This window comes from Eleutherodactylus coqui, chromosome 5 (assembly GCF_035609145.1).
Source record: "Eleutherodactylus coqui strain aEleCoq1 chromosome 5, aEleCoq1.hap1, whole genome shotgun sequence".
NCBI lineage: Eukaryota > Metazoa > Chordata > Amphibia > Anura > Eleutherodactylidae > Eleutherodactylus > Eleutherodactylus coqui.
The window spans coordinates 216,067,926-216,212,104 of record NC_089841.1 but is presented as its reverse complement, the minus strand read 5'-3'; the positions used below and the strand labels follow the sequence as shown (position 1 = coordinate 216,212,104).

Genomic DNA, 144,179 nt, shown 5'->3' with positions numbered 1-144,179 from the left:
GAATGTGACCCCAGAGTACCTTGACATGATGTCACTACTGCAACCACTCTAGTCCCTATCTATATATCCATCTATACACCTATCTATCTATCTATCTATCTATCTATCTATCTATCTATCTATCTATCTATCTATCTATCTATCTATCTATCTATCTATCTATCTATCTATCTATCTATCTATCTATCTATCTATCCACATCTATCTATCCACATCTATCTATCTAATCTATCCATCTATCTAATCTATCTATCTATCTTGCTTGGCACCATACAACATCTATCTATCTATCTATCTATCTATCTATCTATCTATCTATCTATCTATCTATCTATCTATCTATCTATCTATCTATCTATCTATCTATCTATCTATCTATCTATCTATCCTGGCACCATACTAGATCGATCTATCTAATCTATCCATCTTTCTAATCTATCTATCTATCTAATCTTATCTATCCATCTTTCTAATCTATCCATATATCTTGCTTGGCACCATACTAAACTATGGAATGTACCTTGACATGATGTCACTGCTGCAACCACTCCAGTCCCTATAGTTGTAGCACTATTGCGCACCGCTGCTCCACTCATTCAATATGGGGGTTACAGAAACTTCAGTGCTATGTTTCTAGACTAGAATGCAATACCCTAGGAACTCCATTTGCCACATAATAGGCTTTGTACACATGAGCCATAAGAAAAAGGGAAAAAAACCTCTAAAGGCAGTATCAACATATTTTGTGATGGAAGTCATGAAAAGAGGGGTGCCACCAACAACAAACCTCTTTGCATAGGCATTTACTGTGTTTTCAGGCTAAGGACAGCATATAGTCCCGTATGAACCACATGTTCTCCGCTTTGAGAGGGGGAAAGTATAAGTTTACTTATGACCTCCAGCAGCAAACAGGTTAGAGTCACAGTTGACTTATAAACACTATAAGTCACTATGGAGGAGATTAACTTAGACCAGAAATAAATATATTATGACAAAGTGGCGCAGGGACATCTAGAAGATGCACCAATCTGAAATCTATGCCAGCTATGAGCTTAAGCCACCTTCTGATGTAAATTATGGTAAATCAGAAGGGGTGCAGGAGGCTACATCCCCTTACCACTAAGGCCACCTGCACACGACCGGATCTGCAATCACAGCCAGCGCTTTCAATCCCCGGCTAGAGGAGATGAGGAAGACCAGTGTCAGGGACCAGGAAGAAGATGCAGTGGAGCCCCGGACAGCGCTTCTTGGTGAAGAATGCTTTTTTTAAAAAAAATTCTGCAGTTAGGACTTATTTTCAGGTTGGCACTTATATTTGAAGCCCCCCACTGAAAATCCTTGCGTGTGGTGGTACAAACTCGCGCGACTTTGTACTGCCACATGCAACTTTGTAGCGCTACAAAATTGCGGTATTGCTGCAAGAAGACGCAGCGATATCACACGGACCAGCAATGCAATATCGCTGCAATTTTCTCGTGACAATGCCGTGTCGCCCGTGTAAAGGACGCCGAAAGAACCCATTGGAATCCATGGGTTGGTGTGAAAGAGGCACCTTGGCCTCTTTCACACAAGTGAGAGCGATATCGCTGATACAAAATCGCTGCTATGTACATACGTTTTTGTAGCGTCAGTGATACTTCTTTCTTGGGAAAAATGTAGCATTGCGTCGCTGCTACCTGCACTTTTCTCGCACGATTTTATAGCGAGAAAGTTAATAGGACTTTCTAATGTTATAATCGCATCACACGAAAATCGCAGGTTCATGCTATGTGATGCGATAAACAAGGAGGTTCCATAGGGAAGCATTGGCTACAAAACATAGCAAATAGCGGCTACATAGAGCATGCCACGATTTTGAAGTCTCACAATGTAACAGCTATATAATATTGCTCATGTGAAAGAACCCATTGGAAAACATGGGCCTCACATACATGCGTTTTGTAGTGATGTTACAGCGCTACAAAATCATGTGATTTTGTAGCCCGTGTGAAATCAGCCTTAGGCCTCGTTCACACGGGCGACAAATTCGCATTGTGACAATGCTACAAATCACATGCATGTGAAGCCCATGCTTTCGTATAGCTTAAAGGAGATGTCTCGAGGAAGCAGTGAATTTTTTTTTTTGCCCAGTCCCCCCCATTAAGTACACATTACTAAGCCCCCCTGTAAATGACATTTCTAGCTGGTTCGTACTTACCGTTCCAGCGTTTCAGCAACTTATAAAAGTTTCCCCAAGATGGCCGCCGGCTCTTTTCCCGTCGCTCGCTGCAGCCCGACGTGCGCGCTCCCGAGACGCTGCCAGCTGTGTCTCCATGGCAACCAGACACCCCGCAGCCGCCGACCAGACCCACCGCAGCCGCCGACCAGTCACCCACCGCCAGGCAGCAGGTAACCGGCGCAGCCCCCCCCCCCCCATCACAGCGGCAGCCCCCCCGGCGCAGCGACAGCCCCCCCCCGGCCCAGTGCTAGTTCCCCCGGCCTAGCGACAGCCCCCCCCGACCCAGCGACAGCCCCCCCCGGCCCAGCGCTAGTTCCCCCGGCCTAGCGACAGCCCCCCCCGGCCCAGCGACAGCCCCCCCCGGCCCAGCGCTAGTTCCCCCGGCGCAGCGACAGCCCCCCCCCGGCCCAGCGCTAGTTCCCCCGGCGCAGCGACAGCCCCCCCCATCGCAGCGGCAGCCCCCCCCGGCGCAGCCCGGGGCAGCGGCAGCCCCCCCCGGCCCATCACTTACCAGGACAGCTGGACGGCGGGACAGCTGGGCGGCTTCTCCGGACAGCTCGGCAGCTCTGCACCTTCCTCTAACAGAGGAAGGTACAGAATGGCCGCTCCAGCGCGCTCCCGAGCAGTGACAGCTCGTCTGCGCATGCGCAGAAGAGCTGTAGCGGGGAGCACACTGAAGCGGCTCGTGCTGAATGGAGAACACCAGACTGCGCAAGCGCGTCTAAAAAAGCAAGCTGCCGGCGAATTTAGACGGAACCATGGAGACGAGGACGCTAGCAACGGAGCAGGTAAGTGAATAACTTCTGTATGGTTCATATTTAATGCACGATGTATATTACAAAGTGCATTAATATGGCCATACGGAAGTGTATAACCCCACTTTGTTTCGCGAGACCACCCCTTTAACTCACACGTGCAATCTTTTAGAGTGTGCAACATCCCTACACAAAAACCTTGCGGGTTTCGCGATATGCATGCAATTCATGAGGTTTAGTAGCCCATGTTTCCCTATGGAGCCTTCATCTCTTTGTTGCATCGCGTTGCACGAAAATGCGATGTTTGTGAGGTGCGATGCAACTTTGACAGTAGGAAATCCTACTGTCAAAGCCATAACCTAAGCCCTAGCTGAAGGGAGAAAAAAAAAGTATACATCACCTTAGAAGCGCTGTCAGCCCAGCTGCATCATCTCCCGGGGGTCCCGGCACTATTCTTCTTCATTTCTTTTAGCCGGGGATTGAAAAATTCCCGGCTCCTGGAAGCACTGCCTCTGATTGGCTGACGTATAGCCAATCACAGCCAGCGCTTGATGAACCACTCACAGCCATTCATCATGCGCTGATTCTGATTGCCTAAGCATCAGCCAATCACAGCAAGCGCTTCCAGGAGGCGAGGATTTTTCAATCCTGACCAGAAGAGATGAAAAACAGTGCCGGGGACAGTGGAGAAGCTGCAGTGGAGCCCCGGACAGCGCTTCTAAGGTGAGGTATACTTAAAAAAAAAAAATCTGCAGCTAGGGCTTATTTTCAGAGTAGGGCTTATATTTTAAACACCCCCCACCCCCCGAAAAACCTTGCATATGGTGCTACAAAGTCACTTGACTTTGTAGCGCTTTCGAAGTATAGGGGAGATCAATCAGCTCCTTTTAAAAGGGGCTGAAAATCGTTCAGATTCTAGCTGCATCAAAGGAATCTATATCATTCAGTGTAAATGCATGCAGCGACTGAGCAACAAAAAATAACTGAACGATGGTCGGCCCCTGCAAACAGGCCATTGTTGATCTATCAACGACAGCCTGTTTACTGTGAATGGAGGTGGGCAGTTGGAATGGTCTCTGTCCCACTCCACCCCCATTCACTGAGTGATAATTGCTCCTGCATAAAAGCACAGGAGCCAATATCGCTTGGATGCCCCTCAGGCACATATGTGCCTGACTATTGTCCTGTGTAAAAGGGCCCTAAGTAAAGTCAGCACTTGCATAAGTGTGACAAATATATTATGTTACATCAGGCAGCATCTCTGTGCGACAGACTGAAATCTCTATGCTGCCATAATTTTGAGCTATAATTTACATTGGTTTCTGGCATAAACTTGAGAAAACCCTGAATTCTTTTAGAAAAGTGGCGAAGGTCGTAAAAAGGCAAGTTTCGTACATCATATATCTGACGTATCAGACATAATAAATATGCCCAAATTACTTCATAAACCACCACAGCTACCTGAAAGAGATTTTATAGAAAAAGGGGAAATTTATTAACTCACATGTACTGGCATCAAAAAGTCACAACTTCAGCTCATGTAGGTTTTTGCACAAAAATTGTGAGGGGTAGCAGAGTGTTATGAGCATTTGATAGTTATTCGCACCTTATTAATTCCACAGGAATTATCATGCAGTAATGAAACAGAAAGGAGTAATATAATGAATGCATGGTTTATATGAATGTGATCTTTTGGTGGCACCTAGTGGTCATTAGGGGACTAGACAGAAAAAAATGTTGTTTTGCATGATTAGATTGCTGATTAACAGGACAGATCATGTGTCCCTGTGAGAGGAAACAAGAACAGAAGAGTTTGCACCACAGAGCGCGAGTCAGCGTGGAGAGCTGTGACCTGGGACACAGTGGCAGAGGGAAGCCACTGACAGAGAGTGTCTTTAGAGTGGCCAGGCGAGCAGCAAAGGACACTGTGCAGCCACATGAGACAGGGGACAGCTCAGCAACTGTGGGTCCTATTTATTGCTGCCCCTGATTCTAGGAAGCTAACGCTGCTAAACTCAGTATGGACCTCAAAGTTCTGCAGTGAAGATATGACAGGAGCATCAAGAGTGTGCTGTGACAGTGTTAAACCAGAACCAGGAATGTTTGTTAGAAATCTTTTGCCTCAGAGACGTAAGTGAGGATGATCCTCGATAAAAACCTAGTGTGTACATGAGTAAACTGTCTGGGCCAAGTAAGCAGGCCTGCTAGATAGAGACTGAGACATATCAAGCCATACAGTGGGATATGAGCATGTTTGTTGGCTATTGTACCTTGCTGGAGATAACTTTGGACAGCAAGAAAATGATTCAGCAAATATAAAATCAAGGTTTTATTGAGGAATACTAAAATCCCAACAGGAAGGACATAAAGTGGAGCATCAAGCTGACGTGTGTCAAGCTATCACAGCAGCTCATAGTCCTAGCATAAGAACATGGCGCACCTGCTCAGTTTAAAAACGAACATACAACCAATAAACAAAAAAAAAGTCATCATGAAAAAAAAAGGGATCAGGACTCCAACCCAGGACTTCTTGTGCTCCTGTCAGCAGCTCTCACCCTGGGCTATCCAGGATTTGGACAGTTCCCTGCTTAAACCCAGCCTTGTTCTGTTTCCTTGCTTCTGCTTCAAGTCCTTTTCCTGTCTCACTCTCCTGGCTCTGCCCTGCTAATTAGGACTTAGCCTGACCATGCCTCAGATCCAGTGCATGATTATTGTGCTCCACCACCTTGCTCAAGCTCCTCTTTCTCTTGCTCATCTGCAATTGAACCAATACCTCCTGCTGCTGACCCCTGGCTTCCATTTGACTATGCTTCTGTCTCATCCCATTGTGCTGCATACTGTGACTTCCTAATAATGACTCCTGGCTATCTTGACTACTCTCCAGTGACCGGCACAACTACTACACCTGTGGCTCCAATCCAGCATTGGTAAGACATAACTAAAGGAGAGAAAAAGGAGATAGAACAGATGTCAATTAACCCCTAGTAGTGCAAAATCAGTTTAGCTCTCTTGTTTAAACCAAAGGGGGTGCTGATTTTCAAACAAAAAATCCAGTATATTTCTCTATTAAGTAATTTTAATGGTGGTCACCACCCCTAATGTGACGACTGACCTGTTCAATGCCTGCATAAATTAAAAATTACCAGCCTGTATGTTGAAAAAATGCACAGAAACTGCAGAAACATTTCTGGATGTCCCATTTGGTATATCAGAGATATGACGTCTGCTACGTGCTTTTAAACTGCAAGTTGTGCAGCCAACATACTGAAGCTGACATGAGACACAAGTGAGGAAATACAATACATAAGGAGTGTTACAATTAATATATTCTTTACAATCGAATGAATTGTAATTGTGAAATAAATGTTTTTGAGATATGAATAACTAAATACTCACATCTGGAATGTCCACACATAAATACCCCGGGATAAGTGAGCCAGGCGGCAGATGGACCAATATGGTCAAAAAACAGACTGGGCGATAATAATTCACCCAAAGTTGGGGCTTTCTTTGCTACATTCCTATGATCATTGTGGAGAATAGATGTGAAAATAGGATCAATATGCAAAACAGGTATATAGTTATTAACTATCTGGCATATTTCCTGAAACTCGCAACTAAATGCAGTGGAAAATACCGCAGGATGACTGGGTTATTTTTTACAGATGGAAGCGTATGTAAAGACCCTTTTATACGCAACGATTATCGCTCAAAATTCGTTCAAACGGTCGAAAGTGAGCGATATTGTTACATGTAAATGCAGGCAGTCGTGCGCTATTTGGTTAATTGTCGTTTAGCACTGGTTTTTAGCCCGCATAAAAACCAATGCTTGGCAGTTCAAAAGCCATTCTTAACGGTGTACTCATAGTGTTCTTTTCACATGTAAGTTCTGCCCTTCTCGCAATTGGACAGCAAATAGTTCGTGTGAGTAGATCCTAAATGTATAAAATATTCTGTGGATTATACAAGCTCCCAAAAATGCAAAAAAAAGCAGTAGTAAGAGGTCTTGTGTCACGTACTATCTTCAAACACGCTATATCAGTTTTGATTAACACATTCTCCAGTATACAAAGGTTACACGTGCCTCATAGTGACCAAAGGTGATTTTTAATCCACTGATGTAATCATTTGGACTCTTGAAATATAGTTACCCAGAACACTACTAATCCCTGGGTTGATGGCCGCAGAACAGTTCTTTCACCTCTTATTGTGCAATCAAGAATATTCTAATGTCAAAAAAACAATACTTATCGAGTGAGGTCGAGACCATTCCCTATGAAAAATTACCCCCTCTTTAGAGCCATACGTGCTAATGCTTACACAGCGGGGGTAAGAATCAGGTCTTATGAATATAAGATGGCCATTTATGCAGATGACTTTTTATTATACCCTAAAGGGATTGAATGTGCACTCAAAGCTGGACACAGAATGGGGAAGTCAGACCCCACATCACACCAAGTGGCCAAATACTTACCAATAAATACAAAGGAATTGGTTAATTTTTTGGCCAAAATAAACAAACTCACCACCCCACAGTAAGGACCCTCATCCTCTTGGAAGTGCTTACATTAACATTGATTAAAAACCATTGAAAAAGGAATCCTGCCTAAAAGTGGGACGAACGTCCTGATAAGGACGGCCCCACACAGGAACCTGGGGAACTTCAATTGTTTTACATGGAAATAGGGAAAGAGGTAGGAAGCACCAAACAGGGACAGAGCAAATACAGACACAAACTCCAAACTGGACACCATTCAGACCAGGTGTTTGCACACCTACAGATGGAGGGAAATTCAGAAATAGAATATAGTTTAGACACAAGCGTCAGCACACCTACGGACGCATGGGAATTCAGACAGAGCATAGTTCACACCAGTGGCCTGCGCACCTGCAAACGGAAACAGCAAGCGAGCCATCACCAGCGTTCTGCAAGGTGATGAAGAGACAGGTATAATGCAGCACCTTCTAGCAAGAGGGGCTGGTATTTATGTGCACAGACCGGTAGTGATTGGCTGGCTGGAGCAATCCACACCATCAGCCAACCAAATCCCCTACACCTGCAGTGATGTGCTTCTTAAAGTACATAGTACTACAAGCCCCAGGAGCACAACCTGACAACATCCTGGTGTTCCATTATTTGTCTCCACCATTAATCATTAATCCAAGGTTGTAATTGCAGAGGAGTGAAGGGGAGTAGGGGGATAGTGTCCTATTAGAAGTGTATTTAAATATGCCAAATAATATGTACAGCCAAAATCTAGTGATTTCCGCAAATATTGTATTTTATATAAGCATCTGATGAAAAATGATCTTTGACACTAATCATACAATGTTCTACATAAAAAGACACTATAAAAATAAACAGTGAGCGGCTGCACTCTCCAGAGCCTGCAGATGCAGACAGTGACCTCTATTACACTTTTCCGTCCGTATGACAAGAATTGACGATCTGCCTGAGGGTTTATCTGCTAAAAGTCCTTTTACACGGGACAAGTATAGCTGGATCGCTCACAGAGTTGCCAGCAGGGAGGGTGGGGGGGCTGGTGGAGATTTCTCTGCCCGCTCTCCCCCTCCCCTCTCCATTAACTATGAGCAGCGGCCGCTCAGTACTGAACGGCTGCTATTTACACTGAACGATTGTCGTTCCGGATTTTAAGCTGCTTAAAACTGAAAAACCGGATGAAGGACCCTGGATTATTATAGAGATAACAATTCCATATTCAATCCGCCAGCCGGACAGACCCCTTTAAGCTTGATCTTACCATCTTTCCACGGCCCTTGGCCCCAATGTTTGACAATCTGACTCTTCCCTTGGGATGGCAAAGACCAAATATCCTGGGCCTTACACAGGTAGAGGCTCCTCACGTTTACCACTAAATGTATAACAGAGTGATCCTTCCACTTGAATCCCTCCTGCAAGACGGTTCTGGTAATGTGTCACTAGACCCCCCCCCCCACCCCCCCCCACCCTCTCTCGGGAACCTTACTCCCTTTGAATCTCTATATGTGTCATCTTCCTTTCCCTTCCTAGGAAAATAATGCTCCAAGGGAAGGTTGTTACCGCAAATCTCACAGACCTTCTTTATTCGGGTGCAACGCGTTTCATCGTTTAACACGACTTTATCAAGCACATAGGTTTCACATTTGGTGGCAGTGTTCATAAATTCGACCCTTTTGGGATTCTGGTAATATACAATAAATTGTTTCTCTTCCCGCTGGACATTAGAAATAGCGGTGTTCTCCATGCTTTCAGGAAAAATCTCACAACTAAAAAACAGATATTTTTGGTATAACTTACCGTAAAATCTCTTTCTCGTCGCGTTCATTGGGGGCCACAGCCTAGACCATGGGATATAGCCACTGCCCTAGGAGGCGACACTAAGCAAAAAAGTGTTAGCTCCTCCCTACCTGGCTATATCCCCCCTGCAGGCACTCAGCTAATTAGTCTGTCTGCAAGCAGTAGGAAGCCAGTGGGAGTAAGATTATACATATTATGTTTTATACATACCAAAAACTCTTGGCACAATTTTCTGCCGAACCATGACCGAAGAACAGAAAGTTCCAGCAACCGCCTAAATAAACAAGGGGTGGGTGCTGTGGCCCCCAATGAACGCGACGAGAAAGAGATTTTACGGTAAGTTATACCAAAAATATCTGTTTCTCGTCCGTATCATTGGGGGCCACAGCCTAGACCATGGGACGTCCACAAGCAGTCCCGAAAACAATATATTGGGTGGGCATTCAAAGTTCGGCTGTGCGGTCAACGACCGCCGCCTGCAAGATCTTCCGGCCAAGAGCGGCGTCAGATGATGCAGCTGTGTGGACCTTATAAGATTTTGAGAACATATGTAAGGAAGTCCAGGTGGCTGCCTTACCCTCCTGAAGGGCTGAGGCTCCGTGACGGACTGCCCGGTAAGCCCCTACCGCCCGTGTGGAGTGGGCCGTAACCCGAAATGGCGGCGAGCGCCCTGAGGTGCGATACGTCTCTGTTATCAGGGACCTTATCCATTTGGATAGGGTGACTTGAGGCTGCCAAGCCCCTTCGGGTCCCCTCCGGAATAACGAAGAGGGTGTCGGTCCTACGAAGCGCCTTTGTACTTTTCACATAGATCCTCAGCGCCCTTACTATGTCCAGGTGGTGCAGCATTTTTTCCTCTTTGTGTACTGGATCTGGACAAAAAGAAGGCAAGACAATTTTCTTCATTAGTATGAAACTGTGATACCACCCTTGGTAGAAACTCGGGTGATGGCCTCAGCACCACTTTGTCCTGGTGGACGGTCATATATGGCGCCTGCATAGCCAAAGCCGCCAGCTCCGAGACCCTACGGATTGCCGTAATGGCGACGAGGACTACCACCTTCCAGGTCAGTAGTCGCATAGAAATCTCCTTCAGCGGCTCGAACGGCTGGCCCGTCATAGTGTCTAACACGAAATTAAGGTCCCAAGTTTGGACCGGGGGTTTAAACGGGGGTGTCGTATGGGCGACTCCTTGCAGGAATGTACGTACTGCCATCCTCTTTGCGATTGGTTTTTGGAACAGTACCGTTAATGCCGACACCTGTCCCCTTAACGAGCCTACCCTCAATCCTACCTCGAGGCCTGATTGTAAGGATGCAAGAATTCTGGCCACCGACAATTGCATCGGTTGTACCCGCCCCTCCTCACACAGGTGAAGAAGCGCTTCTCAGACTCTATAATAAACTGCCGATGAGGCTGGTTTTCTGGCCCGTATCATAGTCTGGATAACCTTCTCCGAATAACCTTTCCTCCTCCACACCTCGGTCTCAACGGCCAAGCCGTCAAATGTAGAGACTTGGAATTTAGGTGTAGAAAAAAAGGCCCCTGGGATAGCAGGTCTCTTTGCTCTGGAGGATGCCACGGTGTGTCGAACAGTATTTCTATGATGGTCGCGTACCAGCTTCTTCTTGGCCAGTCTGGTGCTATTAATACTGCTGATCATCCTTCCTGCTTGATTTTCCCTAGGATCCTCGGTATGAGAGGAATGGGTGGAAATACGTATAGGAGCTTGTACTCCTCCCACGAAATGGTTAGCGCATTCGTTGCCGCTGCTTGTGGATCCCGTGCTCGGGACATAAACGGGCGTAGCCTGTAATTTAGTCGGGACGCCCTGAGGTGCACGTCTGGCGTGCCCCACTTCCGGCATATCGTCCGAAATACTTCTGGGTGCAGCCCCCAATCGCCGGGATCCACTGTTTCTCGGCTTAGGTAATTCGCCACCCAGTTTTCTCTATTCCGGGAATGTAGACTGCGGAAATCGAGCTCAGATGCTTCTCCGCCCACGTTAGTATGCCTGCTACCTCGCTCATTACCGACACGCTCCGTGTTCCTCCTTGTCGGTTGACATAGGCCACCGCTATGGTGTTGTCCATCTGAATGCGTACATTTTTTCTCTTGAGATTGGGCCCGCAGTGTCGGAGAGTCAAGTAGATGGCCCGCAACTCTAGGATGTTTATATGTAGCCTTGTCTCTTTTTGAGACCACACTCCTTGAACAGACTGATCCCCTAGTGTTCCGCCCCAACCTGAAAGGCTGGCGTCCGTCGTCACTACTGTCCAGCGACTCGGGCCCAAAGGCCATCCCGCCTGAAGCCTCCCAGGTTCCAGCCACCACTTCAGTGACCTTTGGACTTGAGGGTTATCTGGATCCGCTGTTCCAGGGTCATCCGGAACCCATTCCGGCGTGACAATATCAAGTGTTGTAGTTTCCTTGACTGGAAACTGGGCGAACGGAACCGCCTCGAATGCTGCCACCATCTGGCCCAGGATAGCCATGCAGTGTCTGAGGGTTAACGGTTTCCCCTGTATTAGGGACCGGACCCCCTGCCGGAGCTTGTCTACCTTTGCTTGAGGTAGCCGGACCTGGTGCTGGCTGGTATCGAATATCATGCCCAAAACTCCAAGTGTTGTGTCGGTATTAGGCATGATTTTTCGCGGTTCACTATCCAGCCGAATTCTTCTAGAATCTTCATCGTGACGTGTACGCTTTTGATGTTGCCGTCCCACGACGGTGCCTTTATTAGTATATCGTCCAGGTATGGAATGGCTGATATACCTTCCGCATGGAGTGGCGCCATCACTGCTGCTAGTACCTTCGTAAAGACCCTTGGAGAGGTAGACAGGCCGAATGGCAGCGCCGTAAACTGAAAATACCTTCCCTGTGTTTCGAAACGAAGGAATTTTTGATGCGTTTCCCGAATCGGGATATGGAGATAAGCGTCCTTGATATCTATTGAGGACAGAAATTCGCCCGGTTGCATGGAGGTTATCACGGACTTGATTGACTCTGTCCGGAAATGTTTTGTTCTGATGAATTGGTTCAACCTCCTTAAATCCAGCACCGGCCTCACTCTGCCGTCCTTTTTGGGTACAAGAAAAAGATTCAAATAGAACCCTTGCCTCTCTTGTGCCTCCGGTATCGGTTTCACAACCCCCTGTGCCAGAAGGTTCCGCACTGCCTGCTGTAGGTTGGCTACTCCTTCCGGGGTGGTAGGCACTCTGGACCTGCAGAATGAATTCCGTGGGGGAGTCGTGAATTCGATTGCGTAACCGGATGTCACAATTTCCTGCACCCACTTGTTACTCATGCGCCTCCCCCATGTCTCTCGCAATTGGGAGAGCCTGCCCCCCCCACCCTGGTGACACTGGGTGGGGGCAGCATCTCATGCCGCGCTCTTTTGATCCCGCTGTTTTAGATATTCCGGGTCGGGATCGCCATGTTTGCCTTGTTTTGAAAGAGGGGCCCCTCTTTGCGTCTGTCGGGGTTCTTGTAGACTGGGACCACTGCCCTGACCCTGGGCGGGATGAAAAAAAAAAAAAACGCCGAAAGGATCTAAAAGAAAGAACGGTTTCCTTTTTAGTGGAACCTTCTCCTTTCTTGCCGGCATTTGTGGTAACGACGTGCTCTTGCCGCCTGTAGCGCCCTTTACCATGTCATCCAGTTTAGGTCCAAACAGCCTGTTTCCTTCGAATGGCCATTTTGTTAGGGCCATCTTGGATGCTGTATCTGCTGACCAGCTTTTTTCAGCCAGAGAGTTCTCCTTGCCGTCACCGATGCAGCGGATGGCCGGGCACCGAACTTGGCTGCGTCTAGTTCTGCTGTGCATACAAATTTGTTTGCCTGTATGACGTTGTCTGTCAGTTCGAGCAACTCATTTGGTGGAGCGCCTGTTACACTGTCTCTCCGTAGCTGCTTGGCCCAGGCTATGGATGCCTTGCTGACCCATGCGGTCGCAAAAATCGGCTGTAAGGCGGTGCCTGTGGCTTAAAACACGGTTTTGCCCACGCATCCAGCTTCCTGTCTTGAGGATTAGCCAGCATTGCTACCTTGGCTGTTGGCAGTGCTGTGCTTCTAGACAGTCACGACACTGGCGGGTCAACTACCGGAGGTACCGCCCAACCCCTTTTTCAGGCCCCCTGGGAATGGGTATGTACTTTCCCAAGTCTTCCCGGGTTGCCTAAATTTCTTATCCGGGTTCTGCCATCCCTTATTAAGAACCTCCGAAAAATCCGGATGGTCTGGGAAGACCTGTCGTGATCTCCTTCTGCCGTCTAAATGACACCGCGGAAGGAGGCGTCTGCACTGTTTCCTCCATTACTTGGAGGGTTTCTCTTATGGATATTACCAGGCCGTACATTAGGCTGGCTAGGCGCGACACCTGTTCCTCGTCTAGTTCCAAAACTGACGAGCCTGCAGAGTGGTCGTAGTCTTCAGACCCACTGCCCTTGCCTGCCGTTTGGGCCGTGTCCTGGGGCGCCCATGAGCAAGATGCTCGAGGGGACTCATCGCGAGCCCGGGCTGGTCTCACAGAATACCGGGACCGTGAAAAAATGCCTTGATCTATGATAAGTATGCACGGACTCCCTGGACCATGAGAGCCATGAGAGTCCCTGGATCGTCTGGACTTTGAGGGTCCAGACGACCTCCCGGTGTGGCGCGATCTATGGGGAGTGTCCTCGCTGCTAAGGGACCTCCTCCTTTTGTGTGCCCTCTCTCGTGCATATTCCGAGGAGGACGCGTCTGAGCTGGGCTCTAACCGGCGTAAAATCGCCGCAGAGGATATGGCCAAGCCAGAAACGGCAGCGGCCAGGGACCTCGCCCGTTGGGGTTCGGGCCCTAGCTCCACAGGGGCGGCGGGGGGCACCGGGGACCCTGGGGCTGCGCGCACCGCGGCACATCTAGTGCAGCGGGGGTCGACTTGACCGCAAGCGAACTTACCGCTGCAGGTAGTGCAAGCGTAATGCTTCACCCTCCCCTTGGCCGGGCTGGAACCCTCTGATCTAGGGTCAGACATGGCAACAGAAAACAATTCCCAGGTAGCGGGAAAGCTAAGTACCGTTACAGGAATGCCTGCAGGGGGGATGGGGAGGGCGAGGGGAGAACACCGCAAAGTGCTGCCTTGGGCAGGGCTTACCCGGTCTAGCAGCTGTTTTTGCGGTTCCCCCGGTCCAGCTGGAGCCTCTGGTCCTGACGCTTGGGTGCTGTCGGAAGTCGACGCTGGTGTACCATACGATCTCGCGGCGTTGGTGACCCGGCAGGTGCTGTGGCAGGGACTGCTGCGGAGTTGCTACTGCTGCTGGTGCCCGAGACAGGAGGTGCTGCTGCTGTCCGGGTGCTTTCTCCGTTGCAGAAGGAAACTGCAGAGGGAAACTGCAGGACTGCAGGGCTGAACGGCTGGAAGGCTGTGTGTGCTTCAGGCGAGCTGCAGGTGCTGGGCTCAGAGGTGTAGACCAATGAAGTGTCCCAGAGCGCGGCCATTCCTCTGTCCGGCGGTCTTTTTACACTCACCCCGGTCGGAGGGGGCGTGGCCTGCCCCGGAAGCGTCCCCGCGACCCGGAAGTGACGCTTTCCGGCCGTGACGACGGCGCTCCGCCCCCCGGAGCGCCGTGCCCGGAAGTGGCCTGCCGGCCGGCGTCCCGGCGTCCTGCGACACGCAAGCTTCTATCCCTGGCCGGGAGAGCTGCCGCTGCCGCCGCCTTCGCTGCTGCTATCGCCGCTGCCATCGCCGCTGCCGCTGCCCCCGCCGTTGCCACCGCCGACGTCCTGATGCTCCTTAAGGTATGCGTTCAAAGTTCGGCTGTGCGGTCTGTCCGTGTGGCGCCGGAATGCTCCATAGTCCCAAGCGGGGGTGTCTTTGTCCTGGGAGCCACAGCCTGCCCTTGCGTCGACTACTCCAGCAGTGCTGCCCCCTACGCGTCACCGTCAGACAGTGCGCTACTCCAGGGAGGGGGAGCCCTATGGCTGGCGGGTAACCGACTCAGATGCGCATTGCATGGTCGGGCCCCTTTTTCTTCTCTGGGTGAGACGCCGCAGTAGTGGTGGAGACACCCCCTGCCTGCGTCTCCCCCGGGAGGCCAGTAGAGCCAGGGAAAAGCCCCGACTCCCCGGATTCCCGCGAATAGCTCTTTCCATGTCTGCCTCCTAGCAGACACTAAGCTAAAGACTAATTAGCTGAGTGCCTGCAGGGGGGATATAGCCAGGTAGGGAGGAGCTAACACTTTTTTGCTTAGTGTCGCCTCCTAGGGCAGTGGCTATATCCCATGGTCTAGGCTGTGGCCCCCAATGATACGGACGAGAAAGGATTTCCTACGTTTTCTGCTTCAGGATCCATGCCTAGTTATACCCCAAAATTGGAAATTGCCCAACCGTTTATCAAAAAGACAGCGGTTTACAACATTTGAAGAGTTGCATCGTATGGAAGAGTTCATTGTGGAGGATTCCAATGCTGGCGACAGGTACTATGGTGTGTGGCAGGTTTGGCTCACATTTAAGGATTCCCCTTCCTTTGTGGAATGGTTTAGCTTTTAGAATCATACAGTTGGAATGGACCTCCAGGGCCATCGGGGCTCTTATGATTAGCAGTCCTGTCTTTGTTTGTTGGGTAGCTGTGGTTTTCTACTTATTTTCATCATTCACAAGTCTTCAGGTTGTTCTTATTCTTGTATCCTATTGGTTTTATGGGAGCCTATTATATAATATCTAATGGATTTGTACACCTTTCTTTAATAGGCTCTTCTAATTTTCAATAAAAGTTCTTGAACCTAAAAAGTATCACATGACAATTGTGTATGTGTTATGTTTCACTTTTGTTTATTAAATGATTTTGGTAATGGATAATGTTAAAAGACTGTCCTGATGTGAGCACTGAATCGCCAAACTAAGTACATATGTGCCATTCTTTTAACTGTAGCAAAAAGGATGTGAAAAGAACTGGTATGGAGGCGCAACACTCTAAGCTACTAGAAGATGTAGATCAAAGTCCAATGTGTGATGGTGAAAGCACTTCTTTTTTATTTTTTCAGAAATTAAAAACCAGCAATGGAATACGCGTTTCGGGGAAGAACCCCTTCGTCAGTTCGGCTGGATAGGACAACAGGATGCCTAGGGGTGACACGATTCCAAAGATATATAGGATGTGTCGGAGGTCCTGTGTGCACTTTTTTCTCCCCTGTCCTCCTGCACACAGGACCTCCGACACATCCTATATATCTTTGGAATCGTGTCACCCCTAGGCATCCTGTTGTCCTATCCAGCCGAACTGACGAAGGGGTTCTTCCCCGAAACGCGTATTCCATTGCTGGTTTTTAATTTCTGAAAAAATAAAAAAGAAGTGCTTTCACCATTACACATTGGACTTTGATCTACATCTTCTAGTAGCTTAGAGTGTTGCGCCTCCATACCAGTTCTTTTCACATCCTTTTTGCTACACTTACGCCCACACTGGTGGAGCGTCATCTGGTTGGCAGCACCTCCACCATTCAAAATACTCAATCATTGAAAACTCTGTGTACTCCATAAATATTCCGCTACCCTCACTGGGTCTTGCTCCACCCTCCTTTTTCATTTCTTTTACTCACATTCTTTTAACTGTATCTGTTTGTAAATGCCTGAATGCAAGTGCATGGCCAATTTAAGGCCCGATATACCCATGAGTGGTAATAGCCCACATTATTTTAATGGTCATGGTTTTCAACCATAGACATTTATGGCATAGCCATAGGAAATGCCATAAATGTCTAGTAATTTGGTATCCCACCTCTGGAACACCTACCTATCATGAGTATATGTATATATTTCCTGAAATTGAATGCAGAGGTCTTTCTATTCACGGATATTTCAGTTAACGAATTAGCTGAGCAGGATAGGCAACTGTCCATACATTTTTCAACAGTCCATAAAATAGTGGACTTTTTTCTACTGTCCATAAAAAAATGGATGTCTCTATGATTTTGTTTAAAGCTGGAGGAGCTTGCACTGATTAGGCTAAGTACACACAGGATTAAGTTTGGCACTTCTGATTCCGGGCGCAACTCCCATTGATTTCAATGAGAGATGCAGTTGCAGTTACAAGGCTGGCTACTACACAGTGGTTGGAGCAGCAGTTTCCACTATGACCCCTGTGTATGCTAGTGCTGTCAGTGGGCACTTGATCAGCTGATTGTACGGGATCCTGGGGGCCATTTAACTACTGGTGACCTTTCCTGAGGATACGTTATCAATAGTATTTTCATGAAAAATGCTCTTTAACCCCCCCTCTCCCACTCCAGGACGTACATTTACATCCTGGAGTGTCGGGGTATGTATGAAGAGAAGTCGATGGGCGACCTCTCTTCATACAGCGCGGGCGTCAGCTGCTTAATACAGCTGACACCCGAGGGCAATAGCTGAAATCGGCCACGTGGCGGATTGCGACTATTAACCCTTAAAATGCCACTGTCAATCCTGACAGCGGCATTTAAAGCCCCCGAACGATGTTCGGGGGTCCCGTACAGCCACCCCCCGCGTTGAGATCGGGGTGCAGGTGTCATGGCTGCCGGGGTCCTTCGGCCCCAGGGCTGCCTTAGGAGACTGCCTATCAAGCCATCCCCATGGGGTGGCTTGATAGGCTGCCTGTCAAATCTCAGTATGACGTAATGCTATAGCATTACGTCATACTGCAGGAACAATCAAAGCACCGCATGTTGTAGTCCCCCAGGGGGGCTTAAAAGAAATATGAAAGTGAGATCAATAAAGTTTTATTAATTGTAAAAAAAAAATGTAGTAAAAGTTTAAATCACCCTCCTTTTGCCATATCTATAATTAAAAAATCTAAATCATAAAAGAAAAATACATATTTGGCATCGCTGCGTCCATAAAAGTCCGATCTATTAAAGTAGTGCATTATTTACCCTGCACAGTAAACGTCGTCCAAAAAATAAATAAATAAAGAACGCCAGAAATGCACTTTTTCAGTTACCCTGTCTTCCAGAAAAAATGCAATAAAAAGCGATCAAAAAGTCATATGCATTCCGAATCAGTACTAAAGTAAACTAAACGACATCCCACAAAAAATGAGCCTTTGCACAACTACGACGGAAAAATAGAAAAGTTATTGCGTGTAGAAAATAACTTAAAAAAATTAAATGTTTATGAAAGAAAAAGAGCAGTACAGTAAAAAAAAAAAAACTATACAAGTTTGGTATCGTAGCAACCATACTGACCCATAGAATAAAGTTATCATATCATTTTTGTTGCATATTGTGCACCGTAGAAACAAGACGCACTGAAAGATGGCGGGATGTTGTTTATTTTTTCATTTTACTCCACTTAAAATTTTTTAAAAGTTTTTCAGTACATTATATGGAACCTTAAATAGCACCATTGAAAAATACAACTTCTCCCACAAAAAACAAGCCCTCATACAGCGACGGCGATGGATAAATAAAGGAGTTACGAGTTTTTTTAAAGGGGGCGGAAAAAACGAAAAAAAATTTTAAAAGGGGGGCCGCGTTTTTAAGGGGTTAATGTATACACTAGCAAAAGCTCCCAGTAGTCATATCCATAGGCCAACATCCACCTAACGGAGGCCAAAAGTATAATGATCTATCAGCTCAGCTACAGAGGTGCGTTCAGCAATGCTTCTATGCTCCACTGCTCCCCTGTATCACATTGCTCTGGTCTCTGGTCAATGACATGCCAATAAGCACCAAATGTCCCTGACTCCAACCAATGCCAGTTTGACTCAGGCTTTAAGGACTCTTCCCACGGTCCTCTGTGCTTGAGCACTAAGGACCTTTTGCTTCCTGAAGTCTTCAAATGTGTGTTTGTTCCTGTTTCATTTGGCCTTGACTCGGCTTGTATACTTGACCACGGCTTCTTGTCTGCTGCCTCTCCTGACTAGGGTTGCCGCCTGGCCAGTAAACCACCAGCCTGGCCGGTATTTTTTCTGTCAGGCCGGTGGCAGTATTTTTTTTTTTTACCGACCCTATTACAGGCCGGTATTTTTAGAGCCTGCACTGCCCCCTAGCGCCGGTTAACTCTCCTCCGGCAGGGGAAACACAGACCTGCAGAGCCGACAGCATATTAGCCTTTTACTCCCCACTTCTACAGCCAACCTAAACAACCAATCACCGTGAATCAGTCAAACCAAATAACCAATCACGTGAATCAGCCAACTCAAATAACCAATCACCGTGAATCAGCCAACCCAAATAACTAATCACCGGCAATGAGTAAATCTAAACAACCAATCAGGTTGCGAATAGTGTGGATTTCGGGAGTAATATAGATATATGCGAGCCGACAGCTTCCAGGGCCTCTGATGATATCATGTCATGTGGGAGGAGTCAGGGATCACATGACCATGGGGCTAAGTAAATGTAGGACTCTGCGGCGGTGGTAGGACTCTGCAGCTGTGTGTGTGTGTGTGTGTGTGTGTGTGTTTGTCAGTGTCAGGGTCAGGGTCAGGATGGATGATTGTAGTGAAGCTGTGTGTGTTGGAGCTGTGGGGTTCTGGATGGATTGAGTGAGTGTGTGATGTGTGTGGGGGTCAGAATGGATGAGGTGGAGTTGTGTGCTTGCAATGTCTGGGGGTCAGAATGGATGTAGTGGAGCTATGTGTGTGATGTGTGTGTGGGTCAGGATGGATGTAGTGGAGCTGTGTGTGTGATGTGTGTGGGGGTCAGGATAGATGTAGTGGAGCTGTGTGTGTGATGTGTGTGGGGGGTCAGCATGGATGTAGTGGAGCTGTGTGTGTGATGTGTGTGGGGATCAGGATGGATGTAGCGGAGCTGTGTGTGATGTCTGGGGATCAGGATGGATGTAGCGGAGCTGTGTGTGTGATGTCTGGGGATCAGGATGGATGTAGTGGAGTTGTGTGTGTGCGATGTGTGGGGGTCAGAATTGATGTCCGGCCTGCCCTGCAGTGACAGTGTTGGGACCCAAGGAGGAGAGCAGAGGAGCAGTACATGCGGTACGGGGTATGCACCATGTACTGCATGTAATCCTGTATGCTTAGTTGGTATACGTTATTCCAGCTGTACATATAATTATGTACAGGCCATATCTATCTTACATAAGAATCACTATATACAGGGAAGGTATATCTCCTGTATACAGTAATATGGACCATGCTGGGGTAACCTGGGTATCTCATGTATATAATTATATATGTGTAGATTGTATGTGATGCAAGCGTCTGCAGCATGTTTTTGCGAGTAGATGACGTGTGAATCACACTAAACATCATCTACTCGCGAGAACACGCTGGACGGGATCCAGGAGTTAAAGGAGGGAAAAAAGGCTGTGATAAGCCACGCCCCCAACATGACTCTTTTTTTACCATGGCCAGTATTTTTTCGTGACAAAGGTGGCAACCCTACTCCTTAGCTTATCTACTGCTTACTATTGCCCCATGCTATGACTTGTCTATAATTCCTGTTCACTGCTGTGGTACTACGACTTGGTGTCCTCCTAATTGCCAGCTGATGCTAAAGGTGACTACTCAGGTGGTAACGATCTGGGTATTCCCTACGAGAAAGTCCATACCTCTTTAGGTGAAGAGTGGATGGAGGCGCGCGGGGGGGGGGGGGGGGGGGGGGGGAAGGGGTTATGAGCGCAGAGTATACAGAGACGTTTTCTGATTGTAATTAGCATCATTGTACAGTTCCCAGTGAGTGGTGCCAGTGTATTCCTATCAGTATTATGGGCTGTAGACAGGTATCATGTATAATCTTTATGATTTATTATGGTTTTCCAATTGGCTTGTAAAAAATATTAGTTGTCTGTAATTTTTTGATACGTTGCCCATAAAAAGAGATAATCAGGTTGGCACCCTTACAGGAAGGGGAGAGATAAAGCAGAGTTGGCTGTGCATGTGTGTGTGTGCCTCTCACTGGAGTATCTGGGAGTTATGCCGGCTGCAGAGCATGCTTGCCCAAGTGGGGTTAAGGAACCCCAGTTCTTCAATGTGTACATACTCTACAGTCACAGACAGCTGGGGGCAGGAAGATATCATTTTCATAAAGATCATTTCCCTACTTGTTTGTTTCACATTCAGTAAAATGACCGCTGATTGCAAAAAATAAAATCATGGTCAACCCCTTTACAAACTTCCCCAGCCTGTTTAGTGGACATCACAGGTGCTGCAGCCAATAACAGAAAATAGAAGCCATTGATTTCAATGCGTTCGTTGACATTTTTGTACTTTGCAGCATGAAAAAAAAACGCAGCATGCGCTACTTTTCTGCGCATTTGCGCAGCTAGGGTCCCCATAGAATTCAATGGGGGGGTGCACGAATGCATGCACAATACGCATGGAGATGTGTGATACACTATGTAATTCTGCTGGAAAAAGAACACACATTTGGAACTCACTAGACTAATTATCCATTTCAATCAGTGCGTCTTTGTTTGCTGCCTCCACATAAACATGCCCCGCAGGTGGGAAAAGTACAGCAAAATATACCAATATGCACACAAAAAAGCCTCAATCAGTGCGCAAAAAAAGCTGCACTGAGGCACGTTTAATTGCGCATATACAAGGTTAAGGCTCTGTTCAAACTTACGCTGTTGCCTTTTCTCCAGGGGTATCGTCATAAATGCTGGAAAAAATAATGTAGCAGAATGCACTATTTTTTCCAGTAAATGCCGGAAACCATGGCGGAACTGTATGAAACCCATTCAGGGGCCTAACTAAAGGTTCATTAGCCCGGGTGCAAAAGTTTATCTTGGGGCACCCCAACTTCTCTTAACCCCTTAATGCAGAGGCGTAATTTGAAGCTCCTGGGCCCTAGTGCAAAACCTGTAACAGGGCTCACAACTGTAATATGGTATTAGTGTACCTTGACGCCACCAGGAAGCTAGGAGTTTGACAGGAGAAACGCCCATGGCACACCCCTAGCTCCTGATTGGGTGGCTTGTCACAGGTCCTAGCAGCAGGCTGTGTATAGATTGTTGGCTGTTGTGGACGGTTAGGGTTAGGGATGTTTGACCTGTAAGGCTTACATTGTTAGTTCTAAATGCTTCCATGTTACATCTGTAACATGGAAGCATTTGCAGTTAATAATGTAAGGCTAACAGGTCAAACATCCCTAAGCCTCCACGCATAGACAATAAGCAGCAAGACCTGTAGGACTGGCGTAGATCTGCAGCCACCGGCGGCCAGGACACAGGGCAGACTGTCAGCAGGGATTACATTGAGCAGCGGCAAGGGCCGTGAAAGAGACTGCAGCAGCATCATCCGGGGAAGGGAGATGGGACAGTGCCTGCCACTGGAGATGAGGAGCTGCAGCGGACGTCAGCTGAGTTAAAGGGGTTGTCCCGCGGCAGCAAGTGGGTCTATACACTTCTGTATGGCCATATTAATGCACTTTGTAATGTACATTGTGCATTAATTATGAGCCATACAGAAGTTATAAAAAGTTTTATACTTACCTGCTCCGTTGCTAGCGTCCTCGTCTCCATGGTGCCGACTAATTTTCGCCCTCCGATGGCCAAATTAGCCGCGCTTGCGCAGTCCAGGTCTTCTCCTGTTCTCTATGGGGCTCCGTGTAGCTCCGTGTAGCTCCGCCCCGTCACGTGCCGATTCCAGCCAATCAGGAGGCTGGAATCGGCAATGGACCGCACAGAAGAGCTGCGGTCCACGGAGGCAGAGGATCCCGGCGGCCATCTTCAGCGGTAAGTATTGAAGTCACCGGAGCGCGGGGATTAAGGTAAGCGCTCCGGTGAGCTTTCTGTACGTCCCTGCATCGGGGTTGTCTCGCGCCGAACGGGGGGGGGGGTTGAAAAAAAAAAAAAACCCGTTTCGGCGCGGGACAACCCCTTTAAGTGCAGGAGCAGTGCAGCGGGGAGCACAGTGGAGGGAACTTTGTAACAGCATGTTGGAGCAGAGGAGCGGGGTGCCTACTGCAGAAGCGGGGAGCTCAGCGCCACGAAGAAACGAAAGCAGAAGGGAGCAGGGGGCTGGCACACGACAGCACTGGCGGGGAATACACCAGTGGGAAGCAAAGTACAGCAGCTGGCAGCAGGGGGCTGCGGAGCACAGTTAACATCCTGGGAGCCGGGACAGCAGCGTTCTAGTGGGCTGCCAGGACCTGAAGTGAAGCCATGCTTTCCAGCCAATCAGGCGCAGGGGGCGTCAACCCCCTAATAATCTTGACTCCACCAGGACTTCCTGGTGGTGTCAAAATACACTAATACCCTATAATACAGTACTGAGCCCCTAAGGCTCCTGGGCCCGGGTGCAACCGCATCCCCTATAGTTATGCCAGTGAACCCATTATAGTCTATCTAATCTGGCACTGCTCATATCTGATCTGGCACATTCAGTTTCAACATTGTAACCAGCTGAACAATAGATTGTGAGGACGCTAATAAGCCCTCAGATAACAATCAATACACATTTTATCAGTAATCAATGCAGAATCTAAACTGTTCATTTATAATTTCTTGCAACTTGTATTTTTTTAATTGCAGACATTAAAGTCTTCTCAGTTGCAGCTATAATTTCACTCAGCATGCACCTAGGTGTGTACATGCTGGATATGAAGTGCAAAAGACTACGTGACTCCTGAAACTTCAGCTTGGAGAAGACGTTAAAGGATGGCAAATATTGCATGATTGTAAAGTTACAATAACAAAATTCTTAAGTATCATTACCTTCATTTCAAAAAGGTCTGCACCAAAACTAACAATATTTAACATCATTTTCATAAACGGCCAGTAGGTGGCACTGCTTTGATAGTTTTAGAAGACAGAGAAGCCCTTTTGAATTGATTCAAAATAACACCTTTACTTTTGTGCTTGGAGATCTTTAGAATGAGACAACATGGGGGCATTTTTAGTTTTGTGGAGTGACATATATTAATTTTCCATCTTCAAAAACGTTGTTTGTACAACACCTTTATTTTAACAATAATGATCCTAAATCTATGAACCTATATCAAGATGAAGTGACGGCAGCACAAATCCAGGTGCACTAAAACAGGTTTTCTTTATTCCATCAGTAAAACACGTGATGTTTCGGTCATTGCAATGGCCATTCTCAAGCATCACATCTTTATTTTAACCACAATGATCCTAAATCTATGAACCTAAATTAGTCACAGAAAGTAAACTTTGTTCAACACTGAAATCTAAAACATAACTTTTATTGGGTGTAATCAAAAGTCAATTAAAAGAAAAAATAAATATTGGTATGATGATACCCTAATAAGCACTGGCATCACCACTGTCAATGGCAGAGCACTCACCCTACGAAGAGCGACCCCAGGCAAGAACCTGACCATAGAAAGCCTTATTTGACCCTAGTGAGGAATCAAACAAAATAGCCAAATAAGGGATCTCAGGGGAGATTAAGCAAAATCGGACAAAAATTAATCAAATTGTGTCATATGTTGGTCAGACAGTAGACCAACAAACAATATGACACCTAAGGAAATAAACAATGCAAATTGTCACAAAATCCTACATTTTTCACCCAACAATAATTTGGGCTCATCAGGGTATATATATACGAGGGGCTGCTGATAAGTCTGTGGCTTTGTGTTCTCTTTTTGTTTCTATGGTAACGAATGTTACATCACATGAAAGCCTAATGCGCCTAATATATGTTTTCAAAATGTTGTGTTTGTAGCTTATGGCAACAGTGATCAAGGCACGGAGGAAAACAAAACGGCGGAGTCTAAGGCGATAGTCACAGAAAATGAGGGCAGAGGAGTGATAAAATTCTTGTTTCTGCAAGGAAAGTCCGCGAAGGACATTCATGGTGATATGTCGCAGACATTGGGGATCAATGCCCTTCATAATCTACAGTTAAGAACTGGGCTGCCAAATTTAAAACGGGCCACTTCAGCACCAGTGTTGTTTCGGAGATCGTCAATGCTGTGCATAACCTCATACTGGAGAATCGGCGAATATCAGCTAAAGGAATGGCAGCTATCTATAAGCTATCTGCAAAGTGGGTCCCCAAATGTTTGACAACAGATCAGAAAAGCATGCGAGTGAAGACTTCCCGGTCCATTTGTCAGCGTTTCCAGACTGATAACTTCCTGGATTGACTGGTCACTATGGATGAGACCTGGATTTATTTGTATGACCCTGAAACCAAGGTGCAATCCAAAGAGTGGAGGCACAGTGGTTCTCCTCGCCCAAAGAAGTTCAGGGTGCAAAAATCAGCCACTAAGGTGATGGCGTCTGTGTTCTGGGATAAGGAGGGCGTGCTGCTAGTGGACTACATTCACAATGGTTCCACCATCAAAGCAAGGTATTACATTGAACCTTTGGACAAATTGAAGGCAGCTCTGAAGGCCAAAAGGCGCGGCAAGCTGTCCAAAGGAATCTTGTTCCTGCAAGATAACGCCTCCGCTCACACTGCACAAGCAACCACGGCAAAACTGGTGGAGCTAGGCTTTCAGCTGGTTGACCACCCACCTTATTCACCAGATCTAGCTCCCTCCAACTATCATCTGTTTCCAAACCTGAAGAAACACCTCAAGGGTACCAAATTTCACACCATTTCTGATGCCATGGCTGCTATGGATGACTGGTTTGAGGCACAACCGAAATCCTTGTTTTTGCAAGGCTTACAGAACTTGGAATACCGATGTAAGAAGTGTGTTGGCATCAGTGGAGAGGATGTGGAAGAAATGTCAAGTTTCACCTTCCTATCTCGTTTTTTTCTGAGTAAAGCCAAAGACTTATCAGCACCCCCTTATTTATATATATATATATATATATATATATATATATATATATATATATATATATAGTATTATACAAATCTCATAGCAGCAGAAAATATGTTCAAGAGACCAAATAGCTCATTAATATACTTATGAGAAACCACTGACCTTTCTAATAGCTAATATTGATAGTATCCGCCTGTTGTGGAAGCACAAAAACAACACACATCATTACTCACATAATATGTAATATATTCTCAATAGCAGATACAAGAAAGTGAGACCAATGGAGCAGAGCACAATAGTGCATAGGCACATACACTCATATCCCTTAGGGCTTATTCACATTAGTGTATATCGGCCCCCATTTTCACGGCCGGCTGATATACGCTACCATCTGATGCATTAGTTTCCAATGTATCAGATCACACAAGCGTATTCCTGCGACGTAAAAGCACCCGGACAGAAAATATAGCGCTGGGTGCTTACCTCCACCCCCGTCCCACCCACTCCCGTTACAAACAGCCGGAGGGGAAGAGAGCGAAGGAGATAAGGGGGAGGGAGTTTAGCAGTCACACTGCTAAAGTCCCTCCCACCTCCCTTCTCCGGCCACTGGAATCCAATGCATCAGATGGTAGTGTATGTCGGCCGGCCGTGAAAACGGCAGCCGACATACGCTCGTGTGAATAAGCTCTTAGATGGAGGGTCCGGCCATACGCAGAGCGGATAAAGATGACACTACTTTCCAGCACAAAAAGAATTAACACCTAATTACATGTTTCGCTTGCCTAAGCGTCATCAGGAGGCATTCGATGAAGATTAGTCAAGTGAAACACACTTTGAGGCTTTTCTTTTAGTGCCAGACGCCAATTAGGATCACCATTATGTCTCAGGGTGAGCTCGATTATATTTGTATGCATTGTCTGTGGGACTGAATATGGATATAATATAATATATTACACATGTGCATTCTGAATTTATTTATGTGGCAGCTAGTATGGTTTCTGGTTTTAGTATTATTTTCATGTACCCCGATGTGTTTTTTCCTGTTTATATGATTCTATTTGTGAATATTGTCATTCCTAATGATTGGCCAGGCTAAAAAAAATTGTGCTGATTTTCGCAAAAAACTGGAATGGTTCAGCTTGAACAAATTTTTGGCAAAAAAACTGAAAAGGAAGCTTTTCAATGTATGTGGCTCAGTGGTTATCACCGTAGCCTTGCAGTACTGGGGACCTAGGTGCAAATATCACCAGGTGCAACATCTGCATGGACTTTGAAAAACTTCATACAGATGTTGCCCCAGTCAGATTTGAACTGAGAACTCCAGCAGTTAGGAGAACAAAGGAGAAAAAAGAGGAAGAAGGTGGAGAAAGAAGAACAAAGAACAAGCATGGTGGTTTAGTCATCTGCATGGACTTTGAGTATTCTCTTTGTGTTTCTCATTCTTCTTCTCCTCCTCCACAGAAGGAAGAGGAAGCATGGTGGCTGGCAGCACTGGAGGTCTAGGTTTAAATCTCACCAAAAGCAACATCGGTATGGACTTTTTCAACAGTGCTAACCACTGAGCCACATTCATCGACGAGCCACCTCCTTCATCATTGTCATGCAATTTATGGACATTTGCTGTATTAGAGACATTCTGGAGGCCAAATAACCGCAGTTGATTTTCACTCCCATTGTCTTTAATGGGAATCATTCAATTTTAATGGGAATTCCTAATTATTTTTGGAAAATCAGGCCAATCACTCCTGACGCAGTTATTCCAATAATCGTTCATTACTACTTGTGAATAATAAAGATTCATATGTACTTTTTGATAAACCGTTGAGTTGCTGTTTTGACTGACTATCCCTTTATGGGGTTATGGAGTTATAACACATTTGTGCTGGAGGCTCAGTTTGGAGCATGAAATCCCAGACAAAATAGTGCTGCATTATTTCATCCAGCCCACAGGCTGGAAGCTGTATGGACCACATTATAGTGAAAGGGGTATGTATGTTCAGTGCTTATGCCAGATCTGACACTTCTGTTTTTTCTGTTGTTTGATGTTAAGGACAGAGGCAAACAACAGAAAATAGAAATACTGATGTGAACTTAGTCTTAGTGCATGACTGTGTCAGCAAGCATTGAAGTAGCTCAATAAGCAGGAGCAGGACCTATCCTGTTAACCAATGGTGCTCTGTTATTCTGGGGAAGCACATCTTGTTATTCAGTTGAGAGACAACACAATGTTTTGTGAACAACTGTATAATGCTGGAGCAACAGAGAATGAAGACATCACTCTACCAACGACCACTTGTCAGTTAGTATGTGAGTGCTTCTCATGTTCTGCCCCTGGTGAGGTCATCACTCTGCCCCCCTGGTGACGTCATCGCAGGTCCTACAACATATATAAAACACAGAGCCTGACCGACAGAAGAACAACACAGTTATGGCTCTTGAAAAGGGGAGGACAAGAATAACAAAATGAGAATACAACTAAGTCGTTATTATCTCAGACACAACTCAGTGGTCATGACAGGAGACACCGACCTACCGCCACCACAGAGATTCGGTGGGCTGAAGGACCTGCGGTGACGTTACTACTGTGGGAGGAGCCATTGTGTACTGTATACTAGATAAACCAACAGCAGCCAGCAGGACCGGTGATGACATCACCGCCATGTGATCACCTGTGTGGGTGGAGTTGGGAATCATATGACCAGGGGTGATCACTGTATCCAGGAGTCTGGTGATGTATGGAATAGCAGAGCTGTGTGTGATGCGTGTGAAACAGGATTTAGCAGAGCTGTGTATGTTATGTGCTGTGTGTGTCATGTGCTGGGTCAGGATGGATGTTAATAGATGTACAATGTAGCAGAGCTGTGTGTGTGATGTGTGGGAATCATAATGAATGTACAATGTATCAGAGCTGTGTGTGTAATGTGTGGGAATCAAGATGGATGTAGTAGAGGTGTGTGTGATGTGTGGGGATCATAATGGATGTACAATCTAGCAGAGCTGTGTGTGTAATGCGTGGGAATCAAGATGGATATACTACAGCTGTGTGTGGGCATGTAGTAGAGCTGTGTGTGTAACGTGTTGTGTATGTAATGTGTGGGGTCAGAATGGATGTAGCAGAGCTGTGTGATGTGTGGGGTTAGGATGGATGTAATAGAGCTGTGTGTGTGTGATGTGTTGGGACCATAATGCATGTACCATGTAGCACAGCTGTGTGCCACATTGCACCACCAGAAACACTGGTATTATAATTTCCTAATAATTACTAGTTTGTGTTAATAAACGACACTTGGTGTATAGAAAAAGTTAAGAAATAAAATACAAATATGACAAAATTAGAGGATAAACATCTTTAGAATCTTACAAAGCAATCTCTATCTGTACTGGGCTTTGTGACTGGAAAATGCCTGTAGACTACAGCCATAATGGTAAGCCTATAAGTGGTTATGTGGAGGTTTACTGGCTGCTTTATACTTGTAGTACTGTACATGTACTAGGATTCAGCTAAAAAGAAGATACAGCTTGCCCTACAATAGTGCCTAAATAATGCCACAGTGTTCTGAACAACAAACAAGACCCATTAAATCAGGAGTGTCAAACTCATTTTCACAGAGAGCCACATCAGACTTTTGGTTGCCTTCAAAGGGCTGATTGCATTTCTAAGACTGTATAGTAATAGTGACCCCTATATTGGCTGCAGTAGTAATAGTGTCCCACAGAGTGACCACAGTGGTAATAGTGACCCCATAGTGGCCTCAGTAGAAATAGTGACCCCCATAGTGACACCAGTAATAATAGTGGCCCCAGTAGTAATAGTGACCTCCATAGTGACCACAATAATAATAGTGACCCCTATAGTGGCTCCAGTAGTAATAGTGACTAATATAGTAATGCCTGTAATAATAGGGACCCCAATAGTGGCCCCAGTAGTAATAGGGTAATTTTACACAAATGCACAGAGCACAGGAAACAAACAAGGAGAATTGGAGCTCCTAACACAGGAACAGAAATAGGATGTCATAGGCATCACGGAAACTTGATGGGATGATACACATGATTGGAATACAAGGCTTGAAGGATACAACTTATTTATAAGAAACAGATCTAAAAAAAAGGGGGAGGAGGTATTACCTTGTATGTTAGGAAAACCTTCATCTCCACAGAGATTCAAGCTTCAGAGTGTGGTAATTCTGTAGAAACTGTTTTGGTAAGAATACACGGAGAGAACAACAGAAAGGACACCATTGTAGGCATTTACTATAGGCTACCTGGCCAAGCAGAAATTATGGATGAACTCTTTCTACATCAGATGGCCAAGCTCTCAAAAAAGCATGACATAGTGATCATGGGAGATTTTATCTATCCAGACATTTGTTGGGAATCTCTCTCAGGTAAAAGTAATGGATCCAACAAATTCTTATCCGCTCTTGCTGACAACTTTATCTTCCAAAAGGTCGAAGAGAACACAAGGGGATCTGCTATCTTGGAACTAATTCTTACCAACAGGGAGGGAATGGTTGATGAAGTAAGAGTGGCTGGGACCATAGGAGACAGTGATCATGCTATCCTTGAATTTTGGATAAAAAGGGGAGGAAGACCTGAGAAAACTCAGACCTCAAGGTTGGAGTTCAGGAAGGCAGATTTCAAAGAACTCAAAAAGAGGATAGGAAGAACCCAATGGTTGGATGATCCTCAGGACAGAAATGTCCAAGAAGGTTGAGAAATATTGCCAAATAAGATTCACAAAGTAGAATTGTTAACAATCCCTAAAAGAAGGAAGAATGGGAAGCATTTAAAGAAACCAGGATGGATGAACACAGAACTTGCACATGTTAAAAATGAAGAAAAATATGTTTATCAAATGGAAACAGGGGGGAATATCTAAAGAAGAATATAACGCTGTCTGCAGAAACTGTAGGGCAAGTGTCAGAAACGTTAAAGCTAATAATGAATTGAGGCTTGCAACACAGGCCAAAAGCAATAAAAAAAAAGGATTTGCGGGGTATGTCAGAAGCAAAAGAAAAATCAAAGATGCTATTGGATGCTTATAGGATGAAAATGGTGAATTGGTTAAGAATGATGTTGAGAAGGCCAAACTTTTAAATTCCTATTTTGTATCTGTTTTCTCTCATAAAGTAGATGGAACATCAACTGATCTTCCCTGTGCTATTGGGGGAATAAAAAATGCAGGCTATCTGTAAGCAGAGAGATGGTGAGGGAACACTTAGCTAACATTAATGAATTCAAGTCTGCAGGTCCAGATGAATTACATCCTAGGATACTAAAGGAAGCAGCGGAGGTAATTACTGAACTACTCGCCATATTCTTTGAAAATTCCTGGAGAACAGAAGTCCAAAAAGATTGGAAAAGGGCAAATGTTGTCCCTATCTTGAAAAAAGGGAAGAAGGTGGATCCAAGAAACTATAGACCTGTGAGCCTGACTTCTATACCGGGAAAGATCTTTGAACAAATTATTAAACAGCATGCATGCAAGTACTTGGATGAAAATTGAGTAATTAACCAGAGCCAAACATTGAGAATTGACTGGCTACCTAGCAGATTATTAAAAGCGCTGTCATAGGGCAATTTTAGTATTGGTTAACCCCTGCTGGTTATACATGAACTGAGCTCCGCCATTTAAAGACAAGGTGCTTTTGTAGGACCCATTTGGGCCACTACGCTAGTATACTGTCCAATCCGTGTACTGCACTCTAGACCCTGCTTGCCAAAACAACCATACTGCTTCTCCCTCAAGATTCACTCACTCTCAGATCTGCTAAGGCCCATGTCAAAGTCTTCCAACTACCAGTCACCACCACTCTTCGGCAGTCTCCAGTAGTAGGACAGCCACAAAAGAACATGTCTGCCCCAGCAGATATCTTGGCCTATCACTGATCATCAATATACTAGCCTCCCACCTTACATACATTTATGCACTCTCCCACAATGGTGCCAAACCTCCCCTTTACATGGGCTCTTACTGTCTCCACCTGACAGCATGATGACAGCATATTGGTGTCACTACACTCTGTCCTCAGTCAATATTAGGCTCTTCCTGGGCCTAGCAGCCCACTATTTCTCACCTGAAACTGCCTTCCTTCAATTTCTTCCTACAGTCCCGGCATTATATTCACATTGTGAAACCTCAGTACATCGCAGTCTGTTGTCAAGTCCAAACTTTTGAACAAGAAAAAAAGGGACAAATTTTGCACTGTGGCTAATATTTTTGTTAGACCACACTCTTTTATGCAAAGCCTTGGACTGGGAGCACTCCGGAGGAGGAAGGGGGTTAGGGGTCACTGCGGCAGACAATTACTAAAGTAAGGCGTAGCCAATACACAGCCCGCATGGCAGACGCGTGGGTGTTACAATCACGTACCTCTGTGTGGTGATCCTAACCATGGACGGCTGCACAAGAAAAGCCTGTAGTGTGAACGGGTACCTGTTTTGGAACTTTTAGTAGGGCTCTCTCCCTGTTGACTGGACTCACTCCTTTCACATCCCCACTCTAAGCACTACTGGATATCGCTCCTCTTTCTCCATCTTCACCTACATGGAAGCTGAAGGTGCTCCTATGTGGCTCTGTGTTAGCACTATGTTGAAACTCCAGAAGATGGACTCTTTTCCTGTTCTCAATCTCTCCCATATATCACCTCACTTGTACCACATGACAACACAAACTGATACATTTACAGGTATGTAATGATGTTATTAAAGTTAACCTCTCAAGCACCGCAGCTGTGCAACACACACACACTGGATATGACAGGACAAGCTTTGCAGAGTGCATCCACATAGGATAAAACATGTATGACATTTATGGAGGGGAGCAGGATGGTGTTCTGGGCCACAACAATAGTGCTCCCTCTGTGGCTCCACTTAGCTATAGTATCCCCTTCTGTAGTACCAGTTATACTGTCCCATTCTGTGGCCACAGTTATACTGCCCCCTTCTGCAGTCACATTTAGTTGTAGTGTGCTCTTCTGTGGTCCACATTATAGTGTCCCCTTCTGTAGTCCCAGTTATAGTTCCCCCTATTGTGGCCCAAGTTATAGTTCCCCCTTCTATAGCCCCAGTTACAGTGCTCCCGTCTGTGAACATATATAGTGCAACACAACATATATACATAGATATACAAAATAGTCAGTCAAGCAGCACAAGAACTATCAATAGTGGGTGCAAGCCTCCCAAAGTGCCTGATCCACATGCTCCAAATGATACCAGCAATCCAAAAAATGAAGTAGGCATTTCAGTTCACCCATTTAATGGAAACAGACAATTGAAAAAGGGTTAATGAAAAGTCTGTACCATTAACAATATAAAATATACAGTACATTAACAGCAGCGACATGTAATATTTGCATGAGCACTTCAAGCTTTTAATACTACTTTCTTGACAAATGACATATTTAAGTTATTATTGGATTCCAGTTGCTATAGTTAACTTCTAATGTCACATTATAGCTATGCTAAATTAAGCTGTGTTGGACATGCATGCTAAGAGTTACAGGTTGATATATGGTGCCAAGTTATAAAGGCTATCATTCATGACTCATCCCATTAAGCCTAGGCATTAACTGACCGTCTGTACCTCTAGTACTGGTGCCAAAGAGGGTAACCTCTCCCATGTCCCTCTCATTACGTCAGCCAGTCCTATGAATGTTGCACTGCTAGCTGACTGTCACCAGCTTTTTGCACCTCTATTAGAGTCCCGAACAAGGTAGTGACAGTCACACTGCTTACAGTGATATGACTGCTATGCAGATCTGTGCAGTAGTTTTGGAGAAACTTCCATTTTATGAGTAGCAGCACATGCATGATCCAGCGAGAAACTGCATAATAATCATTCTGTGTAAAAGGGCCCTTAAGGTACCATTACAAGGGGCGAGTATCACCCAAATTCTTTCTAGAAACAGTGAATTTAGGTGATAATTGTCCTATGTACTCGTGGCTGTCGACAAGGCACGGAATTAGAAATCGCTCATTTGTTAAAATTGCTTAGTTTTCAGCAGAACTAAAAACCAAGTCACTGTCGGGCTGTATAAACAGGTCGTTGTACAACTATGAACTACTGCCTGTTAACCCTCTTCAATCCAATTTGTATCCTAGTTTTCCTAGGGGGTTTACTCTATTTATGCCGTTAGCCAGCAGATAGCGCAGTTGTATAATGCCAGTACTGCATGAGGTGACACGTTGGATAGGCTCCGACAGCAGAGAGGCTGGCAATATATAGTAAGAGAACCCGACGGAGGTCTTCCAACATCGGAGCTGTACAGCCTTAAATCATAATGTCTTAAGACGTCAGACAGTGGATTGGAAAGGGTTAAATGCGAATGGAGGCAGACGAGATGGAGCAATTTCTGGCCTACGCCGCCACCATTCACGGTACAACTATCACTCCTGTGTAAAACACAGGAGCGATAGTTGGGTAATAGCCAGTGTTCAGGTACCTTAACTTTTTTCCTAATAATCATTGGCTGCCAGGCTTCTACCCTGATTTCTTTATTAAATCAGTATCCAGGTATACTATCACCCCCTAGGTGACATTACGTAATAAAAGGCACAAATGTATGCTGAGCGGTCAGGTTGCCTCAGAATTTGTCTGATACCTACTGAGTATTGTGCATGGGTTCCAATAATTAGAATGGGACCAATATATTTGCGTCTCTTCACACCCAGTGTCAAATCGGACAGCAAACTGAGGTGTAATTAGGAGGGCAGAAAGAGGGGCAGCGATACAGGACACTAAATACAGTAGAAAGTTAGAGCAGAGGGCCATTGGCTCTCTGCCCTATTATTCTCTTATTTGCAGACACTTGGGGGCATTATTACCTTTAAGGGGGTACTTGGCAGCATTATTACTTTAAAAGGGGCACTCAGAGGCATTATTTCCATCAAAAGAGCATACGGTAGGCATTATTGCTTTCAATGGAGCATAAAGGAGGCATTATTACTTTGTAAGGCACCTTTTTAACAGAGTGATACATTGTGTGCACGAGTGAATGATGACAGAGTTCGCTTATTCGTTTGTGCAGGCAGATAAATCGTTTGTGAATTCATTCGCATATCGGTCAGTTGTGTACATCCACTGTATTAGTGAATATGAAAAACTAAACAATCGCTGTTCACACACAAATATGTGCAAACAATTATTTTCAGGCCTGGAAAAAAGGACAAACAAGAAGCGAACAAATTGTCGTTCGTTGCTCAATCATTGGCCATCTTTACACTGAACGATTATCGTTCTAATTGGAGAAGCAGAAAACATCTTCAACGAGAAAATATAGTTATTGTATTGCCCTCAACCCAGTAATATTCTGCTATTTATTGGGATATTTATTCTATTGGGGCATGGACACATTTTCTGCTATTCTGATAGAAGATAAAGAATTGCGCAGTCCAGTCCTTCCATAGGAAATTTTCACAATCATCGTTGTACTGGGTATTCAGTTCAATATTCAGTAGCTACAGTTTCCATCCTATGAAAGTCCACCAGCTGAGAAATATATTGGGTATTGTTTCTGGAAATCCATTTTCTTGTGACCATAGCTGCCTGAGTTAGCGGTGTGAAAGTTATTGCTTGTAATAGTACTATAATTGAAAAAACCACCCCTATTTATTGTAAAGTACTTGTTTCCACATTTGATCCTCATAAACGTTTTATGACTGAGCTCAACTTGTACTTCTGTAATGAATACCAAAATATTTCTCATATTTCATTAATACACAGGCTGTTACTAAAGCAACACCTCGTGTACCCAGACTGCAGTGACCTACCTCACCAAATACTTTGTAGGGAGGAAAGTTTCATTGATATCTTACTTTAGCCCACCCCAAATGACGCATGACGCAGATTTTTGGTCTAAGTGGGGTGGCCATTACTTTTATTAGAACCATTTAACTATAATGAAGAACAGTCGTTGCCCATAAACATGAAATCTAAAACAATTTGTCTTCAACTTGTGTCCTTGTGATGCTGTGGCACTGTTCTGCTACGAACTATAAAGCCACCGCTCTCTTTATGAGCAAGAGTTTTAGGGACTGCTTCAGGACAAGGAGAGCTGAAGGTAAGGCACTCACTACCCTCACTCCGCCCTATTTAAACCCATGCAAAATCTTCCCCATAGTTACCCCAGCCATCCAATAAGCACCATACCTTTTCCCGCCTTCTCTTTCCTTCTCCTTATTGATATTAACCTTTTCCTGCAGTCTATGGCCCCTTCATTAATCCCTTTGGGGCTTTCCAAACAGCAGGCTTATTGTACAGACAGCTCTGGGGTCCTTTCTAGGTCTCAGGGATGACTATACAAGGATTGCTTGGTTCGTAATCGCTTAGTGGGATGAGCAAGGAAGTTATTAGTTTGGTTGAAGATTTTCAGGAATTCTTGATGACAGTGGTTTTCCACAGGCACATCTGTGAAAGAGGAAATAGGCCGCGCTACCATAGGATGCAGAGTGTAATTTATGAAGAATTTCGTTACACTTGAGGATTGGTTGGTGTGGTTGCTGTCAGAAAATTCGGCCCAGCGAAGAAGAGATGCCCAACTGCCCTGCTGGGAGGATACGAAGTGATGGAGGTATAGTTCCAGCCACTGATTAGTCAATATCATCTAGCCATTAAACTGAGGATGGTGTGCAAAGGAGAAGTCCAATTTAACATCTATCAGGCGGCTTAACACTTTTCAGAATTTGAACATAAATTGTACTCCACGATTGGAGACATTGTAGAATGGAAGTCCATGTAATCTGAATATATGTGCAATGAAGAGACATGCTAGATGGAATACAGAGGGCAGAACAGGAAATGGAACAAAGTAAACCATTTTGGAAAACCTGCTCAATACCACCCAGATTATGGTGATACCAGAGGAATTTGGGAGATTGGTAATGAAGTCCATAGCGATATATAACCAAGGTGACTGTGGAATTCGTAGTGGATAAGGTAGTAAGGCTAGGTGCTGAAGTTCCTCACACATGGTTGGAAACAGCGAAATATTCTTTAATGTCCTTTTCAAAAGTGGCCACCAGTAATGGTGAGAAATCAATTCAAGTATACTCCTAGAACCTGCCAGCTTGGAGTCATATCCCCAGGTATAATAGAAAACCTTTGGGTTGTTGGAACAAGCGTTTTCCCCAGAGGTATGTCTTGGAGATGTGTTACTATTGGCAGGGACAATTTTCTCTGGATCTATAATGAATTGGGGTTTAGGGTTATCATCTGAGGCATCAAAGGACCTGGACAGAGCATGGGCCTTGATGTTCTTTTTTGGAGGGAAGAAGTGTAACAAGATATTAAACCTGGCGAAGAAGAGTGACCCCCGAGCTTTACGGTGATTTAGATGTTGTGCAGACTAGATATATGTCAAATACTTGTGGTTGGTGTAAATGTGAAATGGATAAGCAGAACCCTTCAGCAGTTGCCTCCATTCCTCCGGGGCAAGTTTAATTGCAAGTAATTTGCGGTCGCCAATTGGATAATTTCTATTTGCTGAGGTGAACAGCTTGGAGAAGAAACCACAGGTTACATTATTGCCTTTAAAGTTCTTTTGATACAAGAAGGCTACAGCCCCAAGATAGGAGGCGCCGACTTCAAAGTAGAAGGGCTTCGAAGTGTATGGGTGGTGAAGAAAGGGAACACTGGTGAACACCTGCTTGAGTTTAGCAAAGGCTTCTTTTGCCTCGGGTACCTAAACCTTGCGGTTGGCACCGTGATGAGTGGTGAAATTCTGGGATAAACTGCCTGTAAAAATAAGCAAATCTGAGAAAGCGCTGAACAGCCTTCAAGGGGAGAGGCTTTGGCCAATTTTAGACAGCAGACAGTTTTTCTAAATCCATACTCAGGCAATGGCCAGAGATGATTTATCCGAAGAATGGCAGTCTACTTTGCTCAAATAAGCAATTTTCAAGTTTGGCATATAAACGGCTTTGACATAAGCATTGCAAGACAGTTTTTACATGCCTGTGATTAGAAGTGAGATGAGATGAGAATATCTATATATCATCAAGTTACACAGTGACAGAAATATTCAGGTGGTCAAGGAGCACATCATTTACAAATTCCTGAAGTACAGCAAGAGCATTACACAGGCCGAATGGCATAATTAGGTACTCATAATGTTCATCTCTGGTATTAAATGCAGTTTTTCATTCGTCTACTTCACATATTCTGATAAGATTGTAGGTACAGCGGAGAGCTAATTTAGTGAAGACTGCAGCACCTTGAATTCTGTCAAACAACATGGAGATTAGAGGTGATGGGTATTAGTTCTTTATTGTTACTGTGTTGAGACCTCTGTAATCAGTACATGGACACAGAGAGCCATCTTTCTTTTTTATGAAGAAAAACCCGGCACCAGTTTATGAGGATGATTTTTGGATAAAGCCCCGTTCAAGATTATTCTTTATATACTTGGTCATGGCTTGAGGGTCCGGCAAGGACTATGGCTATATACGAGCCCTGGAGGGTGAAGCACCCAGAAGGAGATCAATGGGACAATCATACAGTCTTTGATGTAGTAATATCTCAGTATTGTTTTTACTGAACACATCAGTGTAAATGGCATATTGTGGAGATAGACCTGGGAGCTCCGGAGACATTTGTGGCTTCTGGACTGGAGCAATCAAACATAAACAATGGGTCTAGTAACAAGTGTTCCAACAAGAAATTTGCCCAGTGTGCCAGTTGTTGACTGGTGAATGCAGATGAAGCCAAGCAAGTCCGAACACTGAGTTTATGGATATGATCCCAATTTGCAGATCCAGAGGATGATGACAAACCTAATGACATTGGACAAAAGCTACCCATTCACAGAAATGACACAGATGGGCTTCTTCAGGGATAACATGGGTTTGAAACTCTCGTCGGAGCCAGAATTTATGTATGCCTCCGTAGAAATCTGAATGTCCCCACAGAGAAGCATGTATTTTGGAGAGGACTCAGTGTCACCTAGGGAAGCCTTCCTTACTGGTCTTAGGGGGCAGAGATTCACTGGGCAAGATCTCAGGAAGTGTCCATTGTCAACATAGTTCAAACACAAACTTTGCATTCGTCTTCTCAGGCATTCATGTTTCTTTCTTCACAGGTTTTTTTAGCAGATGGAGCTGGAGGAGGCTGAAGTGGCTTGGAGAAACTGGGAGCCAAACAAATTTTCTGTCTATGTAACTTTACATAGACATTTTCTGAAACATGTATCAATTGTATAGGGTGGAGAGATGAGGTCCTCCAGAGATGGAGGTTAGTCTCTACCAACTAGTTCATCTTTAATTCTTCCACATAGCCCCTCCTAGAATGCTGCCTGGAGTGTCTGGTCATTCCATTCCAGTTCTGAGGTCAGTGTACGAAATTGCATAGCATAATGGCCAACTGTGACTCTTGGTGCAGACAAAGGCATGCAAATGCAGCCGAAGAGTCTCAACCAGGTTCCTCAAATACCGTAAAAAATTTAGTCAGGAAGGTCTGGAGATCAGCAGTTGAAGAACTCTAGTGCTCTCATAATGGAGTTGCCTAAGCAATGGTGTGGCCAAACAACAAGGAGCTATCTTGGTGTTATTATTAAGAAACTGTGCAGATAGAGGTTCAAAATGAATTCGGCATTGGTTCAAAAATCCTTGGGGCCTCCATCAGAGCAGTGGTAGTTATAGTTCAGCTGAAGCAGGAGGCAAAAATATAGTCTGAACAGCTAGCTGGGTAGACACTTGACTAATGAGCTGTGTAACCACTCTTGTAGCAGCTTGGTTGATGGTTTGAATAGCAGTCTGTGCACTTTCCAAGGAGTCCAAATGAGTTGCAACAGTCTGCAGAATCCGGGAAACTTGGTCCAAGAATGCGTGATCATGTGCGGCTGGATCCAACATGGTGTTTGCAGTGCCAGTGGGATCCATGGCCTAAGCAAACTGTCAGGCAGACGGATGTGGATCTGCCTTGCCAAACACTGGTTTGGCTTTGGGCTATTTGAGACTACTGACGGTGCACTAGGCTGAGGCATGGTATGTGTAGTTCTGAAGAGGGGCATAATGCGGAAACAAGCTGAAGTTCGGACTAAAAGCTCAGGTGCATAAATGAGGTCCAAGCTGAAGTCGGGGGAGGCAGCAAACAAAAATAAAGTCAGAATGGTCAAAAGACAGGCAAAGTGTCAGTTCCAGGAGTGCATGCAAACTGGGGCTCTATCTCAATAGCTAAGGAAACTAATTGCCTAGGCACGAGGACATGAAAACTACGTAGCATGTTGTGTTTTGGTGCGCATTACGCACCACAATAGGCCATTGAACTTAATTGGCTCGGCACAAACACAGTGAATACGCAGGAAGCGTGCATATTTGCGCAGCATATCAGTAGGTCCTTCTGCATTCTTTTTTGCGCCCATAAATATCCACCGCCTATGTTCGCGACCGAAATGAGATTACGCCCCTGTGTGAATGAGCACGAACAGTAGTTTTATGGCTAAACTTTTTAAATTACTGTCAAACTAACTGCATTTAGTTTTCTTGGGGCTACTAATGTCCTATTTGGCAAACCTGCTGTTTTTAAAATCCAGGAAGCCCCGGTAAGAAAATGTAAAGTGTGTAGAAGACTTAACGACAGTGAATCCCGATATCCTATCCCTCGTTTCCCGCTCACAGGGGTCTTAGATGCTGCAATTATGGGTAGCTGTTTGCTGGTGCCTTCTGGCTTGAAGTCATTTACAGTAAGGGAGGTGATTTAGCTGTCATGGTGCCTGCATATGATATGGACACGGGTGATTCGTTGCATATCACAGACCGGCACAGTAATAGATAACATTTGGATAACTGCAGTCTTATTAATTTTTGCCTGGAAGTTGGCTTTAACATTCATGAAAGTATATCTGATGAGGAAGTTGCCATAAAAGTGTATTAATCTGATTTTCTTTTGTGATTTTCTTTATATGTATGTGCTTCTACTACAGTTTTATTACATAACCTCACATGTAATGGCACTGTAGATGACTGTAACTGTATGTCTGTTCAATGTGTTTGTCCCTTTATATGTCTCAAACACGAATTCCTAAGCCTAGGGCCTTAATCATTACATTTGGAACCTCTGACTCACACAGTGAGAACATTCACTCCCACTTGGCATTTAAACTCTCTGCCAACCTGGAGCAAACGTTACAAAGTATTGCCAAGTTTAAACATTATCATGCAAGTGCAAATACAAAAGAAAAGTCCATTAATATTTCTGATGAGATTGGCATATTGTGTTTCCAACAGAACTGTGCAGATTGTATTGCCCGGTAATCTCATGATCGGATTGGGCGTTTGTTGTGGACCAAAATAGCCTAATCTCTCTTGTCCCATCTCAGTTACAGATTGCAATGAATCCACTAGCAAAAAGTTTTAGAGCGCTGTGAAGTTTTGATACCATATAGGGAAGTGTAAGCCATTTCACATTACACTGGGTGTCTTCCTCTAATATATCAGCAACGGCAGGCATGTTGATTTCTTGGCAGTAGCCGATGTTCCCTCAAACAGGATGAGTGTTTGTCACATTCTTTGCAGAGATATACAATGAAGATTGAAGGCCGTGCAACTGTAGAGAAACAGAGAAAGGTGTTGGCAGAAATTAGGCTACAGTACTTCCAATTAAATCACACTGTACATTATTTAAATAGAACTCTACATTAAAGGGGTTTTCCATGGAAATACTATTGATTACCTATCCTCAGGCTAGGTCATCAATAGTTGATCAGTCAGGGTCCCGAGCGACAGACCCCAGCCAATCAGCTTTGCGGGCGCATGCTGTCAGCGCCGCAATAACAGAGGTCGGAGCGGAAGTTTCCCCATGTAGTAGCCAGCACTTGTAACTGCAGGCAAGACTCCATTGATTTCAATGAATGCCGTGCCTGTACTTGCAAGTGCCGGCCACTACATGGGAGGCTTCTGCTCCGACCTCTGTTATTGCGGTGCTGACAGCATGCGCCCGCACAGCTGATGGGTCAGGGTCCCAAGTGGCAGACCCTGGCTGATCAACTATTGATGACCTAGCCTGAGGATAGGTTATCAATAGTATTTCCATGGAAAACCCCTTTAAGGAAGACCTTAAGAAATACATTAAGGCTGGGTTCGCACAGGGCGGAATCCCACCGGAAAACCACAAGATTTCAGCCGGGAAAGCGCTGCTTCAAAACCCGCGGGTTTTGGAGCCGCTTGGTCGTATGCTTTTCCGTTGCGGCCAGCATAGAGGAGAGCGCATCCCCAACAGAAAAAAAAAAAAAAAGGGGACATGCTGCAGCCAGGCAATCCGCGCCACAGCGCCGGCTTCTTCAGATGGGTGTGATTTAGTTCCGTTATGCGCCGTGATAATCACAGCTGCAAAACAGGACAAAACAAACCATTGATTTCAATTGCTTAGTTTCCATTAGCGGTATTCTCGCCCTTTAATACTATGTGTGAGAAAGATAGCAGGAAGATTGTCCTGCCCTGTTTTTTTCAAACTCATGCGCTATGGAGCTGAGTTTGAACGTCCCAGAAAAAAAGACCCGGTTCATGTGCAACTACACTCCGCAGCGAGCATAGTTGCGCATGCTCCCATGTGTTTTTGGGCTAAGGTAGCCCTACTAGGCCATATAGACATGATAGTAGGGAGTCATTTGCTTAGGACTCTTCTATATGAACCAGAGCAGAAGTTGCTGCAAAGAACATTTCTAACATTGGTGCGATCAGGTATTACATGGAACAGTGTTCATTGTTCGCGTGACTGCTCAGCCAATCATAGGCTTCGTCAGTGATAATGCCATGAACAACATGTAACCACTGAAGCCTGTGATTGGCTGAATAGTTCTAAGTAAAATGAAGACCATGTGACCCCCTGCTCGCTTCCTGCAGGCTCGGATTGGCGGTGACTACGGTCTCTGTATTAGATCACAGGCCATATAAGGAGGTGAGTATGTTTTATTTCTTTATTTTGCAATATTCCATAGAATTTCTTTTTGAGTCCCAGAAAACCTCCTTAACACCTGTCACCATCCAAACCAAAAGACTGAACTAGGCTCATGGCTTGTGGCCCACAGCTTAATTTTGAGCTAGCGATGAAAAAGACATACTAAGCCTATGCAAGCATCATACTTGAATTCTTCATAGGTCCCCCTGCTATAGTTCCATTGTTAAAGACGACCAATCACAATGAATGTGTAGTCCAATTTGCCAGCAGCTCATTTTGTAGGAGGAAGAGCTGAGTGGATTGATATATAGGATGGTGGGAAAAGATTCAACATACTTGTACTTTATTAATTTAAATCCCGGCTGTCTCTCTGCTTAGGAGTCCAGTGGGCGGGACTATCAGGGACTGACCTATTTCTGTATGCATGCCGACTGAGTGACACTGCCTACTGGACTCCTGAGCACATAAAGAGCAGTGATTTAGATCAACAAATGACAAGTTGTACTGAATCTTTTCCTACAAACTACTGTATCTATCAATCTGCTCAGCTTTGTCTGCCCTAGAAAATGCCCCTGGCAGGTTGAACAGCATGCTCAATGCAACTGATTCCCTTTTAACCTTTTCCAATCCTCGGACATCTAAAGACATTATGATTTAAGGCTGTACAGCTCCAATGTTGGAAGACGTCCATCGGGGTTCTCTTACTGTATATTGCCAGCCTCTCTGCTGTCGGAGCCTATCCAACGTGTCACCTCATGCAGTACTGGCTTTAGCCAACAGATAGCGCCGTTTTATAATGGAAGAAAAAGCGTAAGCCCCCTAGGAAAACCAGGATACAAATTGGATTGGAAAGGGTTAAGCCTAACTACACATACTGTAAGATTCCCATTGTGAATTCCTATTTTCTCTCATTCAATGGCTGAACTACAGCTAGTTTGGATTGTACCTTCTATTCATTATTACTATGTATGGGCAAGCTGACTAGACGCAGATAGTGAAAACTCTCGAGCTATGAGTTTGTAATTAGTCTTTATATACAAGAAATCATCAGTAGACTATTGAAACTGGCCAGATTTGTAGACACACTGGTTGAGCAGGGAGGTATAATAAATGTTAACTCTACATACATTCCCTTTCAGCCAAATGTACACCTGTTTAATAAAATCAGATTTAAGAGATTAAGAGCAATGTACTTTGTTTAACTGTGTATTAGTTTTAATGTACTACATATAAAATAGGGCAGAGTTACTAATGTGATTGCACCTAGACCTGGTGGATTTCTGGTGCATAACGTTTTAACCCCTTTAAGAACGTAGCATTATAAATTTATGGTGCTTGTTCCTGGCCGTTAATCCCAGCTGATAAGGAAAAATACAGAGCAGGATTAAAGCTCCTGTAATGTAGCAGGAGCAGGTTGGGTGCTCGGCTGTGACTAGGGCCCTGAGGAGAAGGCTGAAGCAGTTTCTAACTGCTTCTGTCTTCTCCTTTACAGTCTGCATAGCGCTCAATGAGCACCTTGTAGAGAAGGGAAAAAGCAGAAATGTTACTTCTGCTATTTGACCAGGCGATCACATGACCACCGAGTGCTTCCCTGTACAACAGAGCTGCAGGGTCCTAGCAGACACAGATCAGCTCTGTTGTACAGGGAAGCACTCTGAAAAACAATAGCCCTATATGCACCAAAAAGAATAATCCACTGTGACTTGCTCAGCAAGGAGGTGTGGTTTAGTAGTAAAGGGATGTGGCTTACAGTGAAGGAGGCAGGGCTAGAATGCATCAAAGTGTGCACTAAAGTTTGGCAGAAACTAAGCCGGCCAATAGGTGCTCTAAAGTAACACAAGTGTCTAAATTTGCATCGGATTTATCATCCTGTATAGGGGCTTAAACAAATGGGTATATTTGTGTCCCATTATGTGGCCGGGACAATCACAGCCACATAACGGGTCAAAGCAAAACCACCGATTTCAATATTTTGTATTCATTAACGGGATTCTCACCCGTTGTTAGTCTTCTAAATTAACTAAATGTTACTGTGCTTTTTGTACAATATTCCAGAATTTCAGGCCCCACTTTTGATTTTGCCCTGTCTACACTTTGTGTAAATTCATTTGGCATGCATTAAGCTTATAGAAGTCAATGGATATTTTTGATGTAAAGGTTTGGAGTATTTTCTACCCTATATGCTGGATATAGTATGAACAGATGCCAAAGTATACAGTTGAGTTTACATTAGATTAGCGTTATATATATATATTTCATGGTTTACTATAGTTGTACCAAATATTTATTCTTTTAATTTAAACTTTAAGATTTTGTATAATTTTCTATTTATTGGCTAAAGTCATATTAACCCCTTAAGGACCAAGCGCCATAAGTTTATGGTCCTGGGCTTTCATCCTGGCTGATGGTAAAAATACAGTGCAGGACTAAAGTTCCTGCAATCTAGCAGGAACAGGTCAGGTGCTCAGGACCTGGAGAAGGAGGCTGAGGTGTTTAACCCCTATCGCCTTCTCTCTTGCAGATTACATAGCGCTCAATGATGCTATGTAGTGAATGGAGAAAGTGAAGTGTCACTTCTGCTATTTGACCCGGTGATTACATAACCACCAGGTGCCCCCCTGTGAAGGCAAAGCTGCAGGGTCCTAGCAGACTCAGATCGGCTCTGTAAATGACTACTGTCACACTACGGGGATGTTCTCCCCTGTAATTTGAGCTCCTATGGATGCACTAGCTACAGTGGAAAAATGTGAAATTTAAAAAAAAAAAAAAAGATTTTAATGACCCCATAAATGCTTTAAAAAAATAGTTACAAAATGAACAAAAAAAATAAAATAACATTTCACAATAAAATAAAAATACACAAAAAAAATTACTTAGCGCCAATCAAAACCGTCGCTATATGCGCCCTGTAATCCAAGGCTATACAAAGTCTATATCAAAACATTTGAAACCAAATGAAGAACCGATGCTTGTGCTTTATTTTAGGGTAAATATACTGATTTTAAAAATAAATATATTGAAAAATATATATATATTTAGCTTTTTACATCTAATAAAACTAAAAAGCGGCTTAAAAAAAAAAAATCTGTGCCCCAAGATATAAAAAAAAATAGCCCTATATGTTACAGGGAAAAAAAAACAAAAATAATTCTGGTAGCTGAAGAAAAGAAAATAGTAAAACCACCACATGGCTGAAATCCCTAAAAAGTGTCTCGTCCTTTAGGATCAAAACATCCTGGTCCTTAAAGGGTTAAGCCAATTAAGATATCTCTACTTCATGCTTCGGTTGAGACTGGCAATATCACTCATATTAACATGTGTATTCTAGACTTCCAAAACCTGAAGTTGGCTGCTGGTCCTCTTGATTACAGCAATGCAAGCCATCCTTAATCCGGATGACGGCTATAATCCTGTTTAGATTTACATTTAATGAGAAGTTAGCTACAGAATGTTTGACGTTCGGTAAATGAAACTTAAATTCTGACTATTATTTAATTGCAGCGCATTCACCTTTCCCAGCTGGTAAGATTCCGGCAGTATGATTCGGTAATTGGAGACGGTCCCTGCTGCTGCCAGTAGGGTATTATCGATAGACATATGCTGCCTGTAAACGTCAAGACACAAATGCTCTAGAGGGGATGGACCAGCTCTGTAGCTGTCACCAGATATAAGGAAATACCATTGCCTGAGCATGACAGTCCACAGCTCCCAACGTCTATGGGTAGAAGGGTCCGGCTGGGAAAATGAGGAGTAAATTGATAGAGTAAATAGATTTTGCACATCTATTGATCACATTCTACCAACCAAAATAAATTATGGTTTTTTATTGCTCCAATAAGTCTAAAAAAATTAAAAAAACTCTCCGGTGCAAAGAGCTTTGATTAAATATACATTTTATCATTTTGTGTACACAGCTCCTATGCAGACCTACACTGAAGGGCCATTTTTTTTAGAGACACGTGAGCAAGTGAGAATATCTTCCGTAGATCAATTTCATAGTGCATCCATATTAGTATGGGAAGATCAAGGGAGCGGCGTGACTTCTAACGAAGCATTGTCATTGATTCTAGGCTAAAGAGATCAGAGGAGGATGTCAAGAATCGTTGTGATGAACAGGTGTTGCATACTGAAGGATACAGTAGCAGATTACAACACTGGCGCATCATCTAACGCATCCGAATGTACGACTTGTCGTTCCTTAGCATGGATGGGCTGTAACAACAGACAACCAATTTGAGTGGCATTGCTAAAGGAAATAGAAGGCGAGACTCAAGTGGGCAAAAGACAAATATTGGATCACTGAGCAGTAGAAACACATCACCTGGTCAGATAAATCCAGATCTGTTCCGCCATGTTCATGGGAGTGTTAGAAATTGGCGCAAGCAGCATGAATCAATGAACTCTTCCTGATCAGAACATGTCAGTACTTCCATCAAATGTGTGGCAACTGCAAGAAGCTTCCTGTCTGCAGGGGCTAATATTTCTGCAGAATGGTTTCAACTCCTAGTGATATCCATGCCACAACGAATCTGAAGGCAAAAGGAGATCCAACACACTATTAGGTGGGTGACTATAATCAAATGGGCATTTAGTGTATATGTCTACATGATTATGGACAGCAAACAAGCTGTCATGTTCGTCCTGGACTGCCAACAAAAACAGGGTATGGGGGGCAGTCAAGACGGACGCAGGAACTAGCTTGTACAGGTAGCTAGATGCAGAACGGACAGGGAGCACCTCTGCAGGAAGGTGAAGGCCTGTATATCTCGACCGTGCCACATAAATGCAAAATAAACTAAGGGAAATCCTTTCCCTGCAAACTCCTACCCCGGGAGGGAGCCCTGCTTACTTGGCTGGCCGATCACTTCCGACAGGTGCGGACCCACACTCATATCTGGGCCATTACAAATCCCTACCAGGGAGCCCTGAACACAGGAGGTAGAGTGCACAGAAATAAACAGAACAAGTACAAACAAACAATAGACACAAACAGGGAACAAACCCAAGCATCAGAGCCAGATACACAGCAGCTCTGAGTAGGAGGACTGCTCAGGGATCACTGGAAATTAATCAGCAACTCCCAGTCAGCAAGAGCTGGATCTTATAGGGAGGAGGGAGAAACCGATTGGCTGACAGAAATGTCAATCACCAGCTACACCTCTCAGACACTAGCAGGACTAATTACCCTAGACTAGAAAGCACAGGAGCTGTTAACCCTGGCTAGTCTGGATAGAACCTACAGAAACTAGGTGTGCTGGCAAATAATTAACCGTGTGCTGACTGAGACGTGATACTATCCTCCCTCAAAAAAAGGGGGGCTCTGGACACTTAGGGCAGAAAAAAAATATATGGGTCAACTCCTCCAATGGACGAAAACGTCTTATGGGACTTATCCATACGGGCCTGAAATAAATGCAAAACTGTCACAATAAGGAGCAAAAACAAACTTAAGACACCTTGAACAGAACTATTGTGCCTTACACAATCGACACGCCACGCTAAACATTGTAAAAAGCGCCTGTGTGAGAGTGACCTTACTTCCCTCTGTTTATCCCTTCTTCTTTGCAAAGTTGCTTCACTTTCCAATTTTGATACATTAGAGAAAAAAAATGGTTGCAATTAGTTTGAAAATTGTGAGGAGTCACAAGATAAGGTTTCATTATGTCAACATTTTGGGCTTATGTAACCCCTTAGTGACGGCGCCATCGACTTTCTACATCCTGCTGTTGCAGGACGTATATGGAGGGACATAGCGCCGCTATCTCCCTCCATATAGCGCGGGCGTCAGCTGTTTATTACAGCTGACACCCGCGGGCAATAGCCGAATGGCCGATCGCGGCTATTAACCCTTTAAATCCCCCAAACGATGTTCGGGGGTCCCGTACGCCCCCCCCCCCGCATGGTGAGATCGGGGGAGCCGTGCAGGTGTCATGGCAGCTGGGGGCCTTTAGAAAGGCCCCAGGGCTGCCTTAGATAGACTGCCTGTAAAAAAGCAGTATGACGTAATCCTATAGCATTACGTCATACTGCAGGAGCGATCAAAGCATCGCATGCTAAAGTCCACCTGAGGACTGAAAGAAAGTGTAAAAAAAAGAACAATAAAGTTTTAGTTATTATAAAAAAAAAAAAGGAATAAAAGTTCAAAAAACCCCCCTTTTGCCATATTTGCAATAAAAAAATCAAAACAATAAACCAAAAATACGTGTTTGGTATCGCTGCGTCCATAAAAGTCCGATCTATCAAAGTAATGTATGATTTACCCCGCACCGTGAACATGGTCCAAAAAAAAATAAAATAAAGAATGCCCGAAATGCACTTTTTTTGGTCACCCTATCTCAGAGAAAAAATGTAATAAATGGCGATCAAAAAGTCAACTGTTTGCGAAAATGACACCAATGGAAACATCAGGACATACCGCACAAAATGAGCCTTCACACCTACTTTGCTAAAAAAATAAAAAAGTTATTGTGCGCAGAAAATGGACACAGAAAATAATTTTTAAAAATTAAATATCTTAAAAAAAAAATACAAGTACTACAGCAAAAAAATTCTATATAAGTTTGGTATCGTAGTAATCATACTGACCCATAGAATAAAAATATCAGGTCGTTTTTGTTGCAGTTTGTGCGCCGGCGCGTAGAAATAGGATGCACCGAAAGATGGTGGAAAGTCGTTTTTTTTTTTCCATTTCTCTCCGCTTAGAATTTTTAAAAAGTTTTTCAGTAAACTATATGGTACAATAAATAGCACCATTTCAAAATACAACTCATCCTGCAAATAAACAAGCCCTCATACAGCGATGGCGATGGATAAATAAAGGAACTACGATTTTTTAAAAGGGAGTAGGAAAAAACAAAAATGGAAAAAAGCAAAAAAGCTCCGTCACTAAGGGGTTTAGGAGAAACTGTCATCAAATTTTTAGTGTTCCAATTTATGTCATGTTGCTGTAGTGCTTGTAAACAGCATCCAAAACATGGCCTTATTAAAATGGACCATTACACACTCTGCCAGAAAAATAAAGTTTAACCCATTAAGGCTCAAGCACCATAAATGTACAGCACTTGATCCTGGGCTTTAAATCAGGCAGATAGCAAAATTACGGCGCGGTTGGGTCCTCAGGACAAAATTACGGCAGGAGAAGGTCGGGTCCTCAGCTGTTAGTCACAGCCCAGGACCCTGAGGAATAGGCAGAAGCAGGTAAAAACTGCTTCTGCCTTCTTGCTTCCAGGCTACATAGAGCACAATGAGCACTATAAGTCGGCTGTCCACGGGCGTTGCGAAGTCCCGCGGCAGATCTCCGCCGCGGGAGCCGCTCCCAAGGAACAGGAGCCGCCAATGAATCTCCACTGGTCAGCCCTATCTGATAGATAGGCTGGCCGTGGAGAATCGGGGCAATTCGCAGCATGCAGCAAATTGCCCGCCGCTCGTGGACAGGGGCCAACACTTTCCATAGCAATGCTATGGAAAGCATCGGCTGGCGTGATTCGCTGGCGGTTTACCGCCGGCGAATACACGTCTGTGGACAGGGGGCCTTACTTCCGCTATTCCGTCCAGTGGTCACATGACCATCAGGTGCCCCCTGCCAAAACAGAGTTGCAGGGTCCTAGCAGATTCAAATCAGCTCTGTTAGTGACTACTGTTAACCAAACCAATGCTAACCAGAACTGTTGCCATATGTGCCCTGTAATCCGAGACTATACAAATTATATATCAAAATGTCAAAGAAGATGAAGAACCCATTGCTGTACTTTATTTAAGAGTAAAAATAAGCAACTATAGATAAAAAGATAATTGTTTTTTTTTTTAGCATTTAACCGCTAATAAAACGGAAAAAAAAATGAAAAGAAAAGTTAGCAAAAAGATTTTAAAAAATAATCCTGTATGGTAGCTGAAGAAAAAAAAACAGGGCAGTTACCACATGGGTAAAATCTCAAAAAGTATCAAAAACTTTAGGACTTAAAACACCTTGGTCCTTAAGAGGTTAAAATCAGTAATTGCATACTGGAGTCACCGAGTCGGTGTTGGAGCCATGCAGAGTCACAGAGTCATAACTGTTATCATGCCGATCCTTCTTGATTGATGCATGGGCTGTAAATTCAACATCACTGGAGTTGATATTGCTTTCTGCAGTTACACTTGTATGATAGGCCCGCACCCTGCGGCACTGCGCTGTGTGCTATGTGACAGGACTTGATCCCCTTGAACAAATGTTAGAACACACAAAACAGCATCCAGTTACACAGCCAAAGGACAACAATTCTCAGCTTCTTTTTTTCACCGGGCTATTTTTGGCGGAGGCTTCTGTTGATTGCAAAGGTTTAGCCCTCCCTGTGTTTTGGCAGCCCCCTGTCCTTGTTCAAAGACTTCCATTTGTTATGCATTGTACAGGCACATGAGTCATGAGAGGGAGGGAGAGTGACCTGTGGGATAAGGCAGGAGCTGTATTGGGGTTGCAGTAGTGCTCAGCAGCTCACTGCATGGTGCCTCTGTCCTGCTACATAGTGATACTACTGGGACACTGACTGCTACATTCACTTGCAACATTTCCCTGCAGGAATAGACACTGACAGGAGGAAACACTTGTCAGCTTGGAAGACTGAGATTTCCAGGACTATCAGGAGTTCAGAGGAAATAAGTTACCGCAGTGGAATCTCAGCCAGGGAGGAGCTCATCGCCCCCCTTCTCTTGGGATCCCCCTTTTATTCTGACATTCTGCTTGTTTTCTTCATTTGAAGTGAAGAATTTAGGGAACATTGGAAGGGAGACGAGAATGGAGGTGAACCCTATTCCTGTTGTTACAGTGCAGACTGTCCCCTATGATGATCAGAAACCCGGGAGCAATGGATTTAGGAAGCCAACAGCTGTGTTTGAAAGCAAGAGGAACTATCTGCAGAACTTTATCCAAAGTGTGCTGTCTTCTATAGATCTGCGGGACCGCCAGGGATGTACTATGGTGGTGGGCAGTGATGGCAGGTACTTCAGCAAGACAGCCACTGAGGTCATTGTACAGATGGCAGCTGCCAATGGGGTAAGAGAGGCTTCCTTATTGTAATTCATTTACAGCATGTAGAATCGTATAAAAAGTAGTTCTTTTCATACCTGAATTTCATAGTCACAAGTTTATATATTTCTTCTCACACAGGTGCCCTTGAACAAGTGAAGTCACGTACTGTCATATCCCTATGGCACCATAAACTAAGTGCCCTTTTACACAGGCCGATAACTCATTCAGATTCCCGCATCCAGTGAGAATTAGAACAATATCGTTCAGTGTGAATATGTGCCATGACGGAACGATGAATGAGAATTCGTTTGCTTCTCATTCATCATTCAATTTCTACATGCAGAAAACTGAACGACGGATCAATCCGTCTAAAGAGGCAGTCGTCCACTTATGAATGACTGCCTGCTTCCTGTGAATAGAGGCGAATGGGGCAGAATGATCCATTCAATAGCAAAGAATGTTCGTATGTAAAAGCACAGGATTAATGATCACTGGGGCAAAAAGATAAGTCATGCCGTGAAAAAGGACCTTAAGTTATGACGTTGTTAGGGTACATGATAGGGAGCCGGGTAATGTATTTTCTTATACTCACCTGCTCCCTGGTTCCCGCTGTGTCCACACCTGAAGATCTCGCACCACATGGAAATCTGACCTTCTTTTAGATTGCTGTGTGCGCACTCTCCCATAGACTTAGTCTATAGACTATGACTAGGGGTGCTTTTACATGGGACGATTTGTTGGACGCAGATGCCCGCCAAGTCGTCCCAGTGCTGATTGTTCGTGTGCTTTTACACAGGAACGGTTATCGCTAGTGAAAGGAGCCAGAGCAGACCGGGGATCGCTCCGGCCTGCCTGCCTACATTCACAGTACGCAGGTGGTCGTTATAGATGAATAATGCCTTATTTACTGTGCCCATCCGTCATTCAGTTTTTATGCATGCAGAAAGAGAATGACAAACAAATTTATGCATTTAGGCCTTCTGTCAACCGGCGAATTTTCACTGCGTTCTCCGCGGCAATAATTGGGTCGCGGGGAACGCAGTGAACGCTTTCCATAGACTTACTGTGGAAAGTGCAACCCCGCTGTCCATGAGCGGAGAATCATAGCGAGATTGAAATCGCAGCATGCTGCGAATTGCCGTGATTCTCGGCAGTGAATCCATCTGTCAGATAGGCTTAGCTCGGAGAGCTGTCAGCTCTCCCCTGTTACCCGGCGGAGGCTCCTGCGGTGGTTGTCTGCCGTGGGAAATCGCTACCCCCGTGGACAGGAGCCCTTAGACTGAACGATAATCATTCAGGGTCTCGATGACTGCGGGAATCTAAACAATTTCTCAGCATGCAGAAAAGCGCCCTTCCTGATGGTGCTTCAGGGAGGATCCCTTTAATGGGGTTTTCCAGAGAAGTAGAATTGATGATATATCCTCTACAGTCCTACTAGTGGGTTTTCTGTTCCTTCTCCCACGCTTGCTCTATATGGCGTTTGCATGGTTTTATCTTGTTGTAACCTTCCTGTTGGGATTCAACCAAATGTTTATTTGTTATTTGTTTCTTCTTTTTGCTTGTATATTCTATGATATTGGCTTATTGTATTTATTATATATATTTACCAACTTTGCACTGTTGGAGCATTTCTGCTTTACAATGGCAAAGGAGGGGTATGGATCGGCAACATGTATGATTGTATCTAATCTGTTCTTTCTATTTTAAGCGTTTTTAATCTCTTTTGTCTGTGGGGTATAACTGTATTAATGGAGGTATATATTTAAACTTATTCATGGTTTCCGGTGAGCCGTTACATTTTTGCAAGCACTCTTCTTCTTTCAATAGTGCGTTGATATTTATTCTTGCATTGTTTCTTGTGCACCTCCTACTTTAAGTGATAGTTAGGTTGTGGCTATTTATTGCAGAAATTTTTGCAACTGTCCCATTCATCTGAATATATGTCCAGTTTATTATAGGAGTAAGGTCACCTGTACTGCCTAGCATAATAAGATGTACAGGTAATTAGTGGCTTTGACTTAGTGTGGCTTCACATGGGAGTATGCTCAATTGCGCATGCATCAACATATTTAGCATATTTAGCCTGCAATGTTACGCACGTATTTCTTGACACACATAGTACACAGCATGTATGAAAAACCCATGTAACCTTTATGCACCAGACTGTGATAATAAAGGACATGCTGCATTTTTTTTCATGCATGTCCCAATGTAAATCAATGGGCTTTTAGCACTGCATGTTATAAAAATACATGCGGAATACGCAGACTAAATACACTCGACTGAGTGAGCCCTTAGTGTTACCTCCCTGCAGTAGTCAGCAGTGCTGACAACTGAGCCACCATGCTACTTCCTCCTTCTCTCGAGGAAGAGAAGACCGAGAAGAACGAAAATAATAAACACAAAGAGAACTTATAACCTCTATGCAGATGTTGTCCATATTCAGGCAAGAATCTAGAACCCCAGACAGTGCTAGACACTGAACTACCAAGCTTCCTCCTTATTCCTTCCCCTGCTTCTTCTTCTCCAGAGGAGGAGAAGGAGAAGAAGATCTTCTTACCCGCCTCCTCCTTTCCCTGTAGAAGGAGAAGAAAGAAGAACAAACATGGTTGCTCAGTCACTAGCACTGTTGCCTTGAAGTGCTGGGGTCCCAAGTTTATATCTATTCAAGGACAACATCTGCACGGAATTTGTATGTTCTCTTTCTGTTTCTCCTCCTATAGAAAAGGAAGACCAAGCATGATTGCTCAGTTGGCACTGCTGCAACATCTGGATGGAGTTTTTCTAAGTCTACTGAGACATACTCAGACCTCTTTATATATGAAACAATTTTCTGTTGATTTTCGCTTAAAGGAGATGTCCCGCGCCGAAACGGGTTTTTTTTTTTTTAAACCCCCCCCCCCGTTCGGCGCGAGACAACCCCGATGCAGGGGTTAAAAAAACCACCCGCACAGCGCTTACCTGAATCCCGGCGGTCCGGTGACTTCAATACTTACCGCTGAAGATGGCCGCCGGGATCCTCTATCTTCGTGGACCGCAGCTCTTCTGTGCGGTCCACTGCCGATTCCAGCCTCCTGATTGGCTGGAATCGGCACGTGACGGGGCGGAGCTACACGGAGCTACACGGAGCCCCATAGAGAACAGCAGAAGACCCGGACTGCGCAAGCGCGGCTAATTTGGCCATCGGAGGCCAAAAATTAGTCGGCACCATGGAGACCAGGACGCTAGCAACGGAGCAGGTAAGTAAAAAACTTTTTATAACTTCTGTATGGCTCATAATTAATGCACAATGTATATTACAAAGTGCATTATTATGGCCATACAGAAGTGTATAGACCCACTTGCTGCCTCGGGACATCTCCTTTAAAATCGGGTTGGGATGACCCAATCCGATTTTACAAAAATTGGCTCGATTCTATTGCCCAACCGATCACAATGAGCAACACTAGTAACAGTGCCAAACCTGCATGTTCCAGTGAAGCTCCAGGTATCCCTGATATGTAATACCCGCACCCCAGCTGACCTTACTTTAAACATGAGAAGATGGCCACTGATTCCATAGTGTGAATAGTCAGTTATGTAACCTCAACATTGTCTCATAGCACATAGGAGGTCCTACATAAATCATACAAGTGATATATCAACATGGGCCAAGCTGCTCTGGTGCTGATAAGAACAGTCTCCGGACCGTCTAAGATAGCGACATTTACACTGATAAGGGTTCAGTCACACAAGTCTATTCAAGTTCAGTCCCTGACATATGCAGCGTCTTTACTGAATGCATATTTGGTGCATATGTGGTTTTTGCTTGTATATTCATTGCATTTTCTTCATGTGTGCAAAAACATACAAGATCTAATTGATGTCACCATGTTTTTCACAAATGTTTGCTGACAACATGCATGAAACGTAGTGACTATGCATGCAACTGCGTATATGCTGCATTTTTAACAATTCCATAGGCTTTAATGGGTAATTAAGGTCTATGATGTGGACCAAAATAGGGCATATTGTGACTTTTTTATAACCCAAGACAAAACAATAGAATTTAGGGCTTATTCCGACTTGCGTATATCGGCCAGGTTTTCACGCCCGGACGATATACGCTGTCCCTCTCTGCAGGGGGAGGAGGCAGGCTGGGTCAAGAGCAGTGCACTGAGCTCCTGCCCCTTGCCTCTGTTTGCAATGGGAAGGGTGGGTCCGGAGCTAAGTTCTGCCCCTGTCCCGCCCCTCCCATTGCAACTAGTGGCGAGGGGCGGAGAGGGGGCGGGAGCGCTGATGCGCCCGTGTGACTAAGCCCTGAGGCTGTTTGTATTATGTGTGTAAAAAATACATGCGGAATATAGACCAAAAGTACGGCCGTGTGAATGAGGCTTTACAGTGATACGTCTGCTGTATGTATCTGTGCAGAAACTTGCATTTTATTAGTAGGAGCCATACAGAGCTTAGCTGTCAATCATTGGCTGAAGGACAGGGTGGGTGTGGCTAACATGGGGCTCATGAAAATCAAGAATTAGTCCTCTGTGTCTGGCTGCTACTAATAAAATGCAATTCCCTCCCAAACCGTCTGAACAGATACATATAGCCGACATAGCACGGTAATCAGTGGCCTGTCATTATGTGCAGTAAGAGAGCTGCAAAAACACAGTGACAAATTCTCAAGTGCAAAGCAAATTGTAATGAAGTATCTACATGTGTCAATGAGCAAAAGATGAGGACTCACCAAGTTTAACAGGAGCAGACTGTTAGCTATTCATCCCTTTATCTACCCCCAGAATACCAACAAAGGAGGTTCTACACTAGACCACCAAACTTAGTGACCCCTCCACTTTCTTAGGCTGGATTCACATGGGCGTATATCGGCCAGGTTTTCACGCCCGGCCAATATATACTGCCCCTCTGATGCATTGGTTTACAATGCATCAGTGCACATGGGCGCATTTCCGTGGTGGAAAAGCGACCAGTGACCAAGATTTTACACATTTCGGCCTGGCGCTTTTACACCGCCGGCAGCTGCATAGACTCTTATGGGAGCCTATGACAGCGGCCGGAGAAGAGAGGTGGGAGAGAGTTTAACAGCGTAACTGCTAAACTCCCACCCCCTTCCCCGCTCCTGTCCGCCCCTTGACCGCAGCATAACTTATAAACTACCACCCCCTTCCCTGCTCCTCTCCGCCCCTTGACGGCTGTTTGCAATAGAAGGGGTCAGGACAGGGGCGGAGCTAAGTTCTGACCCGTTCCCTTCCATTGCTGGCTGTGACAAGGGGCGGAAACATGAATGAGTTGTGAATTATGATATAGTTTACAACTGACATATTAGGCTGGTCTCACACGACCGGGTTTGAATTGCGGAATCCGTGATTGTCACCTGCAGAAACGTTCTGTGGTATTCCGCATTCATTCAAAAATTAAAAACATTTGCATGTACGCTCTTGTAGGCGGACAGCGATTGCGATTTCCGCTCATGGAAATAAAATCGCAGCATGTTCCTTTTTCATGTGGATTCGCTCGGATGGCTTTCATTGGGGATGCGTCACGGGTACGCACGTGCTTGCCTAGCAACGGCGCGGGCTTAAGATTGAAAAAAAAATCTGTACTGCGCAGGACTTACAGCGAGTGTCCACGGCCATCCGCAATACAAAATTAATAGTTACACGGGGACGCCTGAATCCGACCCGTCCGCGTGAGACCGGCCTTACTGTATCATTAACACTAAATTAACTCTTCATTATTAGTTTATTAACCTGCTCGTCCGTGTAGGTGGCCTGAGAGTGCAAATGGCTTCCTACTGAAAGTAAAACTTCAGCCCATTTTCCAATATGGCGCATGTGGATTTAGTCTTTCTAAAATCATACAGCTCTAGGATAACCTGCAAAACTGCTATTTAATGTATTTACCTAAATTATGTTTTTGTGCTGAAGAATCACAGCGATGTGCTGGTGACTGCCTGCTGTCAAATGATGAACGGGAAGCTCTAGGATGGCAAAGCAAGGGAGGAGGAGGGGAATGAGTCATCCTGCTCAAGGAACTGTATGAGAGTAGAGAGATCTCCACTGCGATTTACTTACACGCACACTGCTCACTCTTGCTGTACACTCCTGCATGATGATGTTATGTCTGTGTACAGACAAAGATTTGTAGTTCTCTGTGCCCCCTGTATACAGAACACAGCACAGCAGGCAGGCTCCTTCCACCAGTTTTGAGAGGATACAGAACTAGTTGTACACCCTGCAGCAGGGAAAATAGGGAAAATACAGGATGCAAGTCATAAAATGGCCAGAAATTGTGTTTTTCCTCATGTGCACACACATGGAAGCTTATTCTGAAAAGAAGGGCGTAGAGACAGCCTGAGGGGATTGTACTAACTTTAGCGTTGTCAACAGTGGTGGCTACTCCAACAAAGATGGCTACTCATGCAGTAAGAGGATTGCAATAGACCTCTGTACGGTGAGGGTGATTGTCAGATCGTGACGCCAGTACCTTTGAGGGTTTACTCGTATTTGTAGTGAAGAAATAACAAAACAAGTCCACATTGTTTTAGGGGTAAACCGAAGCTACACAGTTTACTCAATGCTTGGAAGAAGGTAAATAGCAGTTCGCACTTTGTGGATTTCAGAACAGCATCAACTACAACAGTTTTCCGTTGGTGAAAATAGCACACCGTACATCCTTTACTCTCTCTCGGCTAGGGAGGATAACCCACCTGTCTCAGTTATCTGGGGGTTGTTCCGGACGGTTATTTGTAGAAGTATGGAGAGGCTGGTGCAGGGTTGACTGCACCCCCTCTGTCTCCTAATTATGCAGGGGCAACTTACACTCCCTGTTGGGAAGTCCTCCTTTCTGTTTCCTACTCCTCACTGTGGCTTGATCCTGGTCACTTTACTTCAACTCCTGACCTCCGGTTACTTCTAGTTTGCTGCAACTCCACACACTGCTTCCTCTCTCCTCCACCTCCAATGACTAATTCCCCCACTTCCTGTCATTTCCTGCACTTTCTCTCCCTCTGCTGACTCACTTCCTCTTCCACCCTGCTTACTTTCCTGGGCGTGACTTATCTCCTCCCACTCCACCAATCTGGGAATTTAGCAGCAAGCAGCCTAGCAGAAGCGAGCAGTTGCCAGGCAGACTAGCTTTAGCCCGATGTTCAGAGAAAGACAGTGTCTTTCTCCTGCAGGATGCCCCCTATATCTCCCTAGGTGCTCATAGTGAGGTATGTAGGACTTGTTATTCTTTGACTACGCTGTAGGACCCTCCGGGTCACTACAAATGGTGGTAATTCCAGGAGTTGTTCCATCAGAACAGCCCCTCTCCACACTATTAAGGCATTTGAACATCGTAGAGAGGTTCCTTCGCTTAGGACCCGGGGAGTTTCTTCCAGACCAGAAAACTTATTTTTAAGCAGTGGCTCTCTCGAGCTATTCATGTACAGTATGATATCTGAATGGCCACCTTATAGCACATTACATTTTCGCCTGCAGGGCAGAATCTTTCCCCTACAGAATCAACTGTTTGTCAGGGATCTCAAAATCTGGATCACCACATTGGCTTTCAGATTAATGGGGCTGTCTCTCATGACCCAAACCCTTTTAGTGAAATATCTTATGTAGTTCATTTTTCAACATAATTGCCTTCTCTGCTGCTACTGTAGTCTAGGGGCCCTTTTACACGGGCCGTTAAATAGTTCAGATTTCTGCATCCAGCGGGAATTTGAACAAATCGTTCAGTGTAAATTCACACCCCGGCTGAATGACAAATAAGAATTTGCTTCTCGTTCATCGTTCAGTTTCTGCATGCAAAAAACTGTATAATGGATTGGCCGTATAAACAGGCAGTCATTCATCTATGAACAACTGCCTGTTGACTGTGAATGGAGGCGGGCTGGAAAGATCCCCGTCCGCCCCACCTCCATTCATTAGCAATGATTGCTCCTGTGTAAAAGCATAAGAATGAGTATTGCTGGGACGACCTGTCAGGCATCTGCGCCCGACAGGTCATTCTGTGTAAAAGGGCCCTAAGTGGTAGTCTAAGGAAATAAATCCTGCAGATATTGTCCTCCATCATCATAGACTACATACATGAGATAAGACGCTGTGTCCTCAGCTCTACACAAACATGGGAATCAGGCAGTACTAAAAGCAGGATGCTTCAATATTTCCCAGACCCAAATTCCCTAGGGATTCCAGTGTCACAAGCAGGGAATTGTCTCTATTGAATTGTTCACACCATTTCCGCACATATTGCACTGCCATAACAGCAGGGATATAGTACCAATTCCTTGGTGCCCTTCTTCCTCAAATACAAAATTTACATCTTTTTAGGTCCGCTCACAGCATGGTCACCATTGCTAAACTGGCTGTATTAAAGGGGTTGTCCAGTTGCAACACGGTGCTGGAATGGGGCACCTGGTGAGTATAAAGCACAGCTCCCATGCCCCCCGTTTCATCACCTCTGAGCTCCATAATGTAGCTTTGTGTGGCACAAAAACGATGCCAGTGCCCCTTTAAGGTAACAGCAGTCTGAATTCCTTTCATACTGTTAGGGCATATTCACATGGGCGTATTTTCTGTCCTTATTACCTCCATATTTTTTACAGACGTAATACGGACAGCATAAACTTCATTGATATGTGTTTGGGTATTCAGATGTGCAAGTTGCTTTGCATTGCCATAGATGATTGGGCTGTATGAGGGCTCCTTTTTTATGGAGTGAGTTTTTTATTTGATCCATTTTGGGAAACATATGTTGTTCTGATCACTTGTTCAAATTTGTTGGAATAACAAAAAAAACCTGCAACTCTGGCAGCCTACACTTTCTTACTTGCGATCATTCGGCACTGTGAAGGGTGCCAATGGGGTGTGGGCAGCAGGTCCCACCCTTCCCACTGACTGTTTAGACACAAGGTCAGCTTTGAATGCAGCCTTTAAATAGTTAACTGGCACGATCAGAGCTAACTTTGATTGTGCCTGATAGCCGCTGGGTATTGAGCGGACTCAGCCCGCTGTATACGCCCTTCATGACTGTATAACGTATTTACATTATGCGGTCGGGAAGGGATTAAGAAAAAAGTGAAGCATTTACTAGAAAAGTTGATCATTTCAAAAAGTGGGGGCCTATAGTGTTCTGTATGGCAGAGAGTTCCCATCAGGCAAATGAAAAGTATCATTTTTTTTAATGATTATGCATTTTTGTGGTGTGGAAACAGATTCAGAGAAAAAGAATAAGGTTCGTTCGCATCGGCGTCAGCGGTTCTGTTCGGAACCACAGTCGCTAATTTCGGCTAGAAAACAGGAAGAAACAGACCAGCAAGCTGCGCTATTTCATCCTGTAAACTCTGGCAAAATGACGGAAATTAAACAGACCCTCATTAAAGTCAATGGTGGGCCATTCTGCGCCATTTTGTTCTGTCATAAGATGACACCGTCCAACCACAGGGGTCGTTTTTGTGCATAAAAATGGAATTCCTTAATGCTGTGAATGAGCCCCAAGACCTCCTTCACATGACCTTATGCATTTTTACGTTCACCTCTATGCGTCATACAATCGCACAAATGAAAATTTGACCCGATTGAGTCCAGATCTTTATTCGCGTATTTCATGCCAGTCACACGGGGAGCTGCTGTGTATAGGCAAAAAAAGTATGCTAAAGTGGTGAAAAACAACGATCAGACTAAAATGCTCTGAATGACCATTGATGCTTAATTAGAGACGGCTGTCTTCTTTTCCCAGCTCTGTACACAGCGTAACTCCCCCCCCCCTCCATGTTTTCCGGCTTCCATAGAAGTCTATGGGAGCTTGCTGCGTATCACGTGAAAAGATAGGGCAAGACCTAGCTTTTCACGTGGCGTATAAAACCGGCGATCGAGAACGGTTGTGTATGTGCTACTTTAACCGGTGCGATTATTTTACACAACAAAAAATCGTTCATCTGAATGAAGTAAATGAAATCCGATGTATCGCATGGTCGCGTTTTTTTCACATTATTTTTCATGCGGCTAAATACCTGTGTCTGAATGTGCCCTTAGTCTGTTCCTGATCAGTATAGTCAGTATGGTGATGTGCAACCTAAGTCATTTTAACTTCTTTGTGGTGCATTTACACAGGCGATTTTCCCGCACGATTTCCGCGCATTGCGAGATGATTTCAATGGGTTCACTCACATGTGCTTTTTTTTCTTGTGCATTTTGGTTGCACAAAAAAACCTGTTGCATGTCCAATTTTGCTTGGCCATTGAAATCAAAGGGAGGATGCTTGCATGTTTTAGCATGCGCAAATATGCAGGGCATGTGTAGTGGCCCAGAGTTAACGGGGCCCCTCCGTAAGTATGAATGTGTTTGTCCTGTGCAATTGTATTGTCAGTGTCTTCAATGTGTTAATTTGATGTGTATTGCACCTCTGCAGCACTGAATGGGTTAGTGTCTGGGTTATGTCTGGGAAATGTATCTTGTTGTGTGTCTTGTTAAAAAAAAAACACAGAAAATGTCCTAGACTACAAAAAAAAAAGGGAATAAAACAGTGCTCACCTCCTCAGACTCCCCTGACCAGTGCAGACACTCTGGTAGCTGCCTGCTGGTCTTTGCTTACAGGTTGCCACTGCTGATGTACTATAACATTACATGAACCCTGCAGCTGATCACTGGTCTCAGCGGTAATGTATTCACCGGCATCACCGCACAGCAGGCTGGAGTTGTTTCTATTTAAGTACAATTTTCTGCTGCTTTTTTTAACTAATGGGCAACAACTTTACCTGGCAGCAACAGAACTCAAAGAGCTGTGCCCCACATGCCAAGCAATACTGTATATATATTATTTTTTTGGTGGGGGGGGGGGGGGGGGTTGGGCACACCCCTGACTACAAGAGTCAGTCTTGGAGCCCCGACTGCGAAATACAGAGGGAGATAGAATCCAAGTTCACAGTACAGATATGGGTATAGCAGGGCGATCACATAAGGAATTACGAGTAATGGGAGATCGGGCAGTGCGCCCACGGGAGACATTCCCTGTCCAGCAGGGACTATGGAAGAAATTTATTAATGCTACTATAGGGTGAACAATTTTCTATCATTTATAACTAACTTCACCCTCCAGCACCTCTGCATAGAGCGAGGCCCCCTATTTGCTATACCCCATAACAACTGCTATGCCTGTAAACATATAAAGGTAGCCTGCTTTCTCCAGAAGCCATATATGTTTTATTCTCTTATATTTGTATAACATGGGTGTCACCTATTTGGTTTGCCACTTGGTCCTTCCATTAGCAAATACTTGTTCTGATAATATCCATTGTTAAATATACAAATACTGATCTGGAACACGTTTCTTTATTCCGTGGATCAGTAGTTACAGAAATACCAAACTTATATAGTTTTTATGTTGTACTTCTTCCCGTCAATGGAGCTGTGTGAGGGCTTATTTTATTGGTATCATGATACGGTACAAACGACCTTTTGATCACTTTTTGTTCATTTTTTTCTTGGAGATGGGGGTGACCAAGAAAAGCGCAATTCTGGTATTTCGCATTTTTGTCTGATGGCATTCAATGTGTAGGATAAATAATGGGATCTTAATAAATTGGACTTTTACAGTTCCATAGGGGACTTGAATTAATGATTATTTGATCGTATGTACGAAAGGTTACTGAGGTCAAATGCTTTAACTACAGGTACCTTATACCATGTTACATATTAGCATGTAAGACTTACCCGTTGTATGACACGTTGGTATGTTGGTGTCGGAATGTGTAACAATGAGCTTACAAGTATAAAACATAGTATATAGCAGTGGTGGCGAACCTATGGCATGCATACCAGAGGCGGCATGCACAGCCCTCCCTGCTGGCACGTGCCACCATCAGCCGCTCACTACTTGTGAATACCGGCAGGGGCCGCGGCTTCTCTGCCGGCATTCACTCAGCTGCGCTGCTAGCAGCGCTGATCCAAGCGCACACTGTGATGTCAGTGTGAATCCGGGATCCTCCTCCCCCGACGTCTCCTACTACTTAGTTCCACGAGAGCAGGGGGAGGAGGCATCCGGCAGCACACTGACGTCACAGTGTGCACCAGCATCAGTGCTAGCAGCAACGCTAAGCAGAGGAGGAGAGGGTAAGTATATGGGTCTCGGGGAAGGTGGGTGGAGGGTGTTGCTGTCACACTGGGGGCCACTGGGGGGGTGTTGCTGTCACACTGGGGGGCTGCTGGGGGGGGGTGTCGCTGTCACACTGGGGGCCGCTGGAGGGGGGGCATTATTACCACTGGGGTATGTTTACATGTTGTAGAAATTGGCACGGAAGCTTCAAAATAGACAGGGTGCAGATTTTGACTGCTTTTTGGATGCGGAAATGCTGCAGAAGTTTCCACAGAAATCTCCACTGAGGACATTCTGCAGTATTTCCGCATCCAAAAAGCAGTCAAAATCTGCACCCTGTCTATTTTGAAGCGGCCCTGTCCTTTTTAAAACGATGGGGGTAAAATCATATGTCGTGATAAGCCCCGCCCCCTGACATGTTGGCACTTTACCATAAATAAGTGGGTTTTGGGTTGCAGTTTGGGCATGCGGTCTCTACAAGGTTCGCCATCACTGCCCTAGGTGGTTGTCTACCCCTCATCCCAGCCCTGGTACTTTTTCCCTTAAAGAGTACTTGCACTTTCACTTCGGAGCGCTCCTGCTCCGTCAGCCGTTTTTGACTCCTTCCCGCAGCTAAAGAAAGCCTCATGTAGCGCTATACGGGGCCATCTTCAGCTGTTGGAAGTAACCGAAAACATCCGAAGGAGTAGGAGTGCTCCGAAGTGAAAGTGCAGGTAATCCTTAAAACCTTGCATGCTGATATCTTTCCGTCTTTATGAACTCAATGCAATTTTCCCAGGGCAGAGCGCAATAATGACTCACAGACGCTGAAGGCAGAATGCAGCATTTGAAAGTAGAGATACTGGGATGAAGGCTTTCCAAGTGTCTCCTTATTACAGTATGTTTACTTGAGACCCTTGTGCTGCGTTTCTTTCCTTTATCCAGGCCTATTTAAGAGCTGGCACGTCTCGTTGACAGCTGTGCCTGAGAGGTGAATATTTGCCATACATGGCAGGCTTTGCACAACGTTCATAATTAAACGGAGGAACAAAGCTCATCATTTTCCCTGGTTTCTCTATTATTATACAGAGAGGGAAGGAACTGGTGGGTGTGTAGTGAAGTCCAGCGAAGTCTCCCAGGGATGCACGATGTTGAGTGGATGTGTACAGGGAACATTTCATTTGGCAGCTGCAGATATGTAACCACAACAATGCAGAGCCATAAAACAGCCCAAACCAGCTGTGCAACTGCAAGAACAACCATAGAAGGTTATAGCATGAATGTTCTCACTGATGCTGCTGCCACACTGATAACACTGGTGTTATATGTATCTGATTCAGTCTGTTGTGTTAGTAGTTAATGTGTTACATGGTCTGTTTTGCATAGGAGATAGGAAAATAGATACATTGTTTAGTTAATGTCTAGTAATTAGAGATGAGGGAGCATACTCGTCCGAGCTTGATGCTCCTTCGAGTATTAGGGTGCTCGAGATGCTCGTTACTCGAGACGAGCACCACGCGATACTCGTCTGGATTAAACGAGCACTGACCATTGAATTCAATGGAGCCGGCAATACAGCCGACTCCATTGAAAGCAATGGGCTGCCTGCGTATGCGGGATGAATTGTCGGGAAGGGCTTAAATATATAAGCCCTTCCCTGCAATTCATCTAGAAATGTGTAAAAATAAAAAATATATATATACTTACTTACCTTGTCCCGGCAGAACGATGTTAGCCCATTGAATTCAATGGAGCCGCAATACAGCCGACTCCATTGAAAGCAATGGGCTGCCGGCGATCGCGGGATGAATTGTCGGGAAAGGGTTAAATATATAAGCCCTTCCCTGCAATTCATCCAGAAATGTGTAAAAATAAAAAATATATATATACTCACCTGTTGCCGGCAGACGGAGTTCAGCGCAGCAGGCTGCAGTTCTCCTGAACTGCTCTGAACAGCTGTGAGTAGTATTCGGCAGCCGGGGATTTAAAATCCCCGCCTGCTGAATAAGATGCCTCTGATTGGTCACAGCCTGACCAATCAGAGGCCAGCCCTCACTCACACCCATTCATGAATTCATGAATGGGTGAGTGAGGGCTGCCTCTGATTGGCTCTCCTGCCCCTGAGCCAATCAGAGGCAGCCCTCACTCACCCATTCATGAATTCATGAATGGGTGTGAGTGAGGGCTGGCCTCTGATTGGTCAGGCTGTGACCAATCAGAGGCATCTTATTCAGCAGGCGGGGATTTTAAATCCCCGGCTGCTGAATACTACTCACAGCTGTTCAGAGCAGTTCAGGAGAACTGCAGCCTGCCGGCTGAACTCCGTCTGCCGGCACCAGGTGAGTATATATATATATTTTATTTTTACACATTTCTGGATGAATTGCAGGGAAGGGCTTATATATTTAACCCTTTCCCGACAATTCATCCCGCGATCGCCGGCAGCCCATTGCTTTCAATGGAGTCGGCTGTATTGACGGCTCCATTGAATTCAATGGGCTAACATCGCTCTGCCGGGACCAGGTAAGTATATATATATTTTTTTTATTTTTACACATTTCTGGATGAATTGCAGGGAAGGGCTTATATATTTAACCCCTTTCCGACAATTCATCCCGCGATCGCCGGCAGCCCATTGCTTTCAATGGAGTCGGCTGTATTGACGGCTCCATTGAATTCAATGGGCTAACATCGTTCTTCTCTGCCACAGCTGTTACAGCTGTGGCAGAGGAGAACGATCGTTATGCTGACAGTGGGGGGGGGGGGGGGTCTCACTCTTGCCGCTATTGTGGCTTAATAGTGGGACCTGGGAACTTGAGATACAGCCCAAAATGTAGCTCCTCGCCTGCCCTATTCGTTTCTGTGTCGTTTTCATCACTTTCTTGTGTTTTGCAGATTTTCACAAATGAAAACCTTAGCGAGCATCGGCGATATACAAAAATGCTCGAGTCACCCATTGACTTCAATGGGGTTCGTTACTCGAAACGAACTCTGGAGCATCACTGAAAGTTTGACTCGAGTAACGAGCACCCCAGCATTTTGGTGCTCGCTCATCTCTAATAGTAATATGTTTAGTTAATGTCTAATAGAATCTACACAACACCACCTATCATACTTAGGCTGCCTGCACATGGCAGAGCCGGTTCTGCATGAGAGATCTAGCTCTGCCAGCAGCGGCGCCCGCGCGTACCATGTGTCAGACATGCGCAGCACAGTTTTTTCTTTTCAAACTCCTGCTTTTCAGAGTAGAATCTGCAACCTTTCTACAACTGCATTGTGGAAGGGCCGCGGTTCGGATGGCTTCCATTGACTTCAATGGAAGTCGTCCGTTCGGAATCCACGGAAAAATGGAGCATGCTGCGATTTTTCCTACGCTTGCGGAAACAGCAAGTGGGCAGGAAGAATCGATTTCCCATAGCATGCTATGGGCGCTATTTACTACGGATCTGCGGTGTGGACGCCTGTTCCAGATTTTGCAGCAAATTTCTGTCAGTGGGCAGGAGCCCTTAGAGCCCTTTTACACATAATATTAATCATTCATTATAAATGCCGCCAGCGACTGAATGCCGAATGATAATTCATTTGTCGTTCAGCTTCTGCAGGTATAAAAATCAAACAACGATCAGTCTGTGAAGAACTGCCTGTTTATTGTGAATGGAGGCGGGCAGATAGAGCGACCATCGCCCCACTGAGCCTTCATTCACTGAGCGAAAGCATGGGAGTGATTATTGTTGGGACGCCAGTCGGGTGCTGAAATGCCTTAAAGTCTTCCCTTGTAAAAGGACCCTTAGGCCTCCTTCACACAAGTGCTTTTGCGCATGGTTTTGCGTGAAGAAATTTGCCCGCGGGAAACCGCAACCATTAACACCCATATGTTTCAATGGCTTCACGCACATTGGTCGATTTTCTGTGCACATTTTATGCCTGCATTTGTGCCCCTGTGCGCACAAAATTGCCTTCGTAAATGGCACAATTTTCATGGTGTTAATTACTAACACTGGTGACTAATTGGGCTGGCCCGCCTACTCATTAGACTGCCCTGCCTGTTCAAACATGGTCGTGTCCCACACCGAAGTGAACAGGGCCAGCAGCGCAGAAAAGGATACTTACCTGTGCAGGAACGCTCCTGAGAAGACGTGATTGGGTTCCATTCAGAGCACAATTACGTTACACTCGTGTGAAGGAGGCCTTAATAACAATCACCAAAGCATATCTCAGGTCTGAAAAATTGGGCCACGTATCAGGCAGACAGTCAGTCTCCTCGGGAGTTGCCCCAACAATACGCCACAGTTTTTTTTTTATATTCCCACGCAGAACCCGTCTACTGCTTCCTCTGGTTTTGAGTAAGGGCTTATTCACAGAAGCATATATCAGCCACCGTTTTCACGGACAGCCAATATACGCTACCATCTGAGCTGTGTTTTCCTTTCTCTCCCGCTCGCAGGCTTTCTGCCTCTCTCCTCCCCTCCGGCTGTTTGCAATGGGAGAGGTCAGAGCTTGTGCCAGCAATGGAAGGCGGAGAGAAAGGGCAAGACAGCTCAGATGGTAGCATATATCGGCTGGCCATGAACACGGCGGCCGATATACGCTCATGTAAATAAGCCCTTAGGCTTTCTGCAGAAGGGCGAAAATTCTGCGGCGGGATTTCCAGCAGAATTTCCGCCCGTGCCCGCTGCCATAGGATTGCATTACATAATGCAATCCTCTGTACACAGCCGCGATTTGTCCGTGAGAAAACACGCGTGGAAATCAAATTGCATCGTGCTATTTCTGTGCAAGCCTCACAGAGGCCAGCACAGAAACATCACTAGTGACGCGCCCGCTCCGCTCTGCGCATGTGCCGGACGGACGGCAGCCAGCACATAGAAGAGCGGAGGAGACGCAGGAGCAGGTGAGCCGCACTGGTCACTGCAGGGGTGTGGGTCGGATCCTGCTGCGAGAATTTCCACAGCTGGATCCGACCCGGCCATCTACAGGCGGCCTACGGCAAAGTTTTTCTTGCAACACTGGTTTCCAAGCTGTCTATTTGCACAGTTCCATTGAGCTTAAAGGGGTTTTCCACACAAAATAGTTGATAACCTATTCTCAGGATAGGTCATCAATGGTGGGCCGAAAATATATAAATTACCCAAAGCGTTGATAACACGGTGCTAACGCCTGGGCCTAAGCCTCTTTTGTACTTTGGGTTTGCTCCACCACACTCTTTTTGTCTGCCTTCACCTATCAATAGTTGATTGGCTGAAGACCCCTGACGATCAGCTGAGTCAGCACCGGGGTGCACAGGAATAGGAGCGGAAGCCAGTGCTTCAACCCCAGTGTAGTGGCCAGCAATTGTAACTGTAGGTGTGGCACTCATTAAACTCTATGGGAACGGCTGACCTTATCTAAACTAAATTCACAGACGTGACTACCACTAAAAACGTATTTTATTAAATATATTAAAAAACATAAACTGGGCACTACAAAGACAACACACAGCAACCAGGTACCTCCAGACACAGATTCGTTATAGGAGGATGAGAACCTGGAGTTATTTAATGCTTGATAAGCGATAAAGAGATGTTTTGTTCTCAAGATGCATGTTCTCAAGATAGGCAAGCCATAAAGCTAGTTTCCTAGTAGTTAGATTTCAGGCAAGCAACCCCAGCAACCCCCCCAGATATAGGGCTCAAGAGAGAGCAGAGAAAAGGGTATGACCCATCGCCTTGATGGTAGGCTCTTATTACAAGGATATTTATCCTGATCACTACACAAGTTTTGCTGTATTTATCTTAGATACAGCTTTTTATATATCAGTTTGATGTTCTCTCAGGGATTTCTCATTTCCTCTACCTCTGAACCTATGACTTAAGTACTGTATCTCCTGATGATCCAACAAACTAATGGTGAAACGCGTAGATCACTGATAGTGATAGTGTTCCATCACAAGTGAGAGTCCAAATGGTAACCCTGCCTTGTTTACACATAGAATAAACCAGCTCTTTTGGCTCCTATATTGAATTATCCTTTGCTTTTTTGAATCCATCTTGGGTAGAGTGTTTTTGTTTGTTATCATAAAACATCTCTTTATCGCTTATCAAGCATTAAATAACTCCAGGTCCTTATCCTCCTATAACGAATCTGTGTCTGGAGGTACCTGGTTGCTGTGTGTTGTCTTTGTAGTGCCCAGTTTATGTTTTTTAATATATTTAATAAAATACGTTTTTAGTGGTAGTCACGTCTGTGAATTGGGCTTATATTTCTTGGTTGACTCTATACTGCCGCCTCTGTGAAGTCGTTCTTATCTAAACTAAGGATAAGCCATCAATAGTATTTTGTGTGGAAAACTCCTTTAATTACTGATATTTTCCCCCTTGAGGATGCAGCCCACATAAGATGCTGGTAGGTAACGCTTTCCACATGGTACTTTCCTATCAGCTCCCACTAATGGTTACTTGTCAGCTCACTGTCCTCCCATGACCATCAGCAAAATCTCCCTTTAAGACAGTCATATCTATAGATCTATAGGATTTGCTTCCCTTTCATGGGTGACTTCCTACACAGTGCTGCACAGGACTTCTGTTACATGTCTCAGCCTATTAGTTTACAAAGGTCCTTAGCAGAAGGGTCTGACAGCTCACATGGTTATTCTGCAGTCCTGCCGAATGGTCCCAGTTCCTTCCTATGTATTTGCTTCCCCTAGTTTCCTCCTATTGGCGAGGTGGCACAATGTATCAGCATCAAAACGATTGGTATCTAGCGAGCAGCAATCCTGTTCTGGGTCTAGCTGGAAGCGTACCTTCTATATGAATGTCTCACAGAAGTATCATAGTCTGTAATAGTCAGCCAATAGCCTATTGGGACAACCTCTTTAATGTGCCGTATTAGTGCATAGAGTGAAGTCCCCTCCATGCACTGTGCTGTGGGATGTGCGGGACCCCGAACATTGCATGTGCCATTCTTGTGCAAGACTCACGTGAAAATAGGACATGCAGCAATTTTTTTCAGACTCACGATGGCTTCAAACGAGCGCATGCATAAAAACGCTTGCATAATATCGCGCTTCTGAGCGCATTTGGACATCTTACTGTACTTTTTTTTGCTGTTGGGACCTTTCACATGGGCGCGGGAGACACCCATTCTGTGATTTAAATTAAAGTCTATGTAACCTAATTAGTTCCAGATGTGTTCTTTTTCCTGCAAAATTGTCTAGTGCAGTGCGCAATTACGTGGGTATTGGGTGCATTTGCGCACCCCCTTAGACTCCTATGGGGCCTTGATGCGCAAATGCCCACGTAATGCACACGCAAAAACAAAAGTTTATGGTACAAAAACTTTATCATTGTGCTTTATTGCCTTAAAATTAATATATTAAGGATGGCATGAATAGCAATTTTTTTGTTTATGCCACTATTGAAATCTTTTCCTGCGGCCCTGGAGATATTCTGATAACAGTGCAGGATGTTTATGACACTTTAAAAAAGACATCGACAAAGTGGAGCAAGTTCAGAGAAGAGTTACCAGGATGGTGAGTGGTCTGCAAGTCATGTCCTATGAGGAACGGTTAAAGGATCTGGGAATGTTTAACTTGCAAAAGAGAAGGCTGAGAGGAGACTTAATAGCTGTCTACAAATATCTGAAGGGCTGTCACAGTGCAGAGGGATCAGCCCTATTCTCATCTGTACAAGGAAAGACTAGAAGCAATGGGATGAAGCTGAAAGGGAGGAGACACAAATTAGATATTAGAAAAAACTTTCTGACAGTTAGGGCTTATTCACACGGGTATATATCAGCCGGGTTTTCACGGCCAGCCGATATACGCTGCCCCTCTGATGCATTGGCTTACAATGCATCAGTGCACAGGGACGTATTTCCACTTGCTCGGCAGCTACATAGACTTCTATGGGAGCCTATGCTAGCTGATGGAGAAGGGAGGTCGGAGGGAGTTTAGTGACTGCTAAACTCCCTCCCCCTTCTCTTCTCCTCTCCGCCCTTTACCGCTGTTTGCAATGAGAGGGGGCAGACCAGGGGTGGAGCTAAGTTCTGCCCCTCCCATGCTGGCTGCAGACAAGGGGAGGGGGTGGGAGCTTAGCTCCATGCCTGTCCCACCCCCTCCCATTGCAAACGGATGGAGGGGAGGAGAGAAGAGGTGAGCCAACGAGGGGGAGGGAAGGGGGAATGTCTCCCCAGGCCCCATGGCATTTCGGCCTTGGTGTATATGCATGAGGCCCTTTGCTGTTCTGCCGTTTTTACGGTGTCGGTGGGCACACGTAAAACGCCTACGGCCATGTAAATGGGCACTAAGGGTGATCAATGAGTGGAACAGGTTACCACGGGAGGTGGTGAGTTCTCCTTCAATGGAAGTCTTCAAACAAAGGCTGAATAAATATCTGTTTGGGATGATTTAGTGAATCCTGCACTGAGCAGGGGGTTGGACCCGATGACCCTGGAGGTCCCTTCCAACTCTACCATTCTAGGATTCTATGACACTGTGTAGGCAAGGACAGCTTACAGTGGCATTCCCATCTGCAGGCATTCCTATCTACAACATTAATGTCATTTCCACAAGGTGTGAAAGGCGAGTGTCCCAACTCTCATACACACAACCATCCGGCATATCTGACCCGTCTTCGCTCACCTCTGCTGTTTGAAATGGCCAAGATTATGGAAACAGCTGAACTAGTTGTTGTACGCTGTTTCTATAAGGCCTTATTCACACTAACATTTTATCACGGCTATTTCGTCGTCCTAATATCGTGACCCTCTGAAGCATTGGATTCCAGTGTATTTGTTTAGATGGCCGATTTATAGCCGCATCAAAACATTGCGGCTGCGATAATAATAGGACGTCATGGCCGAATACGCCGGGTGATGTTTTGACATGGCCGGAGGAGATAGGTCTTGCCCTATTTTTCAGCCGTGATCAGCTGGCGGCTCCCATAGGTCTCAATAGAAGCTGCCGGCAACGGCAGGGGGAGGGAGTTTAGCAGCTGCTAGAGCTGCTAAAGTATGTCAGCTGACTCTAATTAAATAATAGAAACCATGCTGAGCATTTATGCCAGCCAAAGGAATTCTGGGCCGTGTGAATGTACGAGAAAACACTAATTTTAGCCACGACCTATAGAAGTGAATGTGAGTTCAGTAAACCACCTAGTGATAGTAATACCTCTTTAAGGAATCATGCACAGGGTTTGGTGAGGTTGGGGCAGGTTCCCTCAAGGATAGTTGTGGAGAAATGAGGCAGACGAAACAGGGAAAAGTTTATTTCCACTCTTTACTCACACTGAAGGTTTTTTTCACAGCAGGGTGCGGTAATACTCAAATGTTACACTAGGGCCCAGTGGCCTCAAGGGTTAACAAGCCTACATAACTCAAGAAAACAGTTCTTCTCCATCAGTACTTGTTACACAGATTGTACAGTGCAGTGGTGATGGTTTCAGTGAAGTTTCCTAGTACCTCCTTCTATCCCCAGTGTCTCAGACATGATGCCTAAAGCTCTGGTCACGCTCCTTCCAAATTTGGCCTCTCAGCTGTTGCAGAGACACACTGGTCACAGTCTCTGCTCCACCCCTCTCTCCTGTACCTGTGGATCCGCATCAAAATCCACATCAAAATTTGCACCAACAGTGCAAATTATGACTCAGTTTAAAGCCCTCTTCACACAAGCATATGCATACCGTTTCTCTGAAAATAAGCCCAACCCTGAAAATAAGTCCTAGGCTAATTTTCAGGGAGGCTTGAAATATAAGCCTGACCTCAAAAATAAGCCCTAGTTACACTACATGAAAAAAAAAAAAAAAAAAAGAATACAGGCTCCAGGTCCAGGTCCCTTCTGCTGTTCTCTAGAGGTTCGGCGTGGTTCCTGCAGTCCTAGTCATAAAACATCACTACCCCGTGATGGGATTCACAAATCCCACCTCCAGGAAGCGATGGCTGTGATTGGTTCTCCAACTGCTACTCAGCCAAACAATGCAGCGCTGGATGAACCAATGCGATGGCAGTGATTGCCCATGGCTCAGCAAATTCATAAATCCCGCCTCTACAAGGTGATGGCTGTTGATTGGTTCTTTGCCCAATCACAGCCATCGCATTGGTTTATCCAGCGCTGCATTGATTGGCTGAGCAGCGGTCGTAGAACTAATTACATCCAATGCTTCCTGAGGGCGGGATTTATGAATCCGCACCAACTGAAATGGCTAATTAGTCTTAATGACTTCCAGATGTGTTCTTTTTCCAGCAGAATTACGCAGTGTCTCACGCATCTCCTTGTGTATTGAGTGCGCAATTGTGCAACCCCCATTGACTTCTAAGGGAGCTTTTGGTGCCTAAATACCCAAAAAAATAAAGCACACTCTATTTTGTTACTGTGACCGAAATTCACGCACAAAATACGAAAATGTGAACAAACTGATTGAGATTAATGGGTTCTATTCTGAGCACATTGCGCACACAGATTCTGCAACATGTGAATGTACCCTAAAGACGGTTTCGCGGCTTTAGGGTACATTCACATCTCGGGGGAGATTTGTGTGTTGCGAGATGCAAAAATCTTACACGAATATAAACCCCATTCTTTTGAATAGGGTCCTACACATAAGCGATTTTTTTCCCTGCATCGCATTGCACGGCCAATTGTTGTCAATGGGGCTGGCAAAGCATCGCACTCGCTTACATCTAGCGACGCGAGGTTTACCCATTGTAAACAATGGAAAACACTCCGTGATCCTCCGCCGCGGCTTTTAGAATCACTACTTCCCCAAAGTGATGTGAGGCGGTTTTAACACAAACAGCACCTCGCATCCGCGGGGACATGGCGTGCTGACGAGAACGACATTGTGCGCAGTTTCACGGCCCGATATCACACTCACCTGTGTGAAACTAGCCTAAGGGCTTATTCAGAGGACTGTATTCACGCAGGCATTTCGCTGCGTAAAACCCCCCATAAAAAGCAACTGTGTGAAGCATTGGATTTTAATGGGTTCGATCAAACAAACTATTTTTTTCCAAGTAAAAAAAATCGGGCCCCGAAAAATAGGACATACGCGACTGTTTCCGGTTGCCTTTTGTATATAGTGCGTGAAAAGATAGGTCTTGCCCTATCTGTTGCCGAAACACGCAGCAAGTTCCCATAGATTTCTATAGAAGCTGAAAAGAAGGGACAGAATTTTCCTGCGTCCTAATTATGGAATTTAATTGCCATTGTAATCCACCGGAATGGTGTTACACGCAAGCGGGTGACCGTGCACTGTGATCGCCAAAATCAACTGATCGATTGGCAAGCACGGACGTATCAACCTGCAACTTGCTCTCTTTAGTCTTCATTTTATGTGAATTTACGATCCTTACATGCAAACTAGAGATGAGCGAGCGTACTCGCTAAGGCAAACTACTTGAGCAAGTAGTGCCTTATGTGAGTACCTGCCTGCTCGTCTCTAAAGATTTGGGTGCTGGCGGGGAAGAGCGGTGAGTTGCGGGAGTGAGCAGGGGGAATCGAGGGGGAGAGAGTGAGAGAGAGATCTCCCCTCCATTCCTCCCTGCTCTCCCCCGCCGCTCCCTGCCCCCCGCTGGCACCCGAATCTTTAGAGACGAGCGGGTAGGTACTCACATAAGGCACTACTCGCTCGAGTAGTTTGCCTTAGCGAGTACGCTCGCTCATCTCTAATGCAAACGTATTATGCATCCACTCGTGTGAACGGCTTTGAATACGCAACTTCTGCTGGAGCGTGGCAAATCTTCATTCATGCGAATATACGGTGCGTACAGGCGGACGTATAAACACATACGGTTGTGTGTACGAGGCCTCAGGGTGCGTTCACATGGGCGATTCTGTTATTATATATATGGCATCACATTCTAAGCAAATTGCCGTTCAATTTAGTGACTGATTTGGCAGCTGTCATGCAGACGTAGCAGAACATATCTGTGATGGATTTCCCCCCAGGAATCAGGGACAGTGTTAGCACTTTGTTCTTGAACTAACAGATCTCAATGGAGTTCTGCATGTTTGCCCTTCTCTGCGGAACAAACAAGTGCAAAATTAGTACTTTGGTAATTAAGTTGGCCATTACAAGCCACAGAGGGGGTGAATACTGCCTGGATCCTGTGCGTGCCGGTCAGTATTTTCTCAGTTTATCTCTTCCAGTCCGTCTCCTTTCCTGCTTTAATCAAATTCGTGTTTTGGCAAAGTTAATCATAAGTGTCAACTAACAGCCTGTCAAGAAACCACAGCAGATATGACAATATTGGCTACAGCTGTAGATTTATAATTATATGAGCTGAAAATAACAAGCTTAACTAACCCCTTAGTGACGGCCAGGCTTCTGCTCTAACTGCCAGGAGCAGAGAAATGACAGTTTAACCGCTTACTTGCCACAATTAATAGAAACTGCAGCAATGTAAGCAGATGACAGGGGAAGAGGCTCTTTCTGCTCCCCACAGTGCGATTGCAAGGTACCAAGGAGTTCCCATGTAAGCCTGAAGCCTGACAAATGCCTCCATGTTTGCCATGTAACTCCGCCTATGAGATCCTGCTTCCGATATAAGTAGTGCAGTGTACTATCAAAATGATAGAACAATCGCATCTTCAATTCCCCTTTAGGGAATAAAAAATAGCATCAAAAAGTTCAACAAAGTTTAACCCCTTAAGGACCTGGCTGTTTTGTACCTTAAGGACCCGACACTTTTTAGGGATTTTACCCATGTGGCGGTTTTACTGCCCTATTTTGTTTCCTTTAGCTACCAAAATTATTTTTGCAGCGTTTTTTTCCCCGTGACATATAGGGCTATTTTTTACATATCTTTTTCACTGACCTTTTTTTTAGTTTTATTGGGGGTAAAATGCTAAAAAGAATGATTTTTTTAAACATTTATAATTATTTTGTTTATTTAGTATATTTATGCTAAAATAAAGTATGGGAATGGGTTCCTCTTTGTTTCAGATGTTTTGATATATAGTATGTATGGTTTTGGTTTACAGGGCGCATACGGCGACGGTTTTGGTTGGCTCCGGCTTTGTGTTATTTTCTTTCTTATGTATATATCGTTGTTTTATTCTGTAATTTTGTTTTATTTGTGTATGTAATCATGTTAGTATTTTTACTATCTATGTCCTCCATGACATCATATAAGACCTCTGGGGGACATTCATTTTCTAAAAATTATTTTATTTGACACTTTCCCACTGTAGCTGGGGCATCCACAGGACCCCCAGTTACAGGGGAAAGCAACCTCTGTAGTGACATTAGTCACTGGAAGTGCTGGCCAGGGTCTAGTATGACCTTCCAGCTCTGCTGTAGCAGGAAACCCCGACGGTCACATGACCCCCCCGTCTCCCGCAGTGGAAGACACCCTTCCACTTTCACTTTTTAGTACACAGTGCTCAATGAGCGCTGTGTACTCGGGAAAGGAAAAAGCAGGAAGGGTTAAATACCCCTCCTGCCTTCTCCTCCGGGTTATCAGCTGTCATTAACAGCTGATAATCTGTCCTGGCTCTGATTGATTGCAAAGCCAGGGGGCTTAAAGCACCGCCGTAATTTTACTATCGGCGTGGTTTTAAACCCAGGACCAGGTGCCGTATATTTACCATGCCTGGTCCTTAATGGGTTAATTTAACAAAAAAAACAAAACATTTTTCCCACAAAGCTTCTTTTAAGTGGATACAATACTCAAACAATGCTTAAAAATAGCAACCCATAATAGGTATTACAGTGTTCATAATAAACCAAATAATGAAAATATTTTGTTATTTATTGCACATGTTGAACGCCAAAAATTCACATTAAAGGTAATACCAGAATTCCTATTTTTATTTTGTTCACCTCCCAAAGAACACAATAAAAAGCAATCCAAAAGTTATACGTACCTCAAAATAGTACAGTTAAAAACTTCAACTCTTCCTGGAAAAAATAAGATCTCACACAGCTGCCTTAGTGGAAAAATAGAAATTTTATGGTTTTTGGGGCTTATTCCCACAAGCGTATATCGTCTGGCGTTTTCACGGCCAGCCAATATATGCTTCCATTTAAGCAGTCCCCCCTTCCCTGGCTCCACTAAGAATACTCACTGATCTGCTCCTGTGCACACAGCCTCTCTGCACACAGCCTCTCTGCACACAGCTTCTCTTCACAGAGCTCTTATACATAAAACCATGAGCTACCTGAGGAACAGTTCTGCCATACGTAGGGAATGTTCACATGGCAGAATGTGATGCAAAATTTTCTGCACAGAATCTGCCTCTGAGGGCTCCTTTTTACAGCATCCAAAATAACCCATTCAATGGGTTCTCTCACATGGAGCGTTTTTTAACCTACATTTCCATTGGGCAAAAAAATATGCGACATGCTCTATTTTGTGTGCATTTTCCCATCTCAGTGGGAGTCTATGGAGTGTGCAAATGCGCACTTGTCCCAAACAAAATTACGGGAACTAATTAGGCTGGCCCAACTACTAATTAGGCTCCCTGCCTGTTCAAGCTTGGTGCAGTTGCCCCGTGCCGATATAAACAAGCCAAGCAGTGCATAAAGGACCATACCATGTTTCCCTGAAAATAAGACCCTGTTAATTTTTGCCCCAAAAGAGGCATGGGCCCTTCACAGACAGGACGTGTACTTCTAAAACTAAATTTTATTAATGTAGACTTAAAATACTAGGGCTAAAACAGACAAACATATATCAGACACAAACTTGTGAAGAATAGAGCAAGAGGTAGAAATTATGTAGACCGCAATGATGGATTCAAGACTAGGGGTTAATAGATGGTGGGTAGTCACCTGTTGTCCCCAGATGGCTGGACACAAAGGATATACAACCCCTACTCTGGGACTACATAAATAGAGTGAAAGTCCCCTTGAGTTTGGTAGTCACTTAGTAAGAGAACCCAGGGAGAGATAATTGATCCCAATATATGTAGCTGCCAATGAGATGGAATATTGGTAATCCGATATTACAGTAACAATGCCCCAAAACCCATTCTGATATGCCCAAATTTGGCTGTATTCTCGATAATATGGTTTGGGGAAATCGCAGTTCCTATAGTTCAACGCGTTTCCCCGTAAATAGTACAGTTCATCAGGAATCGTTAATAATATTTAGCACTTAGTATGGTTAGAGATGAAACAAGCAGATAGGTATATTGGAAGAGCTTTGGCTAGAATCTCAGCAACAGTTAGACAATTGGAGTTGACCAGGAGCTCAGGATATGGTAATCCCTATTTAATTTAATAGACCTTGCTTTCCTAGGTCAAACTCCCAATCCTCTGCATATTTGCAGTCCCTAATAATGCAGACTGCCTAATATTGTTGGGCCTAGAAATTAGCACTAGCACGCACTACAAGTGCAACAATAGCGGCGTTTTTCAGAATAAGCTGCTATATGTGTACATGAAGAATAACACTTTCTAGCCATTATGTAGCTTGTGTGCTGCATTTGTCACCACTTTTACCACTCTGCAGGCAGTATATCTGAATTTCAGTTGTCTCTGAGTTGGTGGGTGGAGACTAGCTGTTATGGTGTCTCCCATACACTACACATGAAGAAAACATGAGATTTTGCTCCTAACTCTCTGTAATACACACACAGCATCATGGAGTATACTAGAGCAGTACTGAGCTGTGTATGAGATTTCAGTAACTCAGTAAATAACCCACATCTGTTTGAGTCTCTCTGCTTGCCTCCCTCCTCCTCACTCCTCTTTCCATAGGCACCAGTGGCCATTTTGAGACAACCTCCCACACTTCCAGTTGGAAAAATGTACCAAGTAAGGCACCACAAAGCTCTGTCCTAGGCCCAGTGTTGATCAACATTTTTATAAATGATCTGGAGGAGGGAATTGAGGGGAAACTGATCATTTTTGCCGACGACACAAAGCTAGGAGGAATAGCTAACACTAAAGAAGAGAGAGAGAGAGTATTCAAAAAGATCTAGAAAAGTTTGAACAGTGGGCTGCGACTAACATTATAGTATTTAACAAAACAAAATGCAAGGCCCTACATCTGAGCAAGAAAAATAAAAAAAGCACATACAGAATGGGAGAAAGTGAGCTAAGCAGCAGCACATGTAAAAAAGACTTGGGTATACTAATAGATCACAGACTGAACATGAGTCAACAATGTGATGCAGCAGCAAAAAAGGCAAACACAATTCTGGGATGTATTAAGAGAAGCATAGAGTCTAGATCACGTGAGGTCATTATTGCCCTCTACTCTTCCTTAGTCAGACCTCATCTGGAATACTGTGTCCAGTTCTGGGCACCCCACTTCAAATAAATAAATTGACAAATTGGAACAAGTTCAGAGAAGAGTTACCAAGATGGTGAGCGGTCTGCAAATCGTGTCCTATGAGGAACGGTTAAAGGATCTGGGAATGTTTAGCTTGCAAATAAGAAGGCTTATCCGTTGTGAGGAGGGATCTTCATGGATTAGACTGTTTTTTTTCCCAGCACATCCATGAGATGCTCTATCTGATTGAGATTTGGCGAATTTGGAGGTCAAGTCATCAATCTTGAACTCTTCGTTATGTTCCTCAAACCATTCCTGTACAATTTTTGCAGTGTGGTAGGTTACATTATGTTTCTCGAAGAGGCCACTGCCATCAGGGAATACTGTTTCCGTGCCTTTGGTCTGCAACAATACTTAGGTAGATGGTACATGTTAAAGTAACATCCATTGCTACATCTGTGAATTCCAGCACCCAAGGATTTCCAAAGCCTCACTCTATCTCCACTGGCTTACCTTCTTTCCATAGTGCTGCCATCTCTTCCCGATGTGAGTGCACACACCCTGCTGTCTACATGATGTAAAGGAAAACGTAATTCCTCAGACCAGGTCACCTTCTTCCATTGCTCCATGGTCCAGTTCTGATGCTCAACTGCCGATTGTAGGCACCTACGGAGGTATACAGAGGTCAACATGGGGCACTTTGACTGTTCTGCAGCCACCCCACCCCATACGTAACAAGCTGTGATCCACTGTGCGTTCCATGATATCTCTGTCATAACTAGCATTAACGTTTTCACCTCTTCAGCAATTTGTGCTACTGTACCTCTTGTGTGGAATCGAATTGGACAGGCTAGTCTTTGCTTACATGCACATTAGGAAGTCTTGGGTTCCTATGATACTTTTTCTTGTTTCCAACACATGAAATTCGAGAACTGAATGTTCACATCCCATCTTAGGCTATTTTTGCACAACCTTTTCTGCTCCAGCTCTGGTTCCATCTCCGGTTTTCATCTTCTATGCAGAAAATAGAAACAGAAACCTAGATGGAACTAGGAAGGACAGGCAAGTCTTTGCTCACAGGCATGCAAGTAAGCCTTGGGTATTAATGATCTTACATGTTCATAGGTTGTGCTTACATGGACCACTTTTGGTAGGTACTAAATGCTGCATACTTGGAATACCCTGCAAGTCCTGTGTGTGTATATATATATATATATATATATATATATATATATATATATATATATATATATATTAAGGTGACCAGATTTTCCCAGGGTCAAAGTGGGACAGAGAGGTGTGGTCAGGGGGCGGGGCTTATCACAACAAATTAATTTGCCTCCGTCGTTATAAAAAGTGCAGGGTCATTAAAAAAAAAAAAAAGACAGGGAGCAAATTCCGCAGCATTTCTGCATCCAGAAAACAGTTAAAATGGTGGTAATATTCACTCCTGTTGTTTGAGAACTAGAAATGTACGTGAAGAATTTTTTTCCTTTTTTACACCCGAGCAACACCCCTGGAAGTACTGGAGTTCAGCTCTGCAGCACTCTGCACGACGCCTTATGAATGCCTTGAATGTGTTATTGCAACATTACAGTATTTGGGCCACATTTCTAATGTTACCCAGGGCCATGCTTTCTCTAAAACCAGCCCTATAATGAGCTTCATTACTGGGAAGGAGGTCATAACGCCTGGTGCCAGGTTCACTAAATTCCTATATAGTAATTATTGTATTGTTATTGTAATACGGACAATGCTATAACCTGTCACTACATACTGTATACGCCAGTGAGAGTAATTCTTACTCTCTTTCCTTGTTAAATGCAGATTGGCCGCTTGGTTATTGGTCAGAATGGATTGTTGTCCACTCCTGCTGTCTCGTGCATTATTAGAAAAATTAAGGCAATCGGAGGAATTGTTCTAACAGCTAGCCACAATCCAGGAGGACCTGGTGGAGATTTTGGAATCAAGTTCAATATTGCCAATGGAGGTAAATGTATTTTAAGACATTAATCCATTCTATTAGAAAGAAGATGAATATTACTAGTTATATAGTCCATGTTAAGTAAATATTCTTTATTGGTACATCAAGTAAAGGCCCATTTACACGCAAAAATAATCTTTCAAACGATTGAAAGTTTTAGCGATCATTTTGCATAAAGTGTTAATGGACACTAATGTCCATTAACACTTTCTCATCTTCATTTGCCTTTAAATAGGCCTCCTGAAGCTGTTTGCAGAGCACAGCATGCGGCCTGGGCTGTGCACACAGCTGCATTGTTGTCATTGGTAGAATACAATGTAATCTCCTGTCTCCTGCTGAGAACACAGCATGCGGTCTGTTGAGAGATATTTTATTTCTCTGAGGCTGAACAATGAGTTTTAAATTCACCTTAAAATCCTCCTTCAGATGAAAAGTGCATGATGCTAGCGTTTACATGCAACTATTATCGCAGTCATTTGAACGATAATCATTGCGTGTAAATGGGCCTTAAGGGAGCTTTTACACTGAATGATAATTGTTCAGATTTTCACTGGATCACGGGAATCTGAACAATAATCGTTCAGTGTAAATGCCAGCAGCGACTGAACGACGAACAATAATTCATTCATCATTCGGCTTATGCATTATCACTGGGACGACTCTCAGGTGTTTTGGCGCCTGGCGGTCGTCTTGTGTAAAAAGACTCTTAAGCATTGCATGGAAACAGTGAGATGAGAAAAGTCCTCTGGAAGGACTACTTCCCACATAGTCTTGCACATACCCAATGATGGAACGTTTTTGCTACATCTAATGTATCTCTGCCACTATATGACATTTGTGTAGAGCAGAGTAATAAGGATATTACAGTATTAGTACAGTAAGAACAGTCTTGCTAACCATAAGAACAAACCATACTTTTTACCTAGAGAGGCCTAAGAACTAAAAGCTGAAAAGTTGCTACACACTTTGTTTTCAGTTAGGCAATTAAAAAAAATAGTAAGGCCCTTTCTAGAGGAAGAGATTTAAGAATGCAATTACAAAAAACCTCTGAGGCCTATTCGTTATTGCCTTTCTATTTACGGTGTCGCATTCTGCTCATCTGTCACCGGTTCACATCATCCAACTCCTCACCCTTCTGCTATCAGAGTACAGTGTGCAGGAGACTGGGAGAAGGGTCGGATGATTCTCAGAGCGCTACGGCCCGCGTGAGGCTCAGAAATGTGACTGTGTGAGTATGAAGAAGTTACTTTACTGGTGGCTGATGGTTCAGCGGGAGGGATGGGGACACTATTACTGGGGCAACTATTATTAAATAGTGCAACAAATGGGGACACTATTAAATGGGGCAACAAGTTGGGACACTGCTAAGAAGCGGCCACAAAGGGGGACACTCTTACCAAGTGGAGCCAAGAGAGGGGGACTATTACTGAAGCAACAAAGGGGAAACTATTATTAAACAGGGCAACAAATGGGGACACTAATAAATGGCGCAACAAATGGCGACAATGCTAAGTGGGATAACAAAAGGGGACACTATTACTAAGTGGGGCCACAAAGGAGGACACTAGTAGTAAGTGGGGCCACAAAGGTGGACACTATTACTAAGTGGGGCCACAAAGGAGGACACTAGTAGTAAGTGGGGCCACAAAGGTAGACACTATTACCAAGTGGAGCCAAGAGATGGGGACTATTACTGAAGCAAAAAAGGGGAAACTATTATTAAATAGGGCAACAGATGGCTACACTGCTAAGTGGGGCCACAAAGGGGGACACTATTACTAAGTAGGGCCAATAAGTGGGACACTATTACAAAGTGGGGCCACAAAGGGAGACACTATTACTAAGTGTAGCCAAGAGAGGGGGACTTTTACTAAGTGGTCACAGCTTGGAGCACTATTACTTGTAGAGCCACAAATATAGCACTAGTTCTATGCAGCCACTGAGAGGGGCATTTTGGGTAGTGGCTGGATCGGGAACATGGGCAGAGATGAATCATGGGTAGAGGATGTCTTAATGGCGTCTTGATCCCGATAGGGAATAAAAGGGAAAGCAAAAATCACCAATCAGAGAAGATGTCACCTGCGATCACCGGAGGTACCTGCACTGTAATCACTATCACTGTGTAGAACTGGTATCTGACTATTATATGGTGACTGCATTATATAACAGTATACTAGAGCCCAGCTGCTGTATCTAAGCTGCCATATTATAAATGTTGTCTAATAGAACATATCATTTTTATTTTTTTTCCTCTCGGGGAAGGTGGCCCAATTCCAAGTGGCCTGTGAATTTTATGTACACTCCTATAAAAATCCATCGTTAAGCCATATATAAAGCTGCCACCACATATCTGCAGTCTAATAAATCACCGAAATATTGTATTAAGCAGATGTTTCTTTATATGCCTGGATGCAGATGTTGTCGACCGCACCCAATGTTTCCCATCCAGCTGTCAGTAGACCTTGACAACCTCAATGGCTACAGTAGCTTCTAAATTACAATCTACCAGTACATCTGCTCTGTGCTCGGCTGTATGGTCCAGGCTCATTACATTGTATATTTACTTGCTTTGTTCTTCTGGTTTTAGGTCCTGCTCCAGATACAGTTACAGATAAGATTTATCAGATCAGTAAAACTATTGAGGAATATGCTATTTGTCCAGATCTGCGGATTGACCTCTCAAGAGTTGGGAGGCAGGAATTTGACTTGGAGAATAAGTTCAAGCCATTTAGAGGTAATGAGGATTTCTACACTCTTTGTAGCTAATATTAGATATGCTCCTTTAAAGTTAAGACACAACTAGAGATGAGCGAGCATACTCACTAAGGCAAACTACTCGAGCGAGTACTGCCTTATGCGAGTACCTGCCGGCTCGTCTCAAAAGATTCGGGTGCCGGCGGGGGAGAGCGGTGAGTTGCGGGAGTGAGCAGGGGGGAGAGAGTGAGATCTCCCCTCCCCCCCATTCCTCCCCGCTCTCCCCTACCGCTCCCTGCCCCCCGCCGGCAATCTTTTGAGACGAGCAGGCAGGTACTCGAATAAGGCATTACTCGCTCGAGTAGTTTGCCTTAGCGAGTATGCTACAGATTACAGAGACCATGCTCTTGAAAGGAATGCATCACCTATATTTTCTAATTAAACCATATACAGACACTACATTACATTTTTAATATGTTTTTTTCTGATTGTAGCTTTTTATATCTTCTTTACATGACTATGGAGGCAGCCATGTTTCCTAAGCTGCAGTTAACATGGACCTATGAAACAATACAGAGAATACTCATTGACTTCTATGGGAGCTTGTTATAGGCATGCTGTGTGACATGTGCAGAGGTTATTGTGTAGAAAGAGGGAGTATTCGAGCTGTGATCATCATCTATACATGGTGAATCCAGTGTTACCTTCCATTATAATCCTCACAGTGATGATAATGAGATTACTTTTGAAAAGTTTTCTATACAAAACAGGAAGTGTCAGACTATTATTAGGCATAAGGCCCTTTCACACAGGCCAATGATCGTGAACCAACGTTCATCTGAATGTTCATTCTTCCAATCATTTCTCCATGCAAACATCGATCAGCCGACAAATAAGCAAATGCTCTTTGTCGGTTGATTGGATCATTTGTGGAACCAAGACAGGGCTCAACTGGGTGGGTTAGAAGGTCCAAAACCCTATGGAAGGTGGGATCACGAGGACAGGGAAGCCCCAGATTGTTCAGCAGCCATGGGTAAGCTAGAACGTTGGTATGGTCGCCCATATTTTCCATCAGGTAATGAACATACAAAGGTGATGTAATTGGTCATAGCCACATATTGGCAGAGTCCCAGGTAGTTCTTGCTCAGTAAAAGTTTAATAGCTAACTCCTAAAAATTGCAAATAAATGTTCTTTACTGTAAGAGCAGTTAGACTGGAACTCTCTGCCTGAGGAACTAGTGATGGCAAAATCCATAGAGGAGTTTAAAAGGGGACTTGATGTCTTTCTGGAGAGGAAGGATATTATAGGTTATAAATCTTAGGTTAATTGTTAATCCGGGTATACAGGCAGGTAGGAACTATTAGGGGTTGATCCAGGGATTAGTCTGATTGCCATTAGGGAGTCGGGAAGGAATTTTTTCCCCAAAAGGGCTAATTGGCTTCTGCTTTTGGGGTTTTCTGCCTTCCTCTGGATCAACAACACAGGAGGATAGACGGGCTGGACTAGATGGACATTGTCTTCATTCGGCCTTACATACTATGTAACTATGTAAATGAAAGTTCACCCGCTCACCATAAATACAGTCAGTGTTTTCTGAATAAGGATCTACAAGACGACCAGCAGCACTTTATTCTACAGAATAAGGCAGATTATGTACTGGACTCACAATACATTTGTCTCTCTCCCCCCCCCCCCACCCCCACCGCCCACTGCTCACCCCCGCCGCCCCCCTTGAGCACGCTCAGAGGAGAAGGCAGTTACTCGAGATGAGCGAGGCTCCCTCATCTCTACACAACACCTTTAATTTCAGCAAGTTAAACATTTTAGAATATAGTCTCTATTATTAAATAATTATTCCCATCCTGTAATGTTAGGCCATATTATAAGGACATGCTAGAACATAATGATTGGTGGGGGGCACCCCTTCCTCATTTCTGAGAATGAAGAAAACAAGAAGATGGGGTTATATTGCACTCTTATTTGCAAGAAAATACACTTCATTCTGAGGAAGGGGGTCCCAGCAAGTGCTTTTGGAAACTGATATTGCAGATGAACTTCTGTTACAGTGTATACTGTATGCAATAATCTTGGTTTTAATATTGTATCCATTCACTCCACTCTATCACCTCACTCCTATGAGGCACACCCTACACCAAATGGCCTGCACACACCTATACTACCAGATAGGCACATCTAGCAAGAAAAAAAATCAGTTCCATTTTTTTTCAGCCAGTTGACATTCACAGGCTCTATTCTTGTTACTTGGGACAAGTTAGGAATGTTATGTTTTTGAAGATTCCAAAGTTCCTATGAATCTTTTTTATTATCTAGAATACATTCATTTTCAGCTCTGTATAAAGTATTTTTGTGGAAGTCATAATAATCATTGTAACTTTTCTTTTCTATGCATTCCTTTTTAGTTGAAGTTGTGGATTCAGTGGAAGTTTATCTCAACTTGCTCAGAACACTTTTTGACTTTAATTCTATTAAGGCTTTACTTACTGGTCCCAATCAGCTGAAAATAAGAATTGATGCCATGAATGGAGGTAAGGAAAAGACTACTGCACCTTGTTAATAATGAAAAGTAGCGAACAGCGTTCAGACCATTACATCAAGAATGAATATAGAAAGGTGACCGTCTAACCATGGATGGCAGGCCCATGCAACATTTTTTAAAAGCACAGAATAAATTTCGCATACAAAACAATAAGATTTTCTACTATATGCAAGCACAAAGCTATGCAGTGAAAGTATGGCACATAGTCCCAGCCACTAGTTTATACTATACATCTCCTTTAATGTGCAAGATGACGTTAGTTGTGTCCTTTGTTCTATCCTAGGCTATACTCAGTGTTGCATTGGTGTCTCGGTGTGGGTGGTGAGTTTTCTGGGCCTCTCACCAGAAGACTTGATTGACATTACTCACAAAACTAACAAATGGTTGCCATCCTCTATATACTCCAACATGGCACTCAAAATCGTACATATGGCTTTAAATTTGTTGACTGGGTGGCTGAGTGGTTAAGGCAATGGACTGCTAATCCATTGTGCTCTGCACACATGGGTTTGAATCCCATCCTCGTCGTCTTCTTCCATTTTATGGAAGTGTTCAAACAAAGGCTGGGATGAAACTGAAAGGGAGGAGAAAAAACTTTCTGACAGTGAAGGTGATCAATGAGTGGAACAGGTTACCACGGGAGGTGGTGAGTTCTCCTTCAATTGAAGAGTTCAAACAAAGGCTGGACAAATATCTGTCTGGGATGATTTAGTGAATCCTGCATTCAGCAGGGGCGTCGGACCCGATGACCCTGGAGGTCCATTTCAACTCTACCATTCTATGATTTCTCCCTCTCGTAACCACAAAATTGGCTAGAAGAAATTGCCATTGTGCCCAAAATGCTCTCAACCCGAGGTAGTTCTCTATCATTGTCTGTGGTCCTGCCCAGTCATTCAGTTCTTTTGGTGAAAGGTGGAGAAATTCACAATAAACTATTTGTTCCCCCTAGGGCAAATAATACGTGAATGGGACATTTTTGGCATAACACCAACCCACATAAAAATGACAATGATGAATAAGAAACTACTTTATTTTGTCTTCACTGTTGCCTGCACAGCGATTTTTACAAGACTGGATTTTCACAGTTCCACCCTCTTGGCATCTATTTTGTCTAAATTATCTTTTGTCTTGTGGATGGACTAGATAGACCCAGCCCTCCAAAAAGAGCAAAAGGTCAGGTTACTTTTTACATTATGGAAACCATTCACTATTATTCTACCCCTGTTCCAAATTACATTCTTGTTTCCAACACACCACCTGGTTTTTGGAAAGTCATTTAAGACAAGTAGCACAGATTTGCCTCAACTGACCAAGTTTTGTCTCTAATGATTAGTTATATTGTGAGTGGACATTTAGGTCCTTCAAGACAATTAAAGCTTAAGATCCATGCTTCTTCCTGCCCCTTCTCCTCTTTTCGTTTCTTTCCCTCTTCCGCCAGTATCTCCCCTCCCTTTCACCATCTTTTAAGGTTGAATTGTAAGGCTCCCTCTATTACTTGTCAGTGTTCTTGTCCTTGTCTTTCATAACGCACACAAGTACAATAACAAACATGGTGGATCTTCACCAGAGACAAGAGACCATCTTTTGCAAGGGCCAACCTCTCTATATGTTATATGAATGGAGTCTCTAGATGCCTCCTGATTCTAACTTGGATTGCCAGTTACACCATTTTCCTAGACTACCTTCAAATCCTTTACCACAAATACCACCCTCCTCCCCTTACCTTTCAAAAGTGTGACGGGGCTGGTGCAGAGGGAAGAAAAGTCACAAATTTTTGCGCAAATACCCCCTTTGTGCAAAAATTTGCACCTTTGTTATGTCCATTTCTGGCATAAACCATTTAATAAATGTGCCCCTATGTATTCTCAAGGCTCTCTTAGTTGTGACTATGAAGGGTGTTGAGAAAAACTTATGGTTAGTATTAATATAACAATGTCACTTGCTTTCATAGTTTTTAGTCAAACATACGAGTATACCAACAAGAAATACCCAATAAGTTTGACTTTAGAAAGTAAATGCCTCCTGGATAATGACAATATTTTGCAGTCTTCTGACCACTGGATCTGGGCTTCCATGTGTTGAAATAGAAAAATAAAGGGTCCTGTTAACTGAATGGAAATAAATTGTGACATGTTACCGGTGTATCATTTTTGTACTAATCCTTCCTTTGCTTTGTACTGTCTAAGTAAAGCATATATACTGTATTATGTATTTCCTAGTGATGGGTCCTTATGTCCGACGAATACTCTGTGATGAATTAGGAGCACCTGCCAATTCTGCAGTTAATTGCGTCCCCTTAGAAGACTTTGGTGGGCAGTATCCTGACCCCAACCTAACATATGCCAGTAGTCTCTTGGAGGCCATGAAAGCAGGAGAACATGGCTTTGGAGCTGCCTTTGATGCCGATGGAGTAAGTACTTCATGTATTCGCAGCTCGCTCTCAGCATTGTCTTTTGTATGGAGAACTTTTTAATAATGATCATCTGTATTATGTAATATACAGTACTTACCAAAAATATCAGCAGTGTTAGAAAAAAAGATACATTTTCTTTATTGTGGGGTCTATACATGATGGGTAACTTTGGGTCCGGCCACTAACTGACAACTATTACTGCGAATATTGCTGTAATCAGCATGCTTGTTACTACTTAATGCTGTCCTCAGGGAAGACAACATAAAGTTGGAGACCAACTCCCTTTAGATACCCCATATTAGGTAGGGCAGTGTGTATACAGCTAGCTAATCTATGAATAAGTATGGTACAGAAGTTTCCACGGAAGTATTATGTGTACATTAGTGATGTGAGGCAACATGTATGTAAATACATGATGTAGTAAGTCCAACCTGGGAATGCCTCCTTAGGCTAGGCCTACACAACAACTTTAACTATGACGCATGTTGCACAGCCAAAAATTGCCATTTTGCCATACAACATTGCAACTTAATGTAAGTAAAGGTGATCCAAGAATTGCAGGAAATCCAAACTTGCTTTATTTCTTCCAGTTATCAAGTAATGTTCATAGCAACTTGCGAGTCGCACCGTGAGCGCATTGACTTGGAGTAAAAGTTGCAAGGTTATATGGCAATAGTGCGAGCTTTGTCCACACAGTGTATGTCGCAACCAAAGTTGCTGTGTAGCCTTAGCCTTGAAGGTGTATTCTGGCACTTCAAAGTGACAGTTATAGGCTTCATAAGGTTATTATATGTAATTTTGCAAAATAATGTAATAACTTGTTTTGCAAAGCTGCAGAAATATGGCTTTACCTGCAGTCCCCCCGCCTGCTTAGTTCTCCATTGGTGTCCAATGGTAAGGAACTGTACGTTCCGCTGTTTTACTGGTCAGTCACGCTCAACGTCTTCAAATTCTGTAATGACGACACATTTTGTACAGTTGTGAACTTGCACTTTTTGGTAACTGGCATTGTTGGAGCTGTAGATTTTGCACTCCTCGGCGGTCAATTTAAATAACAACCTGCAAGTCTGAAATGGGATGGAAATCAGCGGTGGTGGGGGTCAGCAAAATGAGGTACTGCAGTTCAATTTGACGATTTAGATGAATATTGGCAATAATGGCAATAAGTAGAAATTTTAGTGAAAGTTTGAAAATTTCATCCAGTCTCCGGAATACCCCTTTAAGAAGAACTCTACTAAAAGTTTAAAATCTGTTTGTTACACTTACTATAGAAGTTCTTGCTGTTGATTTCTTCTACGGACTCGTTGATCAAATTCCAAGGAACCCCAGTCTTCTTTGAAACCTAGTTGGAAAACACTTAGGTTCATAGTAGCACATCATAGTTATTTAACATACTAGCAGAATTACCCGGCTTCGCATGAATCTATGTCGTGTAACTGTTTGGTGTTTATGTGTGTGGTTACAAACTTTGTTTGCCTCTGATATGAAGCCAACATAATAAACATAATAAAGTACAGTCTGTTCACGGGAAGCAAAGAAAAATGGGTTACTTGCAGAAATTTGACTTTTCACCAGTGGTGTCCCAAAGAGATTTTAATTAAATTGGTTGTACAAAGACTGTCAGTCATTCCCTATCCATAGGATAGGGAATAACTTCCTGATCAGTGGAGGTCTTCCTGCTGAATCCGTCCTCCTCACTGCAGGGTTAGAGCACTCCCTGCAGTGAAGAGGAGTCTGAATGGAGCACCGGTCACACAAGTGTACTAGTGCTTCATCTGCTTTCAGTGGGGCTGCGGAGATACCTGAGCGGCACCCACTCGGATATTTCCATCAGCCCCATTAAAATGAATGGAGCACTGACCGTGTATGCTCAGCCAGCACTCCCTTCATGCTGATGTCCTTGCAGGGAGGAAGCGACCACACAGCGAAAGGCAGAATGGAACACAGGAGTCCAGTTCTGGAGATCGGCGAGGGTCGCAGAAGAAAGACCTCCACCAATCAGAAAGTTAGCTATAAGAAAACTATTAATTATTGCAAGATAACTTGCAACCTTAATTCAACCCCTTTAAAGGAGTTTTCCGATTATTGGACAACTTTGCTTCATTAGGACCCCCTGTATTAAAATAATAAACTGAGACATGCTTACCCCTCCGCGATCGTTGGGATCCAGAGCTGCAGCCTCGCTGTGGTCCTGGTGGTTGTTGTGACAGATAATGGAAATCAAATGACCATTGCTGCCAATGAGAGGCTGCAGTGTGACTGCCCGTTCTCCTGGCATCGGCGCCTACGTTCCAAGCACCATGCCAGGAGTTCATGAACGTGACACTGCAGCCTCGCATTGACTGCAATGGTCACGTAATTTCCTGTGACACTATTTTATGCTAATTTGTGTAAGATTTAAACAGAATTTATTTTCTATTCAACATAAGTCTCCATTTCCAAGGTAACAATATTAATCATCCACATTTGTTTCAGGACAGGTACATGATTTTGGGACAAAATGGCTTTTTTGTGAACCCTTCTGATTCCTTAGCTGTTATTGCAGCCAACCTCTCCTGTGTACCTTACTTTCAACAAATGGGTGTGCGAGGGTTTGGGAGGAGTATGCCTACAAGTACAGCCGTAGACAAGTAAGTACAATCTATCTGCTTTATATTCCACTCATAATATTCTTTTGATAACCAACAAATCGAAATGATCATGGGATGACTTTATAAATCATGAAAGGTAATTTGTCTTTAAGAAGCATGTTCAGCTAAATTCAGAAAAGTCATTGAAAATGAAAGTCCCGGTTTGTCCTTGTGCTTAAAAGAGAATTCCCAAGACCACATTGATGCTTCATTGTACCCTAATTGAAAAATCATTAGTATTTTCTTTTAACCCGAGGGTATATTCCGGACTGGGCGTATTCTCTGGCCTGTTACAATTGTTTTTCTAAGAAGTCGCTCACTTATTGATTGTTGTTCAGTTTCTGCCTGCAGAAAACTGAACAATGGATCATAAACAGGCAGTAGTTCACTTATGAATGACTGCCTGTTTAATGGGAATGGAGGCGAGTGGGCTGGAAAGATCCTTGACCAGCCTTGCCTCCATTCTACTGGTTCCTGGTCCACTGCTAGAGCAACAATGATGTCCCCGCACATGGACATGTGATCACTGTAACTAATCACAGGCCAAATTGAGCTGTTGATTGGCTGGAAAGGTCACTTGTCTCTGATGCTGATGATGTCATTGTTGCAGCATAAAGCGGAGAGCGTAGGAGATCTGGCATTGGTGGAACACGTGCAGTAGGTGATCATTTGATGTGACCATGGCTATTTCAATTTTTTTATACCCCCCTTGGCAGGAGTCAGCATTTTTTGGGGGACTGTATAACCACTTTAAGATGCACAAATATATTATGGAAGCTGAGTCACTATGACCAGTTCTCATAAACTATGACTAAAGGACAGTTTTGTGGCTAATTAAGAGTTCTGTGTATATATACAACATCCATGGACACACTGGCACAGATTTACTAATCCCGTCTAATTTAGACAGTGTGAATTTAGACTAGACAGTCTGAAAATTTGCCAAATTTATCACAGTGGCTCATACTGTATAAATTTGTCACATCTTTAGATACTTTTTTTCCAACTTTACACCAACTACTGATTGACTTAGTCGATGAGAATATTTTGCCCCAAACATAGAAGGGGGTTCTTTACTGTAAGATCAGTGAGACTGTGGAACTCTCTGCCTGGTGATGGCGAACTCACTAAAAGAGTTTAAGAGGGGTCTGGATACCTTTCTTGAGTGTTACAATATTATGTTATAGTTAAAACATTACTTCAGAAGGGTCGGTGATCCGGGGATTATCCCGATTGCCAGATTAGAGTTGGAAAGAAATTTTTTCCTTAAATGGGGAAAATTAGCTTCTACCTCATGGGGTTTTTTGCCTTCCTCTGGATAAACATTGGGGGGAAATAGGCAGAACTGGATGGACATATGTGTTATTTCGGCCTAACATACTATGTTACTATGCTAGTATGTTACAAATTGTGGTGTATTTAGTTTAGTAAATCTCCTCCATTTATGCACATGTACAGTGGTGATCCTTTAGGGCTTCCTCCACACCGTGGAGCCTTAGAGCTGCGCCACCAAAGCCTTTATTTGCTTCCATATGATATCAGTGGCCTCTAAAATTACAACGGGGACCCATATGGACCCTGACTAGAGATAAGCGAGCACGCTCGGATAAGTCAGTTACTCGAGCGAGCCTTGCTCTTCTCGAGTAACTGCATTCTTGTCTGAGCGTGCTTGGGGGGGGGGGGGCGGCGGGTGGTAGCGGGGGGGAGAGAGAGAGATCTCTCTCACTCTCTCCCCTGCTACCCCCCCCCCCCCCCGCTATCCCCTGCGCCCCCCGAGCACACTGGGACAAGAATGCAGTTACTCAAGAAGAGCAAGGCTCGCTCGAGCAATTGACCTATCTGAGCATGCTCGCTCATCTCTAAACCTGACTAAGGCCAAGTGTGGGAGATCAAATCACTGTGCCATTTTTTTAAAAGCTTGAGCACATTTTAAGCACAAAGTAATAGAATAATATCAAGATTGTATCAAGCTAATTATTGTTTGCTTTACTACCAACAGTTCTAGCAAACTCATGTAATAGAATGTGGAAGCAATTTGTCTTTGCACCACACCTCAACAGATCCAGCTGTGATAAAGCGAGGAGACAAAATGGGCTGCATGTGTTTAACCTTATTCTGTGGATTATAGCCAGCTACTTTTCTGGTTGTTAAAAGTAAAAACACCAAAGATGAATAATGGAAACTTTTTGAAACAACAACAAGAAAAAAAGAATTTAACTTTTCTGTAAGGTTGGGAAGATTTAGTTCAGCATTTATTGTTCTTAAAGTGGTATTCCCGTATCGGCTTTTATGGACGAGATGGGAAAACCTGGAAGCTCTGTTCCAACCACCTCTTGGGAAGAGCCGAGCGCTTAATACGGTTTTCACAGCTCTCATTTAAGTGAATGGGAGCTACAGAAAAAGTGTAGCACAGCGAGCTACACTGTTTGCGTAACTTGGAAAGTTACGGAAACAGCGCAGCACGCTGTGCTATACTTCATCATGCTCTTCAATGAGACCTATAGAAACTGTGCTGTGCTAAGTTCTCAGCTCTTTACATAGGCTCCGGCTGGGTGGCCAGTAGCCATAGCAGTGGTTTTCCATCTTGGCTATGAAAAGATGAAATGGGAATACCTCTTTAACCCCTTAACGACTGCCCCATCGGGAAACTACGTCCTCTGCAAGTGGGCATTAATCCTAGAGGACGTAGTTTTATGCATCCTCCTTGGATTGATGCCCACTTGCCTGAGGATGTGACAGCTCCAGGCTGTCGGTGCCCGCAGGTAGCCGACAGCATGGAGCGGTCATCCTAGGATGCGGGCAGTCCCCCCGGGCTTTGCGATCGGCGCTATCCAATGGATAGCGCCGATCACAAAAAAGTAAACAAAGATGTGTAAAAAAGTAAAGATTCAGCTGCCCTGATGGATCTGATCCATCAGGGCAGCTGAAAATACTCACACGGCTTGTCCGCGGTGTCCCACGAAGATCGGGTCCTCCCGGACCCGCCGTCGGTCTTCTGCGCATGCGCATCAGACGATGACGTCAGGCGCATGCGCAGAAGCCCGGGAGCCCCCAGCAAATTTGAAATCTCCTGGCCCCCGCCTCCTGAAGGTAGCCGGGAACCAGGAGGTGTTACCGGGGACCGCTGGCACGCGATCGCCATTGGATAGCGGCGATAGCGAAAGAGTAAAAAAAAAGTTTTAAAAAACTACTCACCTAAGTCCTCCCCGATGTCCCCATGTCCCGGGACCCGAATCCCCATCTGCGCATGCGCGCCTGATGATTGACATCAGGCGCGTGCACAGAGGGGCTCGAGCCCCGGGAAATTTAAATTCCCTCTGCTCCTGGCTGTTATGTGTAGCCAGGAGCAGAGAGATTATACCGGGGACATGATCATTGTTATCCAATGGATAGCAGTGATCATGTAAAGTAAAAAAAAAGTGTAAAAAGGGGAAAAAAAAGTGTAAAAGTTAAAAAAAGTTTTAAAAAGTTTTTAAAAAGTTAAAAAAGCTTGCGTTTCATCTCCCCCCACGGATCATATCCGTGAGGGACGATGAAATGACGTATCTAAGGCCCGCGGATTTATCCGCAGACCTTACCCCAGCTTCTGCGCACGCGTCTGTCGCCAAAATGGCGGACGCATGCGCAAAAGCCGTGGATTGCCAGGATAATTTAAAATCTCCCTGCTCCTGGCTACAAAACTTAGCCGAGAGCCTGGAGATTTCACGGGGGGCCGCGGTGAGCTATTCCTCGTCACGTGTTCGCCGTTATCCAATGGATAATGGCGATCACGTAAAAGTAAAAAAAGGTGAAGTTTCATCTCCCCTCACCGATGTGATCGGTGAGAGGAGATGAAACTTTTTACCGGAGGCCTCCGTATTTGCACCCCGACGCAAATACGTGAACTTTCCCGGATCCTGCGCATGCGACCGCCGGCAAAACACATGCGCAGGAGTCGGGGAGCCTAGGAAATTTAAAATCTCCTTGCTCCCAGCGACCAATGGTTGCCGAGAGCCTGGAGCAGTGAAAGGTGGCCTCGTTGAGCGTTTCCCGGTCACGTGATAAAAAGGTAGCGATCTACCTTTGGCCGGTCTCACATGACCGGATAGGAATTACAGATTCCGCATGCGTCTGATCCGCAGTTTTACGCAGATCAATCGCATTGGGTTACACAATTCCGCTCACATTAGCGGGTCAGAATTGCGTAATCGACTCGCAGAAAAGAGAACGCAGCAGGTTCTATTTTACCGCGGATATCCGCAACATAGAGCCCATTGTGCTCCATGGTCACGGATATAAAGAATCGCAGGGGCAGAATTTGTCTCAATAATCAAATCGAAACCCTTCACAGTATAAGACAACTAAAATATAACTTTTATTTAAGAATATTTATAAAACAATTAGGGCTAAAGACAAACCAGACATACATAGAGACAGAGAACAGAGATGGTCAGCGTGGGTAGATAAAAAGGTAGTAGTACCCAAACTAAACTTGTAGATACTTGAGACTAGGTGGTCGCTAATATGATGCGAGATGATCTTAGATTGTGACAGTAACAATCATTGATACGTAAGCTACACATACATGTGGAGTATAGATTACTTAAGATAGTGTCACAGGATAAATTCATTCAGTAGTCAACAGAGCTCAAGCTCCAAAATTAGAGGTATGTGGTTTATGTGGCTAGGTGCGATACCAAGCAACAATTCATAAGATCTCAAATTTTAGGTATTTTTTAGAAACTCATCTACTTTTGGCGTTACTCTTATCATCTAGATATTGGTGTGGGTCGCTTCTTAAATATATGAGATCCTTGGATTTTTCTTTTTACATCTTCAATACTGAAGTCCAGCGCTGCTGACTTTTGAATTTAGTCAGCCTCTGCTGTCATTCGAATTATTGTCAACACCACGCTCTTTGAGGGTAATTTTACCTATGTGGTGAGTGGCTTATGAATTGTTGCTTGGTATCGCACCTAGCCACATAAACCACATACCTCTAATTTTGGAGCTTGAGCTCTGTTGACTACTGAATGAATTTATCCTGTGACACTATCTTAAGTAATCTATACTCCACATGTATGTGTAGCTTACGTATCAATGATTGTTACTGTCACAATCTAAGATCATCTCGCATCATATTAGCGACCACCTAGTCTCAAGTATCTACAAGTTTAGTTTGGGTACTACTACCTTTTTATCTACCCACGCTGACCATCTCTGTTCTCTGTCTCTATGTATGTCTGGTTTGTCTTAGCCCTAATTGTTTTATAAATATTCTTAAATAAAAGTTATATTTTAGTTGTCTTATACTGTGAATGGTCACGGATATACCCGCAGCCCATACGCAACTCACGTCATCGCTAAGCGACGGTGCAGGAAATACAAACAAAAAAAAGATGTACTGTGCATGACCGCCCGTGTGAGTAGGCAGTTATGCGCAGTACATTACGCGGCCGTACGCAGGGTCACGGCCGGCTCACAGCTGGGATCCGCTGCGGGCCTCCGCAAGCAGATTCCGCCTACAGCTGCGTGAGCCCGGCGTTATTCAGACAGCTACCAGTAATACCTAATTTACAAGAAGCCCCGGGAACGTTCGCCTTCCTGCAGTTCCAGAAGGACCTTGTTGAGCGTCTTCTGTGCGAGACCGCCGCACCTCATCAAGCTTACGAAGACTCACAGAGCGCCACTTTTTACACCCCATACCCGCTACTGAGGTCACTAAATACCCCCAAAAAGCATGAGAGGAGGGGGGATACCCGGTTTTATTGCCCCATGCACCCATCCCAACCAGCCTCCGTAATTACCCCTGTCTTCGGAAATACCACACAGCTCACATTATTACTTTTATCTAAGAAAAGGGCGTGGAGTGTGTATGGGGGAGGGGATATTTTTAGGGAGTCAATTTTTATTCCGTACAAATGAACAATGGGGCCTGGGATTTATTCAGTTGTGCCCTGCAATCCAACGGGTGTTCCCTGCATTACAGGCCTAACCATGTGTCCTATAAGTAGATTAGGGCCACAAAGGGTATGTTTCTGAACACGGGACAAACGGGGGTATCCATTTTGGGGTGAAGGTCTTCATTCCTATCTACACTGTACAAAAAAAACAGTTTTTAAATTGACAACATTGCCAAAAAAATGAAAATTGTAATTTTTTCCTTCTGCTTTGCTTAGATTTATTCAAATACTGTGGGGTCAAAATATGCAGTACACCCCTAGATGAATTCATTAAGGGGTTTAGTTTTGAAAATGGGGTCATTTGTGGGGGTTCTCTATCGTTTTGGACGCTCAATGGCTCTATAAGTGGGCAATGGGGCCTGGAATTTATTCCGTTGTACCCTGAAATCCAACGGGTGCTCCTTCCATTATGGGCCTAGCCATGTGTCCTTTAAGTAGATTAGGGCCACAAGGGGTATGTTTCTGAACACGGGACAAACAGGGGTATCCATTTTGGGGTGAAAGTCTTCATTCCTATGTGTGCTGTAAAAAAAACAACAGTTTTTAAATTGATACAACTGCCAAAAAAATGAAAATTGTAATTTTTTTCCTACTGCTTTTCTTAGATTTATTCAAAAATTGTAGGGTAAAAATACACAGTACACCCCTAGATGAATTCATTAAGGGGTCTAGTTTTCAAAATGGGGTCATTTGTGGGGGTTCTCTGTTGTTTTGGCCGCTCAAGGGCTCTACAAGTGTGCTATGGGGCCTAAATCACCTTCATGCTAAATTTCTGTTCTGAAAGCCACCAACTACTCCTTACATTTTGGGCCCCGTTGTGCATCCAGACAAAAGATTAGGGCCACAATAGGTATGTCTCTGAACACGGGACAAACAGGGGTATCCATTTTGGGGTGCAAGTCTTCCTTCATATGTGTGCTGTACAAAAAAAGCAGTTTTTAAAACGACAGAACTGCCAAAAAAAATGAAATTCACATTTTTTTTCCTTTTGCTTTGCTTGAATTCATTCAAAAACTGTGGAGTCAAAATGGGCAGTACACCCCTAGATAAATTCGTTAAGGGGTCTAGTTTTCAAAATGGGGTCATTTGTGGGGGTTCTCTTTGGTTTTGGCCGCTCAAGAGCTCTACAAAAGTGCTATGGGGCCTAAAACGCCTTCAAGCAAAATTTATGTTCTGAAAGACACCGACTATTCCTTTCAGTTTGGGCCCGTTGTGCATACAGACAGATTAGGGCCACAATGGGTATATTTCTGAACATGGGAGAAACGGGGGTCCATTTTGGGGTGTAAATCCTCATTTTCATGAGCACTATAGGAAAAAAATATGTCTTTAAAATAACATATTTGCAAAAATATGAAATCTTATTTTTTTCTCCTCTAAATTGAATTAATTCCTGAAAAAAACTGGTGGGGTCAAAATACTCATGACACCCCTCAGTGGATACATTAAGGGGTGTAGTTTTTAAAATGGGGTCATTTGGGGGGGGGGGTATCTATTATTCTGACACTCATGAGCCTTTGCAAACTTGGCTTGGTGCAGGAAAACAAAGTGTTCCTCAAAATGCTGAAAAGTAATGTTAAATTTGTACGTCTTCTAAATGGTTAAAAAAAAAAAACACAAAAGTTTTTCAAGTGTGCATTCAGAATAAAGTAAACAGATGGAAATACATATCTTATCAAAAATTTGTACAGTATGTTTGGACATATTTGAGATATTACAGTTGAAAATGTGAAAAAATGACAATTTTTTCAAAATTTTTCCAATATTGGTACTTTTAATAAATATACACAAATTATATCGGTCTCTTTTTACAACCAAAATGAAGTAAAATATGTAGCGAAAAAACAATGTCAGAATCATTTGGATATGTAAAGCCTTTACAGAGTTATGCTACGTTGAACGACGGATGTCAGATTTCCAAAATTTGGCTCCGTCACTAAGGCGCAAACAGGCTTCGTCACTAAGGGGTTAAAAGAAGATCTGCTTGCTTATACATAACTGGAATTAAATTGTTTTCCAGAAAACCATATACATTATTTTAAGCCTTTACCTTCGGAAAGTAAATTGTTCATAATAGCCAGATTGCCCCCATGGTAGTCATTGTACTCTATTGTAAAGTAGCATAAAAAGAATTCAATACCATATAATATGTGTCCGAGCTAGGATATTGGCCTCCATCTTACAATTACAATATGCTTGATGACAAAGCACTAATAAATATGGTAAACTAGCCCGGGTACTCGATACAGAATGCGTGCAATACAGAACGTGACATTTTAAGTAAGAAAAGATGATAGAACATACGCATAAATAGGTGAAAGCACACCGAAATTATCTATCAGACACATGGCAAACTATTAAACCTTAACAGACTAAAAGCAAAAACCAAGGTCACAACAAGGTCTGTTACAGAACTTCAATATGCTGATGATAACGTAGTCTGTGCTCATTCAGAAGAAGATCTACAAGCCACTTTAAAGGGGTTCTGTCAGAAAAATAAAAAAAAATATTACTCACCTGTGCCATATTGGGCCGGTCACCGCAATCCTGCAGCTCTTCTCCTCTCCCTCTGGCAGCCGTCCAATCGCAGAGCAGATGCTGGCAAAGTACCAGCTTTCACCTCTGCTACGACCACTGCCGGACGGCAAGTACTGCCGCCCGGGTCAGTGGTCCATGCGTCACAAGTGACGAGTCGCCGACTAATTGGCCTGGCCACATCTAACGTCTTCCGTCCCCAGGAGTGTCAACACAAGTGCGCATGTGTCCCCCTTCCCGGCGCGCATGTGCACTCACTGTCAACTCTTCGTGGATGGCAGAGATTAGACGCGGCCAGGACAGCGGGAGTGCGCAGGAAGAGGCACGAATGGAGGGCGAAAGGGAGAAACATATCAAGAGGATAGCTTGTCAAGCCAACCCTTGTCGGGACCGTCTTCTACTCAGAAACCGATGTCCCCATTGTGGATCAAGAATAGGTCTCTATAGTCATCTACAGACCCACCATAAAGCCCGCATATTTGGAAGACAATCATGCTCAGCCACGAGTGATAGCCTATGATATATGACATAAGATGATGATATGCATGCGGTATGCAACTTTTGCTGAGTTTGGCTTGTGGCTAGTTTATATGCTTTAATGTTTTATCAGTTAGACATCATCTGCATTTACATTACACTGGGGTTTGCTGGCCATCTTCTCCATGTAAAGTGTAGGGGACAGTCATTGGTCAGCAGCCAGTAATACCAGGCAATCTGCTCTATGGTGAGTGTCACAGTTGGAGCACAAAGATTGAGTAACTTGGTATGTAGGTGACTTGATACTGTTGTTAGACAACTTCCCTATTTTACAGTATTTCTATTACTGACAAAGAGCACCACTAGCCCAGATGGGAGTCTGAAGGACTCCTGAAAAAAATATATACTCCATTTTTTACCAGGTTTCCAGAACTCAAATCTATTATCAAAGCAAATAGAAGTAACACTGCAGATATAGACATAAAGTTATTGCAGACATGTCCAACAATGACATATTTTGGATACAGTACCAAACTGAAATCAAACTAGCAATGATTTTCTAACTTACAGATCCTCCTATCTTGGAAGAGTTCCTGTAGAGATTTGCGATTTGGTTTTCATTATTTTAGTGGATAGTAAAAATGTGAGCTAGATAAATTAGAGATTAATTGTAAAATAATGGCCAACATGTACCTCACATTTGGCACTCTTTAATTCCAAATTGTATGCAGATGTTTAAAAACTGAAGTAGCAAAACTACAATAACACTATAAAGAAATGACATTAGCGTGACTTAAAGGGGTTGTCCCGCGAAACAAAGTTGGGGTATACACTTCTGTATGGCCATATTAATGCACTTTGTAATGTACATTGTGCATTAATTATGAGCCATACAGAAGTTATTCACTTACCTGTTCCGTTGCTGGCGTCCTCGTCTCCATGGTGCCGTCTAATTTTCAGCGTCTAATCGCCCGCGCTTGCGCAGTCCGGTCTTCTCCGTGTTGAATGGGGCTGCTCGTGCTGGAGAGCTGCTCCTCGTAGCTCCGCCCCCATCACGTGTGCCGATTCCAGCCAATCAGGAGGCTGGAATCGGCAATGGACTGCACAGAAGACCTGCGGTCCACCGAGGGTGAAGATCCCGGCGGCCATCTTCGCAAGGTAGGTAAGAAGTCACCGGAGCGCGGGGATTCGGGTAAGTACTATCTGTTTTTTTTTTTCAACACATGCATCGGGTTTGTCTCACGCCGAACGGGGGGGCTATTGAAAAAAAACAAAAAAACGTTTCGGCGCGGGACAACCCCTTTAAGAGGACCTGTCAGCTTTTATACTAATACTTATATTCTTCATGAAATAACAATCCCAGGGCATCTTATCTTATTAAAGTGTGTTGTGCTGTATAAAGTGTGTATAAATTGGCAACTGTTATTTGCCTTGTCAAAGGGACATGTCCCAGCATACTCTGTCAAGGCGAATGGTAATATTCAGTTGACAATTTATACACAATTTTTCAGTAGGAATAACCAAGGACCGTCACAATACAGAGTTCTAAGAAAAGCAGATCCGGAACTGTTATTCCATATGGAATACAAAATTTACAAAAACAGACATGTCAGGAGTGGCGACAGGACCTCTTTAAGGGCTCATGTCCATGGGCGAGTTGGATTCCGTATGCAGAATCCACTTTTTCTGTACTGCGGATGGTCTGCGCTGCTCGCGGTCGGACATGTGCAATGCAGATTTTTTTTTTTAAATCTCCTGCTTTTTCTGCGGAATTCGCAGCCCATCCTCAATGTCAATTGCGGACGGGCTGTGGATCGGACGGCTTCCATTGACATTAATGGAAGCCATCCGTGAGAGAACCACAGCAAAATGGAGCATGCTGCGATTTTTTTATCATGAAAAACTGTTTTACCATAGCATGCTATGGAGAGTTATTACTGCGCAATGCGGAGCGGAGCGCCCGCTCCGGATTCTACAGCAAAAATCCACCCATGGGCATTGGGCCTATAGGGGTTATGCCAATATTATAAGTTATAGGGGATAGCTTGCTGATCGGTGGGGGTCCCACTGCTGGAACCACCGATCTCAAGAACAAGGGTCCCATGTCCCCCTCTGCTTGTCACTGTGAGGGTCACTTCTTCCCAGCAGTGACGTCAGAATGAATGGGCCAGTGCTCCAGTCAGTCTACTCCTCACTGTATGGGTGCGGTAACTCCACAGTAAGGAAGATGGAGGTTATAGGACTCCCGTTCTTTAGATCTGTGAGACCCCAACTAATTAGCAAGAGTCTATTTCCTTGGTATTTTGTAGTGTGATCCCTTCTTCCATAGAACAAGCCAGCCTGTAGAGTTCCATCAAGTACATAAGTATAGCAAGTGATCCATATAACATATTTACCGTAATATTAAGCTTGCACCTCTACTACCACCCATAGCAGATCCCCAACTGTCATTCCTAGGCTGCGACACCGCTATATTCTAGTTGTTAAGCGCTAGTCTTCGGTCTGCCACCGGTGAAAAGTTTATTTTATCATTACTTTTTATAGTTGCCTAAATAAGCTACAGCTCATAAGTAGACAGTCAGGAGGATGAGCTGTGATCTCCTCTATTATAATTGTGTGATCATCATCAGTAATTGTGACAGAAGTACCAGTGGTAGAGCCATGTAACAGAATCACACAAACCAAGAAATTGACTAGAAAATAAACATATACCTCCCCCCTACCCCCAAGTAAATCTCATCTGGTCAGAACTGAAATCACATGACCATCTGAGGAAAAAGTGGCCAGGAGTTTCAGATAGAAAGGACTAACTTACCAAGGTAACAGTAGACAACTTATATATCTGGGGGGGATAGCTGCATAATAAATGGATTTTTAAAAAATCAACGGAGTGGCCCTTTAAATTAACTCTGCATGTGCAAATGTAATGTGATTTTCCCAATCAGAATTGCTTACTCAAGCGTAGCCAGACAGTTTGTTGTTACAAAAACGGAATCTAAAAATCTCACCATGAGGATGGTGTCTGATAAACATCCGACAAATATGGAAATAGCTGGAATACACAGAGGAGACCTCCAAAATGTGACAGACATTGAAAAAATGTGTTTTCCCCAGAGTGGCCCTTTAAATTACAATAGTTACAGCCAGCAAGCCAAATGGACATTTTTCATATGATCTGGTTTTAACCAACCATCTTGTTATTATGAGAAGATTATCTAAAGTTTTAGTGTCGCAGCAAATGTAGATTGAGGATTCAGTATTGGACTGTTATTGGCGGCCTCTGGATGGCTTAGACTGCAAAGTTCTCATGTTTCAGATGACACTAAAGTATTCGTTTAAGTTACCTTGAAGAACATTATACAATATTAGCGTGGAATTATATTCATTGGAAAGTTGTTTACACTTCATGTGAATAAACGTGAGTCTACCCACTTAAGGCCTGAAAACCAATATCTGATAAATGACTTGTGGAGTTGTAGCAACCAGTGCCAGGCAGCTGCTGCCAAGGCAAATAAGATTATAGGATGTATAAAAAGAGGCCTAGATACACATAATAAAAACATAACTTTTAGCTCAATATAAATCATGACATAACTATTTCACTGCCAAGAGAATTTCTACACTTTTGACAAACACAAATAAAACCTAAAATATAAAATAAAAAACAATCATATTACTGTATAGCAATATATTTTCTGAAACTCAACACTCAGCATGTTGTGAAAATGCATCCCAATGATTTGCAATCATGGGCACCTTCATTCCCATCGAACGCATTGTCTTGTCATAAGTGCATAAAAGCAGGGGCGGGCTGGGCCAGGTGCCGCGTGGGCGGGTCCTCCAGTACATGCTTAAGACTGTTCCTCCTGACTCCCGCTGACTCCTGTGGTTTCTTCCGGGATCATGTGCGACTTCTGCTATTAGTGGAGGTCGACATCTGCAGTCGATGGCCGCTTTTCCCAGCAATGACTGCCTCTGGGCAGCCAACCATTTTAGGGAGTAAGTCCAGTCCCCACTGCAAATTGAGGCCACGGCCGGAAAAGGCAAGGATGCCACTGTGCCACCACAGCGTTGCAGTGATAACAGCAGTTGCACATGAAGCTGAGGCCCATGTATTGTCCTTTCATCAACAATTGCAAGTTTAAGTGTGTCATATCAGTCTTAGTTTCTCTGACCGATTTTGCGCTCGCCCATGTGAATCCAGTCTTATACTTATCCGGCACCTTGTTTCCTCGCTGTCATCCCTGAAAGTCAGTGCTTGGCCTGTGCTTGTGCAGTCCCATAGAGTAGTGTGTGTTAGCACACACTGAAGATAAGTTAGCTTACAGACCAAGCCCCGACTTCCATGGGTGACAGCGAGGACACAGGGCACCGGATAAGTATAAGAAGTACACCCCCAGACTCCACATTCGCTGCCCTATGAGCACCATCACTTAGTTTATGTGGCTTATAGGAAGTAACAGGTTCACCTTAAAGTGACAGTCAATAGAGACGGCTGGCTGGAAGAGATCGCCTCCTTTTACTATACGACTATCGCTCCTGTGTGAAAGTCATTGCAGCGACTAAAGTGCCTAACAGTCGTCTTGTGTAGAATTACCTTTATTGTACCTCCGATGCCTTTAGGGTGGTTTCACCGTAGATGTTTATTAATTCAAAAAAGGCAGGTTTTCTGGCTTTACTTAGCAAAAACCGGAAATGGATTCAAATGGTATAGGAAATCTAAAAAAAGGCCTATCACCCTCTTAATACCCCTCATCCTTTTTTTTCCCCCTTTCTTGCCTCTCCCTACCTCGCCCCATCCAGCTTTCTTTTATTAGGATGCAGCAGGACACTATTTACACTATATGTTTGTTCTAAACCTGAACCAAATTTATTGAACTAGACATTGTATCATAATGCCTAAAAAAATGTTTTCTAACGATTCAGTACCTTGCGATACCTTTATTATCATAGAACTTGCATTTATACTTTATCCTAATATGCAAATAAGGGAGATGGAACAATAGCTCTGCAGACCACCTATTGGAAGGCAGCATTCCTTCAAGTCGATCTTAGACTCTTTATACAAGCCTTGTAACAATGACTAGTAATTGAAAGCCAAGCTAGAATCTATATACAGACAGCTGTTTCGGATGTTTGCCCCTCTTCAGTGTGCAGCAGGTTTCTGTCTTGGCTAGCGAGAGGCCTGTGACGTGGGTCTGGCTAGCTATGCCAGAAACCTACTGCACACTGACGAGGGGCAAACACCCCAAAACAGCTGTCTGTGTATGGATTCTGGCTTGGCTTTCAATTCCCAGTCATTGTTACAAGACTTGTATAAAGGGTCTAACATTGATTTGCAGGAATGCTTCCATAATAGGTGGCGCTGCAGAGGTGCAGTAAAGGAAATAAGTATTTGATCCCTTGCTGATTATGTAAGTTTGCCCACTGTCAAAAACATGAACAGTCTATAATTTTTAAGGTAGGTTAATTTTAACAGTGAGAGATAGAATATACAAACAAAAATCCAGAAAAATCACATCGTATAAATCATATATATTTATTTGCACAGAGAAATAAGTATTTCTTGTAGTTGATGATGAGGTTTGCGCACATCTCAGAAGAAAGTTTGGTCCATTTCTCTTTGCAGATCATCTCTAGATCATTAAGATTTCGAGGCTGTCACTTGGCAACTCTGATCTTCAGCTCCCTCCATAGGTTTTCTATAGGATTAAGGTGTGGAGACTGGTTAGGCCACTCCATGATCGTAATGTGCTTCTTTTTGAGCCACTCCTTTGTTGCCTTGGCTGTATGTTTTAGGTCATTGTCGTGCTGGAAGACCCAGCCATGACCCATTTTTAATGTCCTGGTGGAGGGAAGGAGGTTGTCACTCAGGTTTTTACAGTACATTCTTCCCCAGTGTCTTACTTATGGTTTTGTAGCCCATTCCAGCCTTGTGCAGGTCTATGATCTTGTCCCTGACATCCTTAGAAAGCTCTTTGGTTTTGCCCATGTTGTAGAGGTTAGAGTCTGACTGATTAATTCAGTCTGTGGACAGGAGTCTTTTATACAGGGGACCATTTAAGACAGCTGTCTTTAATGCAGGTAACAAGTTGATTAGGAGCGTCTAACTGGTCTAGAGGAGCCTGAATTCTTAATGGTTGGTAGGAGATCAAATACTTATTTCTCTCTGCAAAATGCAAATAAATATATATAATTTAGACAATGTGATTTTCTGGATTTTTGGGGGGATATTCTATCTCTCACTGTTAAAATTAACCTACCCTAAAAATTATAGACTGTTCATGTCTTTGACAGTGGGCAAACGTACAAAATCAGCAAGGGATCAAATACTTATTTCCTTCACTGTATTGTTCCATCTCCCTTAGGCCATCTGCACATGGGCGGGTCAGATTCCACATGCCGCATCCCTCAGCAGAATCTGACCCTGTTCCCGGCCGGTGAATCCAGCGTACCTGACTGATGGTCTTCTAATCTGTGCTATGGATGCGTCAGCCGTGGCGCCGGCGCAGTACAGATTATGCCACGCCGTCACTAGGCAATGATGCGGATCCTGCGACCTTTCCGCAATGATGATTGCAGAAGGGACTCGGGTTGGATGACTTCCATTGACTACATGTAGGGACCGCCACATATTTAAGAGACCTAAATAGACCAAAAATATTCATGATTCAGTAAACATTAGATTCAGAGTCAAAAAATAGTTTGATTACAGTCAGGGGTGTTGGATACTCATCTCCTCACCCCTTTAGTAGAAAAAAACACCCCCAAACGTGACAATCAGCACATGTTGTCTCTTACTGGTAAGAGGGGTAATAACACAGGGAGAAGTTCCTGTATAACTTCCTTTGGGTCACTGTTGGCTGTTCAAGGGAGAGAAAAATATTTGCTAGGTAAGTTACCATGTAATGCGTGTTTCTTGTTCTCTGCCAAGTGTCTTGCATTACTTTCAAGTGAAGTAAAGTGTATTCTCCATACTAAACTATCATATAATGTACTAATATCACTGCCGAGTAGCAAACAGATGTAGTCGCTCTGCCCAGCCTGGATATTTCTTGTGTAAGCTGTAAATTCTTCTTTCCACTTCATAAATCAATAATGAACTTGAGCTACTTATACTCCTCGCCATATAAGGGGCAATTATTATGTAGTCTTGTGAACTGCTGAAGCCGTTAAAGGCAAGAAGCAAGGGAACCATTAAAGCTAATCTCATTTATAGTGTTTTGGCAGTAGAGAGTACATTAATAAGTAAAATGCGTAGGACAGAAGGGAATTCAAGGGCTGACAGAATGATAAATAGGGATATACAGAGCATATATATAGGAGGACATTTGTATGCACGTTCTTCCTGCATTCATCCATTTAAAGGGGTATTTCCATCACAGCAAGTTAGTAAGCATTGAGTAAAACTTAACAGTGCAGGGAGAAAAAGTAAGTGAACTCTTGAATTTAATAACCCATAGATCCGCCTTTAGCAGCAATCTCCACCAAACGTTTCTAGTAGCTGATAGGATTTGCACAATATTAGGCCTCTCTCACACAGGCGTTCGGCAAAGCATCGCGATTTCAATCAAGGCACTTTGCCGCGATGTTATTTTCACTTTCGGCCGCAGCTCCCTGCACCCGACATCGGAGTTTAGCTTAACTCATTATGGATGAGGTGCGCTAAATGTCAAAAATAGAACAGACTCCGCTCAAAAAATCCACGATCGAGCGACTGCCTGAGAGGCTCCATTGAAAACAATGGGAGCATTATACCGCGATTAGAGCGGTGCTGAAAATGCTGTGTTAATTGTGAAAAAATGCGCCTGTGTGAGGGAGGCCTCAAAATTTGGTGCCCCTGAGATGTTTCTTCAGGTTTGGAAACAATGATAGTTGGAGGGAGCTAGATCTGGTGAATAAGGTGGCTGGTCAACCAGCTGGAAGCCTAGCTCCACCAGTTTTGCCGTGGTCGCTTGTGCAGTGTGAGCGGAGGCGTTGTCTTGCAGGAACAAGATTCCTTTGGACAGCTTGCCGTGCCTTTTGAGCTGCCTTCAATTGGTCCAAAAGTTCAATGTAATACCTTGCATTGATGGTGGAACCATTTTGAAGGTCGTCCACTAGCAGCACGCCCTCCTTACCCCAGAACACAGACGCCATCACCTCAATGGCTGATTTTTGCACCCTGAACTTCCTTGGGCGAGGAGAACCACTGTGCCTCCACTCTTTTGACTGCTCCTTGGTTTCAGGGTCATACAAATAAATCCAGGTCTCATCCATAGTGACCCGTCGATCCAGGAAGTTCTTATCAGTCCGAGAACGGTGACAAATGGACCGGGAAGTTTTCACTCGCATGCTTTTCTGATCTGTTGTCAAACATTTGGGGACCCACTTTGCAGATAGCTTCTTCATGTCCAAATGTTCATGGATAATGACACAAACACGTTCACGAGAAATCCCCATGATGTCTGCTATTCCTTTAGCTGAAATTGGCCGATTCTCCAGTATGAGGTTGTGCACAGCATCGACGATCTCCGGAACAACAACCTCTCTCGGTCGTCCAGGACGTTCCTCATCATTGGTGCTGAAGTGACCTGTTTTAAATTTGGCAACCCAGGTCTTAACTGTAGAATATGAAGGGCATTGATCCCCCAATGTCTGCGACATATCACCATGAATATCCTTCACGGACTTTCCTTGCAGAAACAAGAATTTTATCACTCCTCTGCTCTTATTTGCTGTGAATATCGCCTTAGACTCCGCCATTTTGTTTTCCCGCGTGCCTAGATCACTGTTCCCATAAGCTACAAACAAAACATTTTGAAAACATATATTAGACACATAAGGCTTTCATGTGATGTAACATTTGTTACCATAGAAACGAAAAAAAGAACAATAGCCAAAGACTTATCAGCAGCCCCTTGTAGATGTAGCGGCAAGATATTTGTGAATAGGGACTGGGTAATATTTGCATGAAGATGTACAGGGGTCCTCCGAAATGAATTTTAAGAGTGGGCACATTTTTTCAAACCATACACACATATACATACACAGAGAGGCCAAGCTTGAAGTCTTTTAGTTTTCCTCAACCATGAAGCTCTATTTATAGCATTGCTATTATCTTATGTGGCATTACATACATACATACAGACATACATGCAGTATGTACAGTCCAGGCCATGGAAAATTATGCAATGGCATGTCAAGAATAGACACACATAATAATAAATGGGTCATGCTTGTATTCTGATGTTACAAAGCAGGAACTGCGATGTAGAAAAGTAGATAATTTCTTGTTGTAGTGAACAATTAACTGAAAACAATGGATTCATTCTTCCATCTGAAGTAAATGAATAGTTTTATGAGCCCATGAACATTGTAAGTTGCTCATAAACGACTCTATTTATTTAGCTTTGTAGCCTTTAAATTAATCTGACTGAAACAGGCCAACAAATGGGAAGGAAGTTTTAAAATGAGAGGAAATCGTCTTTTATTTCCACATGTAGATTTATTTGTTACAGTCCGCTTGTGAGAATGGGTGGTGATAGCCTGGTGGAGTTACAATATTGTTCGGTACAGCAAGGCATATCTGCTCCTCATTTTTAAGGTGAATTCCCTAATTTATGCAAATACAAATGTGAGATAATTTGTCATAATTTGGAAATTTGAAGTAAAAGTCTAAAACGGCTTGTAATTACTATATAATTCGTATATGTAAGTCAAAGGCTAAAATGTATGGTCTATCCCAAGTCTCCAAGAAAAAGAAACCAGCAGATGGAAGAAAAGCAAATGAGCTGAAAACTTTATAATCTTTCATTTTAAACTTTAATTTTTTAACAATGGATATCAGACCTCAATCAGACCTTAAATCCATGCAATAGTACTGTTACGTTCGTGTGGGCAAAGAAACACCAGGCCCACACGAATGTGACCCAAGACACAAACAGGAACTGACTGACGACACACACTCACCATGCATACCTGTACACATAACAGATGTTATAGCTGTAAAAGTACGAGGTATTGGTTTGTATATTGGCCCAAATACTTAAGCCCGCAAGCTGTGATCAAGGCTCCTCGTTGTCTTGCGGGTCCCTACACTAGCAAGACAACTGATCCCAAGCTGCAGGGAAAATGGAAGGACACTACCTAATAAGCAAGGCGACCGCCTCGATAAAGGTGGCCCCACGCTGGAACCTCGGTCCTGACTATCCCTCAAGGGTTAACACACGGAACCAGAACACAAATCACACAGCAACACACTAGGGTTAGCATGCCAAACATACAACCGCATAGAACAGGACAGTTCACTCCTCATGTCTAGCCACCTGTACAGACATACAGAACCTGACAGTGTTCACACCATATACACAAAACAGGGCTATCCTCATCTAATGTCTGGCCACCTGCACAAACACTGGACTAGTCCCTGCTCAAATACATAACACATGTACAGGCATGCTAAACCAACAAACTCTAGAGTAAAGGAGTGAAAGGATACCAGCTTCCTCTTAAGGAGGGAGGATATTTAACTGCAGCCAGACCAGTGGTGATTGGCTAGCAGGAGAACACCACACCCAGCTTAATCATTCCACACCTGTGGGGCTGTGCTGCTAGAAACCTGTGTAGTACAACAGGTCCCAGCCAGCACAAGCCTAACAAGTACTAAAGAGTCTGAGCAGTCTTTTTCATTAAAATGTAAGTAAAAAAGTGTGAAAATGGTTACAAATGATGGGATGCCTCAAAGAGGTTTTCCGAGATAGTTAAAATTATTTGTAAGTGCAGAAAATGTGATAAAATGACAAAAAAAACTATATTCACTGTCTGATAAATGGGAGAGCATGCACACAGCGCAGGCTGAAAAGACTCTACAGGGACAGAGTGCTGGAAAGGTTGAGTATCAGACCATTGAGTATCAAACACCGCTCCCAGACTGCCCATTCCTCACCTTTGAGCCCCATAACTATAGCAAAAGATAATGTGCTGTCGTGGGGTGTGATGTGCGATGTGAGTTTCAGGATCTCATGGAGCCAATGGAGTATCAAAAATATACAAGATTGATTTAAGAACACAATAATGCTCACATTTTTGTTCATGTGAAGCTCACGCCCGTAAAATGTGATGAATCAAACCTATTGATTTCAATGGGTTTGTTCTCATGAGCACATTTTTAATTCTTGCGCGTGAGAAAAGATAGGACTTGCCCTATTTTTGTGTATTTTACACAGCAGGTTGCCATAGAAGTCTATGGCAGGTTAAAAATTAAGGGGAAGGGTGTGACACTGCGTAAAACACCGGGTAAAGAGGACAGCTGGCTCTGATTAGGCTTTAAATAGCCATTCTATTCCATGGAAAGGGAGCAACACTTATGTGTATGAACTGTTTAAAAAAATTACAGTACTATGGGCAAACACGTGCGTAACAGCCTGATTATTGCCTTCTCCAAACCTTGTTCATACGCAAATACACTCCGTTGCCACAAGCATATTTGCGCATACGTTTGTCAGTCGAAGCCCTAAATAGGCAACTTGTCTTTCACTTTACAGTGGCAACAGTTTATGAGAAACAGTCTCTCTCACAGGCGCTTTTAAACACGATTAACGCAGGTGTTTTGAATGCTGCGTTAATGGGCGGTATACCACTCTTATTAAAATCAATGGGGCCTCGCAGACATGCATTCGTTCGCGGCGCTGGATGGCACTTTCTAGTGCCGCATTTTTCGAGTGCTGTCTGCTGTATATTTGTCTGTTTAGTGCCCCTTATCACCCAACACAATGATGTGGTGCGCTAAAACACGCTGTCGGTCGCGGCTGAAAGCAAAAGTAAAATTGCAGGAAAACGCTGCATTTGCAATTGCACCACTTTGCCGCGTTTATGTGTAAGAGCAGCCTAACACCTCTCTACTAACAGTATAATAAATAGTTCTCAGCATCAAAATACTAACAACGACCTGTCCATCCGTGCGTGAGTGAGTAGGGAGTGGGTTTGTGAGTGACTTACATGCTCCACCCCTGATCACATGATGGTGACATCTTCACAGGTCCTGTATGCACCCAGCTGTTGTCCCACTAGGTGTTCGTTAGAATTCCATAGCTACTGAGGCCACCAGGGGTTTGTAGTCCACCTCTAATCTGCATATAAGGATGCAGGACCTGTGATGACATCACCCTCATGTGATCAGGGGCGGAGCATGACGGTGACGTCATCACAGATCCTTCATCTCGAATGCTGTTTTGCTTCTGATCCCTGTTGTATAGGATGAACAATGTATGTAGCAGTGCTGTGTGTATAACGTGCATGCAGCACAGATGTGTGGTGCATTGTGCCACCAAAAACACTGATGCTATAATTTGCTAATAATTACTAGTTCTTATTCATAAAGATCACGTTGAAGTACAGCATTTGGCCTCTATTCATGACCTGCAGGCAATATCCCTTTAAGTAATAGTTGCTGGTGCATCGATATATGTAATATAGTAGACCTGTTACACTGACTCAGTCCCTATGAATGTGCACGGCCTTTACTTAGATGGAGGTCAGCCTCACTTACTGTCATTCACTTACATCAATAAACTCTGTAGATGATCTCTGGGAACTTTATCCTGTATCACACTGTCTTCCTCAGTAGAGCACTAGCAACACTGTCTCTTCTTCAACTTGGAGCCACTTAGTAGTGTAGTTCCACAGTTTACTCTTGCCATTATCCAAAGTCCCCCTTTCTCTGTCTAAGCTTCCTTCTCTCTTGGAGCGATCTCCTGCTATCTGCTTCCTAGCGGCAACCAGACTCTCCAGGCTCCAATGTCTCTGGTCTCTTGGTGTAGGCAGAACCTCTCTCCATAGCTCAAACATTCTGGTCTGCTACTTCACTGCCTATGACACAGATACCATCACCTCCTTATATCTTGCAGAGCCTTAGTGACTTTTGAGGACGTGTGTTGTACCACGTGACCTCCCAGACTAATTAAATCACCTCTTATACAGCACAATGGTACAGCTGATATTACTTGCATTAGATGACAGTCACAAATGTTTGTTGTTGTTAAATGCACCCTTGTTCTAAATGCTAATTAAATATATAGAGAACAGATGTCCACTTCCTGTAGTCTAAAATGGCATGTTACAAAATCCCCAATATGACAATGACCTATTATGAGCCTATTACTTTAAAAATGACCGTGCTCTGACGGGGTACTTTGTTATAGTAACTACTGAGTAATTGAGTTTGACGCCACCGGAACTAGGGGGTGGAGGCAAGATACACTCCCACAAGCAACGCCCCTCCGCTGGATTGCCTGGCCAAGCCAGCTTCGGCCAAGTGCTAATAAGCTGCTCACAGCTGGCCAGCGCTCACATCTGGCAAATGAGACCCCCGGTGATGTCCTGTGGATGATGTCTGCGGCGCTGCCCGTGGCTACTGCTCCGCTGCTCACACTTATCCCCACCGGCACAGTGCATCGCACTCCTCCGTCTCGCATGGTCCACTCCCTTCCCCGCTGTAACCGTGGCCACCGGATCTGCTGCTGTCATGGACTCCTCTGCTGGGTGCGGCGCTTCCAAGCTTTGCACTGTGAACGTCCACCGCTGACACTTACATGCCCTCAGGTGTCAGTGGGGCCCGCGGCACAGGCCTGGCTTTACCCCTCCCAGCTCCGCCACTGTCACTGTCTTCGGCCGGCTACAAGGGAAGAACGCTGACCGCCTGAGGGGACACTGACAGGAGGGCATGCAGGTTGAGCGCCAGAGGGGAAATTTACATCAGCCGCCTGGGGGTGGACATTAACAACAGCAGCCCATTTACGCCGAGCGGCAGAGGGCAATATCAGTCCAGTTGGCTGGGGAGTTGATGACAGCACCCGCCACCTGGGAAGCACCAGACCCGACATTGACAGCAGCAGGCCATTAAGGCCAAGCGCCGGAGGAGACCTTCTCAGGAGCAGCAGCCCATGAATCCCGAGTGGCGGCGGGGGGGAGGGGGGGGGGGGACGGACATTCACACCAGCAGCCTGGGGAGATGATGCCCAGCCATTTCCCTGGGCAGCCAATCCAGCGGGGGGGGGGGGGGGGGCGTTGGTTGTGAGAGTGTATCTTGCCTCCACCCCCTAGTTCTGGTGGCTTCAAGATACACTACTACCGAAGAAATAATAATATGACTTAAATATAATAGCTGACATTTGCCTTTCAGGGTTGCAAAAGCATTGAAGGTGCCTGTGTATGAGACTCCAACCGGCTGGAAATATTTTGCAAACCTTATGGATTCTGGGCGCTGCTCGCTGTGTGGAGAAGAAAGTTTTGGCACAGGTATAATTTATACGCCTTTATTAATTTTTAGATGTTGAGTTCTAAACTTGCTGTAAGCTAGTGCCTTACAAGGCAAAAATGAGTTGAAAATCTGGCTTTAGGACAAATCAAGTTGCGCCAAATTTATTAAGAGGCATGAGCGCATTAACACTGATTTATGACACGCCGGTCCTAATAAATCTAGAATGGAAAAAAGTGAACTTTTTTGTTGCTTGTTGTTAAATACTGTTTAACTATTCAGTTCATACACGAAAACACGTCAACTTTTTCCCTTTTGTGGAAAGCTGACTCAAAGGTCACGCTAAACATTCCCAGTAAACTTTACCATGTGTTACACGAGAAGAACTAAAGTATTATAGAAAGCCCATTTCACATTTGTTCACGCTTTTGAATCCACCCCATCTTGATAATAACTAAGCTAACTATAAAAACATTAACATCATAGTCAAACATAAATATCTGTAATTGTAATGTTAATGGCATTCAGCTGTATCCCTATGTAACAAGCAATAGGACTTTTCTTTTATAGCATCACATTTTTTGCTTTGGCCTGTCAATTAAAGCAATTCTTCTGCTATAAAAGGCCAGACGGTCTTGAAGCAATCTTACACAGAGTTTCCCAGAATGTTTTTGGCAGCGCGTCTTGGAGCTGAAGCTGTGTTTTCAAAAACTCTTCCATTTCTGTAGCAGCGCATGGAGAATGTCTGAGATGTACTACTTGTGATGCGCAGTGCCAACTTTAGAGCTAAGAGCGAGGCCTGGGAGCAGTTGTGATTTCATCTCTCAGCCTGCTCATCTCCTACAGTTGTGTCTCTGCATTCCAGAAATGTTTGGGTTTTAAATTATTTGACCATGTTGCCTGCGCATATTCCATGGGGTCATCAATTTAGGAACTGACGCTCTGCCATCTTTCCAGTATGACTTCACTTACATTTTGTTCAATGTTCTTTTATTAGATTATATATGTGTTGAGTTTGTGATAGTAGAATTCTCAGCATGACCTGACAAATGATCAGAGTATACTGGGACAATTGTACCGCACACTCGGCCACATCTAGTAGGAAGTGGGAGATTAAGCATGAGAGGTATCAAACCTAGGATCAGACCTCAATAGAAATTCAGACCCCGTCTTCATAGAAAATGTGAAAAAAACTTTAATTGCAAATAATGATTCCCTTGGTGTTTGCTGTGATTTCAAGATAGATTACACAGGGTTTACTATAGTCTGTAATGATGAAGACAAATGGGAGCTGTAGGCAAGACTTAACTAAATGCAAAGTGAATGAATAAAAGAAAACACTAAATCACATCAATATTTGGTGTGAGTAGCCTTTGCCTTCAAAACAGCATCAATTCTTCTAGCTGCGCTTACACACAGTTATTGAAGGAGCTCGGCAAGGAGGTTGTTCCAAACATATTGGAAAAGTAACCTGAGATCTTCTGTGGATGTCGCTTGCTCAAATTCTTCCGTCTCTTTATGTAATCCCAGACTCACTCAATGATGTTGAGATCAGGGCTCTGTGGGGCTATATCACCACTTCCAGGACTCCTTGTTCTTCTTTACACTGAAGATAGTTGTTAATGACGTTGGCTGCATGTTTGGGGTCATTCTCCTGCTGCAGAAGAAATTTGTAGTCAATTAGACACCTGGTGTTATTACATGATGGATAAGTATAGTTGTGTTGCTCAGCATTGAGGACACCCTTAAAGGGGTTGTCCCGCGCCGAAACGTTTTTTTTTTTTTTTTAACCCCCCCCCCCCCCCCCCGTTCGGCGCGAGACAACCCCGATGCAGGGGTTAAAAAAACACACCGGGTAGTACTTACCCGAATCCCGGCGGTCCGGCGTCTTCATACTCACCTGCTGAAGATGGCCGCCGGGATCCTGTCTCTCTGTGGACCGCAGGGCTTCTGTGCGGTCCATTGCCGATTCCAGCCTCCTGATTGGCTGGAATCGGCACGTAACGGGGCGGAGCTACACGGAGCTGGCATTCTGCACGAGCGGCCCCATTGAAGACAGCAGAAGACCCGGACTGCGCAAGCGCGGCTAATTTGGCCATTAGAGGCCGAAAATTAGTCGGCACCATGGAGACGAGGACGCCAGCAACGGAGCAGGTAAGTATAAAACTTTTGATAACTTCTGTATGGCTCATAATTAATGCACAATGTACATTACAAAGTGCATTAATATGGCCATACAGAAGTGTATAACCCCACTTGCTGCCGCGGGACAACCCCTTTAATGCTGACTAGAGATGAGCGAACGTACTCGGATAGGCACTACTCGTCCGAGTAATGTGCCTTATCCAAGTACCGCTGTACTCGTGCAGAAAGATTCGGGACGCTCCGCTGCTGACAGGTGAGTCGCAGCGGGGAGCGGGGCAGAGCGGCCGGGAGAGAAGGAGAGAAAGATCTCCCCTTCGTTCCTCCCCGCTCTCCCCTGCAGCTCCCCGCTCCGCAGCGCGTCCCGAATCTTTCTGCACGAGTACAGCGGTACTCGGATAAGGCACATTACTCGGACGAGTAGTGCCTATCCGAGTACGTTCGCTCATCTCTAATGCTGACCAAATCTTCAACTCCATTTAATGAAATGCAGTCCCAAATTTGCAATGAACCTCCACCATGCTTCACTGCTGCCTGCAGACACTCATTATTGTACCTCTCTCCACCATGTTTCACTGCTGCCTGCACACTCATTATTGTACCGCTCTCCACCATGCTTCACTGCTGCCTGCACACTCATTATTGTACCGCTCTCCACCATGCTTCACTGCTGCCTGCAGACACTTATTATTGTACCGCTCTCCACCGTGCTTCACTGCTGCCTGCAGACTCATTATTGTACCGCTCTCCACCATGCTTCACTGCTGCCTGCAGACTCATTATTGTACCGCCCTCCACCGTGCTTCGCTGTTGCCTGCAGACACTCATTATTGTACTGCTCTCTAGACCTTCAGCGAGCAAACTGCCTTCTGTTACAGCCAAATATTTCAAATTTTGACTCACCAGTCGAGAGTACCTGTTTTTCTGCACAATAGTTCCTATGTTTTCATACATAGTTGAGTCACTTAGCCTTCCCTCTATGTTGAAGGTATGGCTTTTTGGCCGCTAGTCTTCTATGAACAACACTTCTGTCCAAATGTCTCCAAATAGTAGATGGAGGTACTGGTTTTTAGCAGTTGTGAGCTGAAGGCACTGCTGGACATCTCCACTTTTGAAGGGAAAATAGTAATAATTAGGAAATTATAGTGTTTCTGGTGGCGCAATGTGCCACTTACTAGTATAATATAGTGAAAGGGATTGGAGTTGTAAGCACACGGCTGCTGTTTTAGGACCTGCTGGCTTAGGACCTGTGATGATGTCACCATCATTGTGCCTCTAGGGTGTTTGATAGAAAATAGATAGCTCTGCTACATGCATGTCACATACTGTTGCATGCATGTCACGCACACATAGCTCTGCTACATGCATGTCACGCACACAGCATTCCTATATGTATGCCTTGCATGTACACAGCTCTCCTACACGCACGTCACGCATGTACACAGCTCTCCTACACGCACGTCACGCAAGTACACAGCTCTACTACACACACGTCATGCACACACACAATTCTGCTACACGCACGTCATGCACACACACAATTCTGCTACACACACGTCATGCAAAGAGACAGCTCTGCTAAACACACGTCACACACACAGCTCTGCTGCACACACGTCACAGACACACACAGACTTGCTACACGTCACAGACACACACAGACTTGCTACACGTCAGACACACACAGCTCTGCTACATGCACGTCACACACACAGCTCTGCTACATGCACGTCACAGACACACACAGCTCTGCTACATGCACAACACAGACACACACAGCTCTGCTACATGCACATCACAGACACACACAGCTCTGCTACGCACGTGTCACTGACACACACAGCTCTAGTACATGCGGAATCAGGCCCTGGGGATGGCAGTGTCCGTGAGTACCTGTACTTTTAGTTTTCGATCTGTACTGCGGATGGTCCACATGGCGAGCCGTCGGATATGCGCAGTACAGATTTTTTTTTTCAAACTCCTGCTTTTTCCGCGTCATTGCGACCTTTCTGCAATGTGATTGCAGAAGGGCCATGGATTGGACGGCTTCCATTGACCGCAATTGGTTTCTGCAAGTATGCAAGAAGAATCAATTTCCCATAGCATGCTATGGGCGCTATTTGCTGCGTATTCAGCAGCAAATATCTGTCTGTGGGCAGGAGCCCTTATTATTCAACTATCTATTTAAGCCTGCCAGGGTATACAGTGTTTTCATTTCTAAATACATTTCTGGTTAGATACATACTTTCACATAGGATGGCAGAAATTATGGCATTTAATACAAAATTACATTCTTCTTCTAGGTTCAGATCATCTCAGGGAAAAGGATGGACTTTGGGCTGTTTTAGTCTGGCTTTCAATTATGGCTGCACGTAAGCAAGGAGTAGAAGAGATTGTGCAAGATCACTGGACAAAGTTTGGACGCCACTATTACTGCAGGTAAGATATTCCTATTCTGCGTACTGTGTGGTGGCCAACGGCGTCCCATAGGGAGACCCCGAACACCTGTCATATACATGGGGAACTGGGAGGGTATAGTGCTGACTTGTCACGGTGGCACTAACCATGCTCCATCCCGGAGGTACACCCGCAGCTAAGGCCAGGGTAGCATGAATAAAAGCATGAATAAGAACATTGTACTGGGTGTATGGGAACAAATGCAGACTGTACAAAACTAAAGGTTCTGTTTTACTTGTGTCTACTAAGCAGTTTTTAATTTCTCTGTATATTTTGTGAAATAGATTGTTTTGTCTGTTTTAGTATAATAATGATAAATATTATTCATACAGACAGTATAAGGGTGGTTTCACATCTGCGCTCAGGGTTCTATTTTCCTGCTCTGTTCAGGGAGCAGGAAAGGGCAATTCTTGCAACTGAATGGCCCGCTCTGTGGATGGAAACGAAGAGCCGTACGGACTCCATTGACTAATCAGGTTCATCTATGTTCTGCCCAGCTGCCCGGCTTTTGGATGGAAGAAAAAACTCTGAATTCAGTGCTTTTTCTAATAGTATTTTGAGCTGGATCTGTGAACCTTCCGAGTGAAGGTTCCGAAAAAGATGTGAATTTGGCCTAACGTTAATGCAGCTTGCCATCATAGAATCATAGAATGGTAGAGTTGGAAGGGACCTCCAGGGTCATCGGGTCCAACCCCCTGCTCAGTGCAGGATTCACTAAGTCATCCCAGACAGATATTTGTCCAGCCTGTGTTTGAACAATTCCATTGAAGGAGAACTCACCAACTCCCGTGGCAACTTGTTCCACTCATTGATCACCCTCACTTTCAAAAAGTTTCTCTAATATCTAATCTGTGTCTCCTCCCTTTCAGTTTCATCCCATCGCTTCTAGTCTTTCCTTGTACAAATGAGAATAGGGCTGATCCCTCTGCACTGTGACAGCCTTTCAGATATTCCATATATCAGTTCTCACTAGTTTTCATTTAAACAGGATTGCTCATTTTAATATATAGTGTCCTTTGTATTACATACAGCAATTAAAATTAGGGAAGCAGCTGATGATGATGTTTAGAAGAACATAGAATGAGACTAGAGTAGCTCTCCAGATCACAGCTGTTACCATTGCTCACACAATCCTTCTACTGATGAAAAAGGAAGATACTGTCAAATGTCAGAGCACCGCTAATTAGTTCCCTCTTTTCTGATCCTATTTGGTGCAAAAAGGTGAACACCATCATATCATGGATTGGGAGTAACCAACCAACTGGAATTACTGGGCAATAAACCATAGGAAGTGTGGCACTAAACCAAGGGACACAAGACATCTAGTTAATACGCTCACCATGACAGCATGAAACTGTATTTAGTAAACCTAACACTAATAGTTGTGCCGATATCTTGAACCTCTAATTAAAATGATCTAAATGTAAAATTGATGCAGAGCCAAGCCATGGATAAAATATCAACTAAGACTGGATTTATGTAATTATTCGGAAGTGAGAGTCTGTATCATGTTGAAGCATCTTTGATTAGTTTTAGAAAAATTAAGACCAAGCTAATGTGATGCTCCACCAACTGAATGTATGTAAAACATGGCACGTGCAGTATCTGCAAAACTGCGTTACCGTAGTTACTGGCGAAAGTTTCTAAGGTCTTTCACTGTCCAGTTAAAAGGGGTTTCCGTGATAGTTTTTCCAAAGGGGTCCCTCAGTGTGTAAATCTAATAAAGAGCTCCTATTGATCTCTTTCCACTTCTCCCTCCACCGGCGGCTCCACTGTGTTGTTTATTAACAGGCTGCAGTCGGCCTGTGATGCCCCATTAACCTGTCGCTGCAGTCAGTGGCAGACCGGGTTCAAAGCCGGGCAACTAAAGTAATAAATGGAATGGGTGGACTTCACTTCCCAGAGAGGTTATTATCAACATTGGGGTTATTTAGTTTCAAAAAAGATGGCTGAGGGGCGACCTAATAATTATGTATAAATATATCAGGGGACAATACAGAGATCTCTCCCATCATCAATTTATACCCAGGACTGTGACTGTAACAAGGGGGCGCCCTCTACATATAGAGGAAAGAAGGTTTTTACAATGACATATAAGGGGGTTCTTTACTGTAAGAGCAGTGAGACTATGGAACTCTCTGCCTGAGGACGTGGTGATGGCCAGCTTGCTAAAAGCGTTTAAGAGTGGCCTAGACACCTTTCTTGAGTGTATCAATATTATATTTTATAGTCACTAATTACTTCAGAAGGTTCGGTGATCAAAGGATTATTCTAATTGCCAGATTGGAGTCAGGAAGGAATTTTTTTCTCCTTAAATATGGAAAATTGGCTTCTACCTCATTGTTTTGGGTTTTTTTTGCCTCCTCTGGATCAACATTGAGGGAGAAATAAGCTGAACTGAATAGACATATGTCTTTTTTCGGCCTAACATACTATGTAACTGTTCACTCTACAACGATTGCTGAGCTCTGTCAATGGCTGTGGCAGCTTATTTACAAGACGGCTCAGACTGACTGCAGCCCGCAAAGGTAACATTAGCAGGGAGACCCGGAGCCACCGCCAGGGACAAGCGGAGAGCAGAGAGAGGTAAGTATGAGCTCTTAATTATGTTTACACACTGGAGGACCCCTTTAGAAAAAACTTTTATCTCAGACAACCCCTTTAAGTTATGAAGCTACTCTGCGTAACAGGAGCATTAGTGGATCTGGGTTAAAAGGTAGTATACTACATATTTGACTAATGACCAGAGCCATTGCCAACCTTACTGCACACCTGAGTGGAACATATGTAATATCTTATAGTGTTGGATACAAACCAGCTTTATTGCTGTAAGCACTAACCTATTCTCCGTGTCATATATAATGACTGAGATACATAAAGTTCTCTCTAATTCTTCAAGTAAACAAGAACTACAAGTTCAGTTTGAATCTCCAAACAAGAACACAAATGGAAATTTCTGAAAATCTTTGGTAATCCTATGATCTGAATAGTAGAAGTAGAACAGTGACTAATCTAGTTATCTGAAAAATGTGGCCCATAATAGTACGGCACATGTATAACTAATTGATACTGTTATGGGTATTAAAGGCTTTACGGTGGAATAAAAATATAACAGTCAATCATATTAATAATGAGAGAGCCTAAGCCGGACATATCTCTGCATATCCAACAGTCACAGTGTTATGTAACCAGGATAATATACTATTGGCCAAGTGCTTTAGATAACGGGATCTGCTGTTTTTATTTCCTATATTATTCCTACCAAAAGCTGATTTAGAAAGTTTTTCATTCATCGCACTATGTTCACAATGCTTGAGAAGTACATGATAGGAATCATAGTCATTTAATTTTTAAGCTGCTTATTGTGTAAGGCATCATTTAGCGTGACATTGTATTACTTATATATATATATATATATATATATATCACTGAGATCATTTTCATTTTCTGCAAGCAATAATCACAGCAAATCTTTTAAACTAGAACTTCTATAGCATCCTAATATGTGAATATCTACTCATTAACCCCTTTAGTGGCACGCCCGGAAAATCTCCGGGGCTTGCTGCACTGACCATGCAGTTAAACCCCGGAAGATTTCCGTAGACAGCTCCAGTGCTAAAATGCTGGCCAGGACACACAGTTATTGTCACTGTACACATTTGTCACTTTGAATTACCTCAGGCAAATCTGCGGGGCTTGCTGCGCTGACATGGTAGTAATAAACCTGCCACTGAAAGGGTTAAATGGCCTCCTAAGTGGCATACATGGAGCCAGATTAACACTGTGTTTCTGAGCCCCTTATGGCCAATAAATAAGAGGACTTGTGTTTATTATTATATCATTTCTGGAACACTCTACCCCAAAACATCTGGAAAGTCCCCAACACACAGAATTTAAGACTTGTCTTAAAGGCGCACCTCTTTATAAAAGCATACCAATCTCCTGATCTAGTCCCCCACCCCAATATGCCCCCTGCCCCTCCCTATGGCTTTCCACTTTTGCCTATCATGTACACTTCCTGCCCCGCACCTCCTGCACTACCCCAACCCCGTTTGTGTCCTAAAAACTGTATATCACATCATTGCTGTGTTCTCTTCTGCTCCACCTCCCGCCCCTGTACCTTCTATACCCCTTTGTTTCCAAATAATTGAATACCACATGTAACTTTTGTCATTTCTGTCATTTTCATATTGTTGGCATTCCCCATGTGCCTTGAAAGCTCTTCGGAATAAGTTGGCGCTATACAAATAAAGATTACTATTATTATTTCTCTCCCTCCCCTCTTCTGCCCTCCGCCCCCTCCCTCTCTTCACTTCCCCTTCTTGCCCAGCTACATTCAGAGAGTAAGATCTCAACAGCGACCATTCCCAAAAATCTAATTCAGTTCAACTCTATCATGTACTAAGTAGTCGGCTTAGGCCGGGTATCTCCAAGAAAGAGGCCTATGGTTGCCAGGTCTTGAGGAATAGGTCAATTTTGCTATAAATAATCAAGCTGAGAATAGATAAGGGTAAACATAAGAGTTTCTGATGTATCCATAGCAAAGGCCCATTTACACAAGACTATTATCCTTCAGAGTTGTTAAAATCCCCGTGCTCCCACAGAAGTTTGAACCATAGTTGTCCCATGCAAATGAATGCAGAGACCGAATGACTGAGTGAGAGTGGGTCAGTCGTTCAGTTTCTGCATGCAGAAAACTAACTTACCAGCCATGCAGTGTAAACAGCAGTCGTTCACTTCTAAACGACTGCTGCTTAGACCCAATGTCCATAGGTGGATCAGATTTGTGGAATCTGCACGGGTGAGATCTGCAAATCAAGCCGCTCATTGGGAAGCAGGAGCATTCGCACATGAATTAAAGCATGCGGTTTTGTTTTGCGGACCTTTTAGTACGGAAAACAAGTTGCAGCATGCTGCATTTCAGTGCGGTTCCCGCACGGATGGCTTTTATTGAGGTCAATGGAGGCTGTCCAATCTGCTAACGGGCTGCGGATTCCACGGGAAAGCAGGAGTTTTAAAAAAAAAACAAACTCCACTGCGCATGTGCAGCGGCGCGCCGGCTGGCATTTCCACACACATCCACAGTGAAGAAAATAGAAGACCCGGACAGGCACAAAAGAGACCCAGCGGGTAAGCAGTGTCTTCGGGCCCACGGGCAGGGTCTAATTTCACTGCAGCCTCCCACATGCGGAATACAATCTGCCTGTGGACACTGGGCCTTATTGTGAATGGAGGCGGGTGACGCTCCCTGACCTGATCCACCTGATCCACAACACAGGAGCGAGCTTCACTGGGATGGGCATCGTTTGCTCAACAGTTCATCCCATGTAAATGGGACTTAAGAAAATTGCGGATGCTGGACATGTCTTTGAGGTGCAGGTGATCTGAGCATGCGAGTGATGGAATAGAGGTAGAAAAGGAATGAGGTGATTGTTCAACAAACCTAGAGCACCTTTGAAGGAAATGTGTTTGAGGTGCTTGCGTCAAGAGGGATAGGGTGTTCTGCATTGCACTATCAGGAGAAAACGAGAAAGCGAAAGGGACAATGATGATTTTAGGGAGTCTGTTAATTTCTGAATATTAATGGCCTATAGATTTCTGTGTGTGCAGCGGGTAGGAAGGTCCTGCGAGAGACAAGAATGCTTGATAGTAATGGGAAAAAAAAGTTGCGGTCAGAGAGTGGGAGAGAGAAGTTTAAAAAGACAGAGATAGAGCAGAGCCAGAAGAAGACTCGCTCAAGTGTATTACCATCTTTTGTGTGTGGGAGAAGCTGTAAGTTGTGCAAGGACTAGAAGGAGGTTAATTATAGAAGTTCAAAGCCAGACAGGGAGATTGGCTTGTCCAGGGAGATGTTACTCTCACCCAAAATGAGAGTTGGAATTTCACAGAATAAGTAGGGAAGCCAGGTGGTGATGTCATGCAGGAACTGATAAGGAGAGTGGATGAAAGACTCTGCGGGTGTGGACCTCAAAAGGGGAATGTGATTGAAGGTACCAAGAAGATTACCTGGAAAGTGCATTGTGGAGAAAGAAGAGTGTCTACTCCTCCACACCTCTTCTTAGTTCTTGGGCTATGCGAAAAGTGTAGCCTATCAAAAGGTAGAGCAGCAAGGGAAGCTGTGTCAGATTGTTGGTTAATACGTCTGCAAAGAAAGAGCTACATAAAAAATAACGGCTCCAGAGGGATACGGTTCTTTTCGGACATTCTGGCTGGAGGAGTTGCTTAGGAAAGAAACCAGCATTACTGAAATGTATTGGAGATTTTTTTGGCCATTGTCAGGCGCTGTAAATTCCAATGACATTACTATTGGGCACGAAGGACTAGCAGAAGTGAGAGTGGCAGACACTACTGGCCAAATACCATCCACTGATTCACTGATAGCTAAGGACTTTGAGCTTTGGTGTGCCTCCAATTACAGTTACTTTGTGGATTATTTACTGCTCGGTGGGAACTCAAAGAATTTGCATACAGGACTGTCAGAACCAAAGCATGTCCCTCTGGAGCCTCTATTTTTTTAGGAAGTTTAAGTTTAGATGTTATGTATTCTTTCCTTGTAGACTCATTAGCTTACTTTTATGCCAACTAGGGGCCTACATTTACAGTGTCAGTACTTACATCTACTTAGCCGGATGAACTTTTTTCTATCGATCATTTAGTTATAAAGTTTGTAGTTGGATTGATGTAAAAACTTTTGCAACAAAGGACAACTAATGAACAAAGTAATTAATTAAAGCAACAAAATGAGTGGGGTTCATCAGAAAGTGTGGGCAACCAGAAACCCAACAAATTATGCCACAAAGTAGCAGATCTATGCCAGAATTGATTAATATGGCCAGAGATAGGCCAAATTTATTAAGGAGCATGTATCACCAAAGAAATGTTGTGCATCTCATTGCAGCACATTTTGGTTTAAGGTCGATGTATAACAGAATGGTCTAAGCAAATCCCCCCCATTCTGTGTTATTTTATCTCTACCTTTACTCTAGATACTTAATACTGGCATACTTTGGTTTTCTGTTATAGATTTGACTATGATGGACTCGAACCCAGGACAGCATTCTACATAATGAAAGATGTGGAGTCTACAATAATCGAAAAGTCATTCGCCAGTCAGCAGTTTGCAGTTGGAAGCCATATGTACGGCGTGGAGAAAACAGATAGTTTTGAATATGTGGATCCTGTAGATGGTACTGTAACAAAAAAGCAGGTAGGACCATGAACATAGTGTATTATCTCTGAGATCAAATACAATTGTATGTAAATGTATCCTGAGAATCATGTTCAGAGGGAAAACTCAACCTTGGAACTTGTCTTTCGGGTGACATCAGTCTTCCAGAATGGTTGACAAAAATATAATGTCTGTAACGAGATTAAGGAGCTTTTTCAACATTTTAACATTGATTGCTAGAATATGCCAGCAATGTACAATCATTGGGGGTTAGATGGACCCCCACCATTAGCATGAGCAGCTCAGGGTTCTTGGAGCAATCTGGTGGCCCGTTTGCAATGTTTCCATACTGCACTTATCCAGACAATTCTTTTTTTCCGGCAGCTCCATTCAAGTGAGCGAGGATAACTCGCAATACCAGACACAGTTTATGGACAACAGGGACTTTGTGTCAGAGGAAAGCTAAATGAGATTTGAATGTAAAATGGGTTTTGAGGTACTTTTCTGAACTACTTACATGAAATTACCAGTGAGAAATGGCTGCATAGGACTCCACTGCAGTGAGCCGGCTTCATTTGTTTTATTCTAAAAGTTCTAATTGTTCTATGGACAAAAATATACAGAGTATTGACACATGGCAAGGTATTTCCATATGATACATACATAAATGGACTAAAGATATAGCAACTTGTGTCATATCATGAATAGAGATGAGCGAACGTACTCGGTAAGGCCGATTTCGCAATCGAGCACCGCGATTTTCAAGTACTTCACTACTCGGGTGAAAAGTACTCGGGGTCGCCGGGGGGCGTGGCGTGGTGGAGCCGGAGGTAGCAGCGGGGAACAGGGGGGAGCCCTCTCTCTCTCCCCTTTTCACCCGAGTAGTGAAGTACTCGAAAATCGCGGTGCTCGATTGCGAAATCGGCCTTACCGAGTACGTTCGCTCATCTCTAATCATGAAAAGACTTTTCGTTTGGTAAACACTGGTGTTTGTATAAAAAATATAATGTAACAAACAAAAAGGAGGCTGCAAAGTAAACCCTCAGTTCAATATTTAACTGGTGTAGTCAGAGGCGTAACTGGGGGCTCTCGGGCCCCGGTGCAAAAATTGTAATAGGGGCCCCTACCTACTATGTTCTGTTTATAATATGGTGTCTTCTTATGTGATGGAGGGGCCTTTGGGTCTCCTAAGGCTTTAGGGCTCTGTAGCAACTTCTACCCCTGCATCCCCTATAGCTGCGCCCCTGGGCATAGAATGGGCTTTCAATCCAAATTTCCTATTCTTAATGGAATTTTTCCATTGTATGAAGTTATACGGCTAGCATCTTTTGTATATCATGAGACAATTCCTTTAATTTTCTGCAGTGAACAGATATAACCCTTGCTGGTTCAATGTCTGTGAAGTGCTTGCTCTGACAATTTGTATCCTGGGAGGCAAAATGTGCATTAATACCGTATGCAGACATTGCTACATCTTTCACAATGCAGGATTTCATGGACTGTTATTACAAGAGCCCATCGAAACTATTATGGACATCGACTAATTTTAGTTCAACATGCAGAAATCAAGTTGAAACTGTTGGCTACACTACAGGCTGGAACTCAAGATCAGTACAAGATACAAAGCATTCACTTTTATGCTTATTAACCCTTGTATGACCAAGGGACATATTTGTTCCATAGCTTTAAACTACACCCAAATTCAATTGAATCAACTTACAGTAGGGTGGTGACATTTGTATGTAACAATTTAGTATATCACTGATTGTATACAACTAAGGCCTCTTTCACGCAGGCGATGCATTTTAAGCTGGCCGAAAAACGCGTGCACGGAAAAAAATCCACAATCGAGTCGTGGCCAAATTGTGCGTTTTCTCGTCCATTTTCACGAGTGGCTGCAGCCAATATACGCCGCAGTGCGGAAATTCAGCGATCGGCAAAAACCCTTGGCAGGGCTTCTAATGCCTAAATAGAGCCACCTGTAATGTTTTTGCAGTGCTGGACCTTGCTAAATTCCCTCCCCCTCCCTTTTTGTTTGGAGCCACCAGTGTATATCAGCCGAAAGATCTTATATATCTTATATATTGCTTTGCTATATCTCGAGAACAAATAGTGCTTTCAAGGAAAGAGATTTTAGAATCTATACATCATTTTTATGCTAAATATGTCATAATATCTAAAAGTACTCGCTTACAATCACTACAGACCTGAAAGGGTTAAGCAAATCTCTGACTTTTTACTTTCAGGACACTTTTCTTTTTTTCCAAGTGTTTTGGCTTTATTAACCTAAGTGATTATATAAAGCTTGATATTCCGAGCGTGATTGTTTGGTGAGAGTTATCCCAGGCAGCTGATACAACATATTTGGGACCTAACAGCAGTAATGGGCTTCCGCATGCCAGTCCAGCCCATACCTAATAGAAGGGACTAACATGCCTGTAGGGTGTCTGCTCATGATATATTCTCAGCTGTGCTCTTTAAGCCTCCCATCCTTTTAGGAATATATCAGCTGTTACATCTCCTTTGTGTAGCGCCTGTCTGTGTGTGGGCAGTGATATAAATACTTTACTGTCCCAAAGGTCATGTCACTATTAACCCCTCAAGGACCAGGGTGTTTCATCCCAAAAAAGGACCTGACACTTTTCAAGGATTTTACCACTTGTGGTTTTACGGCCCTATTTTTTTTCCTTTAGGTACCAAAATTTTTTCCTGGGACATATAAGGCTATTTTTTTATATCTTTTTTCACAGATTTTTTTTCCTTTTTTTTCCCTTTAGTTTATTAGGGATAAAAAGGTGTAAAAGTTTTTTTAAATTTATAGTTGTTTTTTTTAATATATTTACGCTAAAATAAAGTTCAGGAATGGGTCGCGCGTTTTGCTTCGGATGGTTTGATATATAATTTGTTTATTTTCAGATTATAGGGCATATATGTTTTGGTTGTTGTCACAGTGGGTCATTTTCACATATATATATATATATTTATTTTTTAATTATTTTATTTTTTAATTATTTATTTATTTATTTTTTAATTATTATTATTTAGTTATTTATTTTTTAATTTTTGTTTTTTTAACTTCTGTAAGTTTGTAAAAACTTATTTTTTTAGAACTATTTTTTTAAATATTTATGTCCCTCCTGACTTAATATAAGACCTCTGGGGGTCATTAACATAGTTTTTTTTTTCATTTCCCTTTTCCATTGGAGCATCCATAGGAGCCCCAGTTGCTGGAAAAACATCCCCCTGTAGTGACAGTAGTCACTCACAGAACTGGTCTAGGTCTAGTAAAGCCCTGCTGCTCTGCTGGGGCAGGGGGCAGCTGGCAATAACTTGATCGCCGGGCCAACTAGTGGAAGTAACACTTCTGCTTTCTCTCTTCACTACATAGAACTCATTGAGTGCTATGTAGCTTGCAAACGAGAAGGCAGAAGCAGTTAAAAACAGCTTCTGCCTTCTCCTCTGGGTCCTCAGTTGTGACTAACATCCGAGGACCCAACCTGCTCTTGTTACATTGCAGGAGCTTTAATCCTGCGCTGTATTTTCACTATTAGCCGGGAATAAAGCCAATGACTAAGTGCCGTAAATTTACGGCACTTGGTCCTTATCAGTTTAAACATATTCTGCAGCTTACAGCCTTCCTTTACTGTATAGTACTGACTAATTCAACTGAAATTGGATATATTTGCATGAAAGAAGTGATTTTTACAAAGGACGTTGCAGAATTTATATATTTTAATTTTACGTCCACATCAGAAAAAAGTAGCTCACTCTGGGAAAAGGGCCATTGATGACAATTTAGGCTTAGGGTAATTACTAATTTGGAAGTAATTTCTTGCTTATACCTGCTTACAGTAACTCTGGCCTGTGACTCCATGTAAATACGTTTCATTACAATCCATAAAACACATTAAGGGTGAAATATTTAATTGGAAGCACAAACAGTCATTTCTGATGTTAGTAGTTCCATCTGTCAGAGTACTGCTACAATTGCATCGATTTAGCAATATAGCAATAGCAGATTGCCATACGCATGTAGTAAATTTTAACTTGACACTTAGAGCTTCTACCCACTAGCATTTAGTTTTTTTTAACGCTGCATTTTTTTAATGGGACTTTCTAATGTTAAAATCGCATCACACAAAAATCGCTAGTTTGTGCTTTTGCAATTTTTGTGCGATGCGATTTTAACATTAGAATGTCCTATTGAAAAAAACGTAGCGATATCGCAGCGTTAAGAAAACGCTAGTGGGTAGAAGCCCTTAAAGTGTTAAGTAAATTGTGGCACATTTTCCCATTTTCAATAGCTTTTCAATGACTTTGGTAACATGTTGCAACAGGTTTTCAGCATTGGGTTAAACTCTGCTACATCTGTCATTAAAGGGCAGTTGAAGCCACCACTGAAAATAAGCGCAGTGCAGTAAGCATCCCTAAATTAGAGAGCTTTCCTTTCTCAGCTTGTTATCCCCTAACCACAGGGGATAACTTGCTGGTTGGTGGGGGCCCAGCCTCTGGGACTGCCACCCGTCCAGGGGTCCAGCCTCTGGGACTGCCACCCGTCCAGGGGTCGTGGCAACGATGGCTCCATTCATTTCGGTGGAATCGCTGGAAATTGCCAAGGGTTTGAACTTCGCTATCTCCAGCAGTTCCATTGATGTGAATGGAGCAGAGGGAGAGGGGCACATGTGTTTGTAGTTGTCTACATTTCTTAATCCTCTTTATGTGTTACATTTCTTATTTAATAATAGCAACAATTGTATTTTGTCCATGGGAGTGCATTTATTTCATCATAAAGCTCCTAGCAACATTGACAGGAGGAATTTCCACAAAGTAATGTGCCAAAAAAACAACTATTGCCAAGAGAAAAATGTAACATGCACTAATAGTTTCAGAAGTATTTAGAACTTCACATCACAGGCATTCCATGATATCTGTAAGAAAATGCACAAAGTGGAACCATACGTCAAAAATGTACAAAAAGCACAGCTATGTTTTAATGAGCCTGCTCCTTATAACTACACAAATGCAAAACTCATCACTTGAGTGTTCATAGCACAAATCTGAGACCTACATGAGTGTCCCATATCTTGTCCTCGCCCATCATAAACAAATCACTAATTTCTATGGTCATGAAAAGGGGCCCCTGGCAGCAGGGCTCTCATGCAGGAACGTCCCCCTAGTACATAATTAAATGGAACAATCACATGTACCAAATAAGCATTTTTTTTATCTCTAAGGCCGAAGTCAGCCGAGCAGTCTTTTTATGTTTGCGCCTATGTGCACAAAAAAAATTTAAGTCTATTATACCAATCACAGGCAGCGCTCAGCTGTCATTTAATGAATGGCTGAGCGCTGCCTGAGATTGGTTACAGCGCTCAGCCAATCAGACCCAGTGCTTTCAGGAGGCGAGGATTTTTAAATCCCCTGCCAGTAGAAAGTGCTTCAGAAGGGTGATGGGGAGCCAGGGAGAAGACTCTCCGGAGCTGGACAGTGGCGGAGAGGTGATGTGTATATATTTTTTACATTTTTTTCCAGCAGCTAGGGATGATTTTCAGGGAAGGGCTTATATTTCAAGCCCTTCCCCGAAAATCACTGCATTGAAAGCAATGGGAGAACATCGCGATCCTCTGCCACAGCTGTGACAGCTGTGGCAGGGGATTCTTTTGTCGCGAGCAGTCCCCTCATCATTGAACACTGTGACAGTGCTGTCACAGTGTTCAGTGATGAGGGGACCTTCTTGGAACAGCTGCGCTCTACAAGCACAGCTGCTCCAGTAGCACAGAATTTCGGTCACATGCATTTTGCACATCCATGCAGCGCATTTCTTTTTGCGCACATAGGTGCACAAACAAAATGCTCGTCTGACTGAGCCCTAAGAGAGCATGAGCTGTAAATACAGGCTTGATTCAATATACCTTTTTATGAGTTCCCTGAGGTGTGTAGTTTCCAAAATAGGGTCATATTTTTAAATATGAATCAAACCACAGAAAGGGGATATGGCAAACGTGTATTACAATATTCCAGAATAATTTACTATACCTCTTAAATAAATGGAAACATACAAGGGGTTGCTGATAAGTGTTGAGCCTTACCCAGAAAAAAATGGAGCTAGGAAGCTGTAAATTGCAGGGTGTACTTGTCTATTTGTCTATATTCAATGATGCAAAAATCAACTACCTATGATTTTAACTTTAAAAAAAAAATCTGTTTTTTGTGGTTCAGTCAGTCAGTGTAGAAGAGCATAGGACCATAATCAAGTTCCTCTTTCTCCAAGGGAAAGGCGCAAAGCAGATCCATGATGAAATGTTAAAAACTTTGGGTGACAGTTGCGGTGACCGAGCGCACGCCTTTGGGGGCAGACAGCGGGGAATAAGATGGTTGTCACTGGTGATTCCACTGCTCCGCTCCGTAGGTCAGATGCGGCCTGGCTCGGTTACTCGCAGTGGTATTAAAGATTTGTGACGCCAATATCCTTTAACTTAAGCGTACTGGTAATGACCGAAGAAAAAGTCTAAAGCAGAGATTATATGGTAAACCAAGGATATAAAGTTTACTCAACGCTCTTAACAGTTCCAAAACAGTTTCACGGCAATTCAAGGCAGTATGCAGACTGAGGTTCTTGCAACTATGACATTCAATTTTCCTTTTCTCAGACAGAGGATATTTTACTGTACATTTCCTACTGTTTTTCCCTCTTCCTATCCCGAGGCTAACAATGTCACAGCGCTGGTAGAAGTTACTTTAAGGAGGCGTTATTCATGGAGGAAACTAAGTTGGCACCCCTGTGGACACTATCCCTTTGCTTGCTCAGAGGTAGCTTACTCATGGTTGACAATGGCCGCTTTCTACTGTCGAGATCCGGGATTCTTGCCCAGTCTGGGAATGCTGTTTCCAGTAGGGTTGACATAGACTCTCCGTTCCTGAGACTCTCCTTTGTTCTCCACAACTCTCCTTAGTCTTGTGTCTTTCTTGTTTCTCACTCTCCACCAGCCAACTAACTAACTAACTCTCACTCGCTCTCTCTTTTCACCTCATTTTCTCTCTAACCACACCCCTTCACTCGTATTTTATAGTCCCCCTTCCTAGTTAACCCTGGGCCATGGAGTGATCCCCTCTACCCATTCCCAGGGCTTCCTTGGGGAGTGACTCACAAGACAACAAGTGGGTTAGGGTGACACATGCACAGTCACACACAAGTTAGACAGAGACAACACCAGACACCACACAGATACAATTCCAGACAGTGACCTAACATTGACTCCAGACAATACACAAAATACCACCTGGCCTCCTACATGGCACAATACAAACAGGCAATCACAACTACATTTACACACACTACAGAAGGTAAAGTGCTGTGGGGGCCCTTAAGTCTGGGACACTACACAGTGGCCCTTCATATGCAACAGTTAAATGTTGAGTTGTAAATTTTAAAACTGGCCCTTTCGGTGTTAAAAGTGAGAAACCGAGTGGAAGGGCTGTCTCCGTCTCCTTGCCTGCAAATGTGAAAGCCATCCATGACCTGATCATGGAGGACCGCCGAATATCAGCCAGACATATTGCTACGTATCTGGGGATATCACGTGAGAGAGTTGGTGCCATTATCGACAATGACTTTGGAATGAGAAAACTTACAGCCAAGTGGATCCGAAACTTTTGACAACTGAACAGAAGAGGAGACGTGTGGAGACATCGGTGGCTGTTTTGGAGCATTTTGCCAGAAATGAGTCAGATTTCCTGGACAGACTGGTAATTGGTGATGAGACCTGGATCTATTGCTATGATCCAGAGACAAAGGAACAGTCTAAGGAGAGGAGGCACAGTGCTTCCCCTGGTCCAAAGAGGTTTTGTGTGCAACGGTCAGCGCAGAAGCAAATGACAACCATTTTTTGGGATAAGGGAGTTCTGCTCGTGGACCTCACAAAGAGTTCAACCATTAATGCGACATATTACTGTTTGTTATTGACAAAGCGGAGGTAAAATATTAAGGAAAAACATTGAGGAAAGCTCTCCAAAGATGTCATCCTGTTGCATGATAATGCCCCGTCACACACTGCAGGTGCCAGGATTGCAAAAATGACCTCCTCAGGGTTTCAATTGATGCCCCATCCACCCTATTCGCTCGACCTGGCTCTGTCTGACTACTATGTGTTCCCCAATCTCAAGAAACACCTAAAGGGACAATGGTCTAGGAGTGTTTTGGAGGCAACTAATGCTGCAAACGAGTGGTTTGACCAGCAGTTGGAAGAATTCTATTTGCAGGGACTTAAAAAGCTGCAGGAGAGATGTGACAAGTGCATTGACATCCTGGGCGAATATATAGAATAGTGGGGCAGTTTCAGCTTCCTAGCTCAGTTTTTTCTGGGTAAGGGCTCAGTCAGACGAGCAGATATACGCGCGGAAAAAAAAAACACACCACATGTGCGGGCGAAAATCCGCAACTACCAAAGAACATATGGGTGGCAATGAACGTGGTCATGCGGATTTTTTTCCACACGGACAAACGCGTGAATCTCTGCTCGTCTGATCGAGCCCTAAGGCTCAATACTTATCAGCACCCCCTCGTAGTATCCTTTATTCTGGGTATATATAGCAACCCACCCAGCGATGTACAAAGGCAGCCAGCCGGCTATGGAAAACAAGTAGCCAGACTAATAATAACCAAAGAAGATGTAAGTACCACCAATAGCTAGATCCAACATACCAAATAGCTGGATCAGATATGCTACATAATACCTGTATATAGCCGACATCCTCGTGCCCCAGTACACGTTTCGTCCAGCTTCGTCTGACATCTCCTAATGAAACTGGGCAAAATGGGCGTTGGGGCGCAGGGATTTTTGCTATGCAGGTAAAATGTAGCATATCTGATCTAGCTATTTGGTATGTTGGATCTAGCTATTGGTGATACTTACATCTTTTTGTAGTTATTTATGGCTATTGGCCTGGTTACTTGTTTTTCATAGCGGAGTGGTTGCCTTTCTACATCACTGGATGCGTTGTTATATATTCCCAGGATAAAAGATATTATGTTTCCATTTATGGAAGAGATTGTATTTTATATTTAATCATTCTGCAATACTGTAATACTTGTTTGCCACATCCCCTTTCTTGTGGTGTGATTCATATTTGTTCTTTATTTATGAAATTTGGGGAGGATTCAGAACCCTATAATAAAGTGCATTTTTAGAGTAATATGCTTGTGTTTGTGTATTAGCTCTATATGTGTGTGTTTTAGTCTAGGCTCTAATGCTATTGATTATGATTGAACTGCGATAGTTTTTGGGTGTATAAACCTGAAATGGTGCCTGGAAAATGTGCCAAGTAAAGTGTATTTAAAATGGGCTATTTTACCGCGCGAACTCCGTCTGATTGTGATATGGCCGAAACTCACACCAGAAAAGAACCCATTATTTTCAATGGGTTTATACTAGAGATGAGCGAACGTACTCGGATAGGCACTACTCGTCCGAGTAATGTGCCTTATCCGAGTACCGCTGTACTCGTGCTCAAAGATTCGGGGCTCTCCGCTGCTGACAGGTGAGTCGCAGCGGGGAGCGGGGCAGAGCGGCCGGGAGAGAAGGAGAGAAAGATCTCCCCTCCGTTCCTCCCCGCTCTCCCCTGCAGCTCCCCGCTCCGCAGCGCGTCCCGAATCTTTGAGCACGGGCAGAGAGGTACTCGGATAAGGCACATTACTCGGACGAGTAGTGCCTATCCGAGTACGTTCGCTCATCTCTAGTTTATACATTTTGGTGATTCTTCTCTCAGACCAAGAGTCTGACATAAAAAATAGCAACAAGTCCTATTTTTGGCTTATTCTTGTTTAACAATCACCCAGTATGAATTTTAAAAAATTGTATCACACTCACACACTATATGATTTGCATGTGAGTACAATACATTTTTTTTTAAACATTTTAACTTGTGATTCTAATACCAAATCGCGTGTAAAATCGTAAGTTAACCCTTTGCAATCCAATTTTGAATTCAGGGGTTTCCTAGGGGTTTTTCTCTTTCTGCCATTATACAATGGCGCCATCTGCTGACTAGAGCCAGGACTGCAGTATGGGACATGCTGGAGAGGCCCCCGACAACAGAGCGGCCAGTCATATACAGTAAGAATACCCTGCCGGACGTCTTCCGACATCGGAGCTGTACAGCCTTCAATCAGAATGTCTGAAGACGTCAGACAGTGGATTGGAAAGGGTTAATGAGTACAATATAAGGGCTCTTACGCACTTGCGTTTTTCTAATGCTGCGTTTGTTTAACGCAAATGTCCGTGGGACTTTTTAATGTTAAAAACGCATCGCAAGTTTGTGCTTTGCATTTTTTGGGCGATGCGTTTTTAACATTAGAAAGTCCCATGGACATTTGCGTTAAAAAAAACGCAGCGTTAACGCAGAATTTTAAAAATGCAAGTGCGTGGGGGCCCTCACTAGTAGATAATTTTTGGAATACAGCTGATTATATTTACAAGGTAGGTTTGATTAATCTTGTTGCCCTAAAACTGTGTTGTATTCCAGTGTTCTCAGTAGAACAGACACAGTGGCCCCTAGTGTCTAATGTTAGAAGAACACTAATACAGAAAATGCACAAAGAAAACGTTATTTAAAAAAATCTGCACTTCCTCCCAGAATGAGCTCCTGCACTTTAATCCTATTTTCTCTCATGTTATAATTAAAATTCAAAAAATATAAAAACTAATCTTCTACGTGTTTCAGGAGATCAGCCATTCCATCTCCACCCTGTACTGTGTCTACCCCTAAAAAACACAAAACGTCACCATTGGTGGTTCAGGCAAATACGTCCATCAGTGTTTAGTTGCCTGAACCTGCCAATAACACAGTGCAACAATTTTTTATTTTTAAATTCATTAACGAAAGCAATTGATGTGTTTCTGTAAAACTAAAACCCGCTGATTACACTGGTGAAACTGAATAATAGCTGCTTGTCTCATTTTCAAGTTTTTTAACCCTTAGAGACCAAGCATTTTTTTTTCGTTTTAAAAAATCGTAACTCCTTTATTTATCCATCGCCGTCGCTGGATGAGGGCTTGTTTTTTGCGGGATGAGTTGTATTTTTCAATGATGCTATTTAAGGTACCATATAATGTACTGAAAAACTTTTGAAAAGTCCACTCTAAGTGGAGTAAAATTTAAAAAAGCCCAGAAATTCCGCCATCTTTTGGTGCGTCTTGTTTCTACGGCCCGCAAAAATGGCCTGATAGTTTTATTCTATGGGTCAGTACGATTACTATGATACCAAACTTATGTAGTTTTTTTTTACTGTACTACTTTTATTTTTTTTTTCAAAGACATTTAATTTTTTTTTTTAATTTTCTGCCGCTATCTTCTGCGCGCAATAACTTTTTTACGTTTCCATACACATAGTTGCGCAAGGGCTCATTTCTTGCGGTACGTCCTGTAATTTGCATTAGTACTATTTTGGAATACATATGACTTTTTGATCACTTTTTATTGCATTTTGTTCTTGGAGACAGAATAACCGAAAAAGCGCATTTCTGGCGTTCTGAAATTTTTTTCGTACAACTTTCACCGTGCGCGGTAAATAATGCATTACTTTGATAGATCGGACTTTTATGGAAGCAGCAATACTAAATGTGTATTTTGTTTTATGATTTTCATTCTTTTATTTAGAAACGGTCATATACTTACTGGCACAGGAGGGCAAATGTGCACCACCTCAGCATGCAGGCAGCTAAACTGCCAGATGAGGGAGCCAATTACACCTGTGGAGGACACCGATGAGACAGCCACTCACACAACCTCCTATATAGAGGGGGGTGGCTGCTTGGTGTATACTACTGCACAGTGTAGATACAAAGTGTCAGACTATCCTGATACATGGAGTGCACAATGAAGACTAGCAACCTGATTCTTTTATTTAGGGGTAGCCGCCACCCAAGGGCAGGAGCCGCCGACGAATCTCTGACGGTCAGCTCTATCTAATAGATAGGCTGGCCACGGAGAGTCAGGGGAAATTTGCAGCATGCTGCGAATTGCCCACTGCAAGTGGAGAATCGCAATGATTCTCTGCTCATGGACGTTGGCCGGCGTGATTCGTCAGTGGTTTACCGCCGGCGAATACACGTCCGTGAACAGGGGGCCTTAGTCTAATCAATGACCTGTAAAAACACAGCTCATTAATTACAACTTACTGGTGAATGATCTGCAGCATTTACGCCATGTGGAAACATACCCTATATGTTACATAAACCTACCCTTATAGTGCTCAGTCAGCGTGCGGTGTGTAACAGTGATTGTGAAATAGTTGCGCAATCACTTTTGTTATTCTTTTTATTAAGCAGGTTAATGGCGAGCCGACGGGATTAACTGTATAGGCAGATTTCCAAAAAATACAATACAACGGCAATTGGATTACATTATTCCCCATAACTGGAAAACCTTCCGTGGCAGAAAAAAAGCGGATATATTTGAATTCAGCGCACTAAAGTTACTATAAGCCGCCTATTTGCTTATCTGTGACAAAAATTGTGCTGCACAGTGTAATGGTTGGGCTGGACAGCTGTCTGATGTGTGTGATGCCAGGAGTAAGAGGGATTGTGCGCATTGTCCAACATCCGCTCCTGTTGTTTGAATTCATACATGCCATACTTGTAGAAATGTCTGCAACTGTCCAATTCATGTGAATGTGAAGAACATAATAACCTGTACATTTCTTGCTGCTCTTGCATATTATATGGCGGCTCCGATACCCTTTTTGCGGTGCACCCCGTGGTTACTTGTTACAGGGGGTCTCTGCTTTTATATCAGACAAAACAGGCGTTTTATGCAATAACACATCTACCTTTTTTTCCAGGGACTCCGGATTATTTTTGCAGATGGATCAAGGATCATTTTTAGACTCAGTGCCTCAGGTTATGCGGGAACAACTCTAAGAATCTATGCAGAAAGCTATGAAAAGGATCCAAGCAAACACAACAAAGAGCCCCAGGTAAAAAGATCAGTTTTTCTGAAAAATTGTGGCATAAGAGATAAAGCAGAGAGTCTGAAAGACAACAATAAACTTTATATACTTTACCTACCTGCTGAATACAGATGCAGTTACTTTAAGGGAATCCGCGGTACATTCATATGAACTCAACAAACAAGTCGGCATGAAGTACAGGATAAAAATTAGTACCAAAAACAATACCCAGCGCTCCATGAATATGACCAGGGACCTAACTATAGGGGATGCAGGGGATGTGGTTGCACCCGGGCCCAGGAGCCTTAGGGGGCCCATAAGGCCTCTCTTCTCCATATAGGGAGCCAAGTACTATGAATGAAGCATTATATTTGTGGGCTCTGTTACAGATTTTGCACTGCGGCCCAGAAGCTTGAAGTAACACCTCTGAATATGACCATGTATTTGCAGAAAGTAGAAGTAAGGAAAATTAACTTATTTTACATGAGGGTCCCAGTTTAGAACACCACCTAATCCTGGTTGGCCATGTACAATAGTGTTACCCAGGGCTTGGTATAAGCGATCCACCGGAGGTAAAGTATCCAGGGCTTATTTATAGAGTAATATATGGGCTTAACAATATTAATACATAATAAAAAATAATAACCTGGAGATAAGTAGCTAAGGAAAGTATGCGACACGTTTCGGAGGATGACACTATCTCCTTTCTCAAGTACAATGATAAGATCCACATATCCACATATGGAGCACTGGGTATTATTTTCTCCTTTTTATCCTGTACTGTAGTTAGTATTGGTACCATTTTGGGGAACATACAACTTTAAGATTGTTTTTTATAAAAAAAAATTCTTGCCAACTGGGTGACCAAAATAGCACAATTCTGCCATCGCTTTTATCATAGGAGTAATAATGTGATATTTTAATCAAGTGAACCTTTATGAATGTAACAATACTAATTTCTTTGGGTTTTTTTCTTTATTTTTTGGAGCAACAACTGAGAAAAGGTTTTGTTTTTTTAACATTTAATCTTTTTATTTTTAATATAATTAAAAGATCTTTATTTTACTTATTTCTTATTATTCCCCATAGGGGGACTTCAACTTGAGATTGCTTGGTCGCTTACACAGCATAAACAATACTACTGTATTGCATTATGCTGCATTTGAACAGGCTGCCTATTAAAGGCATGCCTCTCTAACAGGCAAACAATCAGGACACACGGTTGTCATCCCCATCATAATATCGCAGAGAGGGGGATCTGTTTGGGACATTTGAATTCAGATCCATTGGATGGGTTCATTCCCGTGAGCGACTTTCACTTGGACCAACTGTCTGAGGGCGGTCTCAGGCGAGCGTAAGCGCAAAAACACTCCCTCCTGTGCAACGTGAAGGAGTGTTTTGTGCGTGTGTGCCTGCACAAATACTGTACGCATTTGCAGAACCACCTCTACTTCACATGGGTGGGGGAATCACACTCTCCCTGATTTAAATGAAATTCTGGTGTTCATAGTTGCACCCCCATAGACTCCTATGGGGACCTTTGGTACGCAAATGTGCACAAAACCAGGACAAGTCGCGTTTATTTTACGCGTGCGCAATGCAAGTGCAAGAAAAGAAGTGAGAATGAACACATTGAAAACAATGGGTTCTATCCTCTGCACTATGCGCACGTATATTATGCATGTGCAAACGCGCTCGTGTGAGGCCGCCCTGAGTTATAAAGATTGCTGCATGTCCTATTTTCATGTGAGTCTCAGATGGGAATAGGACATGTAATATACGTTGTCCTGTACATCGCACAGGAATCTGCATGTGCTGTGCAATTGGAGTTGCGCTCAAGTATTTCGGCGCAACTCCTCAGCTGTGTGAATGGGACCTCAAAATATAACAATTCTGGAGCATCTTACCTATAACTGTGCATTGTGCCATTCCTAAGTATGACTATGTGCACACAGTTGTATTTCTAGGCAGTGTGCAGTCTGTGTAATTCCACGGACAGCACACAGACCCATTATAGCCTATGAGGCTGTGCACATGGATACTTCTTGGGTTGGCGTGAAAAAACACCTATCTGCTATCAGTCCTATACGTATCTGCTTCATATGATGAGATATAGGACATGCAGTGTCCCAGCATGTACACCATCCGTGTATATCAGACAGCACATGGGCATGTGTCCATGTATTATCCAAAGCAAGTTGCATCCGGGTCCTACAGGCACAACTTACAGTAACGGACGTGTGTGCCTAGCCTAAATTGTCAACTGGGTATTACCACTTAGGAGTGTGTCCCAGCACAGTCATACATTATCCAATCAGTGCTGCCAGTACTGGACTGTGTAAGGACACACCTCTATGACTAGTAACACCTATTTGTCAATGTATAAACTTCTAAGAGGAAGAGTACAACATGGAGTTCAAAGAAAAGATGCTTCAGAATTGCTATTTTATGCAGAATGCAAGTATTTACTAAAACAAATATGTCAAGATAAGTGACAGGAACTTTTTAGGAAAAACTTGACCAAGAAGTTAAAAAAATGTGTTCCTGAATGATTAATAATGATGTAACTTATATATTTATTAAATTCATTAATTACTTAGTGTGGTTTGGTTTCTCTTGGAAGTTTGGTTATGTAAACTCTGAACTTTAACCCTTTGCAATCCAATTTTGGATTCAGGGTTTCCTAGGGGGTTTTCTCTTTCTGCCATTATACAATGGGGCCATCTGCTGGCTAGAGTCAGTACTGCGGTACGGAACATGCTGGAGAGGCCCCCCGACAAAAGAGCGGCCAGTAATATACAGTAAGAATACCCTGCCGTACATCTTCTGACATAAGAAGCTGTACAGCCTTCAATCAGAATGTCTGAAGATGTCAGACAGTGGATTGGAAAGGGTTAAATCTACTTGGTTCCTTGACTGCAGCTTATTATGTAGTCCCAAAACTAACTCTGGTTGGTCTTATTTCCGTAGGCGGTGCTGGGCCCTCTCATAGCCATTGCTTTGAAGCTCTCCCAGATACATGAACGGACTGGACGTAAAGGACCCACTGTCATCACCTGAATCTACCCTTCAAAAAACACTATGGGCCAAAGAGTGCGAAAGAGAGATTTACACATCTTTCAATTATTGCCTTTACTTTGCTGTATATGCTTTTCTCCTCCCAAGTGATGTTCCCGTGTTATCATATACACTGTTACCGTTTTATCAAATTGGTGAAAATAAATGTAAAGCCTACGCTTACGAGTGATAGAGGAATAGCATATGTCATGTCTTTACCTCGTTATGCCAAGTATGCTCCTCACTACTATCAGTCCAGTGGGATTAGGAATGGCCTGGCACGCAGCAGAGTTGCAGAGGTTGCGGTCTGACATATTTGCTTGGTCTGGCACTTAGTCAGCGGTTACTAGTATGTAACTAGAAGAGAGTCCTACCTGTAGTGGGAAACGGTTATCAAACAGTAACAGAATCTGACTGATTGCTATGGTCAACACTTCTGGTTTTCCTTGCACTTAGACCCCTAGACTGGTAGAGTTGGAAGGGACCTCCAGGGTCATCAGGTCCAACCCCCTGCTCAGTGCAGGATCACTAATCATCCCAGACAGATGTCTGTCCAGCCTTTGTTTGAAGACTCCATTGAAGGAGAACTCATTGAAGGAGACCATGATGAGATTGACCAAGTTAGTGGCCCCAGATAAAGAATTGGTTTACCAAGAAAGGAAAAAAGTGTTTAGTCAATGTATATAATTCTACATATAATCAGGTTCTGATTGCAGTGAAATCGGGTTTTACTAGTAATCTCCAACAGTATGACCAGTATGACAAATCCATTTTAAACTCTGTGATCCTGATGGATCCCATTGGCATATATGGTGACCATCAGCTTTCCATTGGGATTCCAGTTTGTTTG

General features: G+C 43.8%; 1 protein-coding gene across 1 annotated transcript; it reads left to right on the top strand.

Moving 5' to 3' along the window:
* Positions 1-51,212: 51,212 nt before the first annotated feature.
* PGM5 (phosphoglucomutase 5) lies at positions 51,213-143,527 on the top strand. Its single transcript, XM_066604200.1, has 11 exons — positions 51,213-51,860; positions 81,918-82,080; positions 84,662-84,808; positions 87,190-87,315; positions 89,546-89,736; positions 92,215-92,369; positions 115,485-115,600; positions 120,005-120,140; positions 127,182-127,365; positions 140,165-140,299; positions 143,243-143,527. Exons 1-11 carry the CDS (start codon positions 51,603-51,605, stop codon positions 143,330-143,332), a joined length of 1,701 nt encoding a protein of 566 aa, XP_066460297.1. The 5' UTR covers positions 51,213-51,602; the 3' UTR covers positions 143,333-143,527.
* The last annotated feature ends 652 nt before the right edge of the window (positions 143,528-144,179 follow it).

What these genes read in the sequence shown, in the direction of transcription:
- PGM5 (XM_066604200.1), top strand. Translation starts at nt 51,603, where the DNA reads ATGGAGGTGAACCCTATTCCTGTTGTTACAGTGCAGACTGTCCCCTAT. An exon ending in AGATGGCAGCTGCCAATGGG is followed by an intron (nt 51,861 to 81,917) that starts GTAAGAGAGGCT and finishes TGTTAAATGCAG; the next exon opens with ATTGGCCGCTTGGTTATTGG. An exon ending in GGACGCCACTATTACTGCAG is followed by an intron (nt 120,141 to 127,181) that starts GTAAGATATTCC and finishes TTTCTGTTATAG; the next exon opens with ATTTGACTATGATGGACTCG.